This window comes from Urocitellus parryii, chromosome 8 (assembly GCF_045843805.1).
Source record: "Urocitellus parryii isolate mUroPar1 chromosome 8, mUroPar1.hap1, whole genome shotgun sequence".
Lineage (NCBI taxonomy): Eukaryota > Metazoa > Chordata > Mammalia > Rodentia > Sciuridae > Urocitellus > Urocitellus parryii.
The window spans coordinates 72,343,829-72,488,007 of NC_135538.1; the positions used below are offsets into that span (position 1 = coordinate 72,343,829).

Genomic DNA, 144,179 nt, shown 5'->3' on the forward strand with positions numbered 1-144,179 from the left:
GAGGAACAGTCCAGGGGCTTTCAGTGACCTATCTATTTCATGTGGTCTGAGAGGCTTAGCATATTCCTAATGGGGGGGGGTCTCCTCTAAAAATGACAAAGCAATTTTTATACAGGGAATTAAAGTACCTTGCAAGTGATGTGTATGTGTAGTGTTGGCCTGTGTGAGTCTTGCTCTTTCTACTCAGTGTTTTTCATGGACTACCAGTATTGACAATTTATTGTTTTAGTATATTGATATTTACATGCATAAAACCTAAAACCATATGTAAAATCCCTAGACTTCTGGCTTTTATGCATATATATTTACAAGAGAAAAATCAAACATCACAAAGCCAGTACAATTAAAAGTTTAGTGAAATGATACTGTTTTGTTGAAACTAAATCATTATTCATTAAGGGAATCCATAACTGTCTACAAAAGCCTGGATCCTCTGAATCTGGACCTGCCTGTTCTGTGGGCCAGATGATAGCTTGTTTTTCTCTTGCCTCCATTTAGACCACTAGCAGGATCCCTTCATGCTGTAGACCAATCTATTATGGCTTCATTTGTCTTTATCTTGAATACTTTCCATCATGTGTTATTTTTCATAGGCCCAGATAATTAAAATTCTGGTACTTGGTTTCAATATGATTTTAAGCACAATGTAAATATTTTGTGCAAAGAGCCAGGTAGTGAATAATTCAGACTGTAAGAGCCATACTGTGTCGCAGCAACTCAACTCTGCAGTTGTAGCATGAAAGCAGTGATAGACAATAATAAAGGAATTGACATGGCTGTCTCAAAAAACCTTATTTACAAAACAGGAGGTAGGCTACTCTGGCCTGAGGGCTATGTAGTTTGTTGAATCTTCATAAACATGAATGCAGAAATGCTGAAATCCTGTGGCAGTCCTTGGTTATGAGCCCACCATCTAGTATTTTTGCTTTTGTATGTGTGTGTATCTATGTGTGTGTATACAAATAATAACACACATATAAACCTCCTTGAGAATATAACAGACCCTCTGAGGGCTGCAGATCACTGTTTATAAAATATCACTTTAAGGATTTTCCGAGTAAGCAATCTCCCAAAATGAAAATGCCTTGTATTTAGATAGGGAGTTACAGAGCTTGTAAGTGTCAAGCATGCAGGGCAGCATAGATATGGAAAAAAACCCTTGACAGAAAACTCTTTTAAGAGTTAAATGACTTGTGTGCAAGTTAGAACGGAGTTGTGGATCAACTAGAGAACCCAGCACTTCAAAGGGAACTGGAGACTAGCCATATAGGACCTGTGTTCTGCTGCTGACTCTAGGAGTCTTAAATCAATCTCCTATCATTCTAAGTTTTTGTTTCTTTATCACCTTACCACATACCTGCTTACCACAAAGGATGGCGGTGAGGGTTGGGCTGTGGTGAAGTGCTTCTGAAATGATCAAGTGCTATTCAAGGATGGTATTATTGCTACTTATGTGAAAGGAGCCAAGTGTGAAGGCTGATGGCTTTTGGGGGGACTATCATTGGCAATCTGTAAGGTGATTGGAAATCTGGTGCCCCTCAAACCCAAGTTTCAAAACAGCACTTTCTGGTAATTACAAATCAGTTTCCTGGCTCCTTGCAGGGCAAGGATCTTTTGGACAGTGATTGTGCTCATTCACAGCACAGAGAGGGCACTTAGTAGGGCAGCCATGCCTGTCCTCCCTCTCTTGAGATTAGCTCATTTGCCATTGACTGAACCAAAAAAGAGGTGAAGCTCCTGTGTAGGAGAGAAGATGCTGGAGTGGCAAGACTCACCCTGTAATAAGAGAAGAATGAAAGGAGTGTTCAACAGGGATGCTAGCGGTTGTCCCTACAGTCAGGGGCTGGTGCTCATTCCCAAAGATTCAAAAACTTGGGGGAATAGTTTAACTAGAGTTGAATATGCTCTAAAAAACACATATTCACATTAAGCAAGGCCAGGTGAACTTGATTTATACAGTGTATCTCCAAGCTGGGCGTTGTAGCACACACTGATAATCCCAACAACTCACTGAGGCAGGAGGATGACAAGTTTGAGGACAGCCTGGGAAACTTAGCAAGACCCAGTCTCAAATCTTATTCTTTTTTTTAATATATTATTTTTAGTTATAGGTGGACACAATATCTTTATTTTATATTTATGTGGTGCTGAGGATTGAATCCAGTGCCTCATGCATGTTAGGCGAGTGCTCTACCTCTGAGCCACAACCCCAGCCCCTCAAATCTTATACTTAAAAGATTTAAAAAGGGACTGGTGGCTGGGGGTAGCTTAGAGCACCCTGGGTTCAACTGTTAAATCTCAAGGACCACTTAAAAAAAAAAAGTGCCAGTACCACTTAAGAAAAAAACAAAGTGCCTCTCCAGTAACTGGAACTCTGGTATGTAGCCTCAAGAAAACTTCCTGCAGAGCATAAAGAATCTTGGCAAGGGCTGGGGATGTGGCTCAAGCAGTAGCACGCTTGCCTGGTATGCGTGTGGCCCGGGTTTGATCCTCAGCACCACAGACAAACAAAGATGTTGTGTCCGCCGAAAACTAAAAAATAAATATTAAAAAATTCTCTCTCTCTCTCTTAAAAAAAAAAAAAAAGAATCTTGGCAAGAAAATAATTGCTCAGAAGGTTTCTTAAGAAATTGGAGTTTTGAGAGTTAAATAATTGTTATGGGTGTTTAATCCAGGATGTAGAAAAAACAGATGAATGATCTCCTTGCCCTTACAGTATGGTTATTGTGATTCATTTTCTTCACCTAAAGAGCTGCACAAGTTCTCAATAGCTGTGACAATCACTTAGCATGTTTGCAATAGCAGTTGTTCCAGAAACTCCAGGATCCTGTTGCAGAAGGGTTCTTAAATATTTTGTCTGTACATTAGTCTTTCCTCTGTGCATAGAACTATGCACTGAGAAGATCTATGTAGTTTCTACATCGATCCTTTATGTAAATCTCTGCTCTTCTAACCTTGGTTGCCATGTCATCACAGGACCACATGCTCATTTCTACTTGTTTTTCATTACCGTCTGCTTTACTCATTTATTCTTTAATTGCTATCACAGGATCTTGTTTTTTTCCCAGTTTCCCCACAAATACTGACAGATGATCTCTTTGGGGTGAATTTCTTCTCTGAATGGCTAATTGTTCCTTCCCCCTTACAGTTCTTATCCATTTCATGACAGTATTCATCACCAAACTCTGAGTTAATTTAGCCTGATTGTGCTTTTACTCTGGAATAACATATTTTGTAAAAGCCCATGACTGTATTCTTAATTTCTCTTTATCAGTTAGTAGAACTTTGGAATAATTGGCAGAAGTGTTTTGGCTGAATTTTGAAAAGTCCTTCCGATTTTGCTGGTTTGATAAGTGTGATGATGATGATGATGGCATTTACATTGTTGATAGTGTGATGATGATGATGATGGCATTTACATTGTTGATATGTGCCATGCTCCAGATGCTATCCTTGTATGTCAGATAAATTTACTCATTTATATCTATCTGCTGATGCTATGCTTATGTGAGCTCCTTCTAGGAGACTAGAATTTGACCTATATAAAATTATTTCCTCTAGATTTTCATTTGGTTTTTACTCCTGAATATATAGCACACAGGGGATCATGATTTTGAACTTTGTATTTATGCAATTCTTCTACTCCAAAGTTCCCATTCTGATTAGATGGTTATCTGCTGTGAAGGGGAGCAATAAAACCATTAGTAATTACTACTGAGGATTGCATCTGCAACCCTCTATTTTCATTTCCAAGAAACATTCCACTTGATATTTTTAATGAATTATGAAATATTTGAATCAACATTGATAATAATAAAAACTACTCATTGCTGTAATTCATCATTTAAATTACTTGAGTAATTAACCAAATAATTCTTTACTAGTCATCAATATAAATATCAGCTCTGATAGCAAAGAAATACAAGATATATTATATCCCCATCTTTATAAATACATTATATCGCCATCTTCTAACTTTTAGTGTGTTTAACAGGAAGAGCTAAGGGTCCATTCCCTCTTCAAGGGAAGATTGTGTGAGTGATTTATTCCATGGTAAAGAGCAAAGAAATTAAAGACTGGATACTTCACCTCAGGCTCAACTTTGCTGCTTCTTTAGCTAAATTTAGTTAATAAATATTTATTATACAGCCATGTTATGCTAAACACTTGGAGAACATAAAACAAAGAGAAAACATGACCTCTGACTCCAAGCAACAAATAAATTGCTTTGGGGAGAACACACGCACATGACTGGTTAAAATGATATATCATTGAGTATTAAAATATGTGCTAAGGGGTAGGGGCTACATAATCCCAAAAGGGAGGAGTTACAATTTGGAAGATTGAGGCCGGAAGGAGGGCTTGAGGGCAGACAGGAGGAAAAAGAAGCGTGAGCAAGTGCTGCCCACAATGATGTGTGTGTCTGAGATAGGGCAGAGGGGTAGATAGGGCAGGGGGATGAACCATCAGACCAAAATGGGTAATTGGTGAATGATGTTGGTATACATATCAAGATTAGACAGGACCTCGAACATCAAAGTGAGAATTTGACATTAATTCCAAAAATATTATAGAAGCTATAATATATTCCTGAGCAGAACAGCAGCAGAATGAAAATAACACTTTAGCAGTCAGGATGGATGGATTTTAGGAGGGAGTTAAGGACACTCCCCACTTGCTTTTCTTACAGAGATGAGGCATGAAGATCTTTATCTCAAATCCATCTGGGAGTTATGGGAAGAGGAACCCTCAGAACAGGGACCCTGGGCTTAATGGAGAATGGGGGAACATTTAATTTGAATGGAGAGCAGAAAGGCTGGGTACAGGTGAAGAATGGCTGAACTGAGAATGCAATAGTGAACAAACAGTCAAGTACTTGCTTGGGCTATCAGGTAAGATACAGATTTCTCAGTTAAATTTGAATTTAAGATAAACAGGCTTTTTTGTTTTGTTTTGTTTTTTTTTTTTTGGTTTTTGTTTTGTTTTTAGTGTAAGTAATCGCCAATATTGGATGGCACACTTACACTTATGCTGGAAAATTATTCCAGATACATATATTTTTAAAATTCAAATTTTACTGGGAATCTTACATTTTATTTACTCAAACACTCCAGTCTCTTCTTCTTTTTTTAAATATATCTATTTTTTTAGTTGTCAATGGACCTTTATTTTATTTATTGATATGTGGTGCTGAGAATAGAACCCAGTGCCTCACATATGATAGGCAAGCACTCTGCCACTGAGCCATACTCCCAGCCCTCTAGTCTCTTTTCTGAAAGAACACATGTTGTGTACAGAAATTAATCACATAAAGAAGCATGCGATTACATGTTATAAATAGTATGGAGGAAAAGAAGCCAATATCATGAAGAATACTAAGGAAGATCTAATTTAGAATGATGGACTCATGGGAAGTCTTTCTGATTTAGGTGAAGGGGATAAGAGCAGCGTAGGCAGGTGGAAAAGTGTGGAAGTAGGATCTAATAGAGAATTTGAAAGAAGGAGAGCACATCTGGAATCCAGTATACTCTGGAGATGTTCAGGATAATGTAGAAGAAATAGAAAAAGCTTCATTCCCAGACCTTTGTTATCTAGGTAGTATTTCACTTTTTTCTAAAAGTGGGAAGTTATGGTAGGTCACTAAACACAGAAATGAGGCTATAAAATCTCCACTTGAAATATTAACCTAGTTTTGGATGAATAACGGGTTGAACAGAACCAAAAATGAGAAAAGAGGAGACAGAAAGTTATATGACATTTCATGCAAGAGAGGAAGGTGGCTTGGATTAACGTGGTGACAGTGCAGATCAAAAAATAAGAAGCAGGCTGGGGCTGTAGCTCAGTGGTAGAGTGCTTGTCTAGCACATATGGGGCACTGGGTTCGATCCTCAGCACCACATAAAAATAAACAAAATAAAGTAAAAAGTTTTGGTACATATCTGAAAAGTCAAAATTTTGCCTTGGAACATCAGTTGGACATGAGGTTTGTGGGAGAGAAAAAGGAGAAGAGCAACTCCTAAGTTTCTGGCTTTAATATCTGTATGGTGCAGATTGAAGAGAAAGGAGAGCATTGGGGGTGGGGGCAATGAAAGGTGGAGTAAGTACAGGCAAGAATTCACTTTTGGATGTTTTCAGTTTCTTAGACATCCTAGTTTGGATGAGGAGGTGTCAGCTGGAGCTCAGAGATGAGAAGTACTTAAGTTAGTCACTGACATGCATATATAGGAAAGAAAAACTCTGAAGTATTCACCATGTAATCTTCCTATATGTTAATCTTCCAGATATATATTAATTGGCTGGAGTGTAAAACACATAATCTACAAATAGCTGTCTTCAATTGTCACACACACACACACAAAGACATGAAAAAGTGATGGCTGACTTTTTTTTTCTTCATTTAGGTCTTTTTTTTTCAGATTTAATTTTGAACACCTTTATTGTAAAAAAATATGGGTAATGCAGAAAATCATGAAATGAACCTTATCCATTGGTAAGCATTAATAATTTTTCTTTCTTTTATCCCTATTTCTACTACCAAAATAAATGTTTTCTTTAGATATTTAGGTTATTTGGGCTCCTGTTATTTCTTTATATTTTAATGATGCTTCCTTTCACTCATTCACTTGTTGCTTTTTATTTTTCATCAATTTTTAATAACTATTTTTAATGTGGTGCTGAGGATCAAACCCAATGCCTCACATATGCTAGGTAAGTGCTTGCTGTACCACTGAGCCACAATCCAGCTCTTCTTGCTTTTTAAATTAAGCTAAAATGTATAAAAGTTTGCCCCCTCTACTACTTTGTAGTGCTGGAGATTGAACCAGGGCCTCATGCATGCTAGGCAAGTGTTCTGAGTTACACTCTCAGCCAAAATTTTGCCATTTTAATCACTTTTAAGTATATAATTTGGTGACATTATTTTCATAGTGTTGTACAACCATTATCACTATTTCCAAAATTTCATCACCCCTAACAGAAACTGTACCCAGTTAAGCAAAAATTCCCTATTTTTCCTTCCTTCCAGTTCTTGGTTACCTTTACTTTCTGTCTCTATGGAATTTTTCTATTCTAGATATTTCATAGAAGAAGAATCACATAATATTTGGCCTTTTAGGCCTGGTTTCCTCTAAGAAGAGATATAAATTACACTGTGCTCAGGCTCTTACCAACTATGCTAAATCACCTCAGTTAAAAGTGAACTAATGTTAGGGCACCACTCTATCATGAGAAAAGCCATTGTCTTCCATCAGCAAAATGTCTGAAAATAGGATGGGCATTTATCTGTCCAATGAAAGTCATAATCCTGACATTTGATGGTGCCAGTTGTCTGATTCTAGTCAAAGATCAATTGCTTTCTTACTGCTTTTCATTTATCTATTCATTCATTTTTTGGGTACTAGAGTTTACAACTGAGGCACATCCCATCCTTTTTATTTTTTTGAGACAGGGTCTTGCTAAGTTGCTGAGGCTGACCTTGAACTTGCAATCCTCCTGCCTCAGCTCCCCAAGTTGCTGGGATTACAGGTATGGGTCATCATGCTTGGCTCTCACAGCTTCTTTTTCAACAATGCAGTCTGGATCTATTCTTACCTTCCTTCCTTCTCTAAAACATCCAGCAGGGTACTTTCAAATGTTTTGTAACATTACATGAACATCTCCTTGAGTAATATGGACAAATGTCCAAAGATATGTCATAGGAACCATTTGTCCCCTTTTTAATCTATGGGATTTTGTTTTAACGATTCATAAAGACACTAACCTTTCAGGTAGATTTAAGGATACTTTTTATTTAATGTAATTTTGTTTGTGTTCTGAAAACCAAGGACATTGAAGTATACATTCTCTGTTGAATAGAGCACTGTGTACATGTATCTTTGTTTTGTCTGAAAATAGCTCTTAACCTTCATCTTCTCACAGCTTTAGTATGTGGGCTTGCTCTGTATAGTTCGCTCTGTATGAGATAATGGGATCAGTTCTGACAGGTGTGCTATTGGAACAATATCCCAATTTTCTTAATTCCCTGGATCTCATTACAGCATCATTTCCATGATACTCCTTTGTCTGAGTCTATGGAGAAAACAAAAAAGGAATTAATTTTTGCAATAGGAAATGGGACTTGAAAAGGAAATGTTTTCACCTGAGAAATAACAAAATTTTTACCTGGTAATTTAGTGGCAGGCCTGGAACTCCAGCCCACATCTTCTAGATACTGTAGGAAGTTAAAAGTAGTGATTCCCAACTAGGGAGATTTTGCCTCCCACCCCTGCCTGGTACATTTGGAAATGTATGGAGGGTTTTGTCATAAATGGTAGGGAGGTTACAAGTCATTTGGAGGCCAGGATGCTGCTAAACAATCCTACAATGCACAGGATAGCTGCTGAAACAGTTATTCAGCCCAAAATGTCACTGGTGCCTTTGTTGATAAGTCCTGTTGTAGAGTATTGGAAACTGAACTTGAACCCTGCTCTGTATCTTACTCTGTATCCTTGGGAAGTGACTTCATTTCCCGGAAACTGCCTTCTCATCTGGAAGAACAAAATGGCCACCACCATAAAACTGACAGACAAAAAAAAACAAAGCCTATATTTCAAGGTGGTTGTGACAGATCACTTCAAAAAGCACTATACAGTGCAGAGCATCTGATGGGCCCAATAAATAAAAACTCAGGACCATCCTATGGAGTTCAGTCATAAGACAAGATGGAAGCAGTGATAGAAAGACAATGTCACTGAAATGAAAAACAAGGTTCCTCACTTTCCTATTGGCCTTTACAGAGAAAAGAGTAAGAGAGGTTAATGAAAGGTTTAAGAGAACCAAACAGCACTGAGGAGAGGCAAGGAGATAAGACTGGAGACAGGAAGTAATGAGAGGATTGTGTAGGTGAGTGACTTGGAGATGCACTTGAGAGATGTTTAGGCTGAATTATAAGAACTTGGTAAGAAATTTTATATAAGGCCATGGGAGAAGAGTCTAGAATAAATATGAAATTTCTGATGTGGGTGCTTGGGTGTTGGTATACCATGCAACAAGATAATGAAATCAGAGGACAGGGAACATAATAAATTCAGTGTGGACATATTAAGTTTGGAATGTCTGTGGGCCATCTAGGTGATAGTCAGAAGGGGACAGAATTTTTAAAACAATCAAAGGAGGCAGAACAACAGAAAGACAAGATAGAGTTTCAAGAACACAAGTGCAACTGTAAGAAACGGTGGAAAAGCTCCATAAACTCAACAAGCCAAAACAACCATTTACCTGTCCGAGATTTTATTAGCAGGACTGTAGTGGCCAGTAGCAGAAGAGAAGGGGGGGGGAGAGGGGGGGAGAGAGAGGAAGGGAGGGAGGGAGGAAGAGAGGGGGAGAGTAAGAGAGGTAAAGTAAAAGAGAAGAGGGGGAAGAGAGAGAGGAGAGGGGAGGGGGGAGTGAGAGGGAGAGAGTAAGAGAGGGGAGACTGGGGCTGGGGCTCAAGCGGTAGCGCGCTTGCCTGGTATGCGTGCGGCCAGGGTTCAATCCTCAGCACCACATTCAAAGATGTTGTGTCCACCAATAACTAAAAATAAATAAATATTAAAAAATTCTCTCTCTCACTCTTTCAAAAAAAAAATTAAAAGAGAGAGGGGAGACTAAGAGAGAAAGGGAGAGTAAGAGAGTGAGCACTGAGCACGAACAGGGTGTTGATATTTATGGGCTTAACGCAGGATGAGGAGGAGCAATGCGAGTGGGCTGTTACTTCTTCATTGGCCGAGAGTTCGCACCACTTCAGGGATTGGAGGTGTGCCATTCAAAGTTCACTCCATTCACAGGGATTGGAGGTGACGGTTCCAGCGCCATTCAGTGCTTCATGGACCTGAGCTCCTGGAAGAGAAACACTCTGGGCACCATCTTTACCAACAATCCTGAGCTCCCAGAAGAGAAGCGCTCAGGGCTCCATCTTTACCAACAACGACATTGTCACAACACCAAAAAATTAAATGACAGCCAAAGAATCCAGAAGATTTAAAGTGATAGTAGTAATTGGGAAGTACAATGGTGAGCAACAAAAGTAGACTCACTGAATTGAAGGGTAATTGTTGAGAAAGGTAGAAAAAAGGGATAAAAGGTTGACAGATAATGCTATGAAGATCCTCTTCTCTCAACTAAAAAGACAGCACATACTTACTTGTACACTGAGAGATGAAGGACAGGAGAGGTTGAAGACACATAATACACAACAGAGAGAACAGATAAGAATGGGATGCAAAGCTGAAATTGTTATTTTGAGGCAAGGAGGAGACTGATCACTCCAAACTAGGTAGAAACAGTAAGTTGGGTATTTTAGTCAGCTTTTTCATGGCTGTGACCAAAAGACCTGACAAGAACAATTAGAGGAACAAGTCTGTTTGGGTGAATCACAATTTCAGAGGTCTCAGTCCACAGATAGCTGACTCCATTTCTTGGGGCTTGAGGTGAGATTGTACATCATGGTAGAGCAGGGTAGTGGAGGGAAACAGCTCAACACATCATGGCAGGAAGGAGGGGGGTTGAGGGGAAGGGAGACAGACACATACCACCCACCAGACATAGAATATATACCCCAAAGGCACAACTCCTCCCACCACACCCTACCCACCTTCAGTTACCACTCAGTTTTAGTCCCTCTCTCATAACCCAACCAGTTCATCTCTAAGCCTTCTTGCACTGTCTGAGCTTTTGGGGGACATCTCACATCCAAACTATTACATAAGGTGTGGGTGTAAGTCTGTCCGGAGAGAAAGGAAGCAGGAGTTTCAAAGAAGTTCACATTGGAGATTTTCCCCTTGTATTTTCAAATTGTAGGCAAGCTCAGGGGTGTGAAATTTAGGAAGTAGGAGCATATAAGGACAGGGAATGGTGCTTAAGGATTGGAGAGGGTTACTAACAAATTAGAGAAAGTGAATAGAGACTACAGATTCAATAATCTGGCAAGGGAAGGATATGTAGTTACCAGGTTCACCCTTGGATTCATATCTAGATCTTTTCTGATTAGTAATATAACCCCTCTATTTTTCTAGAGAAATAGTAGAGACTTTTGCCAAGAAGAATTGTTTGAAAATGGGGTTGAGGGAACAGCAATAAAATAAAATTCCAAATTAAAGTGGGAATGGGATCTCAGTTGTGTCCATGGATCAGTTGTGTCATCTCCTTTTGGAGTTTATCTTCCAAAGTTGCTCAAATAATTAACAGAATAGAAATTCATGAATCACAATAAAATTGTTTTCTTTCACAGAGTCTTGCCTTTTTGAGAGCTTAAGTCATGAGTTGGATGTTCCTCAGAGACCTCCTAAGTGGAGTAAATAAATATTCAACTGGGATTGGGCGCATCTGGCTAGCTGTTATGTTCATCCTTCGGTTGCTGGTCTACATAGTGGCTGCAAAGCACGTGTGGAAGGATGAGCAGAAAGAGTTTGAGTGCAACACTAGACAGCCTGGCTGTGGAAATGTGTGCTTTGACTACTTCTTCCCGGTCTCCCAGGTCAGACTTTGGGCTTTACAGCTGATCATGGTCTCCACGCCCTCTCTCCTAGTAGTTCTACATGTGGCCTATTGTGAGGGAAGAGAAAAAAAGCATGGAAAGAAACTCTATGACAGCCCAGGCACCATGGATGGGGGCCTATGGTACACCTATTTGATTAGCCTCATTGTCAAAACTGGTTTTGAAATTGGCTTCCTTGTTTTGTTTTATAAGTTGTATAGGGGCTTTAGTGTCCCCTACCTTATGAAGTGCGATTTGAAGCCTTGTCCCAACACTGTAGACTGCTTCATCTCCAAACCCACTGAGAAAACCATCTTCATCTTCTTCTTGGTCTTTACCTCTTGCTTGTGCATTGTGTTAAATTTCACTGAACTGAGCTTTTTGGTTCTTAAGTGCTTTATTTAAAGTGCTGTCTCCAAAAAAATTCTAAAAAGTTCAACTCCTCAGTGTGTTGAATGCCACAACCTCAGATATGTTGAATATGGTGAAATAGGGGACCCTCTTCTACTCCAGAATCGTGATGCAGGCTTGGGCATAGGCACACCCTAGCAACCTGAAGCAAAGCTACCTTACTGTACACAAGAGAATTAAATAAAGAAAACTAGTATCCCTACTAAACAAGACCTAAAGTAGCTTGGAAAACCAAGGGTGTTAGCCGTGATATTATTTGAAATTAAAGACTATTTCAATGTGCTCTCAGATGTGAATGCTGCACAGAGGACTCATTATTTTGTGGTAGGGATCTCTTTTATGTCTATACACAAGTTGTTTTTCAGTTAGTTAATTGCAAATTAGTCTAGAGAAATACAACCAACAGCATTCTTTCAAGAGTTTAGATCTATCAGAAAAGAATCTCTATATTAGCTTTTTATTTTTCTATAACAACCTTACTACAATTCATGCACAATGAACTGAACAATAAAAAAGTGTCCCTTTTGACAAATATAGTGGCCTCCAAGCTGACAAGACACTGGTGATCTCCAATTGGCCGGCAAGGCTCCACTCACTTTTATACTCAACCTTTATAGAGAAGGACTGTACTGTAGCAGCTATATGGGGCACACAGAGGCACCCCCAAAGAGAAGAGAAAGCCTGACCTGAGAAGGCCCAGAGTTCAGGATTCATCAGTTTAGGAGTCCTTGGATATAAGTGGGCCAGGGGAGAGGAGGAAAAGCCATCATTTAAGTGATCTCTAAGTTAAGCACAAATCCTACTGGAAGATAACCTACTGAAGTCTTTAGTCATGGGGGAAGGCAAGTACCACAGACAACAGAACACTGATAGGGAGCATGGGAAGTCACAGAAAAAGAATACTCTCACTTGGTAATCATTTTACACTTTTCTTTAACCATAAAAACACTGAAATACTTTGTAAATTTCCATATTGTTAGACCTTTTTATAACCAGAACAGTATGATGTAACTATAAATATGACACAATTTGCTTATAGTAGCACATCTCTAGGATAATAAAACATGTACTAGGCTATTACAGTGGATCAAATAATGTAAGAAAGAAAAATCATTATCATCTGTTTTTAAGACTAGAACTTTTTACTTTTCTATTTTTAAATCCATAATATACTCTTTGAATTTGATACTTTAACATATGTGCATTGCTCTAGAATAAAAATTGTTTTGCCATGTTATTTGGGTGCCATTGATATCTTTACTTGACTTCATCAGAGTATGATTATTCTATGAAAAAAAATTGTTCTGACAATTTTAGAACAAGATTTTCAACACTGCTTTGTAAAGATAGCTCAGAAATCATTCTATTCCCTTTGGAATTTCTTAACAGAAAGTCACTATAAAATGCAATTTTAACTAAAACCAATTATTCATGTCTTCCATATCTTGACAACCTCAGAATAAAATGTCTCCTTACAATATGCACAGCGAAGGTTTTTCGGGTTATTATGTAGTCTCCAGACCATGTCACCTATAGTGGTCATAATCTTTATCTTAAAGTCTTGGAAAACAGAAAGATGATGAACTTTGTGGTTTCTCTTTCTTTAGTTCATACCACAGATCACTGCTGGACTTAAGAACTTACAATCATATACTTTACCATTTAACAAGAAAACATCTAGCCTTCATAAATGCAGGTAACCCTGGTTTTTAAAAATGATATGTGGTTAAAGAGGCTTAAGGTTTTAAGGTCTGAGCCTGACATGGAATCTAGAAAATATGTTTGCAGGGGAGAAATGGAATAAAGACAGGGGACTTTTTGGTCTGAGGAGTTCACTGCAAAAAAAGTCTAGAGAGCTCAGCCTCCTCCCATGTTACCACAAGCTCTGCCCAAGTTACGGGGGTTGGTTGCCTGGGCATGTACATTGCTTGCTTCTCTACTTTAGAGATCAAAAGGTAATGTGAGCAAGGACAATGGAAATGAAACTGTTCAAATAGAAAGGTGGGATGTGTACTCTAAGTTTATTGATTGATACTTCTTTTAACTTACAAAATAAGCTTCCTATAACCAGCTTAGTAGTGTCAGTGAAGACCCCAAACATTTGATTAAGAGAATTTTGTCAATATTTTGTTGTTATTCAGTTTCTCAACAAATTAGTATTTATTGAGTACCTGGGAGCATGACATTGGGCTACCCACCTTCTGAGACAGAATTTTTTTTCAAGTTTTTTTTACAAAAGAATGCCCACAGCTGCAAGTAGCCGTGGTTCCAGTGGTCCTCCAGAAATGAAGCCAGTAGACAGTGAAGATGAGAGAGGAGGGGAAAAGGCAGACATTTGAATTCTTCGATCCTATTGGTCCTGAGCCTGGCCCCACTGCTCCACTTTATATGAAAGATAAATAATGTTTTTGCTTAAGCTGTTTCAAGTTAGATTTCTGTGTTCTGCAACTGAGAATCCTAATAAAATTACTTTCTGCATACATTTCTTTCCCTATATAATAGTAAGAGAGGTAGAACACTTCTCTTGTACTGACCCTTTCAAAACGTCCAAAATTTGATAGTGTACATGTATTTGTATAAATAGGGAGAAACTATAGAGATCTCAACAATGGTTTCAACAAGAGGAAGAGCTTAACTTTGTCTTTTTATTCTTATTATTTCACATTACTTTTGTTCTTATGCTTTAAATAAATAATTAAAAAGCCCACAGTGCCCTGACTCTCCTTATTCTAGCTCACATCCTGTCACATACATGTAACACTTTGCTTAAATACTGATGTCAACTTATTCCTAATTTAGTTTAATTTTGTTTGTATATTTTAATACTGCACAGAGGACAAAAGAGGGGTATTCAATTTTTTTAAAAATGGATGAGGAAAGAAACAGTAGAGGATCATGTGAAAGGAAAAATGTCAGCATACACATGAATTTTTATAACAACAGCCTGAGGCAGGTGTTGTGGGAGAGGTCTACCAGAAATACTTTCTCTAAAATAAAATTGGGAACCAGGTATGGTGGTGCAGGCCTGTAATCCTAGCCTCTTGGGAGAGGTGGAGGCAGGAGGATCCTAAGTTTGAAGACAGCTTTGGAAACTTTTTGAGACCCTGCCTCAAAATAAAAAAAATAAAAAGGACTGGGTATGTAGCTCAGCAGTAGAGAGCTCATGGGTTCAATCCCCAGTATCACAAAATTAAAAACAGATCCTTTTTCACAAAGGATACTTCCTTCATCTACAAAAGATACTGGGGGTTGTGCAGGAGTTCAGAGAATTATCCATAGATCCATCTTCTTTCTACTCTGTCAAATAATCTGACCAACTTTCCTATACTGAGATAATTTTCTCACATATTGCTTGAAAGCAAAGTGAAATGAGTTCTGGATGCTACATAGGTCAACATTTCCACCTATTTTAAAGGTGGTGTTTCAGGTCCTTCCCTAGCTTAGAGAGATTAAATCTTCTATAATTATTATTTTTAAATTAAAAAAACCTAGGTAAGGGGCTGGGGATGTGGCTCAAGTGGTAGCGGGCTCGCCTGGCATGCGCCGGGCGCTGGGTTTGATCCTCAGCACCACATAAAAATAAAATAAAGATGTTGTGTCCACTGAAAACTAAAAAATAAATATTAAAAAATTCTCTCTTTAAAAAAAAAAAAACCTAGGTAAGGCAGTACACACCTGTTATCCCAGGTACTGAGGAGGCTGAGGCAGGAGGATTGCAAGTTCAATGCCAGTCTGGGCAACCTAGTGAGAGCCTGTCTCAAAATAAAAATATAACTGGGGATGCAAGTCAGTGGTAGGCAGTGCTTGCCTAGCATACATGAGGTCTTGATTTCAATCTCTAGTAAAAAAAAAAAAAAAAGGGGGGTGGGGAATTTTCAAAGAAAAAGGATATATATTATATATATGTATGTATATAATTTCTATTAATTCTTTTTTAAAAATATTTTTTTAGTTATAGTTAGAAACAAACCTTTATTTATTTTTATGTGGTGCTAAGAATAGAACCCAGTGCCTCAGACATACTGGTGAGTGCTCCACCACTAAGCCACAACCCCATCCCTAATACTTTATCTTAATTTTTTTTTAGATATTAATGCCTCCTGTCAGAGTAGAGATGGATGAAAAAGCTGTGAGGTAGAAATCTACTTGTCTGTTCAGAATACAAGGGAGCATTCTGCTGTCATATATACCTAATTAAAATAATTTTTTAAAAAAGAATACAAGGGAGTTGAAGAAGGGAACTGCAGATTACCATTCTAGGAAAATGTCACTATTGAAACCCTTTGTTGCAGTTTGGGACCACAGGAGAAAAATATTAAGCAAAACAAATGCCACATTCTAGTGGTAAAAACTCCATTAACTAATCTGATGATTGTCAACTCCCTGGGACTAAACCAAGTAGTAATCACTAGCAAAACCAAGTTTTCAGTTGTAAAAGGTATTTACCTTAAAAAAGAGTAATTTGAGATATGACTTTCTGAGGAAGATAAGCAATACTGATAAAGCAACCTTCCTAGATTGCTACTAATTATGTTAACATGATAACATTTTCAATACTGTTTATGACTAAGTTTAAAGACTTGGTCTTATATTCATCTCTTCATGCTTCTGCACCCCCACAGGTTAGGTCCCTGGTATTTAAGAGCATGTTTCTTCTAGAAAGACTTTGTGTTCCCCTTACATCTCCCATATCTCATCTACCTAATATTTACTCTTCTCCTTGTGAAATATTTTTATCACTACATAAACCTTGATTTTGTTGGGGATGGCAGTGTGCCTATCTAACAAAGTACATTTCCAAGTCTCTGCATGTGAAAGTAGCAATGTGAACTATCTTCTTGCCAAAGCAATAGAGATTTTTTTTGGCTGGTGCTTTGGGGAAAGTCATTTAAAACATGGGGCTGATTGTCCTACCAAGACATCATAGCTAGAGCTGCAGTAAATATCCGTCATGGGGTGACTTTGAGAATGGAAGCAAGATCTGATGGAGATGGAGGAGGAGGAGGAGGAGAAGAACAGACTCATGGGGCACTGATGCCACTATGGGATTGCCATACTGGCCCTGAACTGCTTATCTCCTACCTCATTTGTTGGTATGAGACAACTAACTTCTACCTAAGTCATTGCATGTTAATTTCTTACTTGTAAGCTCCCAACATTCTTGATTAAGTTTGCATTAGTGACTAAGGGAAGAGCATGCATGTATCTACTGAAGACACAAGAAATGGTGAGTGCTGGGCATGGTGGCACATGCCTGTAATCCCAGAGGCTCAGGAGGCTGAGATGGGAGGATTGAAAGTTCAAAGCCAGCCTCAGCAATGGTGAGATCCTGTCTCTAAATAAAATACAAAATAGGGCTGAGGATGTGGCTCAGTGATTGAGTTCAATGAATGCCTGGTTCCAAAATAAATAAACAAACAAATAAACAAACAAACAAATAAATAAATAAATAAAAAGAAATGGTGGAGTAATAATTGAGCCATGATTAAAAAATAAATCTCAGAATTCTGTTCAGAACAAGTCAGGTGCAATGGAACAATAATTCTGTATCAATCCTTTCAGTATGAAAACAGGACTGATATTTCACAACATAATATCCTTGGAGTATAAACTGTTCACCACCTTAAGATAAACTAAGTATAGTATAACACTAATTTTTTTAAAAGGTTAATTTAAACCCGAGCAGATGCTTGTATCTAGACTACAGGGAAATGACTTAAAATGATTAAAAGTCAAACAGCTTATTTTGTGTTCAGAAGTTATAATGGGTAAGAACTAGGACTGATGGATAAAAATCAGAGCTATATATATTTTTTAGCCTAACACAGGAATACCCTATTAATTTGAAATGCTTCAATGAAATGATCCCCTGACAAAACAGTATAATCAAACAACACTGAAAGGAATGTTTAAGAAAATTTCTGGATTTTATGGGAGGGTTTAGTTAGATGATCTCCACTTTTCCTTCAAGAGCCTATGATTATAGTACTTTAATGGCAAGTAGAGACTCTGTATTGCTATATCACTACATAAACCTGAGTCCACAGAAAGATCTCTGATTAGAAGAACCACCTAGAACAAATTTCATGTATAATAAGATAGCTCACCATAATAAACAATTTAGGCAGTTCCACAGAACTGGTTAAAATATTTTATTTTAGGATTATGGCATTATAGTGACATGCAAAGTACTCACTCAATATTTTATGCGATTTCATTTTTCTTTTCTCCGTCTTGAGAAATTCTACTTCAATGCCTGGATCAAATATTTCTGCTAGTGAGGAAAATATAATATAAAATGGAAACAGGTAATACCTATCTGATAGGGCTTCAGAACAGGTGCTTATACATTTGTATCTCCTTCTAAATTATGAGCATCTTAAATGCAGGCAAGAACCATATCCTTCATCACTTTTTCTTTTTTCAATCTTAATATTTAGTTTTTAGTTCTCGGAGGACACAACATCTTTGTTTGTATGTGGTGCTGAGGATCGAACCCGGGCCGCACGCATGCCAGGCAAGCGCGCTACCACTTGAGCCACATCCCCAGCCCTTTCATCACTTTTTCTTCAGGGCTTAACCCACAGTGGTTGCTTAGCAACAGGGAACATATTCCTGAAAATGTTTAGTTAGAAGATCTCCACATTTCCTTCAATATAGTTAGTTAGGAACTAACTATATTGTAAAAACTCAAGTGTTGTAATATTCTGGAATTGAAAGAAGTCTTAAAAATGCTTACAAATGAGATGACTACAATCTAGAATGATAGTGACTTGTCCAATGTTACACGAAGTGACACAGCAAGAATGTAGTTTTTAAAAAAACTCCAAGTCTTCCAGAGTTTCTTGTACATAACTTTTTCAAAGACCTTTGTAATACTGACATTTCCATGTAATGACCAATTGTATTACAATCATTATCTTATTAGATAAATGAATATGTACAATCAATACAAAGTGGCCCTAACTTGTTTCTATAATGAGGGTTGGATTATACTTATCTTAAAATAGACCAACAGCTAATGTTGTCAAAGACACCTCCCAATTTTTAAAAAATATATTTTAATAACTACTCAACTTAAGTACTTAAAAATATGACTATCACATATTATCCCATGTCCTTATAAAACATAAAATGAAAAATAATGGAAAGACAACTTCTGTTTTAATTTCCAGACCTTCCTTGACTCTACAATGTTACCATGCCATCTTGTGGCCTCTTACTCCTGTGCAACTCAATACTGAACTTCTATATAAGGCCTACAAAACTGATCATCTTATACACATACACACACACCAGATTTTTACATGTAGCTTGTAAATTAGCTGCACCTTCAATGAAGGCTGACTGCATTCTAGCAAAAGCTGACAAACTTTGTCAGAAAGATAGATACTGGCTGGTAACAAATTAAACAAATCATGTGATTTAAAAAAATGTGCTGAGAAAGGGACTCAAAAAACATGAATATTTATTGTGTAGATTATACATACACATTCACTGAAAAGGAGGGTAGGCAATTTTTAAATTTATTTTTTAGCTGTAATTGGACACAATATCTTTGTTTTATTTTTATGTGGTGCTGAGGATCAAACTCAGGGCCTCATACATGCTAGGCGAGTGCTTACCACTAAGCCACAATCCCAGCCCAGGCAACTTTTTTAACCAGGCCAATCTGAACTTGAAATCTGATAGAGATGGGATAAGAAGGTGATAGCAGAACTTTAATGTACATAATATGTCAAATGGTGACATGAACTTTCTTCTGTCAGCGTTACAAAATGTACTACCATGTTTTTGTTAAAAAAAAAAATCAACAAAATGTGTACCTATTTACCATGTTTTTGTTAAAAAAAATCAACAAAATGTGTACCTATACCTGTATATATCAACTACTATATACATTTTCCTTTAATCGGTAATCTTAGACTGTTAACCTGAATCAACGAAAACATGTAGGTCTCTTGGGATAGTTTTCAGGTGGCACTACATGAATAAAAACTGAGGGCTGGGGTTGTGTCTCAGAGGTAGAGCACTCGCCTAGCAGGTGAAAGGTGCTGGGTTTCCATTCTCAGCACTAAAATAAATAAATAAATAAATAAATTTAAAAAAGCATTATCTCCAGTGCCAGCTAATTCTTTTTTTAAATTTTGAGACAGGGTCTCACTAAGTTGCTGATGCTGGCCTTGAATTTATGATCATTCTGCTTTAGTCTCCTGAGTGGCTGGGATTAGTTGTGTGAACTACTGTGCCTTATTGAACAAATTCCTGACAGTTTTGGTTAAATGAGTTAGTGTGTAAAGAGCTCAGTCAGGATATGTGGGGCTGTAACTGCAGCTGTACTCAGCGCCTACTTTTGTGTATGTATATAAGTCCTGAACTCTATTGGAGCATGTCTGCCCTTCACTTCCAAGAAGCTCTTCTCAGAAAAGCTGCCTACACAGATGTTACAGCTTTTTCACAAAGGGGGTGGGGGAGGGGCTGGGGATGCAGCTCAGTGGTCACTTCCTAGCTTTTGTGAGGCTTTCAGTTCAATTCCTGGTAGCAAGAAAAAAAAAATCAACAAAAAGGGGAAGAAAAAAACAAAGGTTAAGTAGAAATGCTTGGTTCCAGCCTAGTTTTTTGTGCGCTGATTGGACCCAGGGCTTCACATGTGCTAAATGTACCCTGATCCTGAGCTACTAGTCAGTGTTAGCTTAAAGTGTCAATTTTCAGTTTTTCTCTTCTTTGTGAGGGATATAAAAGCTTTGGGAGATGGGGAAAAAGTTAAGCTTTGTAACTGTTCACTTAAAGCTCAAAAATTATACATGACCAACTACTATTTTGTGCTGGAAAAGCCCACATCCTTTATCATCACACAACATTCTGGATACTTTGATTTTTCACCTTTGGCAGAGCAACTGTTGCCTTTCAAACTGCTGACTCATCTATTGTAGCTGGAAGCTGGTTTGGGATTAAAACCTTACTGGAAAAAACCTGAATTGCTTTAATATCTCATTTTATACTGGTAATTTGCAGACTTTTTTTTTTTTTTAAACTTTTAAGACATCAACGTATGACAACAGAGTTTTTTAAACTTTAAAACATCAACTTTTTTCAAAACTGTAAGACATCAACAACTTTTTCTTATTTTGCAATATTCATAAAAAAACAAAAACCTTTCCCTGTGAGACCCTGAAAGTCTTCAGCTTTGAAATGGCTACACTATCACCAAGCATAACAGTAGATAAAGGAGTCTGAACAAAGGGTCAGGAGACCTGCTTTATAGGTTTGCTGTCCCCCCCCCCCATTTGACCATTTTCATAAAGTCACAATTCTAATTTTCCTGTTATTCTCACTGGGCCGGGGCTTTCATAAGAATTACATTTTAGAGTGCACAAATGAAAACCCAATTACCAACATGGGATTAGAAAATCTTTGTGGGTATACATGCTCACCAGAACACCATAATTCTGTAACTACAGAACTCTCTAATTCTGCAGCTGAGATGGATTTGTCTTAAGTAGGATTAGTAAATATATACACACATAGACATATATTATACCTATGCAATTTGTTTTTGCAGTGCTCGGGATTAAGCCCAGGGTCTTGTGCATGCTAGACAAGCATTCTACCACTGAGCTATATCCCCACTCTAAATACATTGTTTCTGAAATTTCAGTAAGTAAATGTAATGAGATTAACAGCTTTTTAGGGTTGCAAAAGAGGACTGCCAACAGTGACTTATTTGGACATTTGGATTGTATGACTGTCAAAGAGGTTGATTCCCTGTATACCCACCTCCCCAGCAAACCATAAGTATCAAGGTATTAACATCTAACTTCCACAAAAAAATGGGCCAATCTGACTTGGCAAGAAGGGGGCATTTCCCTCTGATGATGACTCACAGTCTCCTCTTTCCAAGCAAGTGTTTCCTGGGGAAATCTGTTCAATAGTTTGAAATCCACCACATGACCACAAAAGCCCAATGACTTCTTGAAAACCCCCAAGGGCCATTGTTGCCACCATTCCTCTTATCTAACCTACCATCCTTGGGGGATCTAGGGATAGTAGCACTAAAGGTTGGGTACATGCAATTTGCAAAATTTATATATTTTTTGCCACACTCATAGCTATTTTGGAGAACAAAAAGAACCTGGTAACTACAACTGACCATAGCTGAGTGTCAGAATCCACTCAGCTCCTGCAGTTGCTTCTTATTTCCATGTTTTCTGCTAATTCTCTGGTTTAAGCATTCACAATTGCAGTATACAGCTTCTTTTTTCTTCCATATTCCCTACCTTTATCAACACAGCCACCTCCTTCATGGTTTCAGACTGGGTTCCAGGAGTTCTTCTTTTTTTCTTTGGAACCAATATTAAATAATGAATAAAATTCACATAAAATTAAATGTAGTTTTAAAAGATCCTAATACAAATAAGCAATCTTCCTCGTCATCTAGAGAGAATTCTTTTTAGAAATCACAACAATATTTCACATCTTCTAGCAAAGAATACAGAACAACCTATTATCTCACTTGAGGGCCTATACTCTTCAAATTAAGGAATGTAGAAGCTCTGGAGTCAGTTTTGCAAGTTTCAACTCTCAGTCCTGCCATACACTATCTGTGAAATACTTTAGTGAAGATATCTAGCATCTCCTCATACTTGATTTTTTTTATTGTAAAATGTGGATTAGAGAATTTAAGTCTTTGATTTGATACAAGAATAAATGGAAATACAAGAATTCTTAGCACCTAGCACATAGTAGCAGTTGATTAAAAAGTTAAATTTCTTACTATCATACACAGGACCTATGTTTGGGAAGGTCAGGTATAGCAGATTCAATGCAGCACTGGACTTGAGAAGTTCAATTATACAGCTTATATTTCCTGTTGGATACTTAGGAAAAAACCCCTCTACTATTTATATTGACTCCTACTATTATATTTTCTCTCCTCTTGTTCATTATGCTCCCTAAAAAGAACTCTCTACAGAACACTTGCCTTTTTCTTGGCTCACAAATTTATATACAACTTTCTCTTAACTGAATCTGGTCTGCCAAGACAATGACTGGACCAAGAAAATTGTGTAACCCTAACCCTTCACAAACCCCATACATGCACCACATAGCCTGGATGCATTGTGTAACTTTGGAACACAGTATTCCCACTTTTTGTCCTTGGGATGAGGTTCCAATTACTGCTATACTTCAAGTTCTACCTATCTTTAATAGGTAGAAGTATACAATTCACTATGTTCAACTAAACTTAATTAGAAAATAAACATTACTTAGCAGCCACTAAAACTCCTCGAAAATGACCATCAATATTTAATTCTAATAGATTATTCTTCCTAATTGATCTCTCAATGGCATTTGGCATGACTATCTACCTCTTTTACCAACCTACTTGACATTCTGTGCCTTCATGGGCTTTTCTGGCACTCTTCTGACTCTTCCTCCCCAAGTTCTCTTTGCTGGTCTATTTTCTTCTGCCCACTAAGTGTTGGTATTCCTAAGGGCTCATTCCTTGATTATCTTTCCCTACATGCTTTCCGGACACAACATTCTCTCATATTAATAATATAATAATAAAAATTGCTTACAAATACAGTTAAAAACTGCCAACCCCCAAACTTTATATCTCAACTACAGATCTAAAGACTGACTTTGTTTCTTCATTTCCAACAGAATGTATCAGTTGCTTAGTATAATCTAGATGATGGGCTATATGGTCAACATAGATAGGATTCAATCCTTCAAGAAAAGACTCCCATAAAGAATCAACCAATATACCTCTTCCTTGATAACCTAATAGGAACCTCAAACTCAACATTAATTTCTCCTCTAAGCCTATTCTTTCTATATTATCTTGGTAAACAGCATCACCATTCACAATTACTTGAAGCCAGAAGTAGCATATACTGGCCAACTTGTGAGACAGGGGAGAGAAACTGTTTTAAATTAAACAAAATAAAAACAATAAAAAAATGGTGGGAATATTCTGGAAGAAAATAGGGAGACTGTTACAGAGGTGATGGTGATTTGGATTCATGTTATGACATGGAAAGAAGCAGCTTTCCACTTTGGAGGTAGAAGTGACCATAATTGTGACTAAATACAGGGTAATGACATGAATTGGCTATTAATGATGGCAACATCAAACAGGCAAGAGACGTTACTTCTCCAAATAAGGAATATTGGTAGGGGAATAGATTGAAAGTGGTTGGAGAAAATAATTGTCTGGATATAATGTGTTCAACTCTGCGGTAGGCAGTTATAAATACCATGAAGTTTGATCTAAGAAATATAAATCTGAGCACAATTGGTTCATTTGTATACTAAACTCCAAAGGAGTTTAGTATACAAAAGGAGGATATCCTTTTGTTTAGTATCCAAAAGGAGGATAGAAAGACCAATGACTCAGAGCCCAGGTACTGAGAAATGAAGTAGGGATAGAATCAGAGCTGGAATAGCCAAAAAGAGAAAACTAAGAAAATGTCAAGGAGAAGCATCACCCTATTGAATTTTCCCAAGGCAGTAAATGAGGGCATTAAAAGTACCAGTGAAACATCATAGAAAAGGCTGGTGATCCTGGTAAGAGTAATTTTAGGAGTTCCAGGAGACATAGCTCAGTTGGTAGAGTGCTTGCCTCGAATGCACAAGGTCCTAGGTTCAATCCCTAGCACCACCACCACCACCAAAAAAAAAAAAGGTGGTAAATAACAAGTGAGAAAATGATGTAAAAATACATTAGTTGTGATTGGAACAAGACAAATGGGGTTTTGGTTAGCTGAAATAAAATGTCTCTGTCATCTCTTTCAAGAACAATAGCTACTAGGGCCTTTCAAATTGTTGAAGAGAATCTGGCAGTAAAGAAAGGTTGATCAGCTGGGCGTGGTGTCACATGCCTGTAATCCAACATGCCTGGGAGGCTGGGGCAGGAGAATCCAAAGTTCAAAGCTAGCCTCCATGAATTACCAAGGTCCTGAGCAACTTGGTGAGACCATCTTAAAATAAAGAGATTTTTAAAAAGGGCTGGGATGTCTCTCAGTGGTTAAGCACCCCTTGGGTTTAAACCCTGGTACAAAAAAAAAAAAAAAAAAAAAGGCAGTTAACTGAAAGTGCTTGAGAGGTTAGAGTGGGGTAGGAATCTAGAAGATGGACTGGTTTTTGATAAAAAGGGGGTAGGGCTCCCACTTCACTGAAATGAGTAAGGCCAGTGAAAAAAACTATTATTTCTTCATCAAGTGGTAGTGATGGGAAGGATAGATAGTAAACTTAACAAATATAAAAAGTAAAAACACTTGTGGGTATGTATAATCTTATTATAGAGTATCTGGGGGTGTCTCTGAAAAGGTGACATTTAGGCTGAGTACTGATGGATAGTTAGTCATTAAAAATAAAGGAATAAACATTCTAGCTAGACATAGTTATGTGTGAGGGCTTTGTGAGGGGGAAATATAAACAGTAGGAAATGGTAAGTGGGGTTAAGAATATCTGAAGAGGTTGGCAGGGGCTTTAAGCAAGTAGAGAGACTTGATTTTAATAAAAGGTGAATACAGAATGATATTCAAAACATTAAGAATTAGCACAGTACAAGAATCAAGTGGAGCAGACAAAGAGACCAATCATAATAATCACCAATCCTGGCTGCATGAAAGCCGTTTTAGACCATCATTTTCCCAAGTCTGTTAAGGATACTAATTCAGTGGGATATACCTAAACATTAACATCAAAGAAGAAAAATACTAGAGCTGGGAGAGCTTGCCTTGTACATGTGAAGCACTGGATTCAATCCTCAGGACCACATAAAAATAAATAAAATGATATTGTGTTTATTTACAACTATGATATACATATGTGTGTGTGTGTGTGTATATATATATATATATATATATATATATATATATATATAATTTTTTTTAAAGAAAAATACTCTCATGGTCCATTAAGCCTGAAAAATTCTCACTTCAACATGTTTTAAAAAACAAACAAGGCTTTTTAATTTTTTTTTTGTGTGTGATGCTGGGATTGAACCCAGGGCCTTGTGGCATGTGAGGCAAGCACTCTATCAACTGAGGTATTGCCCCAGCCCTCAATCTTAAATATACTAATGTGCACTGGATATTTTAAGAGGGACCTATAATTACATAGTTTACTATACTATCCTTACCCCTGATGTCACACTACAATAAACATTTTGAAAAAGGCTAATTTAAGACTGCATGTGCATGATGTTTTGCCATCTCTCATAAACCTCAATCTATTTCCCAATTCCATTTACATTTAACACTACTTCTGGTTCCTTTCTAAAATTTGTAACTGATTAAGTTGTTCAACCTAAATACACTCAGTAACCATTTTTTCCCCCCGGGGGGAGGAAGCTTACAATTCTTACCTCTCAAGCCCTTTAAAATAATTTAACTATAGTAAATTCAGCTGCTGAAAAGTTCCAAAATAGTTACATTTAACTTAATGATGTATTGAATATTAATAATGTTTGTTAAGTGTAGTATTAAAATCCTTTGGATTGAGAATAGATTGAGGAAAAGTATACCATGAAAAAAATATACTTTGATTCTTTTTTTAATACTTAGGCATTACATTCCATATTTAATTTTACCAACATGCTACTCTATAAATTCATATTTTCTTTATATTATAATTTGAATTTTCTGTTCCATGCTAAAAAGCCCACTCTTCCATACTTTCAACATACAATATCTGAAATTAAAAAAAAAAAAAATCACTCAATGTTGGCAAACCCTTTCAGGGGAACAATTACAGAATTGTATAATGGTCAATTTTCTCAAGCTAGTAAGCAAAAGAAAAGCCCCAACACATTGGCATTTTCACTTAACAATGGCTCATCATGATTATCAGAAATAAACTTATTTGCTATTATACTATATCAGGCATTTTTACTAGGTGCCTACCTTTAAAAGCTAGGTCAACTTCTAAGAAAACTGTATGAAAATATTCAATTAACAAAAAGTTAATATTAAAATTACTCAGTTAAATTATTGTTTAGAGAAAAAACATGTATTAACCACCCATGAAAACAACTTTTATTTTAATAAATAACAGTGGGCTTACCAAAGGGTAGGGATTTTAATGTGTCAAGTTTTATGCATATTGATAATAAACCTTAAGGTAGTGAAACCAACTACTCAATATAATCCACTAAGCCTAAAAATTAAGCTATAATACTTTAATAATAAAACTTAAAAAAATATTTCCAAAAGAAAATAGTTCACTCCTTGACCATGCTTATTTATTCAGAGTACCAGCAATTTCAGTTAAGTGCTTCATTTCTCCTGCAAATCTGATGCTGCACAGGGAATATACACATTTTTTTTTGTATCATTACAATATCATCAATATCCCAGGCCAGTATATTTTGAATGCAATTCTTTTATAACAAACACAACATAAAAAAATCAATATAATATTTATGGCAAACAAAAGTAATAGTGAAAGAATGTCTTCTTTTTTTTCCAGTACTGATTTTAGTTGGACTTTAAATGAAGGTCATCAACTGTCCTGAAATAACTTCTACCTCTGGCTGTGAATCCACAGTATAAATATGGTGAATAAAGCTAAAACTGTAAGAGCTAACTATATACTGAATAATCAAAATAATCAATTATAACAACTAATACTGCTCTTGAAGAGTGATCTAATGAAAAAAAGTATCATTAGATATGGTGAGAAAATACAGACATATCTGTACAATCTAACATCTATAAACAGTAAAATCAAAACATTCAACTTCCTTATAGAAAGTGTTTCATCTATGTAACTATAAATGTTAAGATTCTTGCATTTTATAAACACAAGATGGGCTCACTTTGATGATACCAATTTTAAGATTTATAAAAATGTTTAAAAAATTATTTCCACAAAAGTTTATACAGTTTAAAGCTATACACCAAGCTATAAATCTCAGAAAATGGGAGGAAAAACCTTTATAAGATCACATGTATAAAACAAGAAACAAAATGTGATTTTATTTAAGGCAATACTGGGCTACTTCACAAATCACCACCTCAAATATTTACACTGCTCCACACTACTAGTTTCTATCACATTCACAAAGGATTTTTTAAAATACCAATGTTTAAAATCTTCAATGTAGTAAATTTTTAAATTCACATTGCCATCATATGTCATGGACTCATAGTAACTATATCCAATCAAAAGTCATGGAAAAAGGAGGAAAGAAAAAAAAAAAAAACTGTTGCTATAGGAAACCACTAAAGAATCTGCTTTAATTTCACACAAAAACCACCCAAAAATCCCGGATGGCAAACTTACAAAGCAGAGCCAAGTGTTGATACAATGTGCCTACTTTGTGAAACATTGTCTTGAGATCATCTTGTAAATATAATGTTTCATGTAAAAAAAAAAAAAAAATCATGAACTATGGCAAAGTTTCTAGTTTTAGTTCAAAAAGTTCTTAATTTAAAACAATAAAAGAAGTTTTAAAAATTTGATCACTTAGTTAAAAATTAAAATTCCAAATATAAATGTATCATTTAATAGTTTAGACTTACAGACTGCTGGTGGCAGCAAATGATTTACAATAATAAATATATACAAAAAAAGGTATCTACAAATAAAGAGTACTGTTATACATGAGCAGTGACCTGGTGAAACATACCAATCACACAGATAATTCAGTCTGGTTTATGAAAAGGGCAACTGGGAGATAGAAATTTGAGGTTAACTCAAATATTTACAATAACTGAAGTATTGATTCTATTCCTCAAGTCCCATAGGGATAAAAAAAAGTTTTACATGACAAATGTCATGTTTTTTTTTTTTTTTTTTTTTGGCCAGGTTAATTCACATCAACAAAAAATAATAAGTTTCACAATTACAGCATGCTTGATGGCTTCCTATTTAAAATACAACTATAAATGATGTATTTATAGTACATTAGTTATCAGTACTGCCCCCTGCCTGTGGCTTTACCTATACTGATTTCTTTCATTACAGACATATCTGGATCATTTGAATGTACTTCAAGTTTTTTCAGACTGACGGTAGGTTTCATTTCCTGAAGTTGCTTTAAGACAAGCTCAGTGCAATCTTTAAGAGTCTTGTCTAAAACAATTTTTACATTATCACTGCACTGAAGCTGTGATGGATTGGCAAACTGTACAAAGATTTCACTTTCTTTACAAGAGCACACATGATTTCCACTAGTCATAAGTGTCTTATCAGTATTTTTTCTTGAATTTGAATGGGCTCCTCTTTTAGTTCCACTATTTGGATGGTCTTTGTCGGTACTTTTCTTCTGTTTCACTGCAGACTCCTCAAGAAACTTCAAAAATGATACTTCAAATCCCATTGGTTTAAATGAGCTCCAGTCAAAAGAAGCAGGATGCTCCTCAGTGGTTTGAATTGCAACAGCAGTTTCTTCTTCTTTATGCATGTTACTTAACTTAACTGTTAGTTCTGGTTCGGCTTTTTCAACTTTCCTTTTCTTATTTTGTGAGACATTTTTTTCTTTATTAACTCTCTTCAGATTGCTTGCTTTTTGTCTTTCTGACTGGGAGGGGTTATTTTCCTGAAAACTGTTATTTACATTTGAAGAGGTATTAGCCTGGGTCTCCACAGTTGTGCTGTCTTCATTTATTAATTTTGTAATAAACAATTCCGTTAGCTCATCCATTTCATCTTTTTCATTTTTTTCAACTTCCTTCTGTGGAGCAGTAGTTGCTCTTGAGTTTTCATTGGTCTCTGATACACATGTATCAGAATCTTTCACATCATTCATAGCACCTTCTTGCTCAGAATTTTCCTTTATTTCTGAGTTGCCACACTGTTTGAAAACAATGAGAAGATTGCGGTGTTGTGATGTAAATGCCTTAGATAATTTATGACATTTATAATGTCTAATTATATTGCTTTCACTTGTAACAACTGAAGTACATCCCTTTATCATACACGGATACTGGGTTACAAACCTGCTTGTACACTCAGACAAGGCATCATTTCTAGCCTTTATAGAATATACATGCTTTCCACGTTTCAGAGAATAAGGCTTATTTTCTTCAATTTGCACAATCTTTGCATTTTTGTTTTCTAAATTATTTTTTTTCTTTCTTTTGGTCTTAGCCATTTTGATTCCCTCCTTTCCACATCTGCTATGTTTTGTTCCCCGATGTTTAGACTTTACTCTTTCTTGGTTTGCCTTGCTTGATATATTTTCCTGGCCAGGTGTTAATTTTCTTGGGCGAATCAAGTGAGCTTTATGTTTGTCATTATGCTTATTAAAAATGTGTCGGAGGAGATTAGACCGAGTTGCATATATACGGTCACAGCCTTCACAATCACACTTATATATGCCATCTTCTTCGGTTTTACTTGTCCTTGATCCAATTCCATGGTCTGCCTCAAGATGAACAACATAATTCAAATATGTTGTAAATGAAGATTTACACTCTAATTGGTCACATGGGAATTTCCCAACATCCACAGAGGCAGTCATGCTTTCAATCTCCTCAGGGGTCATTTCATGAAGTTTCATGTAGTGTTGTATTAGGCCAGTAATTGCTTGGAAAATTCGAGAACAGTCACTCACCTGACATCGAAATTCTTTCATGGTTTGTTTAGTTTCAGTTTCTTCAATTTCTTTACCAGCTTCATTTTCTTCTTCAACCTCTGCAGAAAATGCAGGAAGATCTGATTTATGTACAGCCTGATAATGAAGAATCAAGTTTTGCTGTATTGTAAAGGCAGCAAAGCATCCCTGGTGAACACATCGATAAGGTCTATAGGGACTATATCGTGTTGGAAATTCAAGGGACTGGGAAACTGGCTTCTTCCGTTTCTTCTCCTCCTTTTCTTTTTTATGCCTCCTAATTTTCCGTCCTTTGGTTTGTATATTTGTGAGAGAACTGATATTATATTGGTCAGAAGTAACTGCAACCAGTTGTGAAGAATTTTCTGTCTTTTCAGGACTTTTTTTTTCTACAAGTTGTTTTTCTGGGATCACTGCTACATTACTGAGAGCATTTTCTGTTGCTGATCCCAATTCTAGGGTAGGCTGACATTCCCTTTTGTTTTCCTCTGTTATACCTGGCTGTTTTTTCACTTGTGTAATTCGTGGGGCTGACAAATTTTCATTCTGAGATTTTCTTCCATAAGGCCTTTTTATTTTTAACTTTACCATTTCTTCTGTTGTAAAATGATGCACCAACTGACAGTGTGCCCGGAGATTAGAATTTCTTGTAAATGTTTTTGTACATGTAGGTACTACACATTTAAATGGAGCAAATTTCAACTGATTCTTCTTAATTTCAAGAATCATCTCTGGAGTATATTGGTGGATTTTACCATAGTGCTTGAACAGTGCATCCTTTGTCATGGCACTGTAGTTACAGCCTTGGTTTTGACACACAAAGGGTTTATTAACTTTGTCACTAAACTGAATGTGTATCATTTCAGAAACTGGCTGAACAACTGTGACAGTTGGAACTGGTTTAACAGGAGCAGGAGTCAGTGTCACTGATGTATTTATTAATATACACTGGGATGAAGTGGATAGGTCATTTTCTAATTTTAATTTTTGTAAGCCTTCTAAAATTTCCTGTATTTGATCCTCTTTATGCAATACTTCAGACTGAGGAATGTTACTTTTGGTTGGTATTACACTTACGAAAGAGGAAAACTGAGAAGAATCGGGTAATTTGTTATTTTGTACAGGATTCACTGAAGGAAGCTGAATGTTATAATTAATTTGAGCATTCTGTGATGTTTCACCAGCACCCTGAGATCCACTTTTTACCTCAAGTATTTGAGAATTCATAGCAGTTTTAATAATTTCAAGAGTCTTTTCAAAGTTCTGTATAACATTGTCTTCAGAAATCTGCAGATCAGAATTCACTGAAGTTGTGCATGAATTCAAAGCCATCATCTGGGAATCACCATTTTCAGTTTTTATTAAAGGGGCTAACACTGAATGGGACTCAATATTGGTTTTAAAGTTCTCTTTTACATCAGTCACAAACAACTGATTGTCAACATTATTTAATTTCTGTGTTAGATTTTCCACCATACTCTGAGGTTCACAATTTGGAATTACATTTGAATGAATATTAGTAGCAGGGATCTCAATACTCTTTGCTATAAGTCCCATTGTTGTTAAGTCACTGGGTACTAAGTTTTGGGAAGCATTAGGTGCAATTAGTGGCGGAGCAACTTTCTTTCTTCTCTTAGAAGCACTATTTCCCTTTTTATTTAAATGACTGGATCTTGTGTTCTGAGGACCACTTATAACTGAAACACGTGAACTGTTATTGGTAAAATTTTGTGATGGACCAGTAGAATTAGTATATGAACTAGAGCACAAACCATTTTCAACAGTCTTCAGTAGCAAGTCATTTGTTGGAAAAACAGGCAAACTGCTACATTCCTCCACGGTGGAAGTTTTGGAATTTGGTGTCTGATTCTGGTTTGTCAGGAGGGTGTTTGAATGGCATACAGTCTGCAACAAGGGTGGTACAGTTGGATTTGGCATCACTGTTGCATTTACTTGTGCTGTATCTGAGATACAACTTGTTGGAACAACCTGAGAAAGTATTTCGGCACCCTCAAAGGTACTGGGAATGCCAGCAGTTTCTAAAGCCTGTTTAATAATTTCACTTCCTTCTTGACTAACACTGGTATTAAAGTTATTCACACCAGATCGAGGAAATGTATTTGGTAAAAATGTTGATGAGCGATTTTCAGCAGCAAGAAGCTGTAGGAATGATGGATCTTTAAAACACACTTCTGGATTGAAGGTAGACTGTTGTGGCTGCTGCAAATTTACTGCATTTGTGGACAGAATCATGCTGGCAAGAAGAGAAGGCTGTCCATTATTTTGTAGAAGTTCTTGAGCAATTTCTGCTCCATCCAGTGGTTTACAATAAGATCGCTTAGATAAATGTCCACCCAGTGACCTTGGATTAGTAAAAGCTCTATAACACCGGCTACAGATAAATTTTCCATCTCTGATAATTGCAGGCCATTTAGCCCTTTTGTTGTGCTTGGGTTTTCTCTCCTTCCCATTTGGGCCACGCCCTCGGTCTTTTTTCACTTTTTCAGGTGCAGACTGCTGGGCACTGGTGTTACTGAAGTCATTTGCAACACTTACTTGTGAAGGGAAAACTGTATTTTCACCATTACCCCCCTTTAGAAAAGAGGAATTAGTGTTTCCTTCAATCTGTGAGGAATAATGATTTGTATTATTTTCCAGTTGGGAAAAAACAGAATTTGTCCCACTATCTGCTGGTGAAGGGAATAGAGACATTGAACTACTTTCTGCAGGTAAAGGAAGGAAAGGATCTGAACCACTGTCAATATTCAAAGGCAAAACTGTTTTGGTTAGATCTTCCATTTGTGCTGGCAAGGTTGAATTTGATAAATTTTCCATTTGAGAACACAGCATACCACTTTGTTCACTTTTATCCTGAGAAGATATATTTGGGTTTATAACACTTTCCATCGAGGGCAACAATGGAGCTGACACACTGGCTAAATGAGCTGGAAAAACTGAAGGTGAGACATGTTGCAACTGGGCTGAACAAGCAGGATTCCCATTGGCTTTGGTCTGTGGTGTAAAAAATGCATTATTAGAGCTCACCTGTGATGGTAAAAAATAAACAAATTTTCCATTATTGGGTGTATTTAAGTTATTAGATTTCTGACCTTTTTTACTTTTTCGCTGCATTTTAAATGCAGCATATTGGTCAGGGTGTGCAGTCTTCATGTGTTTCCCAATACTCTGTGAAGAATTATAGGTTCGTGTACATCCCTCGACCTGGCAGCTGAATTTCTGAACTGGAGGTTTTGGAGGCACTGCTGGAGTTCCTATTGAACTACTTGGGTTAGGCGGTGATGGAACAAATGTGATACTTTCTAATGTCTTAAGAGGTAAGTTATAAAGGTTGGGTGGTGTTTTAACATTACCTTCACATTCAAACTTAGAAGTTGGTAAATTGTTTTGAAATCCTGCCTGATTTTGTACAGAAAAGGTCATCAAATTGTTCACTTGTCTTTCTAAGTTTTGTGGATTAAGGTCACCTATTTTAAGGGTTTCTGAATTTACTAGATTATTCTGAGCAATCTGGCCTTCATTAAAGCAATTCTGTCCTTTTCTCTCTTGGAAACCTGGATGGCACAAATCATTACAAGTATCTTCAACTGGTGTGTTTACATTTGTGACCAGTGGCTCATTGGTGCCTTCCACAGTTGAATTTTCTTGCTTTCCAAAGTTATCCTCCATCCCCTGATTCAGAGATACTTTGATGGACACTGCTACTTCACTGGCTTGAAGAAGAGGAGTAGGAGCAGGGTTTTCTAAACCATTTGGCAATGGTCCATTAGCTTGCCTGAGGTCAGAGGAAGAACTCTGGTCTTGTTTGGTCACAACTGACTCTGCTTTGCTTTTATCCCAAGCATTACTTGTATCTGCTGGTAAGCTGTTTTCAATGTTATTTTCTGAAGGAAGCAAAGATCTTTCTTTCTCAGTATTCTCTTCTGTGTTCTGATTCACTTTGGAAGGCTGAAGAGAATCTCCAGATGAATTAAGCTGGTCTTCAGGAGGCGGTGTTTTTTCAGGAGAAGTACTATGATCATCCAGGTGCTTTTCCAGCTCACTCTGAGAACGATAAACTTTACCACAACCTGTAAACTTACAAGTGTAGGTATTATAATGTTGTGCTTCATGATCATATAGTAAATAAGCTTCAGAAAAAATTCTGCCACATTTAGGAAACATGCACTTTGCTCTAAAGACTTGATGCTCCTTTCGGTGGGTTAAAAGTTCTGCATAACTATTAAAACCAGCCTTACATTTCATCTGAATGCAGATATATGGTTTACTGCCACAGTGCATTTGTAAGTGATCATTGAGATGAGTAACACTTACAAAATGTCTTCTACAGTACTGGCAAATAACTTTTTTGCTTTGCATTTCAAGAAAGCGCTTGGCATCTTCATTGTCCTTATGCCCCTTTACATGAGCAATTAAATTTTTAAAGTACTTGAAGCCCTTTTTACAAAAAGTTACAGGGCAATTAAATTCATTAACAGGTACTGGTTTCTGGATTGGGATTACTTCTGGCTCGTAAGATTTATCTTTGTCATCATTCTCATCATCTGAGCCATCATTGTCATTAAACACTATGAAATCTGTTGAATAGAGACTATTCTTTTTTATTGGCCGCTGTTCCTGTTTAGCCACAGTATTAGTCTTCTGATTCTCATGGGTGGTCGCAATCTTAGGAGGCCTTCCCAATCTTCTTAGTGGTTTCATAGCTGCTAGTCTCTCTTTACTAGATTGTTTAACATGCAATGTGACATGAGGGACAAAAGTTTCTTTAGAATTAAAGTTCTTTGCACAAATAGGGCAACTGTAAATCCCATCTTTGTAATGCTTCTGAGCATGTCGTACTATTCTGTGACCAAGGAATTCTTTGTCACATAGCACACAATACTGCATATAGGCCTGCCAATTCCTAAACCTAGCAGATATAAATCCCCTTTCTCTTAATTGCTTTATCTCCCTCTTCTTCTGTTTTTCATCACCAATATCTTTAAGAAGGCCAGAATTAGCACCAATTACTCCAGAAAGTCCATTCATAGAAGTTTCTTTACTCTCCTCCTGGTACTCTACTACTTTCTCATATACTTCACTGTCATTTAACTCATCAATTGAAGACACAATGGATGCTTCTTCTCCCATTAGTGCAAGACATTGTCGTTTTAAAGTTTTCCAATCCCAGAATTCTGGATCAAAGGGCCACTGAGTTTTCAAAACAAGTAAGAGCTCACAGCGTAGAGAATTTGGTATTGGAAGATTTTCTTCATCATATTTCTGGTCTGGCTGGTTATACAACATTTCCACAGCATAGTACGCATCTACTGTAGGTTCAATAAGAAATTCACTCAGTTGACAAGCACGTTTAACTTCCAGATCATCAGGCAATAAACATGAAATGGTCTTGCAAATGGATATTTTCACTTCAGTATTTTCTGTAGATTCTAAGCGAAGAGCTTTTACACATAATTCTATACAGGTAGCAAGTCCAGCCCCTTCAGTCTGTGAAAAAAACAAACAGGAAATGTTAACTTAATCAATACTAAACAGAGATTTGTTTTTTAATTTAGTTTTTAACAACCAGATGTGCTTTTCTCAAATCTGGCAAGAGCAACATATAAAAAGATGTCCCTTCCAAATTACTGCAGCTTACTCTAGTGTGTGTGTGAAATGAATTGCATTAAAAAAAAAAAAAAAAAACCAAAAAAACAGGAGGAAAAAAAAGTAACTTAAGGGGCTGGGATTGTGGCTCAGGGGTAGAATGTTTGCCTACCATGTGTGAGGCCCTGAGATCTTCAGCACCAATATAAATAAATAAAGGTATTGTGTCCACCTACAACTGAAAAATATATGTATAAAGAAAAAAAGTAATGCAAACTAAGACAAGATCTGGGTATAAAATCATCTAGTCTAGGCAAACTTGCAAGTTATTTAACATCTCTGACTTTTCATAGCTCGTTTATAAAACAAGTCAAAACAGCACTTAAACTTCATAAAATTGCTGCTTCGAGCTTTAAAGGAAATTGTCTGAAATACCAAGTATAATTCAATGTAATCTCTGGCACATACTAAACAATAAATGTTATCTTTATCATAAATCTTACTTCCTAAATTTATACTTGCAATCCTTCTGAAACAAACCCTCTAATCTAATTACAAAATGGAGCATGTCCTCAGATCACCTAACTTGTTAGTAACAAAAGAAAATTTTCACTTCTATCAAAAATAACCATTTGATCACTAATAGGGAATTCTAGTGCTAGCATAAATCTGAATGTCACATCACTTACCTTATGGCTGACCCAGCTTGAGAATTAGAAGTAAGAGGAGACAGAGCCCAATAGTTTTTTCTTTTGAATTAGCATCCTGAACAATTAACAGATACAGTAATGAAGAATGTAAGAGTCATCTGATTGATACAAGGATTAAAGAGATAAAAAAATGGATTTTAAAGACAAAAAGGAAAGGAGGAGAAAAAAAAAAAAAGAGCACCAAACCAATCAACTAACAACAACAACAACAACAAAAACCTTACATACAAAATTCAAGCCAGTCACAGGAAATGGCCACATGTACTGGAAGAGAATATATGAGATATAGGATTCAAAAGGCATGAAGGAAAAGTAAAAGAAAAGTGATAGAGATTGTATTTTCACAGGTTAAGAAAGAAATCAAAGCTCATCTATGGAGCAAAAAAGGCATGAGGTTCAAAGAACAGAATACTGAACTGGCCTTGATTTTAGAAAAACAAAGGACAAAGATAAGAAGAAAACAGACAAGAAGGATAGATATGTAGAGACCTATTTTATAAGTGACAGAAAAGAAAGGTAAAGTGAGAAAGAGGCAGGAACATATGGATATTTCTAGCTTTCACATAAACCTATATAATTATTCTACACAGAAATTCTGAGATAGATCTGAGGTATATAATTTTTATAGTTAAACATTTTTCATCTTTTGTTTCTTGCCTTATGAACTGGTAATAATAGTAGACAATCAGGCCACTCTACTGTTATGATATACAAGAAAGAAGAAAACCTGTGTACTCAGTGAAGCTGCATATGAGAGAGGAGGATACAAAGAAGTCTTGGAGTAATCAAAAGCCAAGCCAACCATTAAGATGATCTGAAGGGATAAGAAACGCATAAAGGTCAGAAGGATTAGTACATATATAAAGGATGAGAATTTCAGTTTTCCAAAGCCGTGATCATTTAGAAAATTTAGGAAATGATGAGAAAAAAATTGAATTTAAGAAAGCATTCAGAGATCAGAGGACTTATGAATGCCTTACAAAAGAAAAACTACTTTTTGTCATATGAACGCTAAACGCTTTTTCTAGAAATAACAAAAACTGATTTAAAAAAACATACAAACCAACTAAAATTATCACAGAGGGGAATCCTAGTGACATTTCTATTCTGGTTTGCTACTGAACTCAAAGGTCGACTTTCAATTCATTAAAGGTAAAGAGCTTTAATAAATTCTCTTTTAAAAAATCTTACCTGAACAAATAATGCCAACAAAAGAGACTATATCAACATTTTTATGCTTCTGAGTTTTTATCTTTGTTTATATATGCCTACTGGAAAAATAAGATTATAGAAAATACTTGAATCACAAACTGGTCATATTATATAGTATGTTTTTTAAATTTTTTTTATTTGTAGATGGACACAATACCTTTATTTTATTTGTTTTTATTTTTATGTGGTGCTGGGATAGAACCCAGTGCGCCTCACTGCATGTTAGGAAAGTACTCTACCACTGAGCCACAACCCTTAGACCAAGTTAGTATGTTTTTAAAGTTGAGTTTGAATTCTTAACAGTTTTCCATAGTATCATGTGATTAGAGTAATTAATCCATAAAAATCATAATACCAGCTTAAACTTATGAGTCAATGGAGCAGAAAGCTAAGTGGTATAAATTCAGAAAAATAGCTTCAACTTCCTTTCTGGCACTAGAACAGCATCAAGCAAGTTTCTGACAAAAGCAAAGTTTGTCTTTGGTACTCTCTTCCATAGCCTTTTTTGTTCATTTCCTCTGGCTACCTAGTATCCTTGACCTAAAGTTACCCAGGGTTTTTATGTTACTTTTAGCTCCCTATAGGACATTCCTTTCAGCCCACCCATAGCATTATGTCTTTTAAAAAATTTTAAAGGCTAACTAGGCATTTCAGAATTAAATTTATATTTAACATGGAATAAAAAGGGGCCTTCACAATCTGACCTTTCTATTCTATTTTAGCAGTTCTCTGCCCCTCCCATAACCCACCTTTATTCCAGCCTATAGATCCCAAATATTCCCTTCTCTCACTTGTCTTGATACCCAGAACATATGCTTTTTCTATGACTGGAACTCCAGTTCCCTCTTGTCTGGACATTACTATTTGAGTATCAAAACACATAAATGGGTTAAATGAACCACTTCTCTATGAGGGACTGTGTTCAACAATGTGATTTCCCAGGGGTCTCAACATTTCACTACACTAGAAGGGCCCATATTACAAATCAATTGTTTATGTCTCTATCAACGGACTATGAAATCTTTAGGGGCAAGGCTGGATCTTTCAAGTCTTTAACTTCAAGGGGTCTAGGAAAGATTAAAATTTGCAATAAGCTACCTGCTCCAATTCTTCTGCAGAACAATTAAAAAGGAAACAATTATTTTTAAATTCGTATTTGAGTGGCTAGCTGACAGTCTTCAGTAATTTCTGAAATTTTGAAGAAAGAGGGTTACCTATTAACTCAAATCACTCCTCTTTACACTTTCTGAATTTCCAGAGTGTCAAATTAACAAAGTAGCATTAAGAACTAGAAACAATGGGTACAAAACATAACACAAGAAAGCAAGAGAACAAGGTGACCAGGAAGTGAATGCTTACTCTCAGAGACAAGTGGCTTTATCGAGTGGCTTTAAGGATTGCAAAGAATCCATGGTTTGATCGATTATCATGCACGCATAAAGGAACATATGCAGATGACTGCTTAGTACAAAGAGTAACTCAGCAAAAGTGTGACATCATGGCCACAATTAACCATGACCTTAAACAAAGAATCTGGAAGATCCCTAGAGTTCCTATCATGTACATTTCTAACCATAGATATAACCTTGAGCGTATGTCAGATGATTATGGAGCCCTAGGTTCTGATTCTTACAAGACAATGTTCCTCTATCTTCCTTCAACAAACTTTCTCTGTTGCCAGTTCAGTAAACATGCCTTAGAATACAGAATATTCACACAGCATGAATTATTTGCTCTATTTTGAGCTGAGTATGGTTAAACATACTCACTTATTGATGCTTTTTGAAAATGATATGTTGTCTCATTTAAAAATTTGTTGCATTTTTAAAAAATAAATCAGGTACTTCATTTTTTTAAAAAAAGAACTAGAAACAAAATTAAAGAACAAAAAAATGTAACTATTATATATATTACTTTTTCTAAAGGCTAGGAACAAGCTTTATATTTTCAACTTCATTTTTAAGTTTCTCTGAATCAAATGTCTTAAAAGAATTAATAAGAAAATGTCCAAAGTGCTAAATGAAAAGGGGGGGATGAAATCACTGAAGTGACAAGATAATAAGTTTGTCTTTTATTAAAGATGATTTATATATTTGAAATTAAGAAGAGATCTAAATTATTCTTACCTCTGAATTAATAACTTTAATCAGGAAGAAAATGTGATATACAGTCTTTGTTAACAAAGAAAGTTGACGACACCTTTCTAGGTACACTTGTATAGATGGTTCTACTCTTTGTTGTAATTTACTCCAAAAGAGAGTGAGTTCCCTTAAAAAAAAAAAAAAAGTTTAAAAGGTAAGTCAGAGTAGTAATGTAATAATCAATGGACTATGTCAGTGTAGTCATTACATTTGAAATTAAAACTGGTTTTGGACTCCAATTATCCAATTACACACGAGAAGTTAAGTGTATGTGCAAGATTAATAGATCTTCATTTTCTAAAGACTAAATAAAATATAATTTTCCCTTTCACTGATCAATATTTTTCAATCCCACAGTAGCACTAATTTTTTACTTGGAAAGCACTTAACCTTTAAACAAGTTATAAATGATAACTTTAAGTCCCAATGAACTTTATGTAATATAAAAGTACAAAAGGGATGTGTGTTATTTTATATATATATATATATGGTATCAGTGGCACAATGACTTTTTTAAAAGCATTTATCTAGAATTCGGGGTGAAATGGCTCAGTGATAGAGTTTGCCTAGCATTTGTAAGGCCCTGGATTCAATCTCACCATCACAAAACAAAAACAACATTTATCTTCTAACAAATTTAAAATCAACCAATAATGCTTCTATTATTAATGAATAAAAGAACCAATGATGATGAAGAACCTGGAATAAACTAATAGGTTCAATGGCAGGAAAATAATGAAATTCTGAAAAATATTAATTTTGAAATTTATTTTAAATGCAACAATTTTATATTTTTCATAGAAAATAACCCAACAGAAGTGACAAATTTGCCTTTTACCTATCTCATGTTGCTTCTGTCCTCCATAGTTAATTTCCACAAAGATCTTCCTTGCTTCAATTTTTTTCACCAACACAGTTCTTTCTTTCCTATGATAATTTCCTCATTACCAATCCTAAAAACTCTATTTTACTACCCACTTGAATGATTTGCTTGCTTTCTGGATTTTCACCTATATATCAAGGATTTCGAAAATTATATAAATGGTAACTTTAAACGACATCTAACTTTTACTATGTAAACTTTAACTACAACTGTGAACTTTGTTTCTCTGGTCTTGTAAGATTAAGTTAGACTTTTCCATTTGGATCTCTTCGGAAAACTTAAATTATGTATAGTTATGTATCCTGTAACGATTTTTAAATGACAGCCACATATGGGACTGTGGTCCCTTAGGATTACATAGTCATGATGTAGTACCACTGTAGCCTTCTGAGTAAAGTAAGTATACTTTATGATATTCACACAATGTTGAAATCGTCTCCAACCATGCATTTCTGAGAATGTATCTTGTTAAGCAATGTGTGACTGTATGTGAAAAGAGTGACTTTCTTCCCAATTCACCATCTTCTTAATTTAATGCATCATTGTGATGGACCCTATTGGCCTCTGCTTTAAACATCCTTGAGATTGATTCCTTGGTATTTCTTTCATCTCATGCCACATCCATAAGGAAGCCTTTATAACAAAACTAAACTGCTCAGTGATAATTTTAGACTTTAATTTCTTTGATTACAATTTTATATTTGTTTGTCATGTGTCATTTGATAAATAGTCTTAAATGTCAGAATGTTACAAACCAATTTTTAATTTGTATTTGTATAATACCAACACAACATTAAAGACAATTATGCTAGATAGACTGTCAGTCTTGGCTGACACCACTGGCCTTAAGTTTTGTAAGTTAACTGAAGTAAACATCTTTTTGACCTGTAACTTCCAAAGGATTATATTAGCAAGTTTTACCCACTTTGGAAATGTACTATACCAGGCAGTGTGTACTGAAGGGAACATGAAAAAGTTAGCAAAGTTGAATGATTTCTCATATATAGAAAATGAACAACTTTTATATAAGTAGTAGCAGCTGGTTAAGTACCTAAAAGTATATAATACACAAAGGAAAAAATAAACACACTGAATCACAGGCTGCTTTACAAAGCTAAAAAAAATTTTTTATGGTGGAATTAGACAAATAAACCTTTCATCATTCAACATTTAAAAATTTGCTGACCAGATGCTTGCTAAGGAATTGTGTGATCCTTAATACTAAAAGCTTTAAAACATCAACTATTTGATAATCAACTTGCACACATGCAATATACAAAACAAGTATTTTGTCTTGACATGACAAAAAAGCTTTAAAAATAATCCTAAGCTATCTGAATGCCCAATACCTATTTCATAGTCTATTTAATAAATTTTTCTTAAAAAAAAAAAATCAACTCACCAAGCACAGTACATATCTCCTTGTTGGAGCTGACGTGATAAAAACGCAGTACATAAAACAAGAGCACTTTTTTCATCACCTTCAGATTCTAAGTTACATATCATTTCTAGTGCATCTTTGCAATCAACTTCTGAAATCTACAGAGAAAGGAAATAGAAATAATGCAATAAAATGGCTTTCTACTAGGGGACACACAGAGACATGTACATATACATTATATATAAAAAAATATGTTCAATTTTGTATTAGGTATCTACAAATAATTTTCATTTACTCATACACTATCGAGTCAAGTCATAACTGGTCATTACTAGGACAAAGACTGGGCTGTACAAAAAATAATCTTTCCTCATAGCTAGTAAAAACTAATGCAGCAATTTTGAGAGAGTATTAAATACAGGAAAATAGCTATTTTAAGAATTAATAAATAATAATTTAATTATAAGAATAATTATAATAAATAAATAAATAATTTATTTATAAATAAATAAATAAATAATTTAATTATAAGAACTTTTTAACCCATGAAACCAGATCCATGATACTGAAAAAGAAATACTGCATTACTTTTTCACTTTTTTCCCCTTTTATTCACTGATTTAAATTAGCATTAGAACCAGTAGAAAGACAAGAGTTATACTGGATATAGTTTAATAAACTTAGTGTCTATTCATGCAAGGGAGGAGGATGTAATACAAATCATTTTATATTTTAAAATAAGGTCACCTCATTTCAGCTATATTTTCTATAAATGTCCAATATTTTGCTTTTCACATAAATTTTCTCCATTTCTAAGTTTGCCAATAGCCAAGCAAACATATATGTATCCTTAGATAAAGGCAACTTGCTTTGTTTAACAATATATTCCCATTTATTAACTTAAAAAAAAAAAACAATACTACCTCATTACTTTGATATATAAAACAAACAGAATGGGCCTATGATCTCTATAGGCATTTGCTATAAGACAAGGAATATGATGAATAGCATACAAATCATAAATCATTGTGTTCCACGGAAAAGATTAATGAAGTTAGTATCGGATTCAGCGTAAATAATAAAACCTAAGTCTTGGTACACCTTTGATGCAGTGCTCTTTCCAATACTTCTCTGTCTGCCATTTTCTAACAAGTCTTCATCCAGAAGCAATACCATTTAATGAAAAAGGGCTGAAGGATATATGTTTATACAACAAATATTTTACAACATCTAAAATGTTAAACATTGTCAGACATTTTCCATGTACTACTACATAATTATAATTTTCCACTAGGTAGATATTTTCATTTAATATTTTATATATAATATAGGGGTTTCAAAGTTATATATAATTTGTCCAACAGTTAAGAGGTACAGCCATAAAACAAAACATGCATAAATAACAAAGACCTAAGCTCTTGCCATTTCATCACATTATCTTTTATTAAAAGTCGTATTACTGTCATTTGTAACTAATAAAAAAAAGTCGTATTAACTTAATCATTCAAACCATTTTTAAAATTTGAGGCTTCCTTCATGGTCTAACATATTATTTATTTATTGTCATTATTACTTTTTGCAGTGCTGGGGATTGAACGGAGGAATTTATACATGACAGGCAAATACTCTATCACTAAGCTGTACCCCAATCCCAAAAGTTGTGTTAAATTTTAAACAGTTAACCTGACATACTTATGAAGACCAATGTTATGAAGTCAACTTCCAAGTTTATTTTTTTTACTTTTTTCATAAAATGTTAAAAACCATAACTACTATTTATTAGAGCCAGCTACTTCAGAAATAGCAATGCTATTCCACAAGAACTTTTTGGAACAGGTTGAGTTGTCTCTTATCCAGTTTAGAAACCTGATATTCTGTTTGGAACCTGAAGTGTTTCAGACTTTGGATTTATAAATATCTGCCTATACATAATTAGATCCGTTGGAGTTGGGATCCAAATCTGAACATGGAATTAAAAGTTTACCATATAAACCTTATGCACATAGCCTGAAGGAAATTTTATATAATATTTTTATTGTACCTGTGTTTGACCAACCTGTACATGATCAGGTGTGGAATTTTCCACTTATGTCAGTGTTCAAGAAGTTATAATAGATTTTGGAACATTTCAGATTTTAGACTTTCTTATTAGGGATATACTATAATACTTTTAGAAAACAGGCTTAGAAAAGTTAAGTCCTTGCTTAAAGTTATATTTAGTGGCAGAGTCAAGTATTTCAGGTTTAGCTTCATGGTCGATACTCTTTCCCAAATTTTTACATGGGCAAGTATACTGAGGTCCTATATTGATAAATATAGATTTACTTGTTCAGATTTAATACAAATCCTTGTTTCTTGAAAGTCTCATTTATTTTGAATCATCATTTTTATTGCTCTTCTAAAACCTAAGTCATTCCTGTTAAATGCTCACATGGTACCAGATGTATATACTATTTATAAGGAAAGAAAATTGTATGTATCCAGTGGAAACACTCCCATTAGCTTATTCTTACTATTTAAAAGTACATACTTGTATTTATGTATAATCACCTATGTGTATTCATTCATGTAAATGCATGTATATTTATGTGTGTATATAAAATGCCAAGTGAAAAATTTGTCATATTCAAATATACAGAAAACTTAATTTTTTAAAAACAGGCACACTAATGAAACAAGTTTTATAGTACATTTGCGGGCATTCACTTCCTTGATTTACCACAAGAAGACCTTCTTGAAAAAAATATAAAGACATGGCAGAAATAATGAAACTATATTTAAAACTAATGAATGGTTGAATGAAAATGATAAAAAGTGAAATATGATCAGCAATACACAATAATTTGTTTTAAAAATCCAAGGCAACACAATTCAGAGATTACCAATATATTACCTACGTTCTGTATTGTTTTGAGAAATGGGCAAAATTGATACCAGAAAATGTAGAACTCCAAATAAAAAACTTAAAACCAATTAGAATAATCTATTTGTTAAAGACATATGATGCACAATCCCTTTGTGATGCAGAAAAATCATTTAAAAATACAAATAGTATCTTATGTGTTAATATGGCAAGGTATCAAAAAAATATAAAACATTTTGTTAATATTTTATATACCTTTACCAAGTGTACTCTTAAAATGTTTTGATTCTAATTATATATCAAGAATACTTTTAAGACTATTTGATTTGCTTTTTAAAATACAATCATTTTAAGTATAGAAAATAACTTAGATGGAATCATAACTAAGAAAATGTAAAAATCAAACCATGAGCTGTTATATTTTTTTTAAGCCTAAATTGCCATCATCTTTTCTGAGTGACAGTTTGGCCCTAATGAATTAAAATGTATAGATTCTTGGATCCAACAATTCCACTTTCAGAAATTTACCCTACCAATATACTTGCAAAAAGGATGTAACAATATATGTACAAGATAAACTAAGTGTCCAGCTGTCTGGTTAAAGATACTACAAATACATACTATAAGATTATGCAGCCACAAAAAAGAATGAAGATGAAATAAAATGAACATGTCAATAAAAAGGAGAAAAGTGACTAGCAGCCAGGGTACCAGTATGTGGTTTTAAGTATATGTACATGCATAGGAAAATGTTAAAAACAAACAAACAAGCAAACTAAACACACAACAACAACAAAACCCCAATACCTTATATATCAATTTTCAAACTTAATGATTACTTTGGGATGTGTTACATTAGAAAATGATGATTAAACCAAAAAAAAAAAAAAGAAAGAAAGAAAGAAAGAAAGAAAGAAAGAAAATGATGATTAGAGATAGACAAGAGAAAAATTTACTTTTATGTTTAAAGGTAAAACCAATAGAAACATTGTCTCTAAACTCAACAAAACACTGCCAAACTTTATTTTTACTACCTATATGAGCATCAGACCAAAGCTCATTCCTTCCAGAGAAGCCAAATTAACACTCACCTCTCCCAACCCCTCCCTGTGACAGCTAGCTGCTATTTCTATCACACTCAAAGGGTCCTTGGAAATAGTCAATACCTTGCCTACTGGACACTTACACAAGGATTCCTCAAAAAGATCAACAATTCAGGCCATGGCTGACTCCTTCTAACAAAGTCTATTCCCTAAGGAACAGGTTCCAAAAAATAAAAAATAAAAACCCTCAAATGCTTATAAGAAACAGATTAAAAAACTCAAATGCTTATAAAGAACCAAAGTAAAGTAAATGAACAATTTGGAGAAGAAGGGAGAAAAGAAAAGAGAAAATATATGCATAAGCATACCCATGCTAGAGGGGGGCAATGTCTTTGGGCAACTGTTCTAAAATGCAGAAATAATGGGCCTCAGTAACAGCCAATATTAATTCACTTACCTCTCGTGGAACAGTGAAGAGTAAGCTTCTAATGTGTTTGTAATATAAACATAAAAGAGCAACCAAATAACCTTTAAGAAAAGGGGACTTTTTAATAAGGAATATGTATTTACTTATATGCTAACCTGTTCTGCACTACCAAGTTTTTTTCTCCTGGGATGAAATACTCAGTGACCTTAGTGATTCTGCTTAAGAACATGAAAAAAAAAATCTTAATGTTAACAAGAGAAGGAGTTTAAAAACAAAACATCCTCTCATGACATCAAAGGAAGCCAGGGTCCTCACAGAAAATTTTCAGAACCATCTCCCAGAGCAGGCTGGGTTGCTACTACTCAACTCTGGATAATTATACCAAGAGGGAATTTAGGCTCAGTATTTCAAGACCTGATTATTCAGAGAGCTAGAAAGGCAGATTTTTTACTTGAACTTATAAAATCACAGACTTCAATTTCAAAGCAAATCAAATTACAGTCTGTTTAGATACCTTCCTACTAGAAGGTATGCTTCTTTAGGGCAGGGTCTATGCCTTACTCACCTTTACTTCCCAGTGCCTATAAAGCACACACTGTTTAATTAATAAAAATGATGATACACACATTTCAAAGACTTTTTTCCAAAAATTTATAAATCTGTTAATTAACTTGTCTAGTTACCTTGAACAAACAAAACAACAACAACAAAAACCCCTTCAATTTTGCTCTGATGTGTAGCTATTTATCTTTCTTTCTTTGATGGTGCTGGGAATCAAACCCAGGGTGCTCTACCACTGAGCCACATGCCCTCCTGATACCTAGCAATTTAAAAAGAAAATTTCCTGGACAATAAAAGAAAAAAGTCATAAGGAAAATGAATCTATAGAGTAGCCAATGCCCAAACTAATAGAATAATGTCCTAGGTTAAATAAAGAATAAGGTCCTACTCCATCCAAAGCCTAGAAATTACCATAGAACTCTTCCCAGTATTCCCAATATCCTCACTATATCCAAAATCCCTACTTCTTATTTTGATCCAATCCTATTACCTGCTTCTTCACTTTATGAAGTGAGGAAGAAAAATTTCACTTTTTATCAAGAAAAATCATACAATCACCATACATTTACAACATCTAACCTCATCTGGGCATTCAGTTTTCTGTCTGAGGTTCTCTTGCTTCTGAACTTTGATTATAATCTCTGTGTGCTCAGGAGATCATACATTGTCTAATTGTCTTCTCTGCTACAAACCTCAGCAGTTCTCAAGGTATCTTCAAGTTTATCCCAACAATCTCTTTTTTTGTTCTCTCTCTACTGCTCTGGAGGCAATCAATGTCTATCAGAGATACAAGACACTTGTATGCATTCGGAACTCACAGAACACTCTTTAATGTAGTACTGTTTTCTTTATCTAAGTTTTTATTTTTTCCTCTTGGGTACCAAGGATTGAATTCAAGGGTACTCAACCACTGAGCCACATCTCCAGCCCTATTTTGTATTTTATTTAGAGACAAAGTCTCACTGAGTTGCTTAGCACTTTCCTTTTGCTGAGGCTGGCTTTAAACTTGTGATTCTCCTACCTCAGCCTTCTAAGCTGCTGGGATTACAGGCATGTGCCGCTGCACCTGGCTAAATTCTTTAAATATAAGTTGTTATTCATCAACTTTTAATTCTCCTACTCTACCTCCAACTTCATTCTGAGGTTAGTTGAGTGTTTAAAAACGCAAATTTCCAATTTAGATGATGACTCTATTCACAGTTATGAAACATAAATAAATATTATGCTCTATGCCAAATTAAAACATATAATGTCTCAAAATAGTTTTACATTAAATATGCAAATATTTACTTTTAAAAATATTACATATCTTCATATATTATATACTTACATATTCTACACATAGATAGAATTTATGATTTCTTTTTAGGAACACTTTCCCTTTTAAAGTAGTCAATTAAAAAGATCTGCAAGTATCCTACAGTCAGATAAAACTGAAATTATGGTCCAAATACCACCAAATATAAATATTCTACTAAATTTAAGTTTCCACAACTTTTTCCTAATTTAGCCAAAACATTTAAAAGATCCACATAATTTATAAGCTAGACAACAATGGTCCCTTAACTGTTTACAAGAAAGGGAAGTCAAAGACATTCTAGTCTAAAAATTAATTTCTTCACTTCGAAAAATAATTACTAACAAAAAATATACTCACCTCTTCGATTAACTTTTCATTTGGTGATGATGTGCAAAGACAGACAAGGTAAGTTTGCTTAAAACTACCTTTTGTACCAATCTCTGGATGGTCAGAACACAGCTTTGCTAGAGCAGTTGCTTGACTTAACTGATTTGTTTTGATTAGATGTTTAATTCTCATATCCAACAAGATGGGACCCTCAAAAGCTAAAAATTCATTCACTTTAAAAAACAAGACATAATAGATTATTAACATTTGGTAATAATTCATTTGCAATACAATACTTATAAGGAATATATATATATATATATATTTTTTTTTAAGATAGGAACTAAACCTGTTTCTTGCAATTTTTCACTATTGCCGTAAGGCTATCCAAAATACTTGATCTTCTAAGCAAGAAAAGATTTTTTTGCTAACTTTTTGAAGTTGAAGTCCATATTTTTGCCCCTTAGAGTATCATTTGGAATGAGCTAAATAAACTTCTTCATGATAAAAATAATTGTGCATTAAATTTTAATTAACTGGTATTATTAAAATAATAAATTATTCTCCCAATAGCAGTTATTCTTTAAAAACAAAAGCTAGTATCCCTAAAATTTGTAATGCCAGGGCATTACATAATTATTTGGGCAACCACAAAGGATATTTGGATATTCTAAAAGGAGAAATTAAACTAATATGTTGTTCAATTTTGATGATGTGCTTTTAATTTTACAAAGATGAGGTCTATCTTTTCTTAATAGATGTTCTAGAATGAATTAAAGCATTTTCAGAAAAAAATAAGAGGAAAAGTTTGCCAAGAGACAAACTTGTGTGGTTATTTTTAAAACATCAATTGATAAACCTTAAGATATGCCTGAGATTCACTTATACATAACAGACTTCTCTTCTGTTCAAATCTGTGAATTTCCTAATGCTTTCTTGGTCACCTATATATAAAAATTTCAATATATCAAAAAGAATTTAAGTTTTAACAAGTACAAATTTTTAAAATTTCCCTGATTTCTTTACCATGATGGGAATTATGTTTAAATATTTATTTGGTGATGACTACCCTGAAATCTTCAAAAAGCTTTTTGCAATAAAATTTAAAATGCCCTGTAAATAAAACACGTTATTTTCTCTACTTGTGAACAGACCAGAAGATACATGTAACAAATCATTTGCATACTGTAAGAGGAAAAATGAGAAAGATGTTCTTTCCTTCTTTAAACATCCAGTGCTCCTCTTTATTACTTACTACTTTTATTTTTCTATCTAACTCTACTCCACTCTACTATGAAAAAGATTCTTTTGTAAAGTACTATAATCATGGTTCCTTAATATTAAAACCATGAGCCTACAAACAGTTTTACACAGGATCCCAAATTTCATCCTTTTCTTAAATTCTAGACCTCTGTAACTATCCTCTATTCTTTACATTAGACTAAACAAAAAATTTTTAAAAACATAACATGGATAAACTAAATGCCTAAATTAATGGTGCCTATAGCTATACATCTTTCTGAAATAAATGGCATTACTTTTATTTTTCAGGACATGATCCTATCAGGATAAGTATATTAAAATACCTTTTACAATTAAGTTTCACTACTAAAGCAAAATCTGCGAAGATTTTAGAGGAAAGATTTAAGAAAAACAACATTGAAATAAGGTTTTTTGGCAATCAACAGTGATTAACTTTTTTTTTAACATAGAATTGTATTAGGAAATTAAAGCTATCAAAAGGAAACTCTACAAAGACAACGTATAGGAATTATTTCAAATAATCTCATTAAAAAACTCATAATCAAAAGAATCTGAAAGATCATGGCAAATAAATTCGAAAGGTGACAAGTATCTAACAAAAATTAGTCTGTAGAAATTTCAAACAGCAGCATTTAAGTTAGACTGACAAGTTGTGTCTAATATGTTTTCTGCTAAATCAATGTATTCAGACTATATATTAATATTAAACATTTCAAAATCATAGTTTTTTTTTTCCTGATGGGAAATCCCTGCCACACTTATGGCAAAATGAATTCCCAAGAAATACAAAGCAATTAGAGCAGAAGGGACTTTATAGATCATTTTGTCCAGCTACATCATTTGGCAGATGAGTAAACTGAGGCTCACCGAAGGCAAGAGACTTCCTAGAGTCTTAAAGCCATCTAATGACAGAACCAGAACTAGACTACCTTTTTAGTGCTTGCCAGACTTCTGAAAAAGTTTTATGATTTTTATATTTTAACAATTAGATGTCAAATTGCACTCTCTAATCTGCTTTCCCCACTCTCACCTCACATAAAAGATTTTAATTTTATTCACGTGCCTTTCTATCTACTTTCTCTGCATTTATGTGCTTCATGAGAAAAGCAGTTTTTATTATATTCAAGCCGATCAAGACAGCTGGATGACACAAAATGGCAATGTAAATACATGTTAAAAATAGCTTTTTCCCCATAAATGCCACTTTTATATGCTAAATAAGCAAATATTAATTTTTAATCCAACAATTAACTTTAAAGACACTACAATTTATACATTTTTGAGATAAATAACTGTATGAGTACTGTGTATTACGTAACACAGCGTATCCTAGTCTCCTGAATTCCCCTAAAGTAGTGTCAACTCAACTTACTGAGTGTATAGTTCCATGCCAAGACAGCATCTCTGACTTGTTGCTTTTGAGCGTTATCACATACCATACAAAAATCTCTACACCATAGAATATGTCATCTCTATATTTCAATCTACTTGGTTGTGCCCAAGTCAGAAACTTAATATAGAACTTAAAAGTGCTCTCTTCTGAATATCACCCATATATCCAACCCAATATCTAATTCTGCCTTTCTACTTGATTCTGTTCACTTTTTCTCTACTGTCCTCTCTCTCTCTCCCCACAACCCAAATCCCTAATCAGACCACCCAGTAGCCACCTGCTAGTCTTCTGCATCATCTCTTCCCCCCTCTATCACTTCTCCACCAGCACCCAGAGTACTTAGTTCAGTATTATTTTAGAAATTTTTAAAATATTTTTTTAGTTGTAGATGGACACGATGCCTTTTATTTATTTACTTTTTATGTGGTGCTGAGGATCGAACCCAATGGCTCGCATGTGCTAGATGAGTGCTGTACCACTGAGCCACAACCCCAGCCCCCTTAGTTCAGTTTTTAAAGTACATGTTTGATTTTCTTCCCTTTAAAAAAAAAAAAACCTTTGGCTTTCAAAGGATAAATCCCCAAATTCTCACCATGACCTATATGAATCTGCATTACCTAACCTTTTAAAAGATATATATAATTAGTATTTTCTCTTACATACAATTTGGAAATCAATCAAGAAAAAAAAAAAGGCTCCAAACTGGAAAGGAAGAAACAAAATTGTTTCTTAGCAGATGACATGATCTTATAGGTAGAAATCCCTAAGGATTCCATTTAAATTTTTTTAAATAATAAATTTAGCAAAGTTGCAAAATATAGAAATCAACACACAAAAATAAGGTGCACTTCTATATGGTAACAGTGAAAATTTTTGCAATAGCATCAAAAACAGTAAAATACTATTAATAGTAAAAATAGTTAAAAAAAAGGTAAAAAACCTAATCACAACATGAAAGACTTATACACAGAAGACTATAAAATGCTGCTGAAAGAAATTAAAGACAACATAAATAACTGGAAAGACAGTTTCTGTTCATAGACTGGAACAATTAATAACGTTAAGATACCCATCCATACTATCCAAAAAGATCTACAGATTCAATATAATTCCTATCAAAATCACAATGGCAGTTTTTCATAAGGAATCCCTAATAGCTAAAATTACTTGAAAACAACAACAAAGCTGAAGGTACCACATGACCTGACTGCAAAACATAAATTTGGAGTAATCAAAAAATGTAACACTGGCATAAAAATATACATAGAGACCATTCAGTAGACTAGAGACCAGAAAGAAACCCTATCATATTTGTTCAAATGATCTTTGAAGAGTGCTAAAACAAATCAATGGAAAAAGGGATAATCTATTAACAAATAGTGCTGGAAAAACTAGGTATCAAAAAAATGAAGTCCATCAAAATGGACTAAAGACTTAAAAGTTAAGACCTGAAACTAGAAAACTCCTAGAAGAAATCAGTGGAGAAACTTCATGACATTGGACTAGGCAATAGTTTCTTGGCTACAACTTCACAGGTTTACTCAACAAAAGCAAAGATAGACAAATGAGACTATATCAAACAAACATTCATGTATTGAAGGACACAATTAACAGAGTAAAATGGCAGCCTAAGAAATGGGAGAAGACATTATCTGATAAGGATTATTAACCAGAATATATAGAGAATTGTATCTCACAAAGAAAAAAATATGATCAAAAATTATCTATGAACTCAAATAGATATTTTCCAAAAAGATGATAAAAGATGGTTAACAAATCCTCAAAGAACTACAAATCAAAAGCATAATAAGATATTACCTTATACTCATTGCAATAGCTACTATGAAAAAAATTATTTTTGAAGATGTGGAGAAACTGGAATTTTATGAACTATTAATGAAACTATAAAATGATATAACCACTACAGAACATAGCAGAGCAGTTTCTCAAAAAAACTAAAAAACAGAACTACTAATCTATCTATCCCATTTTGGGGTGTATGCTCAAAAGAACAGGTCTCAAAGAGATCCATGTACTCCCATGTTTATAGCTGCACTACTCTTGAAAGCTAAGAGGTAGAAACAATGCTTGAACAAGTTTTAAGCTTTAGAAATTTCCCTTGAAAGGCAAAAGATTCTGAGGGTGGGAGGCTAGAGAGAACTGCAGGGCTCAAGGTTCAAGAAAGTATTGACAAAATGCAATTTATGCAACTAAATTAAAAGTAGAGGGGAGAGGGCTGGGGTTGTGGCTCAGTGGTAGAGCGCTTGCCTAGCATGTGTAAGGCACTGGGTTTGATTCTCAGCACCACATATAAATAAAAAAAATAAAGGTCCGATGCCAACAACAACAACAAAAATGTAGAAGGGAAAGTTTAAAAAATATAGTTAAAAAATTAACTATATTAAAAATTCAGTGTGACTGTCATAGGGAGTGCTAAGTTTATCTACTCTGCGATGCTGGGGACTAAACTGAATCCAGGATCTTGCATATCCTAAGCAAGCACTCTAACACCTTTTCAAAATTTCATTTTGAGACAGGGTCTTGCTAAGTTGCCTAGGCTGGTCTCCCATTTAGGAACCTCCTACCTCAGCCTCTCCAAGAGCCGGAATTAAAGGCATGTGCCATCACACCCAGTTGTAAGTTCATATTTTAGAATGACATATACAAAAAAAGGAAAAGCAAACTCAGGATCAAGGATCCACTATGAGTGTAAGAGACCTGGTACTAATACATGCAAAGTGTAAGTAAAGTTAAAACCTAAAAGCTAAATATCTGCCCACCAAAAGTGCTGAGAATATTAAAACTAGAGGAGACGATACTTAAGTTGGGGAAAGCGTATATTATTTATGGTGGGAAAGAATAGGAGAATTCTTGATTCTCAATTTTAGATTAAAAAATAACAATAAAAAACAAGAGGAAAGAGATGGGAAAGGTAATTTTTTAAAATAAGGCTGATGGTATGTTTGCAAAACTGTAGAATGAGATATAATCCTGGATAAAAGTTTAAAAATTAACTATATTAAAAAATGGCTAGTAAGAGGGAAAGGGGAAATACTGGGAAATGATATGGGTCAAATTGTATACACAAATATATAACAAGTGCCACCTTGTGTATAACATTATGCACCAATTTAAAACTGTGGAAAAATAAGAAAAAAAATTGCTGTGACTATTCAGAAAAATAAGTGAATAGTAAGAGTCAATACAGATTCATTAAGCATAAATTAGGTTGTACTTTCACAGAGATTATGTTAAAATAGAACATAAACCCAAATATAAAATGGAAAACTATAAAGCATCTAGGAAAAAATGAAAGAAAAGGGGCTGGGGCTGTAACTCAGTGGTAGAGTGGCTGCCTTGCACGTGTGAGGCACTGGGTTGGATTGTCAGCACCACATAAAAATAAATATATTGTGTCCAATTACAACTAAAAAATATTTAAGAAAAAAGGAAAGAAAAAATCTATATGATATTAAATTTGGTGATGAGTTTTTAAGTAAAACAAAAAATCATGAGTTCATTAAATAAAAATTGATAAATTTGACTTAATTAAAATATGGGACTTCTGCTTTGTAGGTCACTTTTAGGAGAAAGGTCAAGCCAGAGAGAAAGAACAGTTTGCAAAGCATACCTGAGTAGAACTTGCACCCAAAATATACAAACAACAGTTAAAACTCAATAAGAAAACAATCCAATTAAAGAATAGGCAAAAGATCTGAACAGATGCTTCACTAAAGATATACAGATGGCAATTATGCATTTGAAAAGATGTTTAATGTAATTTATCATTAGAGAAACGTAAATTAAAACAATTTGCTAACTCTATGTGTCTATCAGAATGGCTAAAAAACAAAAAACAAACAAACAAAAAAAAAAACCCCAAACCAAACCCCAAAAAACCAGACACTATCAATTACTGGTGAAGGTCTGGAGCGATACAAACTACTCAATGCCGAGGAGACTGGGACAGTTTGTGAGGCTGAAATAGCCCTGGATGAAACATAGAATGTGACAAAGAATCTAACTATTTAAAATGTATGAAAAAACAATGTCTCACTGAAAGGAAGAGAAAAATAAAATACTAACCCAAATAACTTTAGAAATGAATGGATTCTATACAAAACAGTATAGACACTTTCAAAGATAGGCATTTTCTTAGAAAGCTAAACAAAGTCTTACCATACACAGTAATCCTACTGATGTGAAAATTCACATCCACACAAAAACCTGCATGCAAATGTTTATGGCAGTTTTACTCAAATCACCAAAAATGCTAGCAAACAACATATTCTTTAATAAGTGAATAAACATTCCTACAATAAAATACTACCCAGTATTAAAAACAGATGAATTATTAAGCCACATAAAGACATGGATGAATGTTTAACGAATACTGCTATTTAGAAGAAGAATGAAAATGTAAAACTACAGAGACGGCAAATAAATTAGTTTTTCTTAGATTTTTAAGAGAAGGTTGAATAGATGAAACACAGTTGATATTATGACAATGAAATGATTCTTTATGATATTGTAATAGTAGGTAGATGCATTTGTCAAAACCCAAAGAATTTTATAGCATAAAGGGGAATCTTAAGGTATATAAATGTTTCAACTTTAGGAGGTTGGGACAACCCCAGATGAAAAAAAAATCTAATTGTATTACAAATGTATGAAAAAAGTCTCACTGAACACATAAGAAAAATAAGATGCTAACCCAAATGATGTTAAAAATGAGTGAATTCTGCATGAATAAAGGCAAAAGGAACTTTACAAAAGCACTGTACTCTAAATGACAAAACTGTTTCCCACAAGTGTACAAGTTTATCAATTCTGAAATCACTCTACTTGTACTCCAGGACTGAATGGATGGTCAATGGCAGGAGAAACCAGTCTGAAAAGGCTTCCAATCATGTGACCTTCTATTGAAGTTGGTGGTTACAGATAAGTGGGAAGGTTAGAACGATCCTTATAGTTATGGAGTGGAGTAGGAAACAGTATGAACTCAAATTTGGTTTAACATAGATAATAGCTGGTTACTGTACAAATATTTATAGATATATATATATATACACATGGTAGTACACAAACATATTTCTTTGCTCTGTCCACTGAGAGAACCTAGATGCAATGATAACAAAGTGAAAAAAAGTATACTAGATACCATATCTTGGTTTCTAATACCATTCTTCAATAAAAGGAATCATGATTCCCTGGAAAAATAGCCAGTTCTACAAGTGGGTCAAGAAATATGCAAGATGAGCCTGCAAGGTCTTATAATGCCAGGAAGCTGAAAAGTAGTTAAAACACAAACCATAACAATAGAGTATGGATGAAGGACCACATAAAGCCTTGGGGAAAGCTGGAATAATTTGAATGATAAAGTAGTACTGGATTATGACCAAACTATAAAATAAATTTCCATGACTCCATACTGTTACTTATAAATAAGTGAATGAATAAATGAATGAATGAATTATGCGGGTGTGTGAAATCTGTTTACAATCCTATTGGTCTTGATATACACCACTCCTTACAAAGACAGAAGACAACATTCCACCTTTTAAGTGTGGGCTGCACATCCTAACTTCCTTTAAAGGGTACAGCATGGAAGGTAGTGAGGGAGAGTAACTTTACTGAATTCTGAGACATAACTACCTCACTAAGTGGTCAATGTTCACATCAATGGGGATAAGTCATGTTGATAACATGTACCCTTAACATAATGTGAATACAATGGTGCTTTACCTCAGTGGTCTTTCTTCTCCAAACCCCAGTCTAATCATGAGAATTATCAACAAACAAATCCCAACTGAGGGACCCTCTACAAATACCTGACCAGTATTCCTCAAAACTGTCAAGGCCATCAAAAACAAGGAAAGTCTAAAAAACTGTCACAGCCAAGAGGAGCCTAAGGAGATATGACGACTAAATGTAATGTGGAATCCTGGCTGGGATCCTGGAACAGAAAAAGGACATTATATATATATATATAAAAAAAAACCCAAGGAAATATAGATAGTATGGACTTAAATTAACAAATATCAATATTGGATTATTGTGTGTTAAAAAATACACGGGATAAAATTGGGAGTTCATAACTCATTTGAATCAAACTGTGAAATATGATGTATGAGGAACTATGTAATGTTTTGAACGACCAACAATAAAAAAAAAAAAAGAAAAAAAAAATACAGTATAGTACATTAAACAGAATAACAAACGTAAAATGTAAGATATTAAATAGTGGAAAATGGTTGTAGGGTGTACAGGAAATGCTTCATAATTGTTATAGAAATCTAAATCTATTCTAAAATAAAAGGGCTAATTTAAAAATAATAAATAAGGTCAAACTAACCTCCAGATTGAACATTTTTATGTAAGAGAACTCAAATACTGCCTATGGTCTTTCCTCAAAAGTTTACTTAAAAAAAAAAATAGGTACACTTGATAAAATGATAGCAGTTAGAAGGTAAAAAGAACAGAAAGAAAATGAGAAAATTCTATAAGGATCTAAGACTCTGTTTCTGAGTATGATCTTTTTATGGTTATCATCATGGACCTGGATGCCAATAGGGTATAAGGTAGTAAAGCTGCTAATGAAAGGAAATTGGGAAGGACAAAAACTTTGCATAATACAGGATTCAAAACTATTTTGACAAATGAGTTAAGAGTAGTATTTGTTTAAAAGAATTTTGTTTGTGTGATTTTAGTAACCTCCTTGAGTTGTGAGAAGGATATGGCTACCCAAAAAGATAACTTTATCTCAGGTAAATCTAACTTAAGTTTAAATAGGATGAAGGGAGTGAGTATAGTATCACTGACCTAAAGCTCACCAAATCACACTTAAGATATGAGTAAGTGTTGAGAATTACACATTAAAGAGAATAATGAACATAAAATGTACTTCAAAATAAAGAATCATGACTGTAGGTTTAAAATCATGCCACATCATGAAGATTTTCAGTCTACATTAAAAAAGATAACTAGGTATGTTCCATATGATGGTTGTCTCCAGAAGTGATCAATATGATTTTATTTTTCAATGATGCTTTTTTAGAAAGGAGTTAAAACTAGGTAGGAAATAACTAGTATTAATACCTTTCCAATCCAGAGACTATAACTATACAAACACATAATATGTTAAGTAAACAAAAATTTTGTTTCATATTCAAAACCATCTACTTAACTTATTTTGGTTTAGTTATTAGTTACCTCATTTTAGAATGCTAAAACATCAAAGTGGAACCAACATCTTTAATTTAGAGTCCTACCTACTAGCACTCTTCCAAATAAAAGAGAATTTTCTTGGTTCATATGAAATTTAGCAGGTCTAAATTTAATCAATTTAAAAACTGAATTAAAACAATCAGGATTAAGCAGATTATCCAATGTTCAAATACCACATCTAAACCTCAAAGGAACCTGGGCACAGTGGTGCAAGCCTGTAATCCCAGCAGCTCAGGAGGCTGAGGCAGGAGGATGGAGCTCAAAGCCAGCCTCAGCAAAAGCAAGACGATAAACAACTCAGTGAGACCTTGTCTCCAAATAAATACAAAATAGGGCTGGGGGATGTGGCTCAGTATTTGAGTGTTCCTGAGTTCAATCCCTGGTACCAAAAATAAATAAATAATGAAAATAAAAAGGTGAAAGGTTTCACTAGTAACAAATTATAAGCATAGCCTTTATAGGCAGACTCATTAGTCTCTGAACCCAGGGGTATAACCACTGAGTCACAACCCAGCCTTTTTTATGATTTATATTTTGAGACAGGGTCTCACTAAATTGCTTAGGGCCTTGCTGTTTTTGAGACTCACTTTGAACTCACGATTCTCCTGCTCTGGTCTCCCTAATCACTGGGATTATAGGATGTGCCACCGTGCTTGTCTTGCTCTTAACTTCTAATTTAGAATCTAGTTTTAGGCTAGAGTTAAGCTAAATCAAGGGGCTAGATACAGAATATAAGAGCTATAAGTTACCCCATCCTTATATCACCAAATCTGAAAACATAAATAAATTAGTATGTAGATACAAAAAGTTAATTTCTTCAATTTTTTCCCAGAAAAAAATAAAAATACACTTCTGGTTTATGTGATTATTCACAAAAGAAACATTCTAAATAACAGAGGACCAAGTAAAGATTATGGTTGTAAAGTCTCTCAAATAACACTCTCTGGTTGTTTTATGAGCTCTGTTAGAATCTGGCTATCTATCTATAATCCACCTGCTTTACAGAAACTCCTCCTGGCTCTACAGTCCAAATTATGTCATATGAAGATCAAGAAAAAAAGCATCAAAGAGACAGGAAGAGACATTTGTTAACGATATGATGTTAGGTTCATTCAAAACAAAGAAATAAAGCAAATAATTTTTTTAAAGTTTTAATCTAATAAGGTAAAAGTTCTTTTTTCCTGTTTTAGTAATAACATGTGAATTTGGCAAAATGTTATTTATAAACTGACAATGGAAAAAAATATTTAGGTTAGGTGCAATTTTATTTTATTAGGCTAGATGTGTCAGGGCGAAGAGTGAAGAAGAGTGAAGCTGAGGATCTGACTTTAATTCCTGGCTCCACATCTCATCACTACAATGTGATGCTAAAAACACAACTAATCTTTTTGAGCCTCTTTATCTCATAAAACACAGAAAAGGGACAATAAAGATCCTAACTTTATCACAGGATTATCGTGAAGGTTAAATTAAACCATGCACATAAAAGCACTTTCCAAACTGTTAGGGACTAGACAATGTAATTCGACATACTATTAATACATAACACCCCATCATTTCCAAAAAGCTGACAAGATTAGAAAGCGAAATTTAATGCTAGAAATAAAACATACTGGTGTTAATCTCTTAGGGATAAAATCTAAAATGTCAATGGCATCCCCCCCCCAACTAACAACAACAACAAAACAAAAACCCAATTAAGATTCTTAATATCATCATCATTATTGTTATTTTAAATAGTCAGTATTGATTTTCCATTTCTCCAAAGTCTTAATACTAGAGCAAATCTGTGAATATGTATGAAGGAAGGAAATGCTAACAATGCTAAAGTTCTAGTGAGAACCAAGAAAAGGGTAACACTACTAGAACTATTGGGAAAGCACTGATAAAATGGTAGAAAAGGAAGATGGGAAAGAACAATTTGCCTGAAGAAAAGTTTGAACATGGGCTGGGTTATTTTTTGGTAAATATCCAAGTACCAGAAGAGTTCATAAGCAGTTATGAACTCTTAATACTCCCTTCTCATAGCCTTCATAACTTTCAGTCACATCATAAAATTATGTAGAGTTTGCAATCAATCAACAAGAAAAACAGCAAAAATAAATGGTAGAAGCAGACAGTGTTAAATACATGTTTATTTCATTGGATGTGTTAATTTCTTCTTATATATTTCTCCAAATACCCTGAGAAAGGTTAGGGTGAAATCTGGGCACATTTTTCTAAATCTTAAGAAAAGTATCAAGACAACAACTATGCTTTGTCTTCATGATATATACAATTTGATTATATATGTATGTACATGTGAGCATGTGTGTATATTTTAAGTTAATTTAGCCATCTACTTCCAATAGGACGCCTAACAGTTTGAGCTTAGCTAGAATCCAACAACAACGTACAATAAAATAAGAGTAATAAATTGTGAATGAATACTAATCTTAGAGACATAAGACTTGAGAATTCCAGCACTATTTTTTTACGATATTTTGAGGAAAATCATTTAACTACCTGATTTCTGCTTTCTCCATCTGTCAAATAAGTTATCATATGCCACCTGTCAGGATGTTACAGAGGGAACAACCCCTCTGTTGAAACGACACTGAGAAAAAAATTGTAATATGTCTGTTATTTTAAGATTCTACAATCCTATAAATGCATCATCCCCCAAATAAAATAAAGGTGAAAGGCCTAAAGTACCTCAGATGAAATTTAATTAACGGACCTTTTTGGGGATATCTTCAGATGAATTATATCCAACCAACTTTACTTATTTTCTCTAATCTATAATTCTTTTTTTCTCTCTCTCTAGAAAATTTACCTTTATCCTTATCCAATGGTTCCTGGGAAAGAATAGTGCACAGTACCGGGTTTTTCCACACCCCAGTCTCTTGAGCTAGAGTAGCTAAAAAATGCAATTCACAGCTGCCATTCTCCATCAGCTTTTCATGAGCTACCTATAAATATTAAATAAACATCCAAAGAATTACAACAGATTTTTTTTTTAAAGCAAACTTATCAGGTTTTAAATATAATACTAAACTTTTGGAAAATAAGACTCGTATCTTAAAAATTTCATGTCACATTGCAAAGTTCTAAATTCCATTACTTCTCACATTTAATGATGAATTACAAAGATAAGAAATAGATCAACTGTATATCTTAAATAAATATATTTATGGAAAGAAGCTCACATAATTTTTTTTTCCAAAATCTAAACCAAAAGTAAAGTTTATTCTCAAGGAAACTATCAGAATATCAGCATTAAAGACATTACATATTTTATATCCTGTTTTCCCTAAAAATTCTTATACTATTAATAGAAAGATCTGCACCATGGTGTAAGTCACAACATATACACACCATAAAAGGAACTTATGGAAATAACTAAATCCATGATTTTTCATTTGTTTATTACACAGCCTTGGCAAATTTACATTAAAGATGATACTGAACCTTGCTTACTAGTTGTTTCCAAGTGTTCATGCACTCAGCATATCCTTCAATCCACCAAAGACCAATTGTTTTTATTCATTCAGAAAATGTTTATTGAGACATTCTATGAGCAAAGTATTGGTGAAGAGAGCAAATAGCTCCTGCCTTTATGGGGCTTACCCTCTGGTGGGATAAAGAAGTATTTGAACAATTAAAACACAGGGAAAATAAAATAAATGCTATTAAGCAAGTCTTTAAAGTGTCATGGAAACTCCTAAAACTACATGTTATATTCAAACAAAAACATGATTCCTCAAAATCTTCTCATTTTAACAAAGTTCAAATACTTTATAAGGAATTTTCTTTGAGCAATAGTTGAAGATACAGGGTTTTAAAAACATTTATTTCCTGGGACCGGGGTGTAGATGGTGGTAGAGAACTTGCCTAACAGATGTGAGGCCTCATATTTGATCCCCAGCATATCTCTGCCTGTCTGTGTCTGTGTGTGTGTGTCTCTCTCTCTCTCTCTCTCTCACACACACACACACACACACACACACACAAGCATGATTTCCTTCTTAATAATCTATATGAAAAAGTATCAACTAATACTTTTGTTTTAAAAGTTTATCTTAATTTGGCAAACAAAATTAGTAGCATGAATTTTTTTTTTAAATTAACTTGGTAGTAGGATACATCTGAATGTCAAATGAGGAAAAGTTATGAAATAATTATTTACCCGAAAATAAACACCTGGGAAGGAGGGAACTAAGACACAAGTTACGAATATGCCAAAGTAGAAATTGCATAATCAAAAATTTAGCTGCAGTATGACAAAAAGGACAAGACAATATCATTTCAACAAAGTTACTCTAAGCATTCTACCTTCAAGAAGCTTGCATTGGATGTATATTTTGACTTTTAATATTAAAATAGAAAATTTTATTTCCATAGCTTATTTCATATGCTTCCAAAATATAAGGCTAATCCTTTTAAATATACTTCTTACAAAAAAATATAATGCCAAAAATATTTTAAAAACTTTGGCTAGAGGGAGGGAGGGAAACTGTACCTTTTGAAACCAGCTAGCAAGAAAATACTTTTTAATTGAGCAATTAATCAAAATTCACTTGAAAATAGTACAGTCAACACAATCTAGTACTTGAAATAAAATTTAATGCTCTTAAAAATACTACTGAAAACTATATGTTAAATTGTGTAGTACTATACATAAGCAGTAATGGCACTGAGAAATAAAGCATGTGTTTTCACATATAAAAGGAAAAGCATGGACTTTGAATGAAGAACCTTGGTTCAAGTAACTATGATATTAACTGTATAAATATGGAGCAGATAAAACATTTTAGAGTATGAGCCTCAGTTTCTTCACCTTTAAAATGGGGAAAATATACCTATTCCCACAAAGTTTCCATAAGAATTAAATTAGACACATTAAATTCCTAAAAACACAGTACATATTTCTGGCAAATAGTCAAACTGTTCTGAAGCCAAATCAGGGCATTTTATTTTGTCTTCCTTTACTGCTTTGATAAAGTCCTAATTATCTGATTTTAAAGATTTGTGCAATATTCAACCTGTCTATCTAAATGGATACATTCACTTGGCAAACATTTTTTGAGCATGTATTGTATGCAAGACACCACTGTTAATAAAAGCAGCAACTGATATCAGTCATTACCTAGATGTTTTATAGTTTAGTCAAATAATTTTTTAAGAATAAGGAAAACTGACATACAATATACTCATATTAAATCTCATAGGTAAATATTCTCACCTGTACCAGTGTTTGAAATTGTTCCCACTGTTTATCTGATAACTCAACAGGTAGACACAATAAAAGTTCAACACAGCTTCTAAAAAACAAAAAGTTGGTAAGATACAAATAATTATTAATTAATAATTATCAAAATTCAAAGTGAAATAATATCACTAATTCTAATATTATCGGTGGACTCCCTATAGATAATCTATTTAAAATTGAATTATAAGATCTGATAAAGTTTTTAATTAAAAAAAAAAAGCTAAATACAGTTTTTTATTTACTCAAAGGTCTACTCACAATGCCAAGCGTTCCAGAACCAATGCTACATTTTCACATTCAGAGGTAAGATAAGGTCGGGCGTTAACAAAACTTTGGATAGCCACTGTGTATACCTCCAGTAAAGGTAAGGGGTCTTCTGAAGTTTTCCATTTCTCTGCATATTCAAGGAGTGTCTGTTTTAGAAAAAACAACAACAAAAAATATTTAAAATGTACATCAAAATACACACTGACTCCTCAACTGTTTTCCTTTCCTCCCTGAGAAATTTTTAAAAATAACATTCTTAGTTTATAAAAAAAATAGTTTATACTAAATATTAAAAGAAATAAAGACTAGTCATATTTCTAGCAGTTCTCTGTAGGAGAGAAGATTAGTGTTAATTCCAGCAATAGCTTCATTTCATCAACACTAGTTTTAAACGGTGCAAGCATTATCATCTACTTTCTTCCCTAGACAAAATGTCACCTTTCACCCCAGAATTGCTAAGATTTAACTTATTTTAAAAAGAAGGCACCTGGGCAAGCTACATTTGACCAGACATGCAGTGAAGAATTTTTAAAAGAACATTTGTTTTCTACTTTTTGTACAGGGAGTAGAAGATCCAATACCTAATAACAATTCAACCACGTATGGTCAAAGAAGACATTTACTTTTTTGGTCCATTAAAAAAAAAAAAAAAAGTACACAACAACAAATTTTCACTTGTTTTTGGCAGTACTGGGGATTTAACAGGAGCCCTCCTCTACTTCTGACCTATATCCCTAGTCCTCCCCTGACCCCACAGGTTCTCAAAGTTGCCCAGGCTGGCGTTGAATTTGCAACCTCCAGTTTCAGCCTCCTGAGTAGATGAGATTATAGGCATGTGCCACTGCAGCTGCCTAACATAACTTTTTAAATGATAAAACCTATCAAAAAGCAATCTAAAGACCTCACATATAAAGCCAATATTAAAGATATTAAAGAATGATTATAAGGTCAAATGATTTTTGTAATAGTGTTGGATTTTTAAACTAAAAACATTCATCACACCAATAAAGTAAATATTTCAAATTCTACTTAATTTTTGTGCTTTTTAAAATTTTTGTTAGCTGTTGATGGACCTTTATTTTATTCATTTATTTATATGTGGTGCTAAGAATCGAACCCAGTGTCTCTCACGTGAGGCAAGCACTCTACCACTGAGCCACAATCCTAGCCCTCAAATTCTACTCAATCTTGATTATCAATTGATTTATTCTGCAATGATGGGATAAAATCCAGAGATGTTCTATCACCACACATTTTTATTTTGAGACAGGATCTCACTAAGTTGCTGGGGCTGGCCTCGAACTTATGATCCTCCTGCCTTAGCCTCCTCTGTTGCTGGGACTATGGGTGTCCAAACTATAATCACTTTTTGAAAATGTTGTCTTACCAAACAAAGAGAAGAAATTAGTAGCAGTAGGTACACAGAAATATACATATTAAGACACTATAGCTATTAAAATAATGAGTTACTAAAAACTATATAATAGGTTCTCCAGTTATGTTAAATGAAACAGGACTCAGATGAAATTTTTTAAAAACAATATAAGATTGCTATAATTGGTCCTCTTCATATTTCAGGGCTTAAAACACATTTAATCACACATAAGGAAATTCAGGTATCCTTTCCTTTAAAAAATGTGGTGGTCAGCGGGCAGGGCAGGATATCCTGAAGGGCTTTTATCCAGAAGGTTTGTATCCTCCAGCATACAGAAGTAGCTATTAAAATAAAAAGCATGAAAGAAGCAAAAAAGGTGGGAAATACATTCTATGATCTAACCACTTAAAAAAAGACAATACCTTGTGTTCTCTACTAACATCCAAATAGCAGTAGAAAATGATCAAACAGAGTAAGGAAGAAAAGAATAGATACATCTAGTCAATAAAAGGGCAACATAGTAACAGCTCAATTTCTCAGAAGAGACCTTGATCTTCTCTCCTTTTCTTTCACCCTAACAAGTGAGGGCAAATATGGATAATCAGAATAATTAGAGAAAAGACAGAAAAACTATAGCCACAGTATGGGATGTAGAGATGGATGGGACAGGAGACATTCAATTAGGTCCAAAACCAATTCCAACAGCAAAAATTTCAGGTAAGTTGAAGTGAATAAGGAAAAAACAAAAACAAATCTTTCACAATTGTGCCTGGAAACCATTCTGCTTTCAGAGCTATATTTTCAACCTTACCTCACAGTTCCACTAAATTCAAATCCTTCATCATACAGAATAGACGTTTTTTAAAAAATTTTTGTTTTAATTAGTTACACATGACAGTAGAATGCATTTATGCACATTAATATATCATACTTATATGGGACATAATTTCTCATTTTTCTGAGTGTACATGTTGCAGAATCATATTAGTCATGTAGTCATATATATACACATATATATATAGTAATATATATAGTAATAATGTCTGTTTCATTCTACTATCTTTCCTATCCCCACATCCCTTCCTCCCCTCCTCCCATCACTTCCCTCTACCTAATCAAAGGTAATGCTATTTTTCCCTAGTGCCCCCCCCCCCGCCTTATTGTGAATTAGTATCCGCATATTAGAGAAAACATTCTGCCTTTGGTTTTGTAGGATTGGCTTATTTCGCTTAGCATAATATTCTCCAACTCCAATTTACTGGCAAAGGCCATAATTTCACTCTTCTTTAAAGCTGAGTTATATTTCATATACCACATTGTAGTATATTTTATATACCACATTTTTCTTTATCCATTCATGTACTGAGGGACACCTAGGTTGGTTCCATAGTCTAGCTATTGTGAATTGAGCTGCTATAAACATTAATGTGGCTGTGTCACTATAGTATGCTGATTTTAAGTTCTTCGGGTATAAACTAAGGAATGAGATAGCTGGGTCAAATGGTGGTTCCAGTCCCAGTTTTCTGAGAAATCTCCATACTGCTTTCCATAGTGCTTGCACCAATCTGCAGTCCCACCAGCAATGTATGTGTATACAGAATAGAGGACACAGAGACGAACCCACATAAATATGGTTACCTTATACTAGACAAGGGTGTCAACAACATTCACCAGAGAAAATATAGTCTATTCAACAAATGATGCTGACAAAATTGGAAATCCATATGTAGCAAATGAAATTAAACCTCTATCTCTCACCCTGCACAAAAGTCAACTCAAAGTGAATCAAAGACTTAGGCACTAAAACAGAGACCCTGCACCTAATAGGAAAAAAAAAAAAACAAAAAATAGGCCCCAAATCTGCACCATGTCAGCCTAGGATCTGACTTCCTTAACAAGACTACTAAGTGCAAGAAGAAAAATAAAAAAATCAATAAATGGGATGGATTAAAATTAAAAAGCTTCTTCTCAGTAAAGGAAACAATAACGTGAGGAGAGAGCCTACAGATTAGGAGAAAATCTTTACCACATGCACCTCTGAAAAAGCATTAATCTCTAGGACATATAAAGAACTCAAAAAACTTAACACCAAAAAACCACCAAAAAAACCCCAAAACAAAACAAAAAACCCAAATAACCCAATCAGTAAATGGGCTAAGGAACTAAAACACTTCATAGAAGAAGAAATACAATTGACCAACAAATATATGAAAAAGTGTTTAACATCTCTAGCAATCAGAGAGATTCTTTATGGGGACAAAAAGAAACAGAGGTAAGTTCCCTAGCTTCACCTAAATTTGAAATACCCAGAAATCTGAAGATAAAACCCTTCATAAATTAAAAAAAAAAAATCTTTTACTCGTTTTTAATTTTACATGGCAGTAGAATGCATTTTGACATATCAAAAATACATGAAGTATAACTTCCTATGTTTGTGGTTGTACATGATGTAGAGTTACACTGGTCATGTATTCACATATGAACATAGGAAAGTTATGTCCAATTCATTCTACTGTCTTTCCTATTCCCATCTCACCTCCGTTACTCACACTACCCCCTGTAAAATCCAGGGAACCTTCACCCCCATCTCCAGATGTGAGTCAGCATTTGCATATCAGAGAGAACATCAGGCCTTTGGTTTATTGGGATTGGTTTATTTCACTTAGCATGATATTCTCCAGTTCCATCCATTTACTGGTAAATTCCATAATTTTATTCTTTATGGCTGAATAATACTCCACCGTGTATATGTACCACATTTTTTTATCCTTTCATCTGTTGAAGGGTACCTAGGTTGGTACCATAGTTTAGCTATCGTGAATTAAACTGCTATAAATATTGCAGTGGCTGCACCACTATAGTATGCCAATTTTAAGTCCTCTATATATAAACTGAGGACTGGGATAACTGGGTCAAATGATGGTTCCATTCCAAGTTTTTGTTCTTCTCTTTTTTTTTTTTTTTTTTTTTAGGAATCTCCTCACTGCTTTCCAGAGTGGTTGCACCAATTTGCAGTTCCACCAGCATTGTACAAATGTACTCTTTCCTCCACATTCTCACCAACATTTATTGTTATTTTTATTCTTTATTTTTGCCATTCTGACTGGAGATGAAATCTCAACGTAGTTTTAATTTGTATTTTTCTAATTGCTAGATATATTGAACATTTTTTTCATGTTTGCTGACCATTTGTCTTTCTTTTTCTGTGAAGTGTCTGTTCAGTTCTGTTGCCCATTTATTGATTGGGTTATTTGGTGTTTTATTTTTGGTGTTCAGTTTTTTGAGTTCTTCGTGTATCTTTCAGATTAATGCTCTATCTGAGGTGCAGGTGGCAAAGAAGGCTTTCTCTTCATGTTCTTAATTGCTTCCTTTGATGTCAAGAAGCTTTTAAGTTTAATATCATCCAGTTTTTTGATTCCTGATTTTACTTCTTGACTTTAGGGGTCTTGTTGAGGAATTTGGTTCCTAAGCTGACACGATGGAGATTGGGCCTACTTTTTCTTCTAGTAGGCACAGGGTCTCTGGTCTAATACCTAGGTCCCTGATCCACTTTGACTTTTGTGCAGGGTGAGAGGGGTCTAATTTCATTTTGTTACATATGGATTTCCAGTTTTCCCAGCACCATTTGTTAAAGAGGCTATCTTTTCTCCAATGTATGTTTACGGTGCCTTTATCTGAGATAACTGTATTTACGTTGGTAGTATAATATAATTTAAGGTCTGATATTGTGATGCCTCTTACTTCATTCACATTTCTCACTGTGGATTGCTCTAACTATTCTGGGCCTCTTATTTTTCCAAATAAATTTCAGACTGCCTTTTCTATTTCTATAAAGAACATCATCAGAATCTTAATAAGAATTAGATTAATACTGTATAGCACTTTTGGTAATATGGTCATTTGACAATATTAATTTTGCCTATCCAAGAACATGGAAGCTCTTTCCATCTTCTAAAGTCATTTTCAATTTCTTTTAGTGTTCTGTAGTTTTCAATGGAGAGGTCTTTCATCTCTTTTGTTAGAGTCATTCCCCAATTTTTTTTTTGAGGCTATTGTGAATGGGATAGTTTTCCTAATTTCTCTTTCAGATGATTCATCATTGATGAATAGAAATGCAATTGATTTATGGGAGTTGGGATGCTTAGAAAAAAGTTAAAATTCTCTTGCAAATGTTGATTGGCATGTGTAATAGTTTTTTGAGTCTTCTAAACATAGAATCATGTCATTGACAAATAGTGATAGTTTGAGTTCTTCTTTTCCTATTCATATTCTTTTAATTTCTTTCCTTAGTTTATTTCCAATATTTATATACATACACCTATATATTTCAATTTCAATTCTAATTGTTATATATGTCAGCAGAATGCATTACAATTCATACTACACATTATAGAGCACAATTTTTCTTCTAATTGCTCTTGCTAAAGTTTCAAGGACTATGTTGAATAGAAGTAGTGAAAGAGGGCATCCCTGTCTTGTTTCAGTTTTTAGAGAGTATGATTTCAATTTTTCTCCATTTAGAATGATTTTGGCCTTGGGCTTAGCATATATAGCTTTTACAATGTTGAGGTATACCTACTATTCTTAGTTTTTTTAGTGTTTTGAACATGAAGGGATACTATATTTTATCAAATGTGTGGGTTTTTTTTTTTTTCATCTTTGAGATAATCATGTGATTATTACGTTTCTTGATTTCCCTATGTTGAACCAACCTTGCACCCCTGGGATAAATCCCACTTGATTGTAGTGCACTATCTTTTTAATATGTTTTTGTACATGACTTGCCAGTATTTCACTGAGAATTTTTGCATCTATGTTCATCAGGGATATTGGTCTGCAGTTTTCTTTCCTTAATATGTCCTTGTTTGGTTTTGGTATCAGGGTGATAGTAGCTTCATAGAAGGAGTATGGAAGGGTTCTCTCCTTTTCTATTTCATGGAATAATTTGAGAAGTATTGGTGTTAATTCTTCTTTGAAGGTCTTATAGAACTTGGCTGAGATTCTGTCTGGTCCTGGGCTTCTCTTTGTTGGTAGGCTTTTGAAGGCATCTTCAATTTCATTGCTGGAAATTGATCTGTTTAAATTTTCTATGTCCTCCTAATTCAATTTGGGTAGGTCATGTGTCTCTAGAAATTTGTTGATGTCTTCAAGATTTTACTAGAGTATAAATTTTCAAATTAGTTTCTGATTATCACCTGCATTTCAGTTGTGTCCATTGTGATCTTTATAAACTTTTAATGAAAGGTAGGAATCTAGATCCTAGAGGAGTAAAAAAAAAAAAAAAATCAGTGTTTCTGTATAGGGGGTACTCTCGAAGTATTCTTTAAGGAGGTAAGAAGTTCCTAAAATGTAATTTGAATGAATGACACTATAGAAAATATGGAAAATTATTTGAGGCTGCCTACCCTATTCCCAAGATGATTTAGGCTTCATTATGAAAAGAGAAATTAAAGACTCATACCTGATTAGTCATAACAGTATTTTACACATGCCAATCCACATTCACATTTGCAAGAGAATTCCAACTTTTTTCTGAGAATCCCTCAAATATATTTCTTACACATCTGAAATGGTTATACTTTCCAATCTTTCTGACCAATTATTTCACTCAAATGACAGTGACAGCAAGTCATGGACTGCTAGAAGATGGAAACTTGTATTAGCACAATTGGTTCCTGGTTAAAATCAACATGAACCAGAAAAGACTATATAAGAAAATAGAGAATTCAATGATGCAACCATTCCATGTTAGGGGCTGTTAAATTCATTATCAGTCTTTCAGGCTTGTGCCATAAACATAAAGGTATGGCATTAAAAAACCCAAAAACCTTGGTTTTAATCTTCAGTTTCTAGCACAGAGCTCCTAAAACCCTTGAAATCTGAGTCATAAAGAATGTTTTAGTGGGGAGCAGTGGCACGTCTGTAATCCCAGTGCCTCAGGAGGCTGAAGCAGGAGGATCATGAGTTCAAAGCCAGATTCAGCAATGGTGAGGTGCTAAGCAACTCAGTGAGACCTTGTAAAAGACAAAACAGGGTTGGGGATGTGGCTCAGTGGTTGAGTGTCCCTGAGTTCAATATCCTATACCCAACCAGAAGATGTCTTTTACATATTAATGAGGGAGCTTTTGGCTCAGGAGCACCCAGATAGCTTCAGATGGGAACTGGTCACCAACATGACATGATTAGAAGCTTGGGACTATCAGGGAAGGGGCCTGGAACGAATTCAATCTCTAATGAACTATGATTGAATCAACAATGCCTATGTAATGAAAACAACATAAACCCCCAAAACAACAGGTTCAGGGAGCTTCTTAGCTGGCAATCACATCCATGTGCCAGAAGGGTTACATACTCTAATTCTAGAGGCACAAAGGCTTTTGTACTTGGGACCTTCGGATCTTGCCCTTATACCTCTGGCTCTCTGCATCTGTATTCTTTATAATAAATTACAATAGTAAGTATGGCATTTTTCTGAGTTCTGTGAGTCATTCTAGCAAACTATCAAAACTTAAGAGGAGGTAGTAGGACCTCCAAACTTTGTAGCCACATCTGATAGAGATGCAAGTAACCTTAGGCCCTGATTCTTTCAATTAGAATCTGACACAAGGGTGGCCCCTGAAAGAAGTGAGCAAGGCCTAAGCCTATGTGTGGTGGTGGTGGGGGACGGGGGTTAATGCTAACACCAGGAAGTTAGTGTGGGAACTGAATTTAATTGTAAGACAATAATTTTGGTGTTGCAAAGTTAGAAATTGTGCAAGACTCTGTAATTGATGTCAAGAGTAAAAACAACAACAAAACAAAACAACCCATCCCCCAAAAAACTTCTTGATAGGACTTATTAAAAATATCAGAATTAGGCTGGGGCTATGGCAGAGCACTTGCCTTGCATGTGTGAGGCACTGGGTTCGATCCTTAGCACAACAGAAAAACAAACAAATAAAATAAAGGCATTCTGTCCATCTACAACTACAAAAAAAAAAAAAAATTCAGAATTAGATACAGTGATGCATTCCTTTAGTCCCAGATACTAAGGAGGCTGAGGCAATATGATTGTACAACCCAGGAATTCAGGGTCAGTCTGGGGCAACATATTGAGAATTCATCTCAAAAATAAAATAATATATATTTTTTTTAATTTAAAAAACTATGAATTGTGCAGCTAGGGGTGTAGCTCAGTGGTAGAGTATATACTTAGCATGTATAAGGCTTTGGGTTCAAGCCCCAGCAGCAATAAATAATTAAGAATCTGATTTAAATTAGAAAAGTAGTTAAGTAATGGAATACAAAAACCAGAAAATACTTTTAAAATTATCTTCTTTCACCTCATTTTATAGATAAAGGAAGAGAGAGAAGCAGATACTGGTGAGACAGAGAGCATTTAAGTGGGTATTTGTAGGTCATGTAGAAACAATGGATACACGAGGATGACAGAAGAAAAGGATGCTGAGAGACAGTGTGAAAAAGAAAACTGATGATGCACTCATACTTACTAGATGTAGAACAAATTACCAATTTAGGTTAAAAAGTGAATATCCATAATCAGTTTAAAGCTTTGAGAGTTGACATTCATGTAAGTAGATTGACAGTTTTCAAGCCACTAAGATCAGTAGAACCACTGTGAAATAGTACCAAAACACACAAATGGTTAAGAAATTGTGCTTTCTTCAATTAAAAAAAAAAAAAAAAGGTTACTAATTTGTATCTACTCTATTGTCTTAACCTGTACATGACTTTCAGGCAAGAATCCAAGAATGATTAGATTCATTTCAGAGTCAGTAGAGATTTTAAAATCATATAATTAGCTGGGGGGTATGGCACACACCTGTAATGCCAGTGACTCAGGAGGCTAAGGCAGGAAGATTGTTGTGTTTGAGCCAGCCTCACCAATTTAGCAAGGCCCTAAGCAATTTAGTGAGACCCTGACTCAAAATTTTAAAAAGGTGGGAGGGGGTGCTGGGGATATGGCTCAGCAGTTAAGCATCCTGGGTTCAATCCCTAACTACTATGACTGCTGCTGCTGCTGCTGCTGCTGCTACTACTACTACTACTACTAATGAATAATTTAAAACTTTGACAGTGCAGTCATTAAAGGGTACAGTGACATGCACAATATAAATAAGTAAATAGCAAAGACAGGTAGCCTCATTTGCTGTGCAACATTCTATCCACTTACCACTATTTGTGGTAATGTAACTGAACTATATAAATGTATGAAATTACTTTATAATTACAAAGTGCCTTTCACCCATAATATTTCAATTATTCCTCACAATTTTGTGAGGTAAGCACCATTTTTGAATTTGCTAACTATAGTAGAATCAAAAAACTTGACTGCTTTATTGGTTAGACTTTTGCTTGAAAGGAAGAAAATCCAACTCATAGCAGAAAAATAATAAAAAAGGTTTCTCACATAAGAACTTATTCCAGGATGGTTAGTTTAGTAGCTTAATAATACCTTCAAGAACCCACCAATCTCTTCAATCTGCTACCACTACATGGTACCTTCTCCCTTTCCTCTCTAACACTTTGGGTCTCAAAGAAAGTGTAACAGGCTTTTTAACCAAACTCGGCAATAACTAGAGAAAAGACTATCTCTACAAGTGACTATGGTTTTTAGGAATAAGAAAGCCTTTCCCAGAAATCCCAAACCCAATTCCAATCAATAGGTTACCTTCCGATCTCACTGGCCAGTAGTGCATCACACATGTATGTAAAAAAAACACTCAGTCATGGTCTGGGAGTGTAGCTTGGGGGCAGAAAGTATGTTTACCAATGAGCAAAGGCATGAGTTTGACTCCCAGAACCAAAAGGAACGAAAATTGCTCAGTCATAATGAAATCCCATGACTGAATTTAAAGCAAATCAGAATCTAACTCTACAAGGCTGGATGTTGCCTAGGGCCTGCTTCTCCAAAGTGCACAGCCATGTGAAGGAAAGAAAATGTGAGAATAAAATCAGAATTCTATTAAGTGAAGGAGGAACCAAAGCCCCACACCTATTATACAAGCAAAAGGGAGGTTTAAAGATGGTGTTTTATGCCTAGCATAGTGGTTTGTTCAACCTCTTTTCCATTATTTTCCTCTCATAAGGACATTGACTTTCCCACCTAATTGTTTCCATTCCCAATGATACAAAGACAAATTTGTATATCTGTTTATGGGTAACATCCATTGTATATCTGAAGTCTTGCTCCCTAAGAGCCAATTTTTACCCATTTGGAAACAAAAATGCACACTTTGAGGTTTTTTTTATTTAAAAAAACCTTTTTATTTTGATATAAGTATAGATTCAAAAGAAGTTGGGGGGGGAAAAAAGAACAGAGAGCTTCTAGAACTATTTCATTTAGTTTTCCCCAGTGATGGCATCTTAAGTAACTAACAAAAATCAATACCAGGACAGTGACATTAATACACTTCCTACAACTTATTCAGGTGTCACCAGTTTTACATGTACTTACTTGTGTGTGTGTTTGTGTGTCTGTGTATAGCTCTATGCAATTTCACCAGATGTGCAGACTCCTTTAACTACCACCACAATCAAGATATAAAAGTTTTTGACCACAGGGCTCCCTTATATAATTCTACTCATTCCCTCTCCTTGTTCCTCACCTCTGGCAAATACTAATCTGTTCCTCATCTCTCTCAAAATTTTATTTTAATAGTGCCACATAAATGGGATCATATAGTGTGCCATTTTTTTTTTCAGCACAATTCCCTTGAGATCTAAGTTGTTCATGTCAGTAGTTTGTTTCTTTTACTAAATTTCATTTAACCATTTCCCTCCCGGTAGATGCTTAGGCTGTTTCCTTGTTATTGTGAAAAGGCTAGTATGAGCATTCTTTTACAGATTTTTGAGTTGACATACATTTTCACCTCTCTGAAATCAATGCTCAATAGTGTAACTGCTGGGTTATATAGTAAGTATGTGTGTAGTTTCCAAAGAGACTGACAAACTATTTTCTAGAGTAGCGGTTCAGTTTTACATGTCCACCAGCAACATGTGATTCAGTTTTCTCCATATCCTTGAAAGCATTTGGTATTATCACTATTTTTTTTTTAATTTTAACCATTACTGATGGGTATGTGATGGATACAGTGGTTTTATTTTGTATTTCCTTAATATTGATGTTGGGCATTTTTTCATGTTGTTATTTGTCATCTCTCTTTTTCATTGAAGTGTCTGGGTTCATGTCTTTTGCCCATTTTCTGAGGGGATGAGTAGAATTATAAAAGAATTACATAAGGGAGCCCTGTGGTCATGGAACTGTTCTAATAAAGCATTGGACATGTTTATAGTGCTATACTCACGCTACAACCTACATCTAGGATTCTCTAGAATATAGGTTTACAAACGTTTTGATCTCATTTTTTTCTTTACAGTTGAGTCTGAAGAGTTCTTCATAAATTGTAGATATAAAACCTTGTTTTGACTATGTGATTATCAAATGTTTTCTTCTAATCTGTTGCTTGTCTTTTGCAGAGCAAGAAATTTTAATTGTGAAAAGGTTCAATTTACTTAAATTTTCCTTTTATGAATAATACTTTTGGTGACAAATCTGAAAAATCTTTACCTAACCCTAAGTTCTGAAGATTTTCTGTCCCCCCCCCCCATACTCAAAATTTTATAGTTTTAGAGGTACTGGGGATCAAACACAGGGTGTTGTTGTCTATATTAACCATGCACCGTACCACTGAGTTACTTCCCAAGTCCAGTTTTATATTTAATTTGGACTATAAACATGTCCAAAAAATTTATTTTTGGGGGGTACTAGAACACTTTTGGCTCTTAAGTTAACTTCTCATTATTTATATGAGCAAAGACCAAAACATATTGTCTCTGGGGGTGAAGATAGCATGGATTAACTTTCAGTAGCTTCCTTTAGTTCCCCTAAGGATTATGAGGAAAGAAAACAAAAGAGAAGACCACAGAGGTATTTAATTTAATGATCATGAGGATTAAATTACATTATTGTCCTATGTAAAGTAAGACTAATAAAGCATTGGATATGTTTATACTTTGGTACTCATGCTACAACTACATCTAGAATTCTCGAGAATAAATATATAGGTTTACAAATGTTTTGATCTCATGACTACTCTTTACTGAGGATCTCACAGAGCTTTTGTTTATGTCATTTATAACTACTGATACTCACCACATTCAAAATAAAAATGAATACTTCATACAAATGGATATAAAATAATAAACCCATCATGTTAACACATACAAAAAAGTATTTTTAATTAAAAAATGTGTTTCCTGCCTGACGTGGTGGTGCACATCCGTAAATCAATCCCAGTGGATCAGGAGGCTGAGGCAGAAGCATTTTAAGTTCAAAGCCAGCCTCAGCAACTTAGCAAGACCCTGTCTCAAAATAAAAAATAAAAAGAGCTAGGGATGTGTGGCTCAGTGGTTAAGCAACCATGAGTTCAATCCTTGGTACCAAAAAATAAAATAAAGTGTTTCCTTAAAAAAAAAAAAAAAAGAGTGGAGAATGGCACTGCTTCATATTTGTTAAATCTCTTAAATGTCTAACAATAAAATTGAGTGGGATTTTTGTGCTTAATCTTTTGCAACATCACACATCATGTAACTTTTGTAAAACTCATCTGTACACAACTAAAAGAAGGGAAATAAAGTTTTATGGTTCTGACCTTTTGAACCCTGAGAATTTGATAGATATGTAAGTTATAAAATTTTATTTAAAGTTTTACATAAAAATGGTATAGTGGACATACATTTTGTACCACTTTCTCCCCAAACCTCACTAAAACTATGGTAATTATTAAAGTAGCATAAACCCACAAGACATAAGTAAACAGGAATGGAGTAAAGAGATACAATATTTCAAAAATCAGAAAGCAAGAGCTAGGAGTACAGTAGTAGTTCAGTGGTAGAGTACATGCTTAGTATGTGCAAAGTCACAATTCCCATCAACACCCTGACCCCTCACCAAAAAAAAAAAAAAAAAAAAAGTCTGGAAAGCAAATGTAAGATTGGCACTCCAAGAAAAGTGATTTCTATATAGGCTTTAGGTTTCAAAACAAAACTAAACTAACTCTGAAGAATCACCAAAGAGCTCAGGTTTTAGGAGTAGGTGCCTCTGGAAATGGGGGTGAAGGTGATGCTAAAAATTAGAATATTGGTTTCAAGTATGTTTAAGCAGTTATGTCCAGGTTTGTACTCTTCATAACTCAGAGATCTAAACTAGGCACCTACTACTACTCTACACCCCAAGCACAGGAGTTTTTAAAGAGGTGTTGTGGGCACAGTTGAGGGGACTATCTTTTATTTTCCAGGCATTAAGTCAACTTTACATATGAACCACAGAGCCATCTCCCTTTTCATCTCCTGTTCTCGAACTCATTGTGAAAATATTAGTCCTCAGGTGGGAGCTCAAACTCAGAGAGAAAAGACCTAGATTCTGACACCAGGCCTTGACTACCAGTTAGATCCCATTATGGTGAAGAGCACAACAAACTCCACATATGGTCTTGGAGCTTTCAATCGGTTCTTTAATGGTATACCTTCAGTAGTGGACATCTAAAGACCACTAGACATTTGAGGAAAGCTTCTGGCATGTGAAAGAGATCAAACAAATGGGAAAAGTGCAACTTAGAGTCAGTATAGACTGACAAAATTGCAAGAAACTATCAATATCCTCAGAGAGATGAGAGAGCAGATTACACCCAGAGAACATATTACACATCATAAAGGAATATTTATAGGGAAAAAAACTAGGGAAAATTAAAAACATAATAATGAAAATTTCAATTAAGAGAGCTGAAAGGTAAACTGAGGAAATTTCCCAAGAAAGTAAAGTAAAAGTGATAGGAAAAAAAGAAAAAGATTTGGAGAATACTAGAACTTCCATAATTAATGACAGGAGTCAAGATGTCAAAACAGAGGGGAAGAATTAAAGAATTAATTCACAATGTTCAAGTTAGACCATAAGGACATCAATTTTAAGAATGACAATACCCACTGTGTGTTCATCAATTACTCAAAGTAGAACTGTGCCAAAACACTTTTTCAGAAAATGTCAGAGCTCAAGGACAAAGAAAATTATCAAAGTAAGTTTGGCAGGGAGTTAATGGCACCTTTCCAATGGCTACACTGAAGCAAAAGGAAAATAAAGCACTGCATTAAAAACTGAAAAGAAATTATTTCTATCTAACAATTATAAGTACCAAGACAGAAAAGTCATTTTCAGACATTCAAGTTGCAACAATTTAACTTTCTAAGAATATCCCCCATCCTCCAGGATGCTACTGAGGAGAAATTTCATCAAAACGAGGGAATAAGCCAGGAAAGTTATGAAAATGATATCCAGAAAATTAACATGAAAGAGAGGTAAGGAAGTAAGATACTCCTCCCCCGCTAGTAGTAGCTGTGCAATGGGTCCGAAGAATTATTACAGCATATGCGATGGCTTTAGGAGAAATTTCTATTAAGATGAAACTGATCATCAAAAAATTAAGCTAAGAAAAAAAAGGAAAGTCTAAAGAAACCTACATTTATACATTCTTTACAAATACAAAAATTTATAAAAACTGACCACAAACTAGGAGGCCACGTAGTCACAAGAAATAACAATTATTTCACAGTCTCTGAATGCAATGCAATAAAGCTAGACACTATTAACAAAAGAATATCCCTACAAAGAAAACCACGAACTTGAAAATTTTAAAAAGTACTTCTAAGTCATAGATTTAAGAAATTATAAATCAGAGAATACACAGACCCAAACTATAGTAAAACACAACATATCAATATGGGTAGGGTGCAGCTAAAGCAAGTATGATAGGGAATTGTATAGATGCAAATTTATGCATCTATAAGTTTATACTATCATTCCTGCTATTGCTTTAAACACACACACAAATCTGTTTCAACACAATGAACAAAACATGATTTTCTGTCAGCATTTTTTCAAAATGTCTGAACATGAAGCACATGGTTAAACATGCAATGTTTTGGTTAAGATTGAAATTTTAAGCCAGGTGGAGGGTGCATGACTGTAATCTCAGCAGTTCAGGAAACTGAGATTAAGTAGAATCAAGAGTTCAAAGCCAGCCTCAGCAACTGCGAGGCACTAAGCAACTCAATGAGACCCCGTCTCTAAATGAAATACAAAATAGGGCTGGGGATGTGGCTCAGCAGTCAAGTTCCCCTGACAGGTTCAATCCCCTGTATCAAATAAATAAATAAAAGATTGAGATTTTAAGCAGAGTAGTGCCATTTAGGACATAAATCTCTGGCTGCCTGAATGTTCTCTCCGATTTAACTCCTCATATTTATATAGCGAATTTTAAATCAATGAAAAAAATACTGATCAATATATATTAGACATTGCTTAAAAGAGCAATAGTTCAAATCATTTTACTTCTTCAGGAAAAATTAACAATTAAGAATTATCTATTATAAAGATATTTAAAATATTCTTAAAATAGAAATAACCTGAAAACCCCTTTAACCCTAGCACAAAACCAAACTGAAGATGGAAAAACATTATTCTTCAAAGTTAGAAATAAATTTGTAATCACATCTCTTCTTTCAAAGTCTCTCAGTGATTGGTCACTGATTTCTTAACTTGGTGCACAAACACATAGCAAACTGTGTAACTGTGTTGTCTTTCTGTCTCCCAGAGATAAATCCGCATGACATTTTACAAAAATGGATAAAATCAAACAAAGAATTAGCCAACAAAGATGAAAGTAAAGCCAAGAAAAAAAAATGACAATGCTGGAAGTGAGAGTGAAAAGTGGTTGTGACAGAATGAAGATGTCCCAGAGGTAATATCTTCACATTAAAGCAATTTCATAAAATTGGAAATCCAAATTATAAAATGTTGGGCATTAATATAAACTTAGAAAAGAATATGATAATTTTGATAACAATGGAAGAAATTCTTGCTCTGTATTTTAAATTACATGAGAAGGCAACACCACTGAAACTACTCTTCACAAATTCTTTTATGAGATAGTATGCTTTAATTTTCAATTTTTCTATATTTTAAATAATTTTAGGGCTGGGGGTATAGCTCAGGGCAAAGTGCTTGCCTAGCGTGTGTAAGGTTCTGGGTTTCATCCCCAGAACCACACAAAGAAGAATAACCAAATAATTTTAAATATTAAGCAACGTATTATTTTATAATTTTTGTGTATTTTCAGTGCATAATTTACTGTTTTTCCTCATTTCTCTGTACATTTATACCAGTGGTAAGAAAGTTTTAATAGTTTGATAAAATGTTAAGTCATAATAAAATCATAAAATTTCCAATTGATAAAATTAAGATCACTTTGTAGTTTCAGCTCTCAAGGTCATTTTTACAGTACCTCAGAGTATACCTAGCAAGAGTGCCAGTATTTTCATCTTTAATCCATCCAAAAACCAGTTCTGTACATTTATAAAGTGAAGGAAGGGGGCCCTATTTTTATTTATTCTTTGGACAGATCATACCCAAATCCTTTTATCTTAAACTTCTCCCACTGAATTGAACACTATGTTGTCATACACCAACTTCCTAATCTGTACTGTATTCTCATATATTTTTCTATTCCTATAATTGCTGACATATTATTAGGTTCTAAAATGTGGTAAGGCAAATCCCCCTTTTCACAAAATTCTCTTGCATAGCTTTTTAAAATTACATTAAAGCATTCACATAATGTTAAATAATAGTAGGAATAACAGGTAACCAAGTTTATATTTGGTTTTCAATAAAGATTTCATTGCTTTGTTATTTAACATTACTTTCTATTAGTTTCCTTTATAATTTTTTCACTCTTTTTGGAGTGTAAACAACTTTAATCTTTAAGAATGAATTTAAACCAATTTTATGAAATAGCTAATTTTATTCCTTCAATACTTATCATTTATTATACTTTTCCCTGTTTGTGCTACCAAGTTTATTTTTGTTTTCCACACTTGTTAGAAGTTCTGAATGTTTATTCTGATGATAAATACTGTGTTTCTCAAGATACAAGCAAGTTTTCCACTCTGAATTTCCCAGGATCTAAGTGTCCCTACTAATCCCTCATACCTTCTCCATCTTTGGCAGCAGGCCAGGAGTGGTGCTTCATACCTGTAATCTCAGCTATTTGCAAGGCTAAAGCAAGAAGATCACAAATTCAAGGACACCCTCAAACCCTGTCTGAAAATAAAAAAAAAATAAATAAAAAAGATTGGGGATGTAGCTCAGTGGTAAAGCACACCTGGATTCAATCCCCAGTACCAAAAAAACATAAGAAACTGGAAACAAAGTAACTGTTCATAAAAAATTAATAAGTAAACTCTAATATAGCTACTCTATGGAATATTACAGAGGCAACTGGAGTCAAATAAGCCGTTATTTAATAAAACATTAAATACAATAAAGTGCATCATCCCATTTTTAAAAAACATAACTGGCAAAGACAACTCCTGCATATGTGTATATATGTGTGTGCAGAGCCACAGGAACTTAAAAAGAAAATTACAGAAAGGCACAAACCTAAGTTAATAAGAGTTTCCTAGAAGGGTTAGGGAGTTTGGAGTAGTATCCATAATAAAAGCATGTAAAATGATCTTTTTGTGCAAAAATTAAATAATGCATACAGAAATGCATGAAAGCACAGTCACTAGCTGTTATAAAATAATGGTGGAATTCTAAGTGACTTACCACAAAAAGCTATTTTCACTGCATTGGGGAGGGAACATAACCATAAAAACCATCTGGATTTATACTTATTTTTTAAAAACCAAAGAATTGTTGCACTGGATCCAGACTACTAAGATATCAATTTTATTGGACCTCCTCATATATAGCAAAAGTTTCAAGAAGAAACTGCAGTTCATCCTGTGGCAAATTATACTCTCAAACCATAAAAACAACTATGCTGCAAACATTTTCACCCAGTCTCTTGTCTGCCTTTTAATTGTACCATAAAGAAGTTATGAATGTATTTACAGTCAAATATGTTAGTGTACTTTTCTGACCTACAAATTGGCAAAAAAATTATAAATCTTTTTAAAAAATGACCTGTGCTGTAGAATACTTATCAATATGGACTTCTAGAAATTAATCCAAACATTTCATATGGGCATACCCTGTAAACCAAAATTCTGGTTCCAGGGTACAATCCTAACCAAACATTGTCACCTTTGTGCAAAAATACTGATATACTGTAATCCTTTTTATCTACAGAGAAAACATTTCAAGGCTCCAGTGGATGCCTGAGGTCGCTGATGAAACCAATGAACAAAGCATGAATTTGTTTGCTTTTTCTAAATGTCTGAACATGAAGCACATAGTTAAACAGGCCTACTATGTTTCCCCCATGTATACATATACAAATTTAATGCCCTTTTCACCTTAACCAAGCACTTATCACATACTGTGACCACTGTTGTGTGAGATATGACAGCAAAGTCAGTACAAATTTCTTTTCCCTTTTCATAACTTCGTGAATAGAATATTTGTTCTTATCATAGATCTTAGCAACATCACATATGGACTTTTTTTCCCTTATTATCTAGAGAGCTTTCATCTTGCTACTTAAAGCAAGTAGTTTATGGTTTCTCTCTGAAACTGAAATTGTCAAAATTGTCAGCATTGCTACTCTTTTGCATTGAGGGGGCATTATCAAGTAAAATAAAGGTTAAAATTGAACAGAAGCACTGTTTTACCATGACAGTTGATCTGATAACCCAGTTAGTTACTAAGTGATAACAAGTAGGTAATATATACAGTGTGGATACCCTTGACAGATGATTCACATCCTGGGTGGAATGGAGAGGATGAAGGTTTGACCAGGCTATTCAGAACAGCTCAAAAGAATTATGGTTTATTTCTGCAATTTTCCATTTAATATTTTCTGACTTCAGTTAGATAGCTAAAATCATGGGAAGCAAAATTATGACTAAGGAGTAAACTACCAAAAGGGTAGAGTGACACTATCTGTACACTGGGTCTGACTAGTGGAAGAAAACCTAAGTATGACCAGTGGAAGATCATTTAATAAATTATGGTATGGGCATTCTATGGAATGTTATATAGAAAAAATAAGGTTGCTTTAAATATACTCCTCTAGAATGATGTCCAGGATATATTATTAGATGAAAAAAAATATAGCATAGAATATATGATCTCACTATTTAAGTATGAACATTTAAATGAATTATATCTACATGACTACATAAGAAACAGTCTAGAGGGCTGGGGTTGTGGCTCAGTGATGGAATGCTTGTCTGGCATATGTGGGTTTAATCCTCAGCACCACATAAAAATAAATAAAATAAAAATAATGTGTCCATCTACAACTAAAAATAGTCAAAAAGAAAAAAGTCTATAATATTAATTTTGTAATTAATTACCCATGGAGTGAAAGGTGGAACAGGATAAGAAAAATAATATCTTCGTATTGCTCCAACATTTAAATGAACAATGACTTAAAGGAAATAATAATAATAATACGACTTTTTTTGGTGGTGCGGCGATTGAACCCAGGGCCTTGTGCATGCTAGGCAAGCACTCTACCAACTGACCTATATCCCCAGTCAGTACATAGATGGAGCTGAAGAATATCATGCTAAGCTAAATAAACCAATCCCCAAAACCCAAAGGCAAACGTTTTCTGATATATAGATGCTAATTCACAATGGGGATGGGGGGGGGCGGGGGCACTAGGGAAGAACAGAGCTACTTTGGGTAGAGTGGAGTGAAGGGAGGGGAGGGGATAGGGGAATAAGGATAGTAGAATGAAACAGACATTATTAACTTATGTACATATACAATTGCATGACCAATGTGATTCTACAACATGTACAACCAGAAAAATAAGAAATTATATCCCATTATGAATGATATATCAAAGTGCATAAAATACATTCTACTGTCATGTATGACTAATTAAAACAAATAAAAAATTAAAAAAAGGAAAAAGACAATCAATAGTATGTGCTGGAGAGTTAACAAAAACTAATCACAAAAAAGTGTTATATTTAGTCTGAGTTAAAGGATGCCTTTGGTACCTAAAGAGCTATTTATTGCTTTGGAAGAATGTTAATGGTTAAATCACATTTCCATGGATATGTTAGACCAGTGACCCCACACCAACCAGTAACTTCACTGGTTCTTAGTGTATCAAAAACTCTATATTACAGTCTAATTTCTAGAAAGTTGTATGTCACAAATAAAATTTAAATTGATCAAACGTAAAACAAAGATTCAAAGATTAACTGGAATTTTTTTGCTGTCTTCTTAAAAAAGTATGTCCACTGACCTAAGAATTTCATTTCCTGGTAAACTCCTCTGTACATAAACAAAAGCAATCTTCATTGGTGCAAGAACTTTTTGAACACAGGATAGGACTTTGTGCATGCTTAAGATGCCCTAAGCTACATCATCAGCCCAAAATCTGGACTCTGTTGTATTTTGACAATGCACTTCAATGAAGAAAGCTGAGAGTTAAAAAAAAAAAAAAAAAGTTAAATTGTGTTAGTTATTATGGAGTATTACAGGTAAAGAGCCTGTAAAAATGAAGAGATTGTCTGTATCTGAAAGCTAATACTTATTTCACAAATTTTCTTCTAAAGCTGAAGACTTGTGCTAGCATGTTATGTGCATGCATATACACACATGCACACAAGAATGTAGAATATGTCAAAGGAACATGTGTCTACCAAAAGAGCTCCCAATGGCCAAAGCTCAGGACTAACTTGAGTATTAAAAGTACTGGTTATAACCCAGAGTACAACATAAATAGCAAGAGTACATTATGATATAAAGAAATCACTGAATAAATGGAGAAAAGATCACCCATGTGAAAGAATTCCAAATAATTTTTTTTTTTAGTTATCAATGGACCTTAATTTATATGCGGTGCTGAAAATCCAAACCAGTAAGAAAGAATAAATTGTAAGAAAAAAAAATCAGACAAATTCCAATTGAAGAATATTCTATATAAAACATCATCAGTACTTCTAAAAATTGTAATATCATCAAATCAAATTTAAGAAATCATCCCAGATCAGAGGAGCCTAGGGAGATAGACAACTAAATGTAATATGTGTAGTGTCCTAAACAGAAAAAACATTAAAACAAAAACTAGGGGTTGTGGCTAAGTTGAGAGAGCGCTTCCTAGCATGTGTTAGGCAGTGGGTTCGATCAAATTTAAGAAATCATCCCAGATCAGAGGAGCCTAGGGAGATAGACAACTAAATGTAATATGTGTAGTGTCCTAAACAGAAAAAACATTAAAACAAAAACTAGGGGTTGTGGCTAAGTTGAGAGAGCGCTTCCTAGCATGTGTTAGGCAGTGGGTTCGATCCTCAACACCACATATAAATAAATAAAAAATAAAGGTTGGGCTGGGGATATGGCTCAAGCGGTAGCGCACTGGCCTGGCATGCGTGCGGCCCGGGTTCGATCCTCAGCACCACATACAAAGATGTTGTGTCCGCCAAAAACTAAAAAATAAATATTAAAATTAAAAAAATAAAATAAAAAAATAAAGGTCATCAACAACTAAAAAAAAAAAAGTTAAATGGTGGGGGGGGCTGGGGGATGTGGCTCAGTGATTGAGAGCCCCTTGGTTCAATCCCTAGTACTGGGGGGGGTCGGGGGAGAACTAAGGAAATCTGGGACTGAGAATGTACCTTAAGCACCTGCTTATCATGCTCAAGATCCAGGGTTTAACCCCAAACAATGAACCAAACTAACCAACTAACCAAAAAGCAAAACAAAACAAACAAAAAACATAAAAACCTAAGGAAATCTGAATAGAGTATGAACTTCTGTTAATATCAACATTAGTTCATTAGTTGTAACAAATGCACCATACAAATGCAAGGTGTGACTAATGGGAAACTGTCTACATATGTATGGAACTCACTGTACAAAATGCTTGAATTTCAAGTTACATTTCCTTGTAGGGGCCAGTCTACAAGGAGATAGGCATTCGATAGCAATATATATTTTAAATCCCTGTTACTTTTACCGTTGGAAAGCATCCTATTTTCCTTTACGATCATAAGATTTGTCTTCTCATAATCATAAACTTTTTCTAGTGCATCACACCTTTACTAAAACTTGGGTGTCAGAGAGTTGGATACAGCACTATTATTTCAACTGCAAAGGGCAAAATAACTATTTGTAACTTTTTTTGAAAAGCATTTTTTCCTTTTCAATAACATTCACTGTGTATGTAGAAATTATAATCTAATTTTAAGAAACAATCAGTTCCTATGCAGAACATATCATTTGCTTTTAAAATTTGATTTATTTTATATTAACTGAATGAATGTTTCATTGGGAAGATGACCATTAGGCAATCAGTTTTACTTTCAACAATATGTCTACCCAAGATTGTCCCAAAGAATAAAATTAAAGTAATAGAACAAGATGTAGGAAACTTCTCAAAGAGATTCTGTTGTCCTGCTGCTTTACTGGTGTGTGTGAGTGGTGTGTGTGTGTGTTTTTAACCAGGGGATGAACCAAGGGGTGCTTAACCAGTGAGCCATATCTCTGGGCCCCCAGCCACCCCTTTAAAATTTTGAGACAAGGTCTCACTGATTTGCTCAGGGCCTTACTAAATTGCTGAGACTAGCCTTGAACTTGTAATCCTCTTGCCTCAGGTTTCTCAGGATGCTGGGATTATAGGTGTGCGCCACAGCACCCAGCTATTTCACTGAATTTTTTATTTTTTATTTTACTTATTTATTTACTTATTTGAGAGAGAGAATTTTAATATTTATTTATTTATTTATTTATAGTTATCGGCAGACACAACATCTTTGTTTGTATGTGGTGCTGAGGATCGAACCCAGGCCGCACACATGCCAGGCGAGCACGCTACCACTTGAGCCACATCCCTAGCCCCTCACTGAATTTTTTATAATAATATTAATACAATATGCAGATTTATTAGTTATTAGTATAGACAACTAAATGCTGCAAATTTAACAAACCGTGCCACACAATTGATAATTTATTAATTCACTTTTATTCTTTTCTCCTTCAACTTCTAGAAACATTTTCATTATCCATTTTAAATACATATAATTTCAAAGAAAAAGCAGAACCAGAATGCACAAAAGCTATAAGTTAGAAATGAATTGAGAAAAATTCCTGGAAATAAAAGTAACATTAAACTGTAAATATACAATAAATGTTATTAAAAATATGAAAGGAATCTTAAAGTCTTAAAATTAGCAAAGTTAGGGATTTAAAACATCCACAAGAAGCCAGGTGCAGTGGAGCTTGCCTGTAATTCCAGTGGCTCACAAGGCTGAGGCAGGAGAATCAGGAGTTCAAAGTCAGCCTCAGCATAAGTGAGGCACTAAGCAACTCGGTGAGAACCTGTCTCTAATAAAATACAAAATAGGGCTGGGGATGTGAAGCAGTTGTCAAGTGCTCCCAAGTAGTTCAATCCCTGGTACCAAAAAAAAAAAAAAAAAAAAGCAAAACAAAAACAAACAGAACACTATTATATTTAGATATCTACAAATAAACCATTTAACAAGTTAGTGCTAATAAATTAACACAATAGCTCTCTGTACCTGCTTCCCTTAGTCTCACATCCTCTAGGAGTGTAGGTATGTTTTTGTTTTAACTCAACCTCTCATCTGGGGAAAAATTTTAAAGGTAATTCACATGACTATCATTTGACAAGTTTTTCAAAAGGAAACAACCAGATAGAAATTCTTAAGTTCCCAAATGTACTAATAACCTAAAAGATTTCAAAGTTCTTGTTTGATGTTTCCTGATTGTTTAAATTAAGGAATAATAGACATTTAACTATGAAAACATAGACAATTATTTCATTTGCTCTCATCTCAACTATTTTGGGGATCAATCACTTTTAAGGACCATTCTTGCATAGCTATTATCCAACCATGGTGTTTTATTCTTTTTAATACCAAAAGTAGTTTCCATGGGCTAGATCAAATATGCAATGTATATGGGGAGGGGGATAGAAGTTACAGTATAGTTTTCATGCAAAAAAATACATAATTTAACTCACTTTAGTTCACTGCATCTATCTGATAAAGGCCAATAAAAAAATAACTGAACAGTAACCGAACAGGGTAAGTTTCACACAAAGAACCATTAATTGCAACAGAAGAATGAATATAAATGTGTAAAAAGTACTCTAAAGTATACCTTAGGGACTACTATTATATATAATTATAACACACAAACAAAAAATGAAATATAAAAATAATACCCAAGGGCTGAGAATATGTAAGGAACAAATTTAGAAGGGAACTCTCCCCAAAGCGAGGGTTACAATTAGGTTGGAAAAGTCAAGGATGAACTTCACTGGATTGCAAAGTTCTACCTGTTGAGTTATGTGGGCCAAAGAGGCTGATGGTTGAGCACATAAAACAAGTTGTGACACTGAGGGCCAGAGGAAACAACCCTCCTGGGTGTAAGGAAAACACACAGCGGGGAATTAGGGTGTTATCAGCTCAATCTCCAGCAGGAAGATATGATATTTGGATATGTAGTGTTATCTCTAGAAAACGTTGAAGCTGGCACTGTGAACTCTATAAGGGTCCACCCATTCTGGGCATACACCTACAGTGGAGGGCCACAGGACACTTCCATACCCAAGCCACTAAGTAGGACAAAGAATAAACAGTAACAGAAGCTCTTCCTTACACACTGTCCCTCTAACAACCTCTACTGGAAAAACTTAACATAATACAAGAGAAAGGCTTGGGAGGCTGAGGTAAGAGAATTCTAAGTTTGAGGCTAGTCTGGGAAACTTAGTGAAAACCTGTTGCAAAATAAAAAGGCCTAGGGATATAGTTCAGTGATAAAGCCCTCTTCAGTTCAATTCCTAGTACAACATACACACACACATACTGGGGGTAGGGGGTGAGGGGTAGAGGATGATGTGTAAAAGGTCAAGCTCCATCAATGCAGATCAAGCAATAAAAAGTTCATTCAGAGTAGATAAAGGAACATGGTTATTGGCACACCTAATACTAGGGGACCTTCATAGAGAACAAAGACCCTAGAAGCAATAAAGTAGAAATAGACATTACATTAAATTTGACTAAAAGAGAAAAACACCTAAATGGGCCACTGATGTTCTTTCTCCAGTATACTGAGGAAATCAATCAAATAAATCAGGCAGTTATTTGGTAATAATCTCAGAAATCTTAGCTATTCAAAGCACTATAAACTAATGGTTTCCGAACAGAGAATGTACAATGAAGGATAGTAGGGCAAAAACAAACAAACAAACAAAAACTTCTATTATATCTGTGTAGAACATAAAAAACTTTATTATTTAATAAATGGACTTGAATGTATAAGCTGAACTAGTACCTATGAGTATGAATATGCATATTTGAGATCTAATTTGATACCCTTATATTGAGGTTTCATATTCAATGTTTGCTGGTAGGGCACCCAATTTAAAAATTTGAAGACCACTGTTGTAGACACTGACTTAACTTTTTCCATGGATTTTAATATTATTTTGTACCATATAAAAAAGTCAAACATATCACCAGTGCAGGCTTGTTTTTTGTTTTGCAGTACTGGAAATTGAACCCAGAGCCTGCTACACATTTAGGCAATTTGCCACAGAACTACATTCCCATCCTTTTTTATTTTACTTATTTTTTTTGAGATAAAGTCTCACCAAGTTGCTCAACTGGCTTCAAACTTGAGATCTTCCTGCCTCAGCCTCCCAATTAGCTAGGATTACAGAAGTGAACCAACATGCCCAAAAGGCTTATTTTTCCTTAATCCAACAAAATAAATGACTGGTCTTATATTTAAAGTTGGGAAACAAATTTCTTCAACAAATTGCTCTCATTTTAGTTATACATAAAAAGACCTATATACTTTAAAGACCTATCTTTAAAAGGCCTGAAATTACACAAGTAAGTTCAAAACTGATAAAATTCCCACTACTGCTAAACAAACAAAAAAAGCTAACACATTTTTAAATATTATTATACAAACTCAACTGCAATAGTAAAATGCTTATATTTACAGTTCGACTTCACTAAGGCTTAGTTTCAAACTTCCCTTAGTATCCTAAAAACAAATTTCAACAATCTACACCAAAATATTCCCCCTAAAAGATGGGAAAAAGGTTTTGCTTTTTTTGTTTTTTGAAAATTAAATTCTAGCTACTTGGGCAAGTTATTTTACTTCTCTGTGTCTTTGGTAGTCTCATCTATAAATAGGTAGAATATTCCTATTTGTGCCTATTTTGAAGGATTAAGATGAAATGAGTTAATTCATTCTCTCTCTCTTGCATACCCACACATAAACTTAATAGTTCCTGGCATATAGTCAACATTTATTAAATGTAAGCTATTAAGGCCCTACCACATATTACATACTTACACATTACTTTATAAGAACTATACATATGTCATCAAAATGAAGCCTTGCACTGAATATAAATACCCAATGTCAGAACTGAGATAAAACAAGAAGGGTCAAGAAATCAATTTAGTAAAGAATGGCTTCTTAAAGACACACAATTTACCCTTTCTCCCATCAAATAAAACCCCCTTTTGAGAAAAGGATATAACCCTTCAACAAGATTTAATTATAATTCAGTAAAGTATATTCCCTGTTTTTAAGGAGCTCTAACGTGGGGGGCAACACAGCCATAACAGAAAAACTATGATAATAAAATGAAAAATACACATTCAATATAAAAAATAAAGAATGAGTCAGTAGTACAGAGAAGCTCATGATGGAAAATGTAGTATTTGAAATAACTAATAGCCTTATCACAAATTGAGGGAAGGAGATGTGGTAAAATGAAGCTGATAAAAGAAAACACAAAATGAGAAAGTAAATGCATAGAGATAAGGGAGACTATGTAAACTGTAGTATAAGCATGGTTAATCAACCAAGCCATATGAACTACCATCTTTTTTTTTTTTTTTTAAAGAGGCAGGTTTTGTTATGTTGCCCAAGCTGGCCTGGAAGACCTGGGCTCAAGCAATCCTCCTGCTGAATCCCCCCCTCAGTGTCCTGAGTAGTTTGGAATACAGGCATGCCCCACAACACCTAATTATGAATTGCTTTCTGATAAGGGAGAGTCCTGGGTATGTCTGTGAGGATGTTTCCAGAGAAGACTGGCTGGAGTCAGCAAGTGAATGAAGATTCACCTTGAATGTGGGTATTATCATCCAACAGACCTGGATGGAGTGGAAGGAGGGAGAAACCTGTTCTCTCTCATTTTCTCATCCAGAGTGGGTGCGTTTTCTGCTGCTGCTCTTGGACACCAGACTCCAAGTTCTTCATCTTTGGACTCAAGACTTGAAGATCCTGAGGGTGGGGGTGCAATCAGAAACCTTCAGTTTCTAACCGGGGACTGCATCATCAGTCTCTCTTGTTCTGAGGCTTCCACATTCTTGGACTGAGCTGCTACTGATATCTCTGGCCCTTCTGCTTGCACAAAGACATTATCAAGCTTTTATGTGAGTCAATCTGACAAACCCCCTCCTATACTAAAATATATGTTATTGGTTCTGTTTCTCTGGAGAATGTTGACTAATACAAGGACATAAAATAATTCTCTGACTTTCTCTAAAGAATGTCAGAAGAGCCTGATTCTAGAGGTGTCCTCTGTATTTCCAGAGGAAAGGAATGTCCTTATCTCTGAAGACAGAGACAAAGAGAAGAAATTAAGCAAAATAGACTTTGGTAAATTCCTCTAGATTCTACTCTCTTTGTCCAATCATACTCCCTGTGACCACACACTCTTCATCAAGCCTAAGGATAAAAATACACAGGTTTCTGTTTCTTTAGACCTTCATTTCTGAAAGATTCTATGTCACATAAATCTTACCTTAATTAAATGTGTATACTTTTCATTTGGTAATCTGCAATCTGTTATAGGTGTCTCAACCATAAAATTAGTGATGGGTGAGGAAAAGATTATTTGTTTCTCCTCTACAAGGGAAACTCACAATTTTTTTAAAAAAAATTTAGATAGATTCTTAAATACAATAATAATAGTTACCATTTACTGTGAAAGGAATATTAAGAATAGACAACTATGGGGAGGTCAAAAAGGTAAACTGAAAGAAGACAAACTTAGATGGAGTCACATATATTTTAAACTGCTAACCAACAGGAGCTAGAACAAACAGCCACTTTGGTCCCTGTAACCATGTATTAAGCCTAATTCTATAAGACCTTCTAATTTTCCAAAAGAAGTAAAAATAAATAAATCTTCATTTTAACAAGAAAACATGATTTTGAAATGCTGAAAATTTTTCTTAAAAACAAAGACATGAAATAATCTTTGGGTTTCTGGACAGCTATTCTGGTCTACAGTTAATCTGTACTATAGATCTATGCAAGTAACTTTTTAAAAATCTATTTTTAAAATAGAATTCAAAATACAATGGAAGATGAAGAAATGAAGATAAGGGGGCTGGGATTGTGGCTCAGTGGCAGAGTGCTTGCCTAGCATATGTGAGGCACTGGGCTTGATTCTCAGCACGAAGAATTCAACATCAGCAGTGAGCATTTTCATGGAACTGTTTTAATTTTATTATCATCTATATTTATTGTTTCTCTGATGAAGCACAATTTCTGTTTTTATATGATATACACATCAGTGCCATGCTTCCAGAGAAATATAATTGATTTAAAATCTTAAAAAATGAGTTTATTCAATGTGCCATAATATTTAAGATAAGAATAAACAGGGCTGGAGTTGTGGCTCAGTGGTAGAGCACTTGCTTAGCATGTGTGAGGTACTGGGTTCAATTCTCAGCACTGCATATAAATAAATAAATACCTTTTTAAAAAAGAATAAGCAGCACAATTTTTTTTAAAATACAAAAGTCTTCAATGACAGTTTTTGTATGTTTCTAAGATAAAAACATTCATTATCTTTGGGAGCATACATAGAAGAAAGCAGCAGAATGAGAAAATGTAAAGGCGAAACACCTGTTTAGGAAGAATATGTAAGAAGAGAACAATGCTTGAACTCCACAACTGCAGCCAATGATGTGTTTACATTCTAGATTGCCAACTGTCAAAACTGTTCTGCAGAGATAATTTTTGTTTTATATACCAAGGTATCAGAAAGACTGGAGGAAAGTTAAGTTTTCCTTTATTAATTTAAATACTATTATCCAAGTAAAAAACTAAACAGTAATTTGCTAAAATTAATGTTGTTTGATGAGGAAATTTTAAATCAACTCCTCTTAACTATATTAAAAGCTAACATTGGGGCTGGAGTTGTGGCTCAGTAGTAGAGCATGCACCGTGCATGTGTGAGACACTGGATTTGATCCTCAGCATCACATAAAAATAAAGGTATTGTGTCCATCTACAACTAAAAAAAAAGCTAACATTTACTCTATTTCTAGTATAATTTGTAAATATTATGCCTTAATCACAACAGCTTCTTTAAGGCAGCTATTATTATCTCTGATCTATCCAGGCAAAAAAAAAAAAAAAAAAAGCAGCAGCAGCAAGCCAGATGATGTCCCCACAAAGTTTGAATGCAAAACCATGTGTTCAAAATCTATACTTTTAATTACTATGTAATCCTACTTTTTCTCAAATCCTAGGTTTAAAAATTTTGGACAGCTTAGTGGTAGAGCAAGTGCTTAACATGCATGAGGCCCTGAATTCAGTCCCCAGCAGTGCCAAACAACAAACAAACAAAAACACATAAACAACATCAACAACAAATTTTGTTTTTGTATAAAGGGAAGATTTCAATTTGTAAAGCCAACAATCTTCTGGCACATCCACATACATCAATGGAAACCTGCTCCACACTGGAAAAATTATGTTTTATAAACTATTATAAAATCTATTCCACCTTCTCTAAAATATACGCTTTCAACAAGTTGATCAATCAGTAATTTAACGTTATTTTTCAAAGTGATAACAAATGACTTGATAATAGTGGAATTATCAATGTTTTAAAATCATCCATAAAACATCCAAGGTGTTTCCACAGTAGCCTAAGGGTAAATGAAAGTGTCACTTTGTATTACAAAAATCATTTTAAGTTTCTCTACTTTGATCAATTTTTAGAACAAAAGGTCACCATGGCAAAGATAAAGAAACAATGTTACCACCACCATTTCAAAAGAAAAAGTCACAATAAACAGTGAAGTGAAAATTAAAACTAATGTTCTTAGACTCCCAAGACTTTAATTTACATTATCCAATGTAATGTCAAGTAAAATATATAGAAGGTCCTCCATACTCATGTTTCTGCACTTGAAACCAACCAAGGATTGAAGAAAAACTGCATCTGTACTGAACCTGTATATTTTTTCCCAAGTCATTATTCACTAAGCAACACAACTATTTTCATAGCATTTACACTGTATTAGTTATAATAAGTAATCTAGAGATGATTTAAAACAGATGGAAGATGTACATGAATTATATGCAAACACTACACAATTTTTGTAAAGGACTCAAACATTGAGGATTCAGTTATCCATAAGGGGTCCTGGACCAATGCCCCAACGATACCAAAGACACAAGTCTATTAAAGTCTGAACTTAGAATGTAGGGTGTTTTGGTCAAATCAAACAAAATCTATAAAAGATGACTTTTGAGGGGAAAAAAATAATGCCACACCACAAATATCTGCATCCAATATAGGCAAAACCTCAAGCTAGGGGTAAAACTCAGTGCAAGAGCACTCACTACCATGCGCCATAGGCTCTGCATATGATCCCAGTACCACCAAAGATAGATGTATAGAAAGAGATATGTAAATCTTCAAAAGTCTTGGTGTTCAAAATAATTTCTCCTTAAGCAGCATTTACAATATCAGGTCATCTTCTAATAAATATTTTACAAATAGGTCATAATAATGAATTACACTAAATCTGACTAATCTAGTCAACATATTCAACTTCATATTCTAGGGTTCTTAATTACTAAAGAAGCAGTAGTTAGAATATAAGCTTTAGGTTTGTTTGGTGCTAGGGAGTGAGCTCAGGGCCTACTGCTACCAGTGCATCACTGAGTTATATCTCAACACAAACATTTTTGCCTATATTTAGAAAAATGTACATGTGATCATGTTGAGCTTTAAGGTACACATATTAAGAAGAATGTCTCAAGAACTACTTGCTTATGTCTTGTGCCAGACAATGTGATAGGTACTTCATAACTACCCCATATGGGGTAAGTAGTATCATCTATTTACCCTTATTTTTTTTCCAGACAAAGAAAGCATGACTTCTCTAAATATCTTTCCCAGACCCTACTGGAGGCTCATATGCAAACTCAAATCCATTTGGCTTTCCACTTTGTAACAGTAATAAACAGATACACTTGTCAGGAACAGACCAATTTAGATGAAATAGAAAATTCCTGTAAAGAACAATGAAAATTAACAGAGGCTGAAAAAAGTAAACAGTGTGAGAGCACTGGTCTTAAATTCAGATTTTATCTTATGTTTCATAGAACCTTATGTCCATAGAACCTAATTTCTCCAATTAGGTTCTATGGACATGATGGATTCCTGCACTCAGCACTCATCTATAAGAAATCTGAAATTGTATTTAATGTTGATGCTGAATTAAGTATAAGCATGTTCTTGTCAAAAGGCCACCTTAAATTTAGCGATGGTCTGGCTTTGTGCTACTACCAAACTAAAACCCTAAAACTATTTTTCAAGCTACTGGTTATGATCTATTAATGGATCACAAAACCAAAAGGAACTTTTTTTAATTAAATGAAAACAATGCATTATATACATAGTATTGTTTTATAATAATTTTGTTTCAATGTGGCAATTAAGTAAAGTGAGAAAACTTACTTTTTTGAGTACAATTAAAATTTGTAACTCAGAGATCTACCCCATTCTCTGGGAGTTCCTACAAACTAAAATTAAGACAAACATTGTTACAAGTAATGAACTGCCACTGAGGCAGAAAGACAAAAGGAGGAGTTTGCGGACTTTCACAAACTAAAAGAGGTAAGTTCATGGGGGAAAAAAGAAGACTTAAGATCAGAACAACTAGGATGCTATTATTAGAAAGTACAGGGAAGGAAAAAATACAAATTGCCAAATTCAGACTAGGTTTAATATTAAGATAAAGAACCATGGTAAATAAAGAGGTCATTCTAAAAAATTTTCAGAGCCACAGTGATGGGACAGGACAACTTTCTTATAAGAGATTGAAATTAGAAGGCCAACCTAAGACAAAAGGGGTAGTCTAATGTGCTTTTATTACAAAAGATGACAAGAAAGCAAGCAGAGGCAGTATTATCAAGAGGAAAAATTTAAATTTGACCTATAAAAGTGGCAGGAATTGCAGTGGGGCACAAAGGGAAATAAAATATGTGGTAGATTGTTATAGAAATGTTCCTCAAAAATCACATCTTCTAGTACCCATAATACTGTGTATTCCCCTCTCCACAAAGAAAGTTAACTGTGCAACTTAGAGTAGCTAACAGAACATTAGCAAACATAAATAGCTTGCAAAATAAAGCACTAGTGAAATAGGGGTCACTCTCTTCCTGTTACCATGTTAACAGAAACCCAGGTTACCTTAATAGAAGATAAGGATAAGCATAGAGACATAAAGCAGTTCAACTGAGGTCCCTAGACCAACTCTCCTTATAACCAGACACCAGAGTGAGGGTATCTGGGACCATTTTGCTCCAGACAATATGCCACTGGACTTCAGAACTACATAGGAGACCCAAACCCCTGTAATCAAAAATACAAATGGTGGAGCTGGGGATGTGGCTCAAGCAGTAGTGCGCTTGCCTGGCATGCGTGTGTCCCCGGGGTTCGATCCTCAGCACTACATACAAAAAAAAAGATGTTGTGTCCACCGAAAAACTAAAAAATAAATAAAATTCTCTCTCTCTTAAAAAAAAAAAAAAAAAAACTTCCTTTCTAAAAAAAAATACACCAAAAATACAAATGGTTGCTTTTCTTTCTATCCAGGTTTTCCTCCAAATATAAGTTTGAATATGTTATGGTTCAGATATGAGGCATCCCCCAACAAAAGCTCATGCATTCGACAATGCAAGAAAATTGAGAGGTGAAATGATTTGGTTCTAAGAGCCTTAACCTAATCAGTGCATTAATCCACTGATAGAGATTAACTGCATGTTCATGTTAACTATAGGCAGATAGGATGTGACTGGAGGTGGTGGGTCACTGGAGGCCTGCATTTGGGGTGTTTTGCTCCTTGTTAGGGGAATCTCTGGTTCCTGGTGTCATGTCCAGAGCTGCTTTCCTTCTCCACACCTTTCCAATATGATGTTCTGCATTACCTCAGGCTCAGAGTAACAGAGTGGGCTTGATTATGGATCAAGACCTCTGAAACTGTGAGCACCTAATAAACCCTTTCTCCTCTAAACCTGTTGTCAGGTCTTTTGGTCACAGAGGTGAAAAAGTTGACTATTACAGAATAGTTGTTCCATTTCTCTGAGCTTTTATTTTCATCCTTCCCCCTTCTGTGGTTATCCAAATCCCTTTAAGATAAAATGTCGTTTTTGAGGGAAGACTTCCGTGCCATAATTTTCTATAGCACCCTTAATATTTCCACATAGAAGAATTTAAATAGGTGGCTATAAATAAATTTTAGAAAAAAATATGTAATTGGGTGAACAATAACAAGTCTTCTTGGGTAAGTACATGTACTTTGAAACCACTAATTTTATTTAATGTAAAGATAAGGAAGAAAAGTAACATTTTTATTCTGAGGTTTACCATACAATTCTCAATGCCAAAAGGGAAACAATGAATCCAGAGGCACTACAGAAAAAACAAACAAACAAAAAAAAGTAGTTTAAAGATCCGTGGCATATGTAACAAACACATGAATGAAAGCAAAGTTTCCATTTTGTATAAGTAGGATTATCCTGTTTGGGAAAAATAATCTCTAGTGTGTGACAGAATCTCAAAAAAACCAATAACTGGGATTGAGGGTGTAGCTCAATGGTAGAACACTTGCCTACCACAAACAAGGCTCTGGGTTCAATGCCCAGCAGCACAAACACAACAAAACTGTTTTTTCAAAAAACCTGTTCTGGAAGTTATAAATAAATGCTATGAGGGGCTGGGGATGTATCTCAGTGACAGAGTGCTTGCCTAGCGTGTATAAAGCCTTGAATCTGATTCTCAGCACCACTAAATGAACAAACGAACGAATAACATTAAGAAAGGCAACTACAGAATGTATCTTCTTTTCCTTCAATTTTATTTAAAACCAAAAAGTATCAAAATGCAGGAAAGTAAAGCCAGGTAAAGTTTTCTCTTTTGCTAAAATTGGTATAAGCATATTCTGGAAAGTGAAGTTTAATATCTCCAACATGCAATCACACTAATTATGAACATTCAAAAAATTATTTCCCATGAGTATTAACTAAACTTTTAAAGTTTAAATGACTTATTACTCCCTCAATACCTAAAGTAATTATCACTAATTAACAACCAAGTCATTTTTTTCTTCTGATTTGATGTGTCCTACAAATTAACCTAAGATAGCCTATAATAGTCAAAAGAAGAGTTTAATTTCTTAAGGAAAATGCTTAAGCAGTTTCAAATACTTTGTCTCTATAATTAAACATAAGCAAAACATGCAGCTAAATAAAAGAATCAGCTTGCACCAAACTGATGAAACAAAGAAATTTTCAAATAATTTAAATAGTATCTCACCTTACAATTTTAATTTTTATTTAATAAGTCACTAAAACAATGTTTAATAAAGGTTATTAAACATATCTTACCTCCTCAGTAAAATCTTCCCTTATTATCCTTGGCTGAATTGCTTACTACCTATTTTGAAATCTTTATTGAAATGACTATACATAAATTAGTGTATTCACCTAAATATTCACCAGTAACTAATCAGATACAACCACAGACCACAACTATTATGCAGCTGTAGAACAGAAAACTACACAATTACATGAGCAGCTACTGGATGATCTTGAAGATGTGGCCAAAAATAAATAAATAAATAAATAAATAAAACAAAAAACAAGATGAAATTGGGGATGTAGCTTAGTGGTAATTCCCAGTATAGTAAAAATAAAGAAAAAGAGCAAAATATTTCCGGAAAGATGTATAAAAAACTGCCTTTGTGGAAGGAGACTGGAGGTCTGGAGGCTGAAGTAGAAAGATGGCTTGAGTTCAGGAGTCTGAGACCAGCATGGACAATATAATAAGATCTTTTCTCAAAAAAAAAATTAAAAACTAGGGAATTTAAAATAAAGTGAATGTTAGTTAACAATACTGTTAACTGTTTGACATCTCTTCAACCGTCATCGTGAAGTAATATTTAAATCTTACCTTATTAATTTACATCCTAGTGGAGTCTCCTGTATCTTATATCTCCTGTAACATATAAACCTACGTCACTGCATATAAATGCTTTCTTAAAAGTAACGATTTAATAGTTAAGTAATTACTCACGATTCTTCTTTAAAAATAAAGTTTCTTGACCTCCCATGCTCAGGATAAATTATTTTTAAATATGGCTGAAGATCATTTATCTGTACTTCCCAAATCCATATTTCTGGAGCATAGGTATACTAACACAAAAAAAGCATAACTAAAAAATAATCTCCTGAATATATTTTTTTTTTCTGTTCAATATTTTTCAAAAGGGCACTGTGGATATTTAGGCAGAGAAATAAATTTCCAATAGAAAGGAATGTTGTGGTCACTTCAAAAAATTTAGCATCCACACTTGAGAGCACTATATGCCAGTTACCATACCCCTAGTCACTGCAATAACCAAAAAACTGAACCTGCATATTTCTAAATGCTATGGAAGAGAAAATTGGAAGTCCAATTGAGAAGCACTAGTTATATGAACTAAAAAATTATAAATATATAAGACACTATTTATATTTATATTCAATACACATTTCCACAACTGCAGTTCAATGCTTTAAAACAGGTGTCAGGATAGGGGCGGGGATAGCTCAGTCACAGAATGCTTGCCTAACATGCCAAAGGTCCAGGTTTGATCCCAGGCACTGTTAAATCCACCAGTCATCCTGCCCAGAATATAATGCTGTCAGCAAACACTACACCCTGACAAATCATGGTTCAACTACTACAAAGCTTAATTTTTTCAGTGAGTGATTATTTTAAAATCCTTTCAGAACAACTCTTCCGTTGAAATATTTCTATTCAAACTCTCAAATCAATAAATTTCCACCGTACTATACTCATCTCAGAGATAAAAGACACAAATCACATTCTACTACAATTATCTGTCCTATCTTCTTTCAGAGACTGTAAGCTCCTTGAAGCTAGTGACCATGATCATGCCTGGCCCATATATAGCAGGTACTCAACAAAAATGCTGAATGAGTAAATATTGGCACAGCATAATACAATAGTTCAGGAGATTTTTATAACCAGTTTTTAATACTGGTAAATATAGTAAACAAATAAATGCAAGAAATTAATTCTGGATATCATGTATTCTTATTCTAAGTCAGTGTTAAGAAAATTAATAAAAGTTACCTGTGGTACCCATATAAAAGCAAACGTTTAAAAGATAAAAGGAAATTTAAAATTTGTGACAGGTATTCTCACAGGCCCATGTTTTACCTTCTCTTTAGCTTTAAGCAAATGTTCATTAAAATAAACAAAAGTGGGGCTTGTTTCCAGGAAGCAACTCTAAATATAGAGAACAAAAAAACTCTGTTAACAATTTAAAAACAGCTTATGCCTTTCATTTCTATTCTATTTTTCAGAATCCAAGAACTCTGATACTATTCTACATCATTCAAAAAGAGAGAAAATCGGGGCTGGGGATGTGGCTCAAGCGGTAGCGCGCTTGCTTGGCATGCGTGCGGCCCGGGTTCAATCCTCAGCACCACATACAAACCAAGATATTGTGTTCGCCGATAACTAAAAAATAAATATTAAAAAAATTCTCTCTCTCTCTATCACTCTCTCTTAAAAAAAAAAAAAGAGAAAATCCACAAACTAAGGATCAAAAGCAAATTCTATTTTTACTGCACTATATTTTTTAGCTCACCTTTTGCCAAAATAAAAATTCATTTGTAATTCATATCTATAGCAAATAGATCTCTTATTAATTTACATCCTAGTGGAGTAAAAAAACAAAAAAAAAAAACCAAAGTTGCCAAAAACACACACTGGTGAAAGAACCCTTTCTTTAATACATAACGCTAGGAAAATCAGATGCCCACATGGAGAAAAAGTAAATTGGTCCTTTGTCTCTCACTACATACAAAACATCTCAAAATGGATTAAAGACTTAAGTGTAAAACCTGAAACTATGAACCTAGTAGAAGAAAACATAAGAGAAATATTACATTACACTGAACCAGGCAAAGGACTTTTAGGATATGACCCCAAAAGCACAGGAAACAAAAGCAAAATTAAACAAATGGGATTTTAATCTGGGATTACCAATTCATTCACAGCCAAGGAAAAAACATAGTAAAGATACAACCTATTGAAAGGGAGAATATATGTATTAACTATACAACTGATAAGGAAGGGATTGATATTCAGAATACAAAAGTAATAGAATAGCAAAAAAAAAAAAAAAAAAGACAAAAGACTGTAATAGAATTTTCTCAGAAGACATAAATGACCAACAGGTATATGAAAAAATGCTCAACTTCACTAATCATCAGGGAAATGCAAATCAAAACAACAATAAGGAGACCGGGCATAGCTCAGTGGTAGAGCATGTTCTTAGCATGGGTAAGGCCTTGGGTTGAATATCCATCATGAAAAAAAAAAAAAAAAAAAAACCACAATAATATATCACCTCACCCCAGTTAATGGCTGTGATTACAAAGACAAGAAATGCAAGAAATTGATTCTGGATATCATGTATTCTTATTCTAAGTCATTCTATTTCATGTATTCTTATTCTAAGTCATTGTATTCTTATCATGTATTCTTATTCTAAGTCATTCTAATGTTAAAAACAGAATTACTGGGCTGAGGCTGTGGCTCAGGTAGTGCACTTGCCTGGAATATATAAGGTACTGGGTTCGATCCTCAGCACCACAAATAAGTAAATAAAAAAATAAAGGTCCATTGACAACTAAAAAAAAACCCAAACAAAACAACAACAACAACAACAACAAAAACTACCATATGATCTAGCAATCCCACTCTGAGTATATATACAAAAGAAATGAAAGCAGTGGTGTACTGAAGAGATAATCTATGCTTCCATGTTTAGGGTAGCACTACTCACAATAAACCAAGATAAAGAATGAATCTAAATATCCATTGATTGATGAATGGATAAAGGACCTGTGGTATATACACAATGGAATACTCTTCAGTCGTGAAAAAGGGTGAGTCTGTTATTTGCAACACCTGGAGGACATTACACTGAGTGACACAAGCCTGTCAGAAAGACAAATACCACTCACTCATATGTGGAATCTAAAAAGGCTCTGGTTATCAGAGAGTAGGGAAGGGAAGAAGGAGAGGGATGAAAGGAGATAATTAGATAGAAGGAATAAGATCTCTGGCACATGGTAGGGTAACACAGATACCAAAAACGTGTATTTCAAAATAGCTAGAAGAGAGGTTTTTGAATGGTCTTACCACAAAGAAATGAATGTCTTGAGGTGATGGATATCCTAATTACCTTGATTTGATCAGTGAATAATATATTCAGGTACTGAAGAAGCATACTGTATCCCATATATATCTACAATTATTTTGTGTAAATTTTTAAAAATATTATTTTTATTGGCAATGCTGGGGATCAAACCCAGGGTGGGTCTCACACATACTAGGCAAGTGCTCTACTGCTAAACTACATCTCTAGCTCTTAATTCATTCATTTTTCTTTTTAAATAAATGCAACAGGGAAGATCACACAATCACTGAGCATCAACAATGATAGAATATTAACTCTGGAAGCCCATTAATTCTGACTAAAGTTTTTGCCTTCTTGAAGCATGTGAATATCCCAGTTTCACAGGAAAAACAAAAATGTTAATAATAATCTCAAGGTTAGAAACCAAGACATAATTTTTAGTTCCTAGTATTTCAAATACTATATTTAGATTGCTCCAATAAATTATATAATTGTTAACCACTGCTTTGCTCAACTTGATATCAAGATACAATTTTAAAGACACAATGTTTCATGCTACCTCCCCTTCTACAGGATTACTAAAATTAATAGGTTCTATTTTTTTAAATCTAGCAAATGCTGTAGAAGGAATCAAAGCCAAAGACCCTATTAAAATAATAATCATATTTAAGTGTATCCAAATAATTGTGGGATTGACATGCATGGCATATTTTATAATTTCGGAAACATACTGGAGGTTTATTTCATTACTATTTTGTTTTTGTCAGCACCAGTCAATAAAAAACAATTTATGTGTGGTAAGACTAATCACTTAACAAAATTAATACCAGAAGTCACGTTCACACTGGTTTTTAAAATCTCATTCACTAAAAAAAATTTTAAGGCAATGATTTTATATTGTCACAAACCTTCAAAAAGTGCAGTCTGCATGAGATCCCCTTTTCCCTAAATTATTAATCCTGTTTATAAATACTTTTGGTCAAGAGTATAGTAACTAGCTTTAATATCATCAGTGGACAGTATCAGGAGGAAACACTTTTAAGCAAAGCTTGACAAGTATTAGGAACACATACACTTTTCACTTGTTAAAAAGGTGGTGGGGGGGGGGGCGCCTGGGGTTGTGGCTCAGCAGTACAGCACTCATTACTAGCATGCTTGGGGCCCTGGGGGTTCAATCCATCCTCTGCATCCCATAAAATTAAATGAATAGGATAAGGTATTGTGTCCAACTAAAAAAAAATAAATAAATATAAAAAAAGGTGACCCTACTTACAAAACACTTTCTACTGTAGCTATCTTACTGAGTTTTTTAAAAAATATTTAAAATAAATCTTCATATCTAAAGACCAAATAAGATTAAGTGGAGGGAAGCTGGGGTTGTGGTTCAGTGGTAGAATGCTTGCCCAGCATGTGTGAGGGACTGGGTTTGATTCTCTGCACTGCATATAAATAAATAAAGGTCCATTGACAACAAAAAAATCTTAAAAAGAAGAAGAAGAAGAAGATGATGATGATGATTAAGTGGGTACTTCCAAGACAGAGAAACTGGCAATTTGAAATGATTCTTTAAAACTAAGCTTCAAAGGAATCCCGGCAACTCAGGAGGCTGAGGCAGGAGAATATTTCAAGGCCAGCCTCAGCAAGTTAGGAGAAATAAAAAATAGAAAAAGGACTGGGGATGTTGTTCAGTGCTAAAGCACTCCAAGGTTCAATTCCCAGTCCCCCGACTCACCCCCGCCAAAAAAAGGGAGGATTCAAAGGAATGACAGAATATCTACTCAAGACCTGTTACCTTAAGTGGGGAACTTTCTGATTGCTTATACTTCTAAACAAGCCACCACCTGATCTCACAAAGTTCCTTTTTGAAAAACAAATGGCCATCAAATCATTCATGACAATAAAATGCATACTGCAATTGAGATTCTTTTGTAAGGATCAAATATCCCTGATCTTGTTTTTCTGAAAGAAGATTTCAGAATTTGGAGGCTTAAAAATAAGCAAAAATGTAATCTACTCTGAAATGCTAAAATGGTCTACCATTGTTCGAACTTAAGCTCAATATTTCCAAGACAAACTCTCCGTAAGAACATATTCTCAAGTTAACTAAATGTAGCCTGTAAAAACTGTCTTTTCCCTCCTCGACTATACAACTGAACCAAAATCTTCACCATAGTCAGAAGCAGCACCTTGGAATTTCAAATGTAACACGAGGGCTGGTGATAAGCACAAATGTAGACTCAAACTCTCCATATTCTGTCATGAGCAAACAGTATCGCTAACATTCCAAATACTGGTTAGAACGAATTCACTGTTAAGCAGTGTCCTTGGGCAAGAAAATGGAAAGATTTGAAACTAACCAAAGCAAAGATCCACATGAACCTCAGTCTTCTGCCCCTTCACCAAGAGGCCAATAGGAAAGATTCAAAGAAATGCGAGATGGGTTGGGGTGCAGAGGGGAGAGTATCGTACTCCTCGAAAGGAGAAAGCAAAAGAGAGGCTCTGGAACAGCTGCCCCAAAGGGACTAGCGACTCCGGGAAAGGTGTGCAGAGACAACTCTTCCCCACCCAGGAGATCAACCTTTATCTTGGAAGCAGTGCACCAAGCAAGCAGACTGGAACGGACAACGTCTGCCGCCACCACCCCCTTTCCAAACGCCTCGCGCAACTACAAGGGGTCGGCAGGGACTGCCCCCACGGAACATCAACAAAGACCCCTTCAGTCGCTGGGCGAAACTCGAACAACAAAGGCCCGCGACAGCCAGGACGCGGCCCGGGCCGGGGCCGGGGGCGGGACGCATAAAAGCAGGCGAAAGCAAAGGACTCAAACCAGGGGGGGCGGAGGCCCGTCGGAGTGGGAAGCAGAGGCGCAGAGCACCGTAATCCCCAGTGCACAATGAGAAGAGGAAGAGGAGCTGGCCTCCATTCCCCTCTTACACTCTCCCAAGCCTCGCACTCTACATCTCAGCTGTGGGGACCGCGCAGTCCCGAGTTCGGGGAGGGGAAGAGGAGGGGGAATTTTCCGCCCAGACCACAACTCCCTTCCCCCAGCCGAGAGGTGCAGACAACAACAACCGCCACAGCGGCAGTCACACAAAGGCGCTTTCCTCGTACTCCCCGCTCTCGCCCTGGCGGCAGCGCCGCAGACGATGCCAAGGCAGCGACCACCACCACTCGGCCGCCTGGCGCTGCTTGCTCGCCCTCTTCTCCCTCTAGCTGGGTAAAGGGGGAGGGGACCCCCGGGCGTCCTCACCTGGCACAGCTGCTGACAGTACTCTGTGGCCGCTTCTACGGCCGGTACCCGGCTCTCCCGCAGCTGTCGCTCCAGCTCCTGGAGCCGCTCGCCCAGGCGCTGCAGTTCCGCGACGCAGCCGCCTCCACCGCAACTCAACCTCTCCTGCTCGGCCTCTTCGTCCGCCATCTTCACACCCCGCTCCGTCGCGTACGCACCTGGGTCACGTGATAACACAATGCCACGTTCGGCGGGGTCACGTGCCGGGCGCGCTCGCACGCCGCCGAGCACGTACAAAGGGCCCGGTGGGGAGCATGGGGGCGGGGAGAGTGGCGCGAGAAAGCCGGAGGGAGGTGAAGGCTAGGGGACAGGAGAAGGGCGGGGTTGAGGCGGTGCGAAAACCGCGTTTTACTTACCCCAAGCGGGAAGTGGGCTGCAGCGGCCGAAAAGGGGCGGGCCGGTGAGGCCTGTTGTTGGTCACGTGGGCCCCGCGAAGGGGAAAAAGCCTGGGGAGGGGCTTCCTCTCCAGTGTCCGGGTCCCGGCGTGGCTTTTCCGAGTCCCTGAAGTCGGCTGTGGCCTACTAGTCCTCCAAGAGGACGGCGGGAGGAGAGTTCTGGGTACCCTGGGGCGATAGCTGCATTTGCGGTTGGCCTGTAAGCAGGCCAGATGCAAGGGGAGCGGGAGAACGTAAAGCCCACCCATGAACCACCAGCGTGAGTCAAAGCCGGACTCGGAACTGTCAAAATTGACTTCTCAACAGGCTGGGAGGAGGGAGGAGGGGAGGAGAGACCCAATGCCTGAGTAACAGTTCTGGTCCAACTGGCCTCTCTTCATCCCCAAGAACACCTCTCCCCTGGAAAAATATTCTCTATGGCTGTGGCGGCAACAAAGAAAAATAACAGATCAGAGCAGATTGAGGTTTAATCCTCATACTGGAGAACGGAGCAAACTCACGAAGAGCATAGTTTTGAAAGAATTCAAACAAGACTAAAATTATGAACGTTGTAACCAGATGATTTTTAAACCACAGAAACATTTTAAAACTAAGTAACCAACTAATCTCTTTCTCGGTGATTTAAGACTCCTCACTACAAAAATCACCAACACTGAAAGCAGGCTATATATGAAAGCTCTTGAAAAGAAAGTAGGTCAAGGAAAAAAAAAAAAGCAGCAACAAGGACTCCATTAAAATCATAATGGAGGAGAGAAAATTGATGCTAAAATAAAAGAACGAGGTTGTCAAAAATTATTATAAATAGCAGCATTTCTTCCCTTGTGCTACAAATAGTGATGGCATTCTGAACCATATTCAAACTTGAAGGTATGAAATTCTTGACATTAAAGGAATAGAAGATGGACTGGAGTTATAGCTCAATGGTAATGCTTGCCTAGTGTGTATGAGCTCCTGTTTTCAGTCCCCAGCACCCCCATCAATCAAGTGTTTAACCCTAACGTTCATAACAAAACTACTGTTTTGTTAATATCAGCATTAAACAAGAGGCCATTCTTACAGCTGAATACAGAAATTCAGAAATTATATTGATGGAGTACCTAGTCTTTTCACTCTTATGTTCTGATTTTTTTTAGTACCAGCATCTGAAATACAAATACCTATTGAGTGCAGTGTCCTTTTCAAGAGGTTTTTTTGGTATTCTACATAGTGTGTTGTCCAGGATGAGTGTTTTATAATGTGTCTGTGATGGTCATGTTTTAAAAGTGGCATTATATAAGGAGAGCAGGCACAACTAAGCCTTATGAAAAACATTATCAGTATTACTTATTAAGATAGAATCTTCAGGGGCTGGGGCTGGGGCTCAGCGATATAGCACTTGCCTAGCACATGCTAGCCGCCAGGTTCAATCCTCAGTACCACATAAAAATAAATAAACAAAATAAAGATATATTTTTTTAAAAAAAAGATAGAATCTTCAAATGTTTACTGTGGTAGACACTGGAAGTACATTTAAAAGAGAAAGGGTATAATATGTAATAGTATCACTGAGAGCTGAAAAAGCAACTAAACTTTTTTTTTCCACTGCTGGTGGGGTAAACTTTTTTTTTTTCCCCACTGCTGAGCTACATTTCCCAGCCTGCAACTAATGATTTTTAATATTTGCAGCTCATTTTCCAAGTATTGAAACTTCATTTGAATGTCTAAATCAGTTTTTGTTATCTTAGAAATCCAGTGAAAAATGAGAAATGTGCGATTAGCCAAACATACCAGTTAATCCAAGGAGATCTAAGGTATCAAAGGTTAATAAAATGCATTTGCACTTCAAGTATAGTGGCTAATTACACTTGATATGTACAATTGTACCTAATCTGTGGGAAGAAGAAAAAAGGGAGTAGGAGAGAAAAACATATCCAAAGAGAAATATACCAAAATACTGGTTTTTATTTTTAAAAGAATTAGGGCTGCAGGTGTAGCTCCATGGTAGAATACACATGCAAGGCACTGGACTCAAACTCTAGCATTGGGGGGAGGGGGAATAAGAATCAAAAAAGTGGACCATTCCTTCCTCCAGCCCATGATAACCCTAAAATTAAGGAGACTTGATACTTGATAAGCAAACTTGATACTTATAAGCAAATTGATTCTAAGCACTATTATAGATATGTGTTCATTAGCATGCACACTCATATCCTTTACCTCCCTGTTCCTCCATCCTTCCCTCTTTACATACATGTAAAAAAAATATTTAGAGCCTCCAGGAAATGTAAGGATTGTAGGTAAATGGTACCGTTAATACTTATTGATTAAATATGCACAGGCAGTATTCAGTTTGAGAAAATTGGAGGTCGATAAAAACTATCACTGCCTTGAGTTTCATGGAATAGTGACCTGCAATAGCAATATATACAATATAACAAGCGTTCTTTCCTGAAAATGCTGGTAAATTTAATTCAGATCAAAATACTCTGACTGAAATGCTAGCTGGTTGGATCAGAAGTCCAGCAACGAGTCTCTTGAGAAGTGAGGTTTTTTATTTTTAATTAAATGAGAAGGATTGGAAATACTAACTCTTGACAGGCAGACCCTACCTTGGAAGTCTCAGAAGTCTCATTATCCATAGAAAAGGTGTATCAACAAGTACACAAGACTTACTGTGCCTACGTCCATTTGTTCTTTAAATACTAAACTCTTAAGTTCCTGGGGGAAATCAAAGGCCCTTTCAAAAAAAAAAAAAAAACAAAAAAACAAAAAAAAAAAAAAACGAGGATAAGCCTGGGCCAAAAGATCAAAAGATTCCTAGTCTCCAAAGCAGTAACTGTGCAGTGAGTACCCGCCCATTTTGAACACCGCGCAACTCCTATGGGCGTGGTGTAATTATGTGGGCCTTTACTCCCAACAGACTGGATTTGAGAGTAAATCTGGGAGACAGATACCGACCAGTACCCTCATCTCTTCGATCAATAAAACTGGGGAGGCACTTGGAGAAGGGGACAAAAGTGCCTGCTGCCGAGCCGCACGCGCTGGCTTCTCTGGTTCACCAAGCCGCACCCAGACTGCACAGACGGGTGCACTCTTTTTCTAGAAACAGCAGGGCCTAAGGACAGGAAGGGAGCTGGCTAGTGCCTACTACGAGCAGGCGCCGCAGAGCTCCGCGGGCTGCTTCAAGGACGCCGCGATCCCGCATTTGGAGACTACGGATCCCTAGGGGATGAGGCCGGGCAGATCTTTTCCACCCCAACCCAAAGAAACTGGTGGCCCGACACTCGCCCCTAAACGCAAGGAAAAAATGGAGCAGGGGACTGGCGGAGAACGCGCGCCACTCTCGGGGCGCTGTTTCTCCCTTCCTCGGCCTTCACCCTGGAAGCATGAGGCCACGAGCCTGAGTTCGGAGGGGCCATCAAGTCACTCCATCCTGCTCCGCTAACCCTGTCTGCGCTTCCCCACCCGCCAGACACCAGACTTGGTTCCTCGGGTCCCGGCGGAGCGCACCACAGCCCCGCAGCAGGGCGAGCTCTTGCTTTCGAGTCCCAGGCCAAGCCGTGTCGTTGCAACCGCGGCTTTTCCACCCAGCGCCGCAGACCAAACCCACAGTGTGGCTGTGGCTCCTGACCTGGGAGCACAGGCTTCCTGGGGCATCCAGACCGAGGAATTTGGGAGCCTTTCCAGGCCATGGCGGAGGGCTGGGCCTCCGGAAACCGGCGGGGAGAGGAGGCTCAAATCTGTGCTGCGGAGGCCGCGATGAGAGCACAGCAATGCGGCGCTACGATGCTGACACTGCAGTCGTGTCTGGGGCAGATTCTACGTGCTGTCTTCCAAAGGGCGGGCGGCCGGGACCCAGATAGGCAGTCTTTGGATCTCAGACTTGAGGGCCAAAGTCTATCTGAAGTTGGATCCAATAGAAAGTCTCTCCAGAGTCTGGGAATCAAGGCTATGCCCACGGACGCAAAGAGTTAGCGTGGATTGAAGCGTTTGGGGCATTAAAAACTCCCCACTTTTCCAAGGAAGACATTTTCTTTGAGAAGAATGGTAAAGAAATCAAAGTGTTGAACACACCAGGAAGGTGCTGGGCATATATTGGAATGAATCCAAAAGCACAGGAAACATTAGGTTCACATTTAAAAGGATTCATTTTTGCCCTTCAATCTTCACAGGAGAGAGAGAGAGAGAACAAATTTATATGAACACATAATTAAATACGGAATAAATTTTTGTTGACTATTTGGATTCCCTCCCCATCCTTATAAGCAAAAGCTAAATGGAAAAGAGAAATAACATTTTTAAGAAAATGCTTTTAGTAGAAACTCAATTATCCAAATTTCTGAATTCACCAAGATTAAAATAAAACCTTGGAAGCATAAATAAGGTATATGATCGGTGTCTATACAGAATCTTTGAATTGGTTCACAGCATTTCTCCAAAGAAGCAAAGAGAAAAATATAGAAAGTGTCTTTACTTTATGTTTCTATTTTAATCATGGTATTTTATTTACCTCATCATAAATCTCGTGTTGAAGGATGGGGGTATCAGTGGCAGAATATTTGTCTTAGATGCACAAGACTCTGGCTTGGATCCCCCAGAACAAGAAACAAACAAGCAAACAAACAAATCCTGAAATTTAGTGTTAGTTTAAAACAAATCAGAGAACACTACTTTGATGCCATTTGGATTTTTAAGAATAAGATTGTTGAGGTGCAATTAATTTGGAGATGCACAGGTCTCCTTATTTTAGACTTCTTAAAGAGTTTTATTGATTTACATGGTACTAATAGAAATATCCTTCAATGTAGCTATCTTTAAAATATTTTGTGAGGTGTATGCTTCATCAATAAAGTATCATCAAAAATTATTGCACAAAGGATCAAAGTAAGTGGTAGAGCACTTACCTAGTGTGTAGGAGTCCCTGAGTTAGATACCCAGCAATAGGGGGAGAGGGAAATTTTACACAGGTATAACCAAAAAGAAGACATGATATATGCTCAATTGGTGTACTGTGACGGAGGAACCACAGATGGGTTCATCTCTCTCTTTCACAAACTGTTTTTGCTCTTATATTTTGTCATAGTATCAATTTTAAAAAATTATCCTCTAAAAGATTCTAAATTTCTAGTTACAAATTTTCTAAACATGCTTGATTCTTTTCTTAATTTCTTTACTTTCTGTCTTGTTTGTTTGTTCTGTGCAGTGCTGGGGATATAACCTAAGGCCTATGCAAATGCTCGGTCACTATATTACACCTCCAGCCCCTCAATCTCTTCACTATGAGTTTATCCCTAACATCTAGTGCACTGTTTAATATGAACCCTTACTACCTTCCTCAAAATCTAAGAAGAAAATAGACATAAGAAGATTATTTCTGACACCAGTAGGACTTATTCTTTAGAGTGGGAATCATCTAAAAGCAAAACATCTTGAACTTCAGTCTATGTAAGGAGTACTTAAACAATTTGACATACATATAGATTCTCAGGCCACACCTGTAGAAAGTCTGACTTAGTGGATTGAGGTCAGGCTCTGGAAACCTGCATTTCTGATCATAATAAGTCCAAGGTCTTTCAAATCATGCTATTTTAGATCTGTGTCTGTTTAATTCTGTCTTCTTCCTTCCTTCCAACACAATGCCCTTTCACCAATTTTATGGGAAAAAAAAAAGTCTAAACACTGTCCTTACTCTACTTACTAATGAGCATGTACCACTTTAAAACAGTTTTAGTACCAGGTGCAGTGGTCCATGCCTGTAGTCCTCAGAAGGACGCTGAAGGGAAAGGATCACTTAAACCCAGGATTTCGGGGCCAGCATGGGCAACATAGTGAGATTCCCTATCTCAAAAACAACAATCCCACAATTATAGCACTTTTTTCTAATCATCTTAATTATTAAAAGTCCTTGTTTTGTTAATCATTGGGTCCTAAGGTTTAGCCTGGCACATAATAAGTGGGTTCTCTTTGAATATATATTTTCAATCTCTTCTTCCAACGTTCTCTAAGAAGGTTACTTAAGAACAAGATTTTTATTACCTCTTAGCCTTATCAGAGGGATGTGCAGGAATAGGAGGAAGAAAGTTCAAAAACATTCTTTGTACTTATTCACTGTAATAAAATGTATTTTTCTTTTTATACATGCATGAGTCAATGGAGAAAAAAGATAGCTAAAAAAGTGATTTGTGAATTCCAAATGTCCATAGTTCCAATAGCTCTTGTAATTGAGAACTAGGTGCCATTAATTTTTAAAGGTATAAATAAAAAAATTTGGGGGAGGGGATTACTGGATTGAACTCAGGGGCACTGGACCACTGAGCCACATTCCTAGCCCTATTTCTTTTAGAAACAGTGTCTCACTGAATTGCTTAGTGCCTTGCTTTTGTTGAGGCTGGCTTTGAACTCACAATCCTCCTGCCTGAGCCTCCTGAGTCACTGGGATTACAGGCATGTGTCACTGTACCCAGTTATAATTCATATTTGTGGTAACATTTTCAAAAGTAAAAAAAGACATAATAGGAAAAACAAAAATCTTTCTCCCACATTTCTGATGTTTAGTCCTACCCCATCACTAAACTGAAAAACTATCAACAGGTTTTTTTGCTTGTCCTTTTAAAATTTCTTCTGCATATATAAGCATTTATATGCATAGCATCACCCCACTTTCTTAAACAAATCAGCTTATACCACTCTTTTGGGTTGTTCTCCACCTCGCCTCCCCACCCCCAGGCCCTTATGCTGGCTGCAAGCCCTCCACTACTGAGTCACATAGCAGACCTATATTCTTCTCTTTTTTCTCCTTAATAATAATAGAAATTCATGAATATTATTTTTATTGGTTATATGATATGACATGGTATAAAAAAAGGTAACTTAATTAATCATTTCCTTGATGATCGGTTAGGTTGTTTGACTTTTCCTTTTTTTTTTAATGTTTTTTTTTTTGTGTGTGTGTGTATGTGTGTGTGTGTTTGTTTTGTTTTTTGCAGTACGAGGATCAAAACCAAGGTCTCCAACATGCTAGGCAGGAGCTCTACCACTGAGCTACACTCCCAATCTTGCATTTTCTATTTTACTGTTAAAAAGTGTGGTACATGTCTGCAATCCCAACTGCTCCCCAAGCAGAGGCAGGAGGATGTCATTAGTTAAAACAAAACAAAACGAACAAATAAACAAACAAACAAAACACAAACTCTGCAGTGACTTTCCAATTGTGCATATATCTGATTATCTGAGCAAGTAGATACCCATAGGAAAGTTTTCCAACAAGGAATTACTGGATCAAGACCAATATGTGATTTTAATTGCCAGATGGCCAAATAGCCCTTCCAAAGTGTTCAATCAACTTATATTCCCATCAACGTCATTTTTTTTCTTTTTGGTTTGGTTTTGCAGTGCCAGGATGAAACCTATGAACTACACATGCTAAACGTGTACTCTACCACTGAGCTACATACCCAGCTCCAGAAATTCTTAGTAAAACTGTGATTTATCAAAAATTTAAACTAATATCATAATTGAGGCTGTGAATATAGCTCAATGGTAGAGTACTTACCTAGCATGCACAAGGCCCTGGGTCCCATCCCCAGTTCTCCCTCTCCCCGCTGCCCCCCTGACACACACACCATAGTTTTAAAATAATATCATTTTTTAACAGTATAATAAAATAATATTGGATACTATTTAAGCAATTATTGGCTGTATATAACACTAATATGAAATTTTGCAATTATACTACGTCAGAAATTAATTGTTTGTTAATTTAGATATTAAAATGTACTTTAGGAACCTGGCACAATGAACTATACCTGTAATTGTAGCTACTTGAGATGCTGAGGCTGGAGCATCCTAAGTTGGAGCCCAGCCTGGACAACATAAGGAAAACCCCATCTCAAAAATAAAATAAAATTCCATATGTGGTAGAATGAAATTTAACCCCATCTCTCACCCTGCACAAAACTCAATCAAAGTGGATCAAGGACCTAGGCCTTAGGTATGAAACCCTGTGCCTATTAGAAGAAAATGTAGGCCCAATATTTCAACATATTGGCTTAGGAACTGGCTTTCTCAACAACTCTCAAGTGCAAGAATAAAATAAAAAATCAGTAAATGGAATGATATCAAACTAAAAAGCTTCTTCACCACAAAGGTAACAATCAAGAATGTAAAGAAAAAGCCTACAGAATAGGAGAAAATCTTTGCCACCTGCACCTCAGGTAAAGCATTAGTTTCCAGAATATAGAAAGAACTCAAAAAGCTTAACACACACACACACACACACACACACACACACAAACAAACACACACACACACAAACCCACCAATTAGTAAATGGGCAAACAGACACTTCTCAAATATATGAAAAAAATGTTCAACAACTCCAGCAATTAGAGAAATGCAAATTAAAACTACATTGAGAATTTACTGTATTCCAGTCAGAATGGCAATTATCAAGAATACAAGTAATAAAAAAATGATGGTGAGGATGTAGGGAAAAGGTACACTCATACGTTCCTGGTGGGACTGCAAATTGGTGCAATCATCTGGAAAGAAGTACAGAGATTCCTCAAAAAACTAGGAATGGAACCACCATTTGACCCATTTATGCCACTCCTCAATATATACATCCAAAGGAGTTAAAATCAGCTTATTACAGTGACACAGACACATCATGTTTATAGCAGCTCAATTCACAGTAGCTAAGCTATGGAACCAATCTAGGTACCCATTAGCAGAAGAATGGATAAAGAAAATGTGGTACATACTACACAATGGAATATTACTCTGCCATAAAAAGATGACTTTATGGCATTTGCCAATAAATGGGTGGATCTGGAGGCTATCATGCTAAGTGAAAAAAGCCAATCCCCCAAAACAAAGGTCAAATATTCTATTTGATACGTGGATGCTAACATACAAGTTAGGGAGGAGAAGAATAGAAATTCACTGGATAAGACAAAGGGGAATGAAGGGAAGGGAGGGGGAATAGGAATAGGAAAGACAGTAGAATGAATCTGACATAAATTTCCTATGTACATATATGAACATACCACAGTGCATCTCAGCATTGTATACATCCACAAGACTAGGATCCTAATTAGAATATGATACACTCCATGTTTGTATAAATAGGTCAAAATAGACTCTACTGTCATGTATAACTAAAAAGAAAAAAATCTAAAACAAGCAAGCAAAAAACCCTAGGAGCTAAAACAGAAAAAAAATAGAATAAAATAAAACAAATCTTGGAGATGACAACTTATTCTAAGTCAACAGAAGAAAATAAATACAGGGTTTATATTTCTTTCTTCTTTAATATTTCTGCCAATAGAACAGCTTTCTAGTATATTATTTCCCTTTTGAATTAGTGACACAAGGGAAAAATGGCTTGATTCCTAATCAGAGTTACTTATTTTATACAAAAAAGAAAGAAAGAAAGAAAGAAAGAAAGAAGGAAAGAAAGAAAGAAAGAAAGAAAGAAGGAAAGAAAGGAAGGAAGGAAGGAAGGAAGGAAGGAAGGAAGGAAGGAAGGAAGGAAGAAAGACCAATATAGAGAGAAATGAGGCAACTTCCTTTACTACTGCTTCAGGATACCTATATCCTTCTGTCATTTCTACTACACTATAGAATATCCTTCCTTGTTTCTGTGCCCTTTTTCAAGCACAGAAAAGTAACAGAACTCTCATAAGCACTCAGCTATCTGTGGCACTGGTGCATCATTTAGAAAGTAAGAATCATTTCTTGCCAAGCGCTGACTGGCACAACACAGCAGGGGCGTAAAACTGAAAGAAGAAAACATGAGAAATTTATGTTTTCTTTTCCTGTCAAATACATAAAACCAGGACTTCAAAATGAACCAAATGTGCTTCTAATGCACTTTCAAGATTAGAGTCAAAACATTATTTTTTAACTTCCAAAGGATCAGTATGTCTTGCTCCTCACAGAATTACTAGAAGTTGCTCTGTACATATTTATTTGAAGTTATAAAGCTATGACTAACAAAACCAGTTTTATGGCAAACTGTCTTTTCGAGTATTTTGCATCTTTCATATACTTGAGCTATTTATATGGGAAGCAAAAGATTATTTTTTAAAAGAGTAACTGACCACCATTACTTCCCTGTATAAGTTTTTGTATTAAGAACATTCACAGTTACTCCAAATGCTCTCCTTTCAAAGCATAGTAAATGCAAAGCATCTTACTCTGGTAAAGATGATTGCAGGTTCACACATATGCTTTGCGATGTGCAGTGTAGAATACACAGAAAATCTACAGCAAGGCCTTCCTGAATTAAAGCCCATGCTTGTTACTTCTACTTTGGGCCTCATAAAGCCATTTTCTAGCATTGCACACTTCCCTAGAACACATTTACTACTGTTTGTTGAACTTCTAAGTTTCTATTTGGGGGTTCATATATTCTAAGATCCTTAGGATCTGAACTTGTATTTTAGTTGCTCAAGATACTAAATGATTGACATTTTCCCCTTGCTTTTGTATATAGTGATATAGTATGTTTTGGTTATTTTGAATCTTTGATCTCACCACAGACTCTTTCTGATTGCTAAATGTTTTTTTAAGTTTTTTGTGTTGGTAATTTAATTTATGTTCATGGTTTGGATTTTTCTTTTTATGTATCTCACTCCCAAATCAATATCTCCAGTCTCTTCTTGCTTGTTGGACAACTCCACTTAGATTTTTTTTTGTCATCAACCCTAACTAGCTCTCAACCAGACTTAGTTTTCACCCCATTGTCCTATTTTTATTCAGGCATTACTGTCTTTCCAAAGCTTAGGTCCTAAACCTTCATTTCAGCATTGACTCTTTATGTGCCATGTGTGTTCACACTGGCCAATGAAACGTTCATATCATTTTCCCTCACTCCCAATGTCATCTCCCAATGGCTATCTTAAGTTTCTCCTAGGAAAGTTTTCTTAATTGCCTCTTTACCTTCTGGCCCTACCTATTTTGTACTAAGCATTTCCAGTAAGTGTTTTCATTCTAAATGATTATTTATTTTGTTTTAATTTTTTAGTTGTAATTGGACGCAATACCTTTATTTTATTAATTTATTTTTATGTGGTGCTGAGGATCAAACACAGGGCCTCACATATGCTAGGTGAGTGCTCTACCACTGAGCCACAACCCAGCCCAAGGATTACTTACTTTTGAGGCAGCACAGTCTAGAAGAGTTGAACCTCCCTATCTACAGCTAAGTGTAGGGGATTAGGTAAGCTATTTATCTCTCATTTCCTAATTGCTTATTTGTATTGTAGATAATAATTCCTACAACCTATAATTGTGAATGAATAAAAATCTGCACATAAAATGCTCATCCCTGGCAATTAGTACTCAATAAATATGAATGGTTATTATGTCACTGTTACTCAAAAATGTTACCTGTATCAGGTGCAGCAGTGTACACTTGTAATCCCAGTGACTTCTGCAGCTGAGGCAGGAGGATTGCAAGTTTGAAGTCAGCCTGGGCAATTCAGTGAGATCCTGTCTTGAAATTAAAAAAATGAAAAAAGAGCTGGGGTATAGGTCAATGGTAGAGTGCCCCTGGATTCAATTCCTAGTACCACAAAAAAGAAAAAACAACAACAAAAAATTGTCACTGGTGCTAACATAGCCACCAAATGATGTAGCTTTAACATATATTTCTAGCTCTGAATCCCACTTACATTCATAAACTTTTTCCAGTTATGCATGCTTAAGTGTTCTCTATCTACATTTCACTTACCTAAGATGTTTCTTTCTTTCTTTTTTTAGTTTGTCTTATAGCTATTTAATTTCCTGTGTCTTAGCATTCTGTTGGTTGCAACTGATTTATTACTCTTTCCATGATAAGTTAAATAAAAAGGAGGAAAATTATTAATTCACATGTGAGGGCTCTCCAGAGACTGGAAGCCTGTCAGGAAACACAGAAGACACTGCCCCAGTTACTCTCATTCTGGACTCTTCTTTCTGTACATTAGCTTCATTTTCTGGCCTTGTGTATTGTCTGCTTCTCCTATTCCCAGAAGTGATGTACCTCTCAAATTTGCACTTCTTTATTTTCTTTGAATTAGTTCCACACACAGATCCAATAACCTTGCACCCCAACTCCAAATTCCTGAGAAAGAGAATGAGATGGGTATCAAGTCTAATCCACTCAGTTATAGTAGTGAGACAGGTCATATCATGCAAGCACAGCTGCCAAAGGCCTGTATTTGTGTGCTAGTCAGTCCTCAGAGGAAGTCAATTCAGGGTGAGATGCTCCAAAGATGTTTAATGTATCAGAAAATAAGGTCATTAAAGCATGAGTAGTGTTTTATCATCTTTCTATTTTTGCATTGTTCTTGCAACTGTGTCTTACATAGACATGTACAGAGAGAAATGAATGTTTCTCTTGTCAGGTTGCTAAAAGCAGTAAGAGTATCAAAAATGAAATTAAATGTATAATTTATTTAGCTTGCTGAGAATGGTATAGACTTGATTAGAAGGTATAAAAACTTACAATGCAATGGAAAATTGTCCAAAACTGAAGGAATTACTTGAACACATCTAAACAAGGGAACATTGAGGAAATGCAGGAATTCATTTTAACTTATCTTTGGTAAAACTCAGTTTGTGTAAAGCTTTGCGAACTTGGGAGATTATTATGAAAAAGAGACTAATGGACTACAAAGTATCCATACAAGGTAAATAAAGGTGATAAAAAGATTAGAGAGTGTGCATATGAGTTTCCCAGGGCTGCTGTAACAAAGTAGCATAAAACTATCAGTATGTATGAAAACAACAGAAGTGTATTGTCTCATAGTTCTAGAGTCTAGAAGTTCAAAAGCAGGGCCATGCTCCCTCTGAAACCAGTAGGGAGAATCCTTCCTTATCTCTTCCTAGTTTCTGCAAGTGGCTAATGATCCTAGGCATTCCTTGGTTTCTTGTTTTAGTTTCTGCCTCTGTTACTACATGGCATTCTCCCTGTGTGATTAGGCATATTTTGTCTATGTGTCTATGTGTCACTTGCATTTTTCTTTTCTTTTCTTTTTATAAGCCTATTAGATTAAAGACCCGTACAAATGACATCATCTTTACTTGATTATATCTACAAAGACCTTATTTACAAATAATGTAACATTCATAGGTATTGGTGATTAGGATTACAATGTATCTTTGTGGAGGATACAATGCAATCCAGAACAAATTATGACCTAAAAGGACACCTTTTAAATTTGAAATATATTTTCATCCCAAAAGGAGTCTGGAAAGATATGCTACACTACCATAAGTACTATAGTGCTATATTAGTCATAATAAAATAATGACACCCTCTCCCCATAAATGTCTAGGGAATCTTAGTCCTAGAACATGTTAATGTATTAGGTTACATGACAAGAAACATTAAGGTTACAGATGAAATTAAGGTTTCTAATCTAAGGGGATTAGTCTGGAATATCAAGGTAGACACAATGTAATCACAAATGTCCTTTAAATGTGGAAGAGAGGCAGTAGAGGATGTCAGTGATTCTATGTGAAAAAGACTTGGCCAGCATTGCTGGCTTTGATGATCAAAGCAGGTAACAAACCAAGAATTACAGCAGTCTTAAAGACTGGAAAAGCCACAAATATGGCCCCTCTTCTAGGGCTTCTGGAAGGAATGTAGCCCTATGGATACCTTTATTTTAGCACTGTGAGACCCATCTGGGATATCTGACCTCCCAAACTGAAAGATAATAAATTTGTATTGTTTTAAGCCACTAAATTTGGAGAAATTTTTTAAAGTAGTTGTAGGAAACTAATGCTAATATCAGAAAAAGGAAGAAAGGAAAAAAATTTTTCTTTAAACTGGCTAATTTAAGAGTAATTAGGAGCAATAATTAGAATTTAAAATAGACATACTTCAGGCAGATAAGAGAAAAAATAAGAGTAATTTGACATGTAATAAAATATTGTATCAAAATCAACTGCTAATGTGCTGCTGGAGGTGAAGAATACTACATTAAATAGAAGAGAGATTCTTGATACAGAGAATATTTCCCCATTGATTTAATGACTTAAACTTGAAGGCCAACTAAGCCTTTCAATCATGTTATTTGTACTTTGTTTCCCTTTATTAAACTAAAACTTACTAAAATTATGTGTATGCCCATTAGAGTATGCTGAATTCAATCTACAGAGTTAGATTTACAATTTCAATTTCACTAGCAGTAACAGAAAGTTCACCTGTGTAACCAGCTTCCCCTGGGGAAGATTGCCTTCTTGTGTAATTTGATTTCCATAGTCACATAGAATGAGAAACTGACTCCTTGAAAACAAGGTATTGATCTGGTAAGAATCTACCTTATTCTTATTCATAAAAGCTGTTTTCAGTTGCAAGCATGTAAGATTCTGAAAAAATCACCCTATTCTAAAGGAATACTAACTAAGGCTTGGAATGATAATCGTTACCTGTTTTAGTCAGCTTTAATGTTGCTGTGACCAAAAGACCTGACAAAAGCAATTAGAGGAGGAAAAGTTTATTTTGGAAGTCAGTTTCAGAGATCTCAGTCCATAGATGGCTGACTCCATCGCTCTGGGCCCAAGGGGTAGGCAGACCAAAATAACCAAAATGAGGTTTGTGGAGGAGGAATGTGTTAGGACAAGGAAATCAGGAAGCAGTAAGAAAGCTCCACTCACCAAGGACAAAATACAAACCCCAAAGGCATGCCCCCAGTAACCCACCTCCTCCAGTCACTCAGCAACTGCCTACAGTTCCCACCCAGTTAATCCCTATCAGTCCTAATGGACTGATTAGGTTAAAGCTCTCATAACCCATCATTTTGCCTCTAAGCTTTCTTGCATTGTCTTACACATGAGTTTTGGGGGGACATCTAGTATCTAAACCATAGCATTACCCTAATGCAGCTTCTATAACTTTTGATGGGTTACCATGCATTTAATTTGTGTCATATTTTATGAAAAGTATCAGTTATAGGGCAGCCAAGAAGTCTGAGGCTTTGACCAGAGGCCCTGACTTTACATAAACTGTGAATTTTAAATGGTCCTTATACCTTTTCCATTTGTTGGTCTTTGTACTCTTATACACCAAAGGGCGGAAGCAGGGAGGATAGCTCTTTGAGGAAGTTCTATGGAGGAGTAAAAAAATGACTATGGAATTTTGTGAACTCAGGGAGTTTACAGTTAATCCTACATAATTCCCAATTTATGCAGAGATTTATTTCTGAATTGTTAAATTTTATTCTTAAGTGTTTAATCCCTTTCTTTCTTTTTCTTTACCCTTTTATCAAAACATTCCTTGGGAAATTTTCTATTCGAAAACATATTTACCTACTATGTTCAGTGTTAGGTGCATCCAACATTGACATTCCAACAACAATGAGTGAATTCACTATAAGTAAGGTATAAAAAGAATTGCTTCAAATTTTCCTTTTCTCTCTCTTTTTTTCTTTTCCTTGTATTAATCAAGGGAGGGTCATTCTATTTCTGTTAATGCAGTGTCGTCCTAATACATGTGAGCATTATTTCTTGGGAAAAACTCAACCATGAAATTCCTCCTAGCAAGTTAGAGAAACCTGCAGGTATTTTCCAGAACTCCAAGAAGTAGTGAAGCCAGATTTAAAGTTAGGTAGTCAGTGTAGTTAGATAAATCGGGTCTAATATTGAGTGAAATCTAAAATGGAGGCCTTGAGGATGAATTCCTGGTAAAGTTGAGCAACTCTTGAAATGTTAATAAAGTCCAGGAAACAGGCCCCAGCAGATTTGAAGATAGCCCATCCCAAAGAAGTGATAATGAAGTCCTTCCAGCCCAGATTACTTCTTTGGCCCACCTATGTCCCACCCCTCGGGCCCTCCCACCTACATTCCATCACCAAAAACTATAAAATGGAGAGACAACCGCACTTCCACGGATTCCACCTCTTGAGTCCCCTTCTTCCTCCGGGAGAAGTCTTTTCTGCTGTCCTTTAATAAACTTCTAAACTTCTAATTTCGTCTCTGACATTGCCTCAGCATGCTTCTCTGGTGTTATTCTTCAACATTGGGGAAGCAAGGACTCGTCACTGGTCAACAGCGGTAACAGTAGGGCAGGTTGGACTAATGGGCTAATGTATAAAGGAGTAAGTACCTATATTACAGAGGATGATACTACAGGGAGCAAGAATTCTCAGGCACTTTGCAAACAAGCCAAGAGATGTATGAAAATTTTGGTATGCTCTCATGGTAGGAACTCAATTCTATCATCTCTATATATCTCATGCCTGGAATTGTCTGGGTTTTGTTATATGAACCTCTAATTGGTAGTAATATTCTTTTGATATGAAGGCCCATCTATGGGCATGTTTTCTACTTTCCTGAATTTTAGCTTTCCCTTTCTATATCTAATATTGAAATGTTGACTAGTAACATATTCTAATTCAGGTGTTATAATTGCTTTAATATCTTGACTTCCAAGTTTATAGCTTATCTCACTTTAGTCTTTTGACTTAAGTATAACTATTATAATCAGGTTATCAAAAGCAAGTTTAAAAAAGAAAGGCAACTTTGTGTTTCATGCAGCTTTTCCTGAAAATATCAGTTTGATATTGCTTTCCTGGAAAGCAAAGTTCCTGCCTCTAAACCATTTTTAAGTGAAGGTTTTCTATGTAAAAATCACACAAAAGCAAAATAGTAGTCTCAAAATATCCTGCTGTACTATAATACCAGAGGGAAGGAATGTGGGAGAAAAGGCTTATAAATGTTCTTGTTCTAGTTATGTGCAGTAAATATTTTTTCTGACTTATATTTCTTTAAAAATTTTAGTCAATTAATATTGAGAATTGCATTATTTTCTAATAAAATAAACCAAACTCTTTTTTAAAAAGTTTTACAAAATACAAAAACAAGGATAAATGAATACTCAATTTTACTATGTTCAGTGTTAGGTCCTTGAGGTTTTTGATTGATGATAAACCCATGTATATTACTTGTTAAATGTGTATTGATTTCAGCCTTATGGTGAGAATCATTGCTTAGTGGAAAAACAATAGCTGTGCAATGATAAAGTGGAAAAGCAATATAATACTAACTTTAAAAATATTAATGGGAATACAATGAATGTAATAAATTTCTCTTGTAATATAGTTGACTAGCAATAATAAGAATGTAGAAAATATTGGAAGAAGAACATAATATTAATCATTTTTTAATGAATAGCCTTATAACATGTATCTTCTGCAACTAAATTCACTTTCCTCCAGTTTTTTGTATAGATAGATAATTTTCATTCACACAAACATTTGCATTATCTACAATTAATTTCTAGAATTATGTGGTGATGAATTTAGCAAGCAAATTTAACTTCCTATTCTAAATCTTCCTTAAGATCAATGGTTGCAAACACATTCTTTTTCAGAGACGCAAAGTCTCCATTTTTTTTAACACCAAGTAGCAGCTCCTTAGAGCATTATTCTCTTACTTGATTAGGGGCAAAATGTCATCTTTGCTGAAAGCAAACCACTGCTTTTCACAGCAATCAAATGATAAAAATTTCATATACAGATAAAAGATTGTTAATGGATTTCCGTAGGAAAAAAAGATGAGTTAAGAACTGAGGAAACCTGAAGGAATGTGACCAACTTGATTTTATGATTCATTTAACAATAACAATTTAAATGTATTTGTAAATTCTGTTTCTCACAAGCTTTATTTTAATAAGAACTTCAATAATTATTAGGCTACCTTTGACATTGAACCAATTTTATTTTGTTCCCTAACCTACCTCCTAACTGGATGGTAGGCCACCATTACCTACCATTGCCTAAAGTCATCACAATAGGACCAGGCACCAGGCAATAATTTCCTGATTTTATTTGCTTGCTTGCTTTTTAAGTTCAAAATTTCAGGCCCAATGACAAAGCAGAAAGATTTGAAAGCCACTTGATTATTGAGTTCCATTCTGCCACCACTCTTTTATTTTGTTAAAGAAAAAGTATTCAGGGGAGTGTAACTCACTAGTAGAACCCTTGCCTAGTATGAATGAGGCTCTGAATTTCATTACCAGCATCATAGGAAAAAAATATTTAATAACATCTGTTAATGCATGGTAAGGAAGACTTATTCAGGATCATCATGAAAGGCATTAGGACTACTTCAATAGGATTTTGCAGCAGAGAAAAATGACTGAACTCAGCTCAAAATACAGATGAGGAAATGGGAATTTGTAGCCAAAGAGCAGGGAAGGGTGTCAGTGGATGGAAGATTACTGAGAAAAAACATCAGAGTAAGGGAAGGTTCTGGTTAAATAGGCCTAACAGGAGTCTTGCTAAAGACAGGCTAGAGTGAGCCAAACTTACCTGTTGGGGAAGATGAGGAATCTGATCATATATATAAGGTGATCAAATATCAAGGAGGGCATCCCTGACTTAACAGATTCTTTGCTAAAACTGAATTTTAGTAGGAAGTGCACAGATAGGTCTTTAAGAAGTTCAGGAGCTGGAATAGGGTTTGGTCAAACAAAATATCTTTTGTCAACTCCTGAGAGCAAATTAAAAGACAAAAACCTCTTTTTGTTCTAAAATAAGAAAAGATCATTGAAGAAAAAAAAAACAAACCCTAAGAGTGAAATGCTAGTAAGTGGTCCCTAGACAGGTATGAACTTCTCTAAACCAAAGCTTTGTCTTGGAAGAGGAATAATCTTGATAGACTGACTCTCCAGATAAATTTGGGCATCCAAGAGTGGATGTGTCAAGTGTCCTGCTTCTTTTTTCATTTTCTTTCTTTCCTTTTTTTTTTTTTTTTTTTCTGTGTGTGTATGGTGTTGCTAGGGATTTAACCCAGGGCATTGTGTAGGCTGAGCACACTCTAAGCACATGCTAAGCACATGCTCCACAACTGAGCTATACTCCAACTTAAGATAAGGTTCTTGGATTAGTGTAAACAATAAAGAGACTTCTAAGAAGTCCAACTGTACACAATTTGTACTCGCTTTCAATCCATCTCTTAAAAAATCGTAAAGAGATACATAAGTAATGAATTAGAGCTATTTATAAAGATACCCATGTATCAAATATTTTTTAACGCTGTACATGGCCATCTAAGAGAACAATAGAGGGAATTATTGCATAATACATACATAATCAATGTTTTAAGAGTCCTAAAAAGGCCAGGCACAGGAGCACATGCCTGTTATTCCAGCTATTCAGGAGGCTAAAGCAGGAGGATTACAAATTTGATACATATCTGGGCAATTTAGCAGGACCCTGTCTCAGAATAAGATAAGAAGGGCTAGAGAGGTAGCTCAGTGGGAAAGCAATTGCCTAGAATGCATGAGGCTCTGGATTCAATTCCCAGTACTTCAATTAAAATATATATATATATATATATTTCAATTAAAAAATATATATATATATATATATATATATATCTCATAGAAAGAAAAATATCAGAGCAGAATGAAGCTAAGATTCATGGAGGTCTTGGGCAGGAGGATACCTATTTGGTTATTAGTAAAAATAAAACAAACAATCCTCAAAAATCAGTCAAGAAAGGAACAGGTCTTCAAAATCAGTCTATTACTTTTGGAATCCCCTCAAGTCCAAACCCAATTCTGAAGCATGGAAGTGTAGAATGAGAAAGAATTGAAAACTATGATAAATAACAACTCCTTTTCCCCTTAGCTGATTGAATCCAGTAATGGCAGAGGAGTGAGTGTTCCTTGTGAAGTGTCCATTGTAGTTGTATGTATACTTTTGCTTCATCAGCTCAAAGAGCCAGGGGAGAATTACTGCTGTTCTTTATTGTTTTTCTGGTTAATCATTATGTGGCATTGTTTAAAATACACCAGGATTACTCTGAAATGTAAATTTATCTAAAAGAATAGACAGATAAGGTTTTTGATGTTGTTGTTTATATTTTTTGTGGTGCTGGGGATCAAACCCAGGCACTTGTGTGTCTATATTGCTTCTTTTGTTAAAGATCATTTGGGGGGAATTTCTCAGATGTCATACCATGAACTTGTGTGTGTGTGTGTGTGTGTGTGTGTGTGTGTGTGTTTGTGTGTAGGTGCCCATAAAGCTTCTTCACCTGTACCTCTTGGCTGAGCCTCTGTTGTTTTATCATGCCTTCTAGGTGCCTTTCCCACAAAACAAGACTCTGCATAACTATTTCATTTCTTAACCAGAAATGGTATGACAAAGTTGCTATGTACTGAAATGTGCCTGCCCCATCTCCACCAAAATTCATATGCTGAAGCTTTAAACCCTATGTGATGCTATATGGAAATGGGGCCTTTGGGAAGTAATTAGATTTAAATGATGTTATAAGAGTGGGACCTACATGATGCATTAGCGCCTTGTAAGAAAAGACACCAGAGCGTTTGCCAGGAAGAATTTCTCTCTCTCTCTCTTTCTCTCTCTCTCTCTCTCTCTGTACTGGGAATCGAACCTAGGTGTGCTCCTCCACTGATTTTTTTTTTTTTTTTTATTTTGAGACTGGGTTTTGGTAAGTTGTCCAGGCTGGCCTCAAACTTGAGATCCTCCTGCGTAAGCCTCCAGAGTCACTGGGATTATAGGTATACTCCACTGTACCTGGCTCCTCTATTTTACTTTCATTCATTCTTTCTGCTAAAAATATGATTGCACTGGTAACTTGACCTTGGACTTCCAGCCTTCAGAACTGTGAGAAAATAAATTTCTGTTGTTTAAGCCACCCAGTCTGTGGAATTTTGTTCTGGCAGTCTGAGTTGACTAAGAAACATTGCATTTGCCTCTGTGAGGATGTTTTCTGAATGTGTCAAGTGTTATTGGTTTTTAGTCTATTGGAAAGTGTTATGATGAGCATAAACTACTGGTTCTTACTATTTCAATATAATCATGTCTGTGCTGGAGCTGTTCTGGTCACAAGATGCTATTGTTACTACTTATGAAAGTATCACTTAGAGAACAGAACTAGGCACAAATAACAAAGAAGCTCTGAATGTTAATTCAGGAATTAGGAGGTCTCACATCTTCCTCTGCTAGGATCATGCTTTTACAATTTGTCACATCACAAATTTTATCTGAGTCTTGCATAAGAATAATTCTGCATCTCTAATTAGTAACCTACACTTAGAGCTCAAGAGATTTTGCTTTTTAGGTTTCTGCTTATACAAGGCTTACAATTTGAACAATCTACACAGCAATGGCAGACTATAGCAATGCCTTCTTGGGAAGTGTGTTGTTGAGAATCTTCAGTGTCTTCAGACTGAATGATTCAATTAATTCCAGGTTGGTCAGTGACTTGAACTGTGTAGGAGGGCATGTACAGGACAGAGAAACTGCTTGAGTGATTTAAGCCATTCCTAAACCAGATCCATATATTGTAAACCCTACCTTTGGGGCAAAAAAGTCACATTAACCCACAAATAAAGATGACTGTGTTTTTTTTTTAATTTTTTAAAATTGTAGATAAACACTCATTATCTTTATTTGTTTTTATGTGGTGCTGAGGATGGAGCCCAACGCCTCACACAAATGAGGCAGGTGCTTTACCACTGAGCTACAACCCAGCCCAAGGGGACCATGTTTTTATCTTCAGAATGAGGTGATGCCTGCATGATTACAATAGCTGGAAATCATGCTTGAAGACTTGTAAGGACAGTCATCTTTCCCCAGTTGCTTGTTCCCTTTATATGAAATTCTAATATACTTGACTTCATTTCTGCATGCATCTCAATAAACATGAAAGATTTATTTCTAAAATAAGTCAATGATTATGAGAAGATTTAAGAAGAGTTAAAAAGAAGAAAATAATAAAGGTATTGATGGCAGATTAGGAGAACAAATTTTAGAAAACTTTACCTAGAGAAAGCAAGATGGAAAAAAACACAACACAACAAAACCAAAAACCAAAACCATAAAACTCCAAACCTTTGAACCATCCTGTTATATATTTAGAACAAAAAAACTGGATGCCTCTAGAGGAGCAGGTGAATGACCACCTTGTTCAGGCATATGTTGACTTTCTGGGGATGATAGTAGAGAGTTAGGTAACAAAAGCAGAAAAGCTTTAAATTTTGGATGAAGAAGCAGATACATACACAAACATGATAACCTTTAGGACATGCAGTATCCACAGAAAATCAAACAAGTTTGCCAACATTTCCTTGAAATGCATGGGTAGAAGATCCTACAAAGTTTCTAGTAAGCAGGAAATGGAGATAAATTAATTGCATGTTGTCCATTATTACTTATTTGAAGTGTTTTTTAGACCTGACCTCAACCACTTCCTCCAAATAATAGATCAAATGACAGCAAAAAAAAAAAAAAAAAAGTTTGTAGATGTTTTTCTATCTGCTTAGGCTCATAATCTCATATCTAAAACCCTTAGGTTTTATATCCCCCATTAAATTCAGAAAAGGAACCCATCATCAGTCATGCCAATATTTCTCAACAAAATGTGAAGATTTGCACAAGATGGAATAAAGATCATAAAACATCTCCTCGTATTGAAAGATGATTTATCGCTAAATGGATCCAGATTGGGTCAGGATTTACTGCCAAGTGAATTATGAATAAAGTTTTAGTGTTAAGAGATTTTCAGATTTCGGATGTAGGATTGTGGGATTATGAATTTTTATTTTTTTTTAAAGCCAAAACTCAGTTCTGGCTAAGAACTATAGAGTGCATCAAGTTACACGATTTCCACTGTCTCTAAGGTTGCAAAAACTTATTTGTACAACATATAGAAAGCACAGGAGTTGAAATGGCATCCTTTATGGGGTTAATTGTGAAGGCATACCCCAGGGACCACAGGCCCAGAACCATTGGGGCAATCTTGACTTGTAATGCTGGTTAGAAGGACATGTTCAAATTTTCCCCATTTTTTTTTTTTTTTTGCCCAAATATTCCTATCTTTGGTGAAGGCACAGAGATAAGTAATCCTATTAGAACACATTTTGATGCCCCCTAGATGGCCCAAAGACTCTATAGCCTATTTTCCAGAGTGCTAACCCACTTTATCAAACTCTAGTTGGCCCTCCAAACAGTAAAAAACTTGTTTGCTCAAATTTTATGTTGAAGTGTATACATTCTTTTTTTTTTTTTTTGTCTATCAGCAGCATTCTCTCTTGCTTTCTCTGTTGTCTCAGCAATACTTCAAATTTGTTGCTAGAAAAGAGGCTGCATTGGTTATTAATAAAGGTCAGGTTAGGAATAAGCATGCTGTTACATGGCACTTTATTGCTTCAAAAGTTGCAACCAAGCCTGCAATTGTTTTAGCACGCCCTAACACCAAAGCAAAAGAACCATAAATATCAACACCAAAACCCCAATGAGCTCAGATACACCAAGCAGGGGGCTTTCAGGAACAATGAACCAACTAAACAAAATAGAGAAGCAGAAAATGGCAAACACTGAGAATATGGGGAAAAGTAGATGGCAGCCCCCCACCCCCAGAGTAAATAGATGTTGGCTGATTACAGAAAGTAAAGCTAGAAAAGTAGTGTAGAACCATGCACAGGCTAAAATCCTTCCATATATTGTCTTTATGAGCTTTGTGCCATGTGTAGAGGAAATAATAATAATAGTAATAGCATGTATGGAACAGTTTGAATGTGCCAGGCACCGTCCTAGGAGGTGGATACTATCACTACCCACATTTAATAGATCAAGAGACAGAGGCAAAGAGCAGTTAAGTAAACCTGCCCAAATTTACAGACATTGTAAGGAGTAGAGGGTAGAATTTAAGCTGAGGCTGTCTCTACTCTTTCTCACCATCATATTCCAATGACCAAATGAGTATGACCCTCAAACAAGAGGAAGAGTCAAAAGTTATCAGAAGAACAGCAGGGATACTATTAGCAAAGTGTAAACCAGCTTGAAATGGAAGTGGACAACTGAGTTGTGACCTGGCATTGGAATTGCCTGGTAGTAGATACAGCCCATGAGTCTTTCTGGGGGCCTCTTCCTCTTGGAATCTCAGTTGTGTAGCACTAGTGCATCTGACTCTATCAGCCCCTCCTAGGTGGACTCTAGAAGTCTTTTCCTGAAGTTTCTGGGAGGGAGGCAGATGTTCTTGCCTGCTGAGTTTAGAGCTCTGAGGTTGTTAAATATTGTGCTGCTGCAGCCATCTGCTGTCACGTGGAGTCAGTCTGTGGGTGGTACTACTGTGGTAGAAGAGGCTGCGCTCCTAAGAAAGACAGCCCCAAATCCAGTTATGACCCAACTTTCTCTCTTACTTCAAGTTCCATTTATATGAGCCAATAAGTTCCCTTTGAAAAAACCTTATTCATATTAGGCTCTTTGTTATTTCAAAAAACAAAATATGGGCATGGGGTAGATCAGTGGCAGAGAGCTTGCCTAGCATATGCGTAAAGGCACTTTATTGCTTCAAAAGTTGCAACCAAACCTGGATCCCCAGCATTAGAGGGAAAAAAGTACTAACAAACACAGAGTAGGAGATTGGAAGAGAAATAAGCTTGGTTTGAATAAGTTTATGTCTGAGGTGGTTAGGAGAATAGTAACTGGAATTGTTCCAGAGATACTTGGAAATATAAACTAAAAATGCAAGGTCATGTGTAGAGGCATTGTTCAGGGGCTCCGTCTCTTGTAGGTAACGTTGATGATAAAGAGGTTCATTGGATGAGAAAGCTTTGTAACAAAGTGGTTGTATAGTTGAGTGGAAAATCAGAGACAGAGCTCCAGGGAAGGACTCTTAATATTTTCATAATATATCTACCCATCAGTACAGTTATTCTATTGCATTTATTTACAGTGTAACTTCAGTCTGAAGTAATATATTTTGATGCTTGAAAATCTTTGATAAATAGTCTTGCCATAGTTCTCAGCCACAAAAATGTGTATAAAAATTGAACTTAAAACACTTTTATTTTCTATGTTTGTAGGGCTGAATGTTAAACATGTTTTTCTGGAGTGAGGAAGCATTACAGTTATTTAAAGTACCTATTTGCCAAAACAACATGCATATATTACGATTTAATAAATTATTAACATAAAACATTTTGGAAATGCATGTGGAGATAGATGTAATTCATATGATTGTCACCTCTATGCCAAATGCAGGAGTTAATAGTGATAATAATAGCAGCAATAGTTGATGTGTATTATCATTTTTTATGTACCAGGTATTGTCGAAGTCTTTTCTGTGTTAGTTTATTTATTCTTCCCAGTAACCCTATGATGTGGATTTTTCCCACCCATTTTAAGCCCATCTGTGTGGTTAATTATTACTTATCACTTCTTATCACTAAAAGAAGATGACATTTTCAGCATCAATTCTATGTTTTAATTTTAATGATTAAGCTTTGAGAAATCTTTATTCCCATAAGTAAGTAATGGAAATAGAATATTTTACTGTGGCAGCATCACTCCATTTTAAAAACTTATTTCAAGTTATGTACTATAAATATTGCATTTTATTTTTTTTAATAATCTCAATGACAACCCATTTAGATGCTCCTTCAGTTTTGTTGAAATCACGGAATTAGAAAACATCTAACTTATAACATATTTGTGTTACTTAGTTCTTAGAGTAACTTCATTTCTGGAAGTTTCCTAAAAAGGAGACTAAGACTTGTACAGTAAATATTGCTCTTTCATTTAGGGACCTCTCGATATACTCAGAATCCTTGAGGCTTCAGGTTCAGTTAATTCAATCTATGGCACATGTCTGATATTATATTAGATAAACTAGTCCTTTTGTGAAACCAATAAATCAAATCACATTTAATTTCCAACAGAAAAAAAATATGATTTCATGTTTGAATCAAATAGAAGAGCTAATAGGCATCACAGTAATTAAAATCTTCCTTCCTAATGTCAGTGCCAAGACAGATATTTAGATTAGTGATGAAGGTTTGCTAGAAGTTTATTACTGAATGAAACAAGGGATTGCCATTTGTTTGACTAAGGCTAGTCTGTTTTGTTCTCAGAGGAGTCTGTAGTCAGGGAGGATGCATTTCATGATAATATGTAAAGAATGAAAGATTTCTAACACCTTGTCCTATACTTAACAGAAACAGGGTTAAAGGGCTGGGGCCTTTATTGAATAAAAACTCAACAAGTAGAGAGCACTTGCCTAACATGTGCAAGGTCCTGAGCTCTATCTCCAGAATTGTGAAGAAGAAGGAGGAGGAGGAGAAGGAGGAGAAAGAGGAGGAGGAGGAAGAGGAGGAGGAGGAGGAGGAGGAGGAAGAGGAGGAGGAGGAGGAGGAGGAACAAACAAACAAACAAAACTAAAAAACAAACAAACATGGAAAAGTGATAAGATCTACTTTGGGTTTTGGGTGTGTTAATTAAAGATAGTCTCATCAACAGAGATATTTTGAATTCTCTTTTTTTCTCTCCTTTCACTCTGCAATTTTTTCTCTTAAGGCAATACAATATAGTGAGTTTTGGGATGTATGAGAGATGTGTCCTTTTTTTCCCCCCCAGTACTGAGGATTGAACCCAGAGACTTGCATATCCTAGGTAAGCACTTTGCCACTGAACTATATTTCGAGCCCTTTTATATTTTTATTTTAAGATGGGGTCTGGCTACATAGCTGAATCTGGCTAGGAACCTATGATCCTCATGCCTCAGCCTACTGAATAGCTGGAATTATAGATGTGTGCCACCAGGTCCAGAAGAGACATGTCTTTCTTTTGTTTCTCTTTTATCACTCAGGAAATTCCAAAGGTTTCAGGTGAGACAGAACTGGAGACAAAGACCAAATATATTTCTTATGCTACCATAGTATTGTTTATGGCCCTCAGAAGGCACTTAAAATTGGGCTGAGTACCCAACAAAGTGACACATGCATATAATTCTAGCTACTCCAGAGGCTGTGGCAAGAGGATGAAAGTTCAAGCCCAAACTGGGTTGGTATGCAGTAGGTTTGTTTATACCAGCATGACCACAAACACATGAATAATGAGTTGTGTTACAGCATTATTATAGCTATGATGTCCTAGGGAATAGGAGTTTTTCATTTCCATTTTAGTTTAATGGGACTACCATCATGTATGCAATACTACCATAATGTATGCAATGGAAGAATTGTTATACTACATGTGATTTATATATATTAAAATGACTTAGAAATTTACATATGAAAATCCTTTCCTTCAATTTACCAACTCATCTTATTATAATTTTAGATATTGAGGATTATACTCAAGGAGTTTAGTAGCTTAAATAAAAATAAAAATTCAAAAATTGTTGACCTTCTAATGTAGATTAGAACATAGACTTTTTATGGGCAATGTTGGCAGTAGAAAATTAATGTAGGGCAGAATTGAATTTGAACTGAAGCTGGACAAACCTTAGCCATATTCTCTCATCATATTTGATTGGCATATTACTTCTCCATTGCTACTGCTAACATTGCCACAAATGAATTGACTATAAACAACATAAATTTATTACCTTACAGTTTTGTAGGTCAGAAGTCTGAAATCAGTTTCTCTGGGTTAAAACGAATGTCAGCAGTCCTACCTTCTGAGGGATCTAGGGGAAAATGCATTTATTTCCTTACCTTTTCTAGCTTCTAGAGGCTGCCTACAATATATATATATAGTTTGTGTTTTTTTTTTTTTTTTTTTTTTTTTTTTTTTTTTTTTTTTTTTTTTTTTTGCTCATGAACCCTTTCTCTCTTTTTAAAAAAGTCTGAGTCTCTTTCTCTCTCTCTGGGTTGTACTCATGCTAAATGAGCACTGTATTACTGACTGTACTACTGCTCTGCCCTTCCAACACCTACTTCCATCTTTGAGGTCACCAGTATATTATCTTCTCCCCTTTCTTACTTCTGCTTCTATCTTTATCTCTTCCTCTCATTCCCCTGCTTTCTTATTATAAAAATAAACTTATGACTACATTGGTCCCACCCAGACAGTCCAAGATAATCTCTCCATTTCAAAATTCTTTACTTAATTACATCTGCAAAGGCCCTTTTACTATGTAAGGTAACTAGTCATAGATTCTGGGGATTGGGATATGAGCATCTTTGAGAGGGCATCATTCAGTTTACTATGGTGGTCTAAGGGTGAGAATCTGGCCTAAATCCGGTCAGAGTTCTCCTAGATGTTTTTTTTTGACCTCTGTTCCCAGAGTACTTAAGAATTCTTCCATAGTTTTCTTAATGGAGTTTAGGATCCATCAGCAGTCATATTTCTTGAGAAATGGAAGAGGCTATTTATAAAGGAACTGAATGGAGTTGCCTGAGAGAAACAAACTAAGATTAAAAAATAGAGATTGAAGTCCAGGTGTATATTTGCATCTTATGGTTTGATTTTATAAGACATCACAATCTTTCCAAAAGTTTATTTTTGCCTAAACTAATTTGAGATTAAGTTTTTTTTCAATATTTATTTTTTAGTTGTATTTGGACACAATACCTTTATTTTATTTATTTTTATATGTGCTGAGGATTGAAACCAGAGCCTCACATGTGCTAGGTGAGCATTCTACCGCTGAGCCACTTGAGATGAGTTTTTAATACTGACAACTAAAGAAGACCTAACTAATACAATACTCTCAGAATTCAGTTAAGCTCTTGCTACACTTGGGGCAAATCACTCCAGTGTTTTCAAACCAAGGTCACAGAAATCAAATTTGTATGTCTGTCATGTTCACAAAGAAGACTTTCTAGGCTACATTCCTGGGTCAGGGTGATCAATGATCCTTCTCTGTCACTTTCTTCTCTGCCAGAACTAATTGTTCTACCCCATGGGTTCCCAGAATACATACGTATTCTTCCATTGGCATGTTTAACACATGATATTGTATATGGGTTGTTTTCCTTCATGTATCCCTAACTACTTGCCTTGAAGGTGAGTTTTTTGAGAATGTGACATGCTTCAATCTTTGTCAGGTACTGGGCTAATACAGAATATGCAGTAAAAGACAGTATTTAACCTAAAGGAGCAGCAATTCAATGGGAGGAAGAGCAATAAATCCTAGTTGTGTGTGATGCATCTCGTGGCAGGAGCCTGCACAAGACCTTAGGAACTCTCGAGGAGATGCTTCACTCAGAAAGAGTGAGCTAACCAGGGTGATTCCCATGAAGGTGATGTTTAAGCTGCATCTTAGAGGTGAGTTTTCGTATAGTCAAGGGAAAAGACATTCCAGGAAAGGTCACAAATTTATCAAAGAACATGGTAGACTCAGTGCGTTGTGAGCGGTGTGATATTATTGGAACAAAAACTTTATGTAGGAGTCAGATGAGAGGTGAGGTTAGAGAGATTGACAAGGACAAAAAATTAAAAAGGTCTTAGGGTCAGGCTAGAGAGTTAAGATTCTGTTTCCAAAAACCATTGCACAGTGCCTGGCAGAGAATATCGACTATCCCATTGCTGTGAGTTTTCAAGCAGAGACTGCTCACAATCAATAAAGAAATCAAAAAGAATAGTCACAGAATCGATGTTTGGCATTAGGACTATTATACTGACATCTCTGCTTTGAGAGAGAAAAATCAATTTGAAGGCCTAAATTTTCTGTTTTTAAGTTCAAAGATCAAAAGCAAGAATAGAAATAGGCAACTATATATGAAAAGGAAGATAAGTAAAATTGGAAAACTTGGGCCTAGTATGTATTTATTGCTTTCTCAGGGCTCTTCTAAATTGCTGGCACAATAACTGCTAAAATCAGGGTTCTTAGTCTGGGGCCTATCTGAAGTTCTGAAAACATCTTGAAATTTTAGGTGAAATTTTGAGCACGTTGTGTGTTTGCTTATTTTCCTAGGGAGATGGGATTTGAATTTTTCTTAGATTTGAACAAAAAATATTCTTGCTCCCTAAAAGGGACAAAATCCCTCAGTCTCTGTCATAGGAAACTAGATGACAAGGATAAAGGGGCAATACTGTTTAGACACCGCACTATGGATTGTAGTCATAGTGGGAGAGTTAGTAGGTAGGACAATACTCAAGAAATAGCTTAGTAAGAATTCTTAAAAACACTAGGAGCTTGTGATTATAATGGTTCATTTCTTGTTCACTTTGAAGATCAAGGCATTCAGAAGTGAGGGTTCAGAGGTGTGAGGCTGTGTAGCACAATGTGTAGAAGGGTCTGTAGGCAGTTCTTTGAAGATCAGGCTCTGCCACCTTCAAATGTAACTCAGGTGCACCCTGGCATCCCCAAGTAGCCCATAGAGGAAAGCAGAGAGCATTCTGGGAAGGCATACCACTCTTAAATCCCTTCTCACATTTCATTTGTAAGAACTGATGATATGGTTCCACTTTTAGGTACAAGGGAGTTGGGAATTGTAGTCCTCTAGATGTACAGGAGGAAAAAAAATGTATTTGGGTAGTATCTAGGTGGCTCTGCCATGGGAATTTTAAAACTATAGGCATTCTGTGGTACAGTGTTTGCCTAGCATGCATGGGGTCCTGGGTTTGATTCCTAGCATAACAAAAAAACCGGGTTGGAATCTTATCTGTTTTAGTCTAGTTCTAAACAAAAAGAAAAAAAAAGGGGGATTGAACTAGATATCCTTTCTCAAAGATTTTCCTATGGTTGTGTGTAAGGGAGTTTTTTTTTAAAAGTGTGTCTTTTAAACTTGCAAAACAGTGATACATGCCTCTCATCCCAGCTACTTGGGAGGCTAAGGCAGGTGGATTGCAAGTTTGAGGCTAGCTTTGTCATTTTTGTGAGAGCTTGTTTCAAAAATAATAAATAAATAAAGGGCTTTGGATATAGCCTAGAGGTAGAAAATGATTGCGTTCAATCCTCAGTACCTAAAAAAAAAAAAAAAAAAAAAGTGATTTTTATTTCTAAAATGTTTTAGGTCAGGAACACAACCTCAAGAACTCTCAAGATTCATTAACATCATGAAAGACATCAACCTACCCAATGACTCAGAATGTAAGAGAGGGTCCTGAGACTTCAACAGGAAGACAAAGATTTCTCTCTTATATTCCTTTACACACTGGAAATAAGCAACAATGTTTTGAGGCCTAGTATATTTTATTGTCAAGTAAGATTCACTTTCTGCTTTCATTCTGATAAGCTCCCTTCTAAACCATTAGTCCAGATGCTCGTTAACTCAAACTGCAAAACAAGTCAATTCCAGAGGGGAACACAAAGATCAAGTTATGTAGATCATCTAAGAACTGGAGCATATAAAAGACATTTTCAAGTGACTACTTTAATCATATAGAATTTTGCTAATTAAACAGCCAATTTAAATGCCAATGCTACTAACTGGATTTTGAGTTACATTTAATTTTAATTGTTTCTGTTCTCTAAAAATATACGTAAGAGCTTTTTAATTTTAATTCCACATTTTATGCAGCAGTTAATTCTCCCACACTGCTCCAGAGTTGCAAAAGCAGAAATAAGTGCTTACTGAGGGTACCGTTTCCAGGCTTTAAGCTTTTTTTTTTTTTTTTTTTAAATGTATTTGTTGACCTGTTTAGATTAAGCTCTACGTTTAATGTAACCTACTAGACATAATGTAACCTACTAGACATATAGACAGGGTGGTCTATATGAATATAATTATGGCCAAATTCTGATTTTAAGTAATTTTTTCCCCATTAAAAACAGTCTTGAACTTCCTTTTGATTCTTAAGTCTACTTTCTGACTCTGTCTTCATTTAAAAAATGTATTAACAAGGGGGAGAAATGAATTACAGTGGATGGGATAGAGAGAGAAGATGGGAGGGGAAGGGGGATAGTAGAGACTAGGAAAGGCAGCAGAACACATCAGACACTAGTATGGCAATATGTAAAACAGTGGATGTGTAACCGATGTGATTCTGCAGTCTGTATACGGGGTAAAAATGGGAGTTCATAACCCACTTGAATCAAATGTATGAAATATGATATGTCAAGAATTATGTAATGTTTTGGACAACCAATAATAAAAATTAAAAAAATGTATTAAATCCTACTACTTAGCCATGTAAGCTTACACAAACCACTGTAAATTATAGAGCCCCAGCTTCCTTATCTGTGAACTAGAAATAGCCCCACAGATTTGTTGAGAAGACTTCAAACAAGATGATGAAGAGGAAAGTGCTTGAACTCTTTCAAGGGCTTTATTATCAATATAAACACTAAAATAGGAGGAAAAATAAGTGCTGTAAAGTTTGGAGAAGGAAGAAAGTGTGACTTGAAGAATTACACTGAGAATGAAAGTGTGAGGTAGGACTTGAGCTGGGTCTTCCTTCACAAAAGGATTTTTCCCTCCATATTTTTTATTGCTAGATTGTAATTATATATAATGGTGAGATCCATTGTTACATATTTGTGCATGCAAACAGAATAACAATATAATTTGGCTTGGTATTTCTCCTTTCTCTCTCCTCCTCCCCTCAGAGAGGGGGATTTAAGTATATGGAGAGGAATGCAGGCACGGCTGCACATCTGGTAGTTCTAGTTAGTCAGGAAGCTGAGGAAGAGGGATCACTTGAGCCCATGGATTTGAAATCAGCCTCGGGAACATGGCAAGACCCCATATCAAACAGAAAGAAAAACACCAAACAAATATATAAAGAGAGAGGGCATCCCAGAATGATAAGATGTATCTTAAAGGAAATGCATACAGAGGAGAATGAATGAATCAAACTAGCTGGCAGTGAGCAACCTGATTTAAAAAGTAGATTAGGATCAGACAGAGGGAGTGTTTTCATTGAGAAGGACCTAGAGTTGATTTTGTAATGGGACGGGGTTGGTATTTTCAGAAGAATGATCTTGCAGAAGGGAGAGAGACCAAAGACACCAAGACCAGTTAGAGGGGCTGGGGATATACATGTAGCTCAGTTGAAGGACACTTTACTAGCATGCACAAAACTCCGGGTTCAAACTCCCGAAAAAGTAAAACCAGTTAGAGGGCTGGCATGCCAAACCTGGTGAGGAGATAAAAGCCTGAACTTTATGTGAGCAGAGGGATAAGAAGGAAACAGAAAACCACTAGTGTCATCATCGTGCTGCCAGAAGCACCAAAACCATGGTTCTGCAAGACAGTCTCATGAATTTGGTGCGATAGGTAAAGAGAGCAGTCAAGAATGCTCCAGTTTTCAGAATTTGGGAAACTTTGGAGTTAAGAAAATGACAAGCCATGATAGTACTCTTTAGGGAGAGGAGGATGCATGCAGTCTTTTGGGTGGCATATGTTGAGTTCGGGGCAAAAGCTGGAAATGAAAGTGAAATGTTGAGGATTCCATTGCTTGCTCTTGCTTTGAATGTCCTGACCTTATAACATGGAACTATTGGCAATCTCTTGAACATACCACACTCTTATACTTCCATGCCTTTCTCTTGCTGTTACTTTTGAGTAGAATTCCATTATTCTTCTTATTATTATTACCACCACAGATGCTGGGATTAAATCCAGGACCTTGTACATGCGGAGCATGTGCTCTGCCACTGAGCTACACACTTAGTCCTCACACTCCCAGTCTTTCTTTCTTTTTATTTTTTTTTAAAGTTAAGTCTACTGATATATAATCTATGTATAGCAAACTATGTTCTTTCTTGACATGGATATAGGCTTGAGTATAGACTAAAACGTACAGTCATATAACTACCACTCATTGAAGACAGAAAGATCTTCTTTTGTGTCTCTTTGTCAACCCTCTCATCCTACCACTAACCACTAATCCAGACATTGTGCCTATAGTTTTGTCCTTTTCAAAATATCATATAAATGGAATTGTATTATTAGTCTTTTGTGTTTGGCTTTTTTTTTTTTTTGATTGACATATAAATTTGAGATTCATCCATGGAATTGCATGTGTCAATAACTTGTTTTCTTTTTAGTGCTGAACAGCATTCCCTGGCATGGATGTGCTATGCTTTTATGCACATTTATGAATTGGAACAATTAAATCATTTTCAGCGTTTGGTTATTATACATAGAGTGACTGTACACATTCATGTACAGGTCTTCCTGTTGACATGTGTTTTAGTTTCTTTTGGATAAATCCCTAGCAAAGAGTTTGCTGGATCATAACATAAATGTGTATATGCACACATATGAATGTATGCTATATTTACATCTATAACCAACTGTCAAACTGTTTTCTAAAGTGAATGTACTATTCATATTCATACAAAGTATGAAAGTTCCAGTTACTCCTTATACTTGTTAGCAAAGCCAACCACTAATGTTGTTAGCAGCCTTACAGAGAGGCCTATGAGGTTAGGAACGGAAGTCTCTGACCAATAGCCAGCAAGGAACTGAGGCTTGATAGAAAGTGGATTCTTCAGTATCAGTTGAGCTTTGAGATGACTGCAACCATATGACAACTTGGCTGCAGCCTCATAAGAGATCTTATTGCAGAGTCACCTAGCTAAGATGGCCCTAGATTTCTGACTCTCAGAAACTATATGAAATAACATGCGTGTTGTTTTAATCTGCTAAATCTGGAGTAATTGGTTGCAGAGCAATAAACAGCTAGTACATCAAACTAAGATACTGGCATGAAGCTTGAGGGTCTATTTGTGTGCTTTGTGCATTAGGCCACAGCAACCTCATTTCTGGAAATATATCCAGAATGTCTCTAATTATCTCAAACAATATGAGCAATTCTCAAAATTGATTTTAAAAATATGGCATTTTGGGGGGAGGAGGAGGATTATATTATATTAAAATAAGGATAGTGATGTCTCAAATCTCTGAAATCTAGGAGTCAGTGTTCACAATGGTTTCTGCCCCTCTCTTTATCAACATCTCCCATTCTACATTTTATGATATTCTATTCCTTTGGCAATTTTCTGGTATACACAAATTCTTTGCCTCCCTTCCCTTACTCCTCACTTCATTTTCTTTTGGAACCCACTTTAATGTTTCAAAGAATGACCCAAGTTAAAACAACTCTGGTGAAGAATGGGCTTGGAGAGAAAAATATGGCACAAGGGTCCTTTCAATCTGCTCAGGCATCAAGAAAGATAAAGTTGGAAAACCTGTATTCCCTCTTTTCCCTGGAAATGTGAGTATGGGGAATGTGTGAGTATGCAGAAGGTCTGTTGGATAGTAGCTGATTCATCCTGCCTCTAAAATGTTTGGAGAAGTTTGGAGCCACCTTGCTTTGAGAGAGATAGAGGCTCCTACTGTTGAAGGATGTCTGCATCTGCCCCAGAGAGGTCCAGGCAATTATTAGAGGCTGAGAGTATACAATGAATCTGCCTATCCTCGGATTCAGCCAGAGTTCAGGAATGAGGACAATTGTGGAATGACTAAGGAGGCCTGTCTGGATAATGTTTATGACTGGGTCTCCCTCTTTCCCCTTAAACATATTTTCTATTGAATAGCTTTAAGCTGGACCAACTGGTACTGCTGGACTTTCCAAATCATAATCATAAGATTCCTGTTATTCATACTAAAATCATCATCCAAAGAAAATCTCCTTTCTTTAATAAAAGTGGCACTGATTCCCCATGACCAAGTTCTTCACTCTGTCTTAAAGCTGCACATGGCCATTTATACAGACACACAGGAGAATGCACAGGTTGCTGTGTCCTTACTCTTCACAGCAAAATTGGCCAATCCAAGGGGATGCAGATTTTTAGACAAACCCCTACCACATCCACTATATCCAAAGATTTCCCCTGCAAAATTGGGGGAAGAAGTTCTTTTGGGAATCATTCCCTCATCCATCCATACTGTGCTATAAATATAACTGAACCACTTTATTGATACAATTGCTTCTTTTCCCAATCTTGCATAAAACTTGTTTCTTCTCTGAAGCCTTTCATTGATAGCCCATTACTGAAATCTTTCTGAAATGGAAGTGGGAGGAGACATGTGCAAAGCAAAAAGAAATGGGAAAATGTTAAACGAATTACTTTTCACCTGTGAGATTTTCCTTCCTATCTTTGCATTATTTGCCTAGTCTATTGACATTTCAGACCAAAGGAAGATTACATATAATTGTTCCAGCAGTTTCTTTATCTCTCTGAGGGTTCAAGTGACAGAGGTTGTTAGCCTGAGAAACAGGATGTTTGCATTATTGATTAGCCACACTGTTTTGACTGAAAGAGCAGAGAATATTCTTGGCTGCTTTCATGTGTCAAGTGAGTCTGCTTCTTGTCCATCAGTTCTGGGTAGATTTTGTTGCTCTGTGTGTGTTAGACATCACGTCTCAGGTTATCCTTTCTGACTGTCAGTCATCTTACCTGCTGCTGCTGCAGCTGATTAAAAAGCTTATCTCAAACAAGAAACTGTCTGCTGCCTGTTTCTGTGTCTGTAACTAGGGGATAGTTGTTTTGGTGCTTTGGGCTATCTTTAGGGCAGATTCCTTTGCTGGATGTCTCAGCTATTTGTGCAGAGTGAAGCTCACATAGCTGAACAAATGGCTTTACCATTTTCAATTTAGTTATGCCACAGGGGCATTCGAAGATGAAAACAAACCATATTGCTTCTTACCTACATTTCTGGCTTACTAAGAGATGCAATCATGGTTCTCAAACTGCCAAATAAAGTACAAATTTCTGGGATCAACTTAGATTTTGATGCAGTAGGTACAAGATGAAACCCAGTAATCTATATTTTTTTAAAGTATTTATTTTTTAGTTGTAGTTGGACACAATACCTTTATTTGTTTTTATGTGGTGCTGAGGATTGAACCCAGGGCCTCGCGCTTGCTAGGCAAGCGAGCTACCACTGAGCCACAACGCCAGCCCCAGCAATCTGTATTTTAAACAAACACCCTGGTAAGTATTATTTTAGATGAAATGTGGAACACATTTCCAGAAACAAAAAGCTGCATGACAGTGAAGAGTGCAGTGGATATAAGGATATCAGGGTGTTATTGGCTCATGACAAGGCAAAAAATCATTGATGGAAAATCCCAGTGCAACTTAACAGATGTGACTTATGTCTAATTTCTCTTTGATAATGCACGCTGGTAAATAGGCACTAGATAATCAAATCTGTAATCATATTAACAAATTTAAAACATTTAATTTCATCTATTGAACATTTTTTATTAATAGACACCCAAATATTTGGTAATTTAGTAGAATTCAAAATTAAAGGTGAGGCTGGGTGTGGTGTCACACACTTGTAATCGCAGTGGCTCAGGAGGCTAAGGCAGGGGGATCAAGAGTTCAAAGCCAGCGTCACCAAGAGCAAGGGACTAAGCAACTCAGTGAGACCCTGTCTCCAGATAAAATACAAAAATAGGGCTGGGGATGTGGCTCAGTGGTTGAGTGTCCCTGAGTTCAATTCCAATTTTACAAAAAAAAAAAAATAGTGGTGAAGAAAGGATTGATTTCTACTTTGATTCTCATCCCAAAGTAAATTATAGATGAATTAAAAATCTGAATACATAAAACTGTAACTTTCTAGGATAAAACATGGGCACTTAAAAAAATCTGCATTACTTAAAAACTGCAA

The 144,179-nt window shown here is 35.4% G+C and overlaps 2 protein-coding genes across 3 annotated transcripts; one reads left to right on the top strand and one right to left on the bottom strand.

The window, feature by feature from the left end:
* Positions 1 to 11,272: 11,272 nt before the first annotated feature.
* Gjb7 (gap junction protein beta 7) lies at positions 11,273 to 11,896 on the top strand. Its single transcript, XM_026411441.1, has one exon. It carries the CDS (start codon positions 11,273 to 11,275, stop codon positions 11,894 to 11,896), a length of 624 nt encoding a protein of 207 aa, XP_026267226.1.
* A 14,628-nt stretch (positions 11,897 to 26,524) lies between these two features.
* On the bottom strand, positions 26,525 to 106,937 carry Znf292 (zinc finger protein 292). Of its 2 annotated transcripts, XM_026410773.2 has the most exons (9): positions 106,895 to 106,937; positions 106,500 to 106,696; positions 64,318 to 64,472; positions 64,033 to 64,111; positions 61,624 to 61,759; positions 48,956 to 49,158; positions 42,426 to 42,562; positions 40,126 to 40,267; positions 26,525 to 35,978 (listed from the first exon to the last, which is right to left on the bottom strand). In XM_026410773.2, the coding sequence occupies exons 2-9, from the start codon at positions 106,665 to 106,667 to the stop codon at positions 28,830 to 28,832; spliced, it is 8,169 nt and encodes a 2,722-aa protein (XP_026266558.2). In that variant the 5' UTR covers positions 106,668 to 106,696; positions 106,895 to 106,937; the 3' UTR covers positions 26,525 to 28,829. The 2 variants fall into 2 exon arrangements, with proteins under 2 accessions (XP_026266558.2, XP_026266567.2); XM_026410782.2 differs by lacking the exons at positions 40,126 to 40,267; positions 48,956 to 49,158; positions 61,624 to 61,759; ... (2 more) ...; positions 106,500 to 106,696; positions 106,895 to 106,937 and having other exon boundaries at positions 42,426 to 42,558.
* Between the last annotated feature and the right edge of the window lie 37,242 nt (positions 106,938 to 144,179).

Bases quoted from the DNA above. Each gene is read 5' to 3' on its own strand.
- Gjb7 (XM_026411441.1), top strand. From the start codon at position 11,273: ATGAGTTGGATGTTCCTCAGAGACCTCCTAAGTGGAGTAAATAAATAT.
- Znf292 (XM_026410773.2), bottom strand. From the start codon at position 106,667: ATGGCGGACGAAGAGGCCGAGCAGGAGAGGTTGAGTTGCGGTGGAGGC. The intron at 64,112-64,317 runs GTGAGTAGACCT...TTTGTTTTTTAG, and splicing joins GTTCTGGAACGCTTGGCATT to AAGCTGTGTTGAACTTTTAT. The intron at 40,268-42,425 runs GTGAGTTGATTT...TTTTTTTTTAAG, and splicing joins GGAGATATGTACTGTGCTTG to GGAACTCACTCTCTTTTGGA.